The sequence below is a fragment of the Gobio gobio genome (genome assembly GCF_949357685.1).
Source record: "Gobio gobio genome assembly, chromosome: 12".
In the NCBI taxonomy this organism is placed as follows: domain Eukaryota; kingdom Metazoa; phylum Chordata; class Actinopteri; order Cypriniformes; family Gobionidae; genus Gobio; species Gobio gobio.
Genome location: NC_137105.1, coordinates 16,685,720 through 16,829,898, shown reverse-complemented (window position 1 = coordinate 16,829,898; position 144,179 = coordinate 16,685,720). Strand labels below are relative to the sequence as shown.

At 37.6% G+C, this 144,179-nt stretch overlaps 8 protein-coding genes across 18 annotated transcripts in view; 4 read left to right on the top strand and 4 right to left on the bottom strand.

Annotated features, from left to right (window-relative positions):
- Positions 1–13,127, top strand: part of ankef1a (ankyrin repeat and EF-hand domain containing 1a) — a gene marked incomplete at its 5' end in the record, with an annotated part of 18,847 nt that extends 5,720 nt beyond the window's left edge. Inside the window, 3 exons of the mRNA XM_079830513.1 lie at positions 1,175–1,315; positions 2,163–2,318; positions 12,228–13,127. Coding sequence (XP_079686639.1) covers positions 1,175–1,315; positions 2,163–2,315 — 294 coding nt within the window. The 3' untranslated portion in view covers positions 2,316–2,318; positions 12,228–13,127. The remainder of the gene's footprint in view (positions 1–1,174; positions 1,316–2,162; positions 2,319–12,227) is intronic.
- A 9,622-nt stretch (positions 13,128–22,749) lies between these two features.
- Positions 22,750–49,068, top strand: snap25a (synaptosome associated protein 25a). Of its 2 annotated transcripts, none has more exons than XM_079832008.1 (8): positions 22,750–23,075; positions 34,140–34,283; positions 35,776–35,817; positions 39,742–39,790; positions 42,143–42,260; positions 46,030–46,149; positions 46,328–46,472; positions 47,547–49,068. In XM_079832008.1, exons 2-8 carry the CDS (start codon positions 34,212–34,214, stop codon positions 47,613–47,615), a joined length of 615 nt encoding a protein of 204 aa, XP_079688134.1. In that variant the 5' UTR covers positions 22,750–23,075; positions 34,140–34,211; the 3' UTR covers positions 47,616–49,068. The 2 variants fall into 2 exon arrangements, with proteins under 2 accessions (XP_079688134.1, XP_079688135.1); XM_079832009.1 differs by lacking the exon at positions 42,143–42,260 and adding an exon at positions 41,808–41,925 and having other exon boundaries at positions 22,955–23,075; positions 47,547–49,061.
- Positions 49,069–57,056: 7,988 nt separating this feature from the next.
- Positions 57,057–71,598, bottom strand: sccpdhb (saccharopine dehydrogenase b). The gene is made up of 12 exons (XM_079832006.1): positions 71,154–71,598; positions 70,189–70,298; positions 69,910–69,990; positions 69,490–69,619; positions 65,797–65,846; positions 65,179–65,309; positions 64,889–65,006; positions 62,947–63,066; positions 62,791–62,847; positions 62,575–62,686; positions 62,410–62,491; positions 57,057–58,935 (listed from the first exon to the last, which is right to left on the bottom strand). The coding sequence occupies exons 1-12, from the start codon at positions 71,350–71,352 to the stop codon at positions 58,836–58,838; spliced, it is 1,290 nt and encodes a 429-aa protein (XP_079688132.1). The 5' UTR covers positions 71,353–71,598; the 3' UTR covers positions 57,057–58,835.
- An 835-nt stretch (positions 71,599–72,433) lies between these two features.
- Positions 72,434–95,643, bottom strand: cnstb (consortin, connexin sorting protein b). 4 transcript variants are annotated; one of them, XM_079830545.1, is made up of 10 exons: positions 95,446–95,643; positions 88,784–89,017; positions 86,328–86,437; positions 82,606–82,636; positions 80,935–81,021; positions 80,233–80,350; positions 79,093–79,114; positions 78,711–79,013; positions 73,708–73,831; positions 72,434–73,592 (listed from the first exon to the last, which is right to left on the bottom strand). In XM_079830545.1, the coding sequence occupies exons 2-10, from the start codon at positions 89,013–89,015 to the stop codon at positions 73,381–73,383; spliced, it is 1,239 nt and encodes a 412-aa protein (XP_079686671.1). In that variant the 5' UTR covers positions 89,016–89,017; positions 95,446–95,643; the 3' UTR covers positions 72,434–73,380. The 4 variants fall into 4 exon arrangements, with proteins under 4 accessions (XP_079686671.1, XP_079686672.1, XP_079686673.1 ...); XM_079830546.1 differs by having other exon boundaries at positions 88,784–89,020; positions 95,446–95,582; XM_079830547.1 differs by having other exon boundaries at positions 72,439–73,592; positions 78,720–79,013; positions 95,446–95,630.
- A 2,543-nt stretch (positions 95,644–98,186) lies between these two features.
- kif26bb (kinesin family member 26Bb) lies at positions 98,187–119,030 on the bottom strand (the record flags this gene model as incomplete). The annotated part of the gene is made up of 15 exons (XM_079830532.1): positions 98,187–98,386; positions 98,528–98,678; positions 99,910–100,079; positions 100,156–102,877; positions 104,227–104,386; positions 104,522–104,666; positions 104,878–105,058; positions 106,760–107,022; positions 108,726–108,819; positions 109,121–109,318; positions 112,013–112,184; positions 112,308–112,465; positions 116,688–117,062; positions 118,479–118,808; positions 118,980–119,030. The coding sequence occupies 15 exons, from the start codon at positions 119,028–119,030 to the stop codon at positions 98,187–98,189; spliced, it is 5,370 nt and encodes a 1,789-aa protein (XP_079686658.1).
- A 3,688-nt stretch (positions 119,031–122,718) lies between these two features.
- On the top strand, positions 122,719–131,249 carry hnrnpub (heterogeneous nuclear ribonucleoprotein Ub). 2 transcript variants are annotated; one of them, XM_079831414.1, is made up of 13 exons: positions 122,719–123,334; positions 124,422–124,536; positions 126,381–126,454; positions 126,768–126,907; positions 126,996–127,095; positions 127,184–127,296; positions 127,389–127,652; positions 128,232–128,351; positions 128,431–128,728; positions 128,813–129,082; positions 129,194–129,480; positions 130,334–130,432; positions 130,616–131,249. In XM_079831414.1, exons 1-13 carry the CDS (start codon positions 122,908–122,910, stop codon positions 130,664–130,666), a joined length of 2,358 nt encoding a protein of 785 aa, XP_079687540.1. In that variant the 5' UTR covers positions 122,719–122,907; the 3' UTR covers positions 130,667–131,249. The 2 variants fall into 2 exon arrangements, with proteins under 2 accessions (XP_079687540.1, XP_079687539.1); XM_079831413.1 differs by having other exon boundaries at positions 122,719–123,361.
- Positions 131,250–136,531: 5,282 nt separating this feature from the next.
- On the bottom strand, positions 136,532–138,515 carry lft1 (lefty1; the record flags this gene model as incomplete). The annotated part of the gene is made up of 4 exons (XM_079830437.1): positions 136,532–136,856; positions 137,441–137,680; positions 137,792–138,035; positions 138,248–138,515. The coding sequence occupies 4 exons, from the start codon at positions 138,513–138,515 to the stop codon at positions 136,532–136,534; spliced, it is 1,077 nt and encodes a 358-aa protein (XP_079686563.1).
- A 4,440-nt stretch (positions 138,516–142,955) lies between these two features.
- The window catches only part of cdc42bpab (CDC42 binding protein kinase alpha (DMPK-like) b), an 80,128-nt gene continuing 78,904 nt past the window's right edge, over positions 142,956–144,179 (top strand). For all 6 annotated transcript variants that reach the window (XM_079831865.1, XM_079831861.1, XM_079831864.1 and 3 more), the window contains exon 1: positions 142,956–143,816. In XM_079831865.1, coding sequence (XP_079687991.1) covers positions 143,639–143,816 — 178 coding nt within the window. In that variant the 5' untranslated portion in view covers positions 142,956–143,638. The remainder of the gene's footprint in view (positions 143,817–144,179) is intronic.

The following is a 144,179-nucleotide window of genomic DNA, read 5'->3' as shown; positions in this document are numbered from 1 at the left end:
GATATTTTTGAATGTAAAAATCACGCCAACGTCATAAGTTGAAACTCAGACAACAGTATAATTTTTTTTTAAAAAGCCAGTTCATGACCCCTTTAAAAAATGTCCTGGCTAATCCCAGCATTATAATGGCAGTGAATGGCAGCCCAAAATTTGAAGCCCAAAAAGTGCATTCATCCATTACAAAAGTAATCCATACGGCTCCAGAGGGGTTAATAAAGTCCTTCTGAAGCGAAGCGATGCGTTTGTGTAAAAATATTGATATTTAACACTTGGATTAGCCAGGACATTTTTTTTTATATAACTCCGATTGTATTCGTCTGAAAGAAGAATGTCATATACACCTAGGATGGCTTGAGGGTGAGTGGGGTAATTTTCATTTTTGAGTAAACTATCAAATCAATATTCAGTATTAATACACCTAACATTCAACAATATTATTGATTTGACAACACTGACACAACTGAACGAGAACTGAACTGAGCTAGATGATGACATCACTGTTTTACTGCAGAACAATTTTATAGATTAAATTAATTAATTTAATAAATGATGATCTTTACAACGGAACTGAATCAACACTGGACTGACTTTAACTGAACAGTGACTCTATTTTCCTTTTGAGCTGTTGTACAGCCAAAATGAACTGTTTGCATCATTGAATCATTTTCCTGTTAAACTGTATTGTATTAAGCGCTATATAAATAAAGGTGACTTGACTTGACCAATGGCGCAGATGCAGCATCACACAATAGCAATTTAAGTTTTTTTAATCCATGACCAATTTATTCTGCAACCAGAAGTGTCCCATAATAGAGGGTATTAAATCAGTATTTATCGTTATGTAGAAAAAACTCATATTTGTTAGAATTACTCTTTAAAACAATTTAAGGTTTTCATTTTTAAATTGCTGTGTCATTTCAAATCTAACATTGAAACCGTGTAAGAAAATCATATGGCCATATAACATGACACCGCAAATGAAAACCCAAGCAAAGAGTAAGTAAATGAGTCCAGACGTGTCATATTACCCCCCAACAAGGCATTGGCGGCTTTGTGATTCTGTTAGTGTGCTCAGGGAAACCCCCGCTGAACCTTTGTTGAAAGTCACACCATTGTCAATGTGTCATCACGTCCGCTGTGTCTTGATTATGGTGTTGGCGCTTTATCTTCTCAGCAGGGCACCGTTCCCACTCCCACAGCCTCCTCAAACTCAGCAGTCAAGAAAGCAATGAAGAAAGACAGTGTTATTGTGCACAACACTCAGATCACCAGCGGAAAGCTCAACAAATTGGACATCAGTTTTGTGCCAAGAACGGTAAGCTGGACACCACACGCAGGTGTGCACAGAGAGAAATGTGAGCTAGGCCTGTGTGAGCATCACACTGTACTAATAATAACAAGTGTTTCCATGCAAAAACAGGTGTGTGTGCACATACATTTGTTCTTACTCTAACTCTCATTCTAATGTCTCCATATAAGGGCTGTATGTACGCACAGTATGAATACATTCTTCTTTGCAAATGTATCTTCACGCTCACATTTTGCATGAAAGCACATGCAGCAAGATCTTTAAATAATGCCATGCCAAGCATGCCATTCTCTCAAAAACACCAAAAAACATGCCAAACCTTTTTATATAGGCCAAAACTACACACTTTCAGATGCATTGTATGCAGAACCTATTTGTGTTGCTCTGAAATATAAGACTTTGTTAAATAATTAATACATCGCATAATTATTTAAATCATTATTCACCAAGACAAAAAAAATTCTTAAATTTAGAAAAATATATAAATATGGCCTGGTTTCACAGACAAGGTTTAGATTAAGCAAGAATTACGCCATAGTTAAATTAGGAACATCTAAGTAGCTTTTATAAACATGCCTTAGAAAAAGCATTACTGGTGTGCATCTTGAGACAAAACATTGGCACTGATATATTTTAAGATAAGTTGCTTTCAGTTAAAACAGCTCAAACATGCATTTTAGTCCAGGACTAGGCTTAAACCATGTCTGTAAAACCAGGGGTATATATTATACACACAAATATGTGTGTACAAACTTCTAGTGAAAGAAAGAATGAGATGTCATGTAGCCAAAAGATTAGCACATTTATTTTCAGTGGATTGTGATATTTGTTTTTTTCCTGCTATTTGTTGTAGACGTGGCAAAATCAGCTGACCACCAACGAGCTGATGGAGACGAAGGCAAGGAGGAGGCAGCGTTTCAGTTTTGAGGTGGACTTTGATGACTTCAAGATGCCATTCAATAAAAACATTCAGAAGAAGTCCGTGGAGTTTGATCTTACCGACTGAAAGGTGAATACCTGTCTGAGATCGAAACAGCACTGATGCACATATATCATTGCTTGCTAAGACAAACACTATTATTATTGCTCGTTTTTTGGGTTAGCGATTTGCACAGACCCCACAGAACAGAAGTATTACAAATCTTTGGCATTACCTCTTAATTTTGTTAAGTGAGCAGACAAACAATTTCTATTTGGCAGACAATAAAATGGACAAAACAATTAATCATATATAAATCATAGATCATAGATAATCCGTAGATAATCCCTGACCCATATAGGGACCGGAGGCTGAATTCATGACAATCTTCTTAAGGTCAAATCAAGAAATTTCTCAAGATAAAGATATGTTCTTTAAAAAGTTCTCAAAAATGTACTAATGAACATTTACATTTTTTTCTTAAAGGAACACGCCGACTTTTTGGGACTTTAACTTATTCACCATATCCCGCAGAGTTAGATAAATCCATACATACCATTCTCATCTCCGTGCGTGCCATAACTCTGTCTGACGCACCCACCGCTAGCCTAGCTTAGCACAAAGACTGGAAGTAAATGGCTCCAGCTAGCCTACTGCTCAATAAGTGACAAAATAACGCCAACATTTTCCTATTTACATGTTTCCTATATACATATATAGTTACATCGTGTACTAAGAAAAACGTATGACAGAAAATGAAAAGTTGTGATTTTCTAGACAAATATGGCTAGGAGCTATTCTCTCATTCATTTATTTTATTTGATTGTTTAGTTAACAGGGACAATGCACATTAATAAAACTATTCCTGCATAATAATCCAGGAACTTTGCTGCCGTACCACAGGTTCAACAGGCGCAGTGATATTACGCAGCGTCTGAAAATAGGCTAACTTCTGTCAACATAACTAACGTGACAACATGCTTGCACAGATAGGGTGCTGGGGACTATTTTCAGCCGCTGTGTAATATCATTGCGCCTGCTGCACCCATGGCAAAGCTCCATGATTACTCCTGGCAACTGGCCTCATAGCATCAAACTTTGCATGGGCAACAGCACTCTAGTTTTGGGACCGTTCTAACATACAGTGTGTTTTATGCTGTAGTTACTTAGGCTGTAATACTGCATGTCTCACGGCTGTTTCTCTGTCGTCTCAGAGAGGGAGGTGCTTTAAGTAAGATTGATTATGCGTTTAGGAGAGGCATGAGATGAGAGCTGCTGCCTACGTGCTGGCATGCAGTTTGTCTCCTCCATGTATCAGCGTCTGTCGGGCGTGCTGAGTACAGGCCTTTCACCACAGGCATCGCTGCGCAAACCCCTCATGTTGTTTATCTCAGAAATCCAAGCTATTCTATCCACATGCTTTAACAAGAATGCATTAACTGCTGATTTACCATGTCTGATATAGTCATAATGGCAATGTGTGATTGAAACTGTGACTAGCAGAAAGACTTCAAATAAAATCTGTTCTTTTTTTCCTGTACTTGACAGATATCCAGTTACTGAGACGGCAGTGGTTTCTGAGTAGATTCTAGATTATTTCTGGTATAAGGAAATGCGCCAGTCCTTTTTATTGCATGGTTCCTTTGTTTGGCCAACAGATGGCGCAATAGTGTTTACATACTAACAGTGAGATCCTCAGGTGCTCTTGTGTTACAGCTCAGCACAGTACTGCAAAATAACAGCCAAAACTATTGTGATTTTGTTTTTGAATGTGGTTGAAGGTTCATTCAAAATGTGCAGGTATAGATCGCACGTGTTATGTACCATAGCTGCTATTTTAAGTCTCTTTCCATAAACAATCTCTCTGATTTATTCCCTGATGTATTATGTTAGTTTATAAACCAATAGAAATGTACCACTAATGAGTGAAAAGGATTCTTACAGCATTAAATAAATAAATAACCTTATGTGGTTAATTACGCAACAACGTTTTAATGTAACCGCAGAATAGGAGAAAGATCTGTTTAAAATGTCAATAGTGGCATCTGAAAAACAAAGATAAGGTGTTTTGTATCTTTACGACATGGATCTGATTCAATGCGTCCATGTCTGCTGATACCAACGTTTACCACGGAATTCGATCATTAGGATTGCTATGCCTTCAAGGTCTGTTGGGCATGGTTACATAACAAAATAAATGGTCAAAACCAACAGCTATAAATCAAGGCTGGTGAAACTATGAGGTTTACACATCCATTTGGTAACCAATAATATTATGGAGAATTTATGTCAATTATCAGATACTGTAACTTGCACTGGAGAGATATATATGGATTTTTGTATGTGTATGCGTGTCTAAATAGATATTTTTTTGTACTACGTTTGTTTCAGAAGCTGACAAAGAGATGATAGACAACAAAAGAGCAAACATGAGAGTGGCAGAGAGAGATGGGGGGCGGCTCTGAGAGTTAGTGCATCAGAGAGAGAGAAGGACAGGGCAAATGAAAGCGATAGTGTGAGTGTGAACCCGTCGGTGACATTCATCCCTGTAGATGTGGGTAACACAGAGCCGTGTGGGGTAAGTCAGGGATGGAGGGATGGAAATAGAGGAGTGAATTTTTAATAAAATCAATGCTCTTGGCTTCAGCGTAAACTAGATCTTTCAAGAGTGATGAGCAAGCACATGCAAATTGTGTTTTGCGTGCATTTATGCGTGTTTGTCAAGTGTCTTTTAATAGGATGTGTCATGACTGCAATTAATATACACTGATGGTCAAACATTTTTATGTTTTTGAAAGAAGTATTTCAGTACTTATTGCTGACCAAAGCTGCATTTGTTTGATTAAAGATATTACAGTGAAATGGTAATATTGTGCAAAATTATTACAATTTAAAAGAAGTTTTCTATTCAATATATATTTTAAAATGCTAGTTATTTCTGTGCTAAAGCTGAATTTTTTAGCAGTCATTGCTCCAGTTTTTAATGTCACATGATCCTTCAGAAATCATTCTGATATGCTGATTTGGTGCCCAAGAAACATTTCTTATTATTATCAATGTTGAAAAACGTTGGGCTGCTTCATATTTTTGTGGAAAGTATACACTACCATTTAAAAATGTAGGTTAAGAACACTTTAGAATAGAAAAAGAGAGAGAAAAAAGAATACTTTTATTCAGCAAGGGTGCAGTAAATTGATCAAAAATACAGTCAAGACATTTATAATGTTACAAATAGTTCATATTTCAAATAAATGTTGTTCTTTTGAATTTTCTATTCATCAAAGACTCCTGAAAAAGATTTATTTTGTTTTCCACAAAAAAAATTAAACCGCAAAAACTGTTTGCAACATTGATAATAATAAGAAGCCTTATTAATAATTGAACACTAATAATAATTGAGCAGCAAATCAGCATATTAAAATGACTTTTGAAGGATCATGTGACACTGAAGACTAGAGCAGGGGTTTTCAAACTTTATGATGTCAAGGACCCCCAAATATGATATACCTTTTATGAGGGACCTCCTTCCTAAAATCCATCTAGATGTTTTTATGTATATGAAAAAAACAGACAAACATTCAAACCGTTAGATAAATAGTAAGTGTGGCATTATAAATACAACATATTGTTTCCAAACTTAAATTAGCTATACTTAATGCTGGATGTATAAACCTGAAGAAGATCCTTTTCAATTAAAATTATTTGTGTAAGCAACTTTAACAATAAATGTATGTACACAGTTTACTTACTGCGTTAAGAATACTGCCTTACAACCCCAGTGAGCAAGACAGAGGGACTATAGTGAGAAAAACTCACTATAAAGATACAAAGCAAATACAATTCTGGAAAGTATGTATATGGCAAGAAAGGAGAGAAACATTTAGAAATTAGTTCGGTAGACTTTTATCCATTTTTGCTTTGTCTTTTTATTATCTGAAATCATTACTCCAGGGGTTTTCAAACTGGGGTCCGGGGACCCCCAGCAGGGTGACCCCAGTTTGAAAACCCCTATTTTAAATATATTCAAATAGAAAACAGGTCTTTTAAACTGTAATAATATTTCACAATATTACAGTTTTTTACTGTGTTATTTGATCAAACAAATGCAGCTTTGGTGAGCATTAAAAAAATCATAATTATTCCAAACGTTTCACCGGTAATCTGTGTTTTACATTTGTAAATCTTGTCATGTAGTGCTGTGCTAATACTTTGTTCTGCTCCATCTGAAATGATATGCCTGCCCCGTCCACCTTGTTTTCTGGGTTGAAAGACTTTCCTTGCAGCACTGCAGTGTTTCTACTCATACACCCCCATACGGAGCTTACTCAGCATTCTTGTTCCTCCTGGGACCAAGGGGAGACGGAGTGCTCTGCTGGCCAGGCTTGACCTGAGCTGTGTTTGTTTATTCAGTGCCTGCCACAACTCTGCCCCACTGCCAGGGGCCACTGATCTGAGCACAGCCGACTGGCTCTATCCTTACAGAGAGTCAAGACCCTCCTGCAGACCCATCGTTCTCAGTTCAGAGATTGGGCATCTGCATACATTTAAGTAGACACAGAATAGCCATATAAACATAGATATTAGTGTTGTACAATATCACATGCCCTGTGAATCAGGGTTTTATGAGGTCTGCCGAATATAATGTGACTGTTTTATCGTGATAAGTCCCCGGATGCCCTTATACAGCAACTTTCGTATACTGGTGAAGGGTACAGTTGGTCAGTCTCAATAAAACAGGACATTACTGGTTTATTAGGGTAATTCTTGTAAGGTGGAGGAATGTGGACATGTTTACAACCTCCTATGTGAATTTATTTGGACACTAAAAATCCATATTACCAAATAGTGAAAAAAAATTGTTCTGCTTAATATTTTTTTTTGTAAATCATGATACATTTTTTCAAGATTCTTTGATGAATAAAAATTTAAACATTTCAATGATTATTTGAAATTGATATCTTTTGTTACATCATAAATATCTTCACTATCAAATTTGATACATCTAATCCATCCTTGCTGAATAAAAGAGCTTATAAATTGAATAATATTACCTACCCCAAACCTTTGAACAATATTGCATATACAGTATACGCCTCAACCCAGATCAAATGTTAGGCACAGCGGTTTCTCTAAAAGCAATATTTTCTTCAAAGTTATTATCAAAACAACTCTCTTTTTCTTTCTCTGATATGCAGTGAGATTCTCCTACCAGCAGCCTGGCTTTTGTTGTAGAGTGAAGGATTGTTTTGTTTTGTTCCTCACTCAAGTTCTTTTCCCAAGGAGCTGGTGTACAATTTCAGTCGATAGAAGCTGATGGCAGAAGTTCAAGTACCTTGCTGTTGAGCATTTTTCTGCAATTACCATTTGCATTTGGCATCCATTCTTTGTGGCATCACCTTTTGCCTTCCTGGCCATTTTTGACTTGCTGTACTTAGTTTATTTTGGTTAACTTGACAATAACAATACAGATGCGCACACGAAAAGTTCCTCAGCCAGGTTACTTTCATTGGTTTTAAAATTCACAAGAAATAGTCTCAAAACCAATGCCAGGGAAGACCCACTAATACGGTGAGTAATGTAATCACCACGGTGGTCATTTAACATTTGAATCAGGCATATGCAAGGGCGCTCTTGAGGATGCCCAGGCAGACATTAATCTTTAATCTCACTACCAGATGCTGAGAGGAAAGAAATTATATTGTCTTGTTACCATTCCGGCAGTCTGAAAAAGCAATTTTTATGAACCCTCCAGTAATAATATCACTAATGTATGATTGTGTTGTAGTCAGGACTAACGCACTGGGGTTGAGCGGCATGCAGTGCTGGAGTAAGTGCCCATATATCAGTGACAGGGTTCAGAGGAGGAGATCGTGTGGCTGAGCAATGCGGAGCCGGCAGGGTGAAGCTGGCAGAGATCTGCTCTGCACTCCATCGATCCGGTATAGCTGGAGTGGGTCACGGTTTCAGCGCTGGGCAGCTTCATTTTCACTGCAGTGGAGGCGTCTGCTGTTTCACCTCTGGGCACAAACAAAGGCACATAAAAACACACGCACAGTCTTGCATAGCTGGAAGCTGCGGTTCATTAAGCGGCAGGAGGCACCAAGGTACTAGCCTCCCTCTGAGCAGCGCTTAAGGGTAAGATCTGCCAGTAACATCCTGGCAAAAATGCTGCATCAGGTCTGCAAGAGATACTGTATGTGTTGCAGGCGCCAGACATGACAGTCTGGGTCCAGGTGCTCTACACTCTTACCCTGTGTTTAAGCCGCACGCGAGCAACACAATGCAACAAAAGACAATAGAACCCATTAAAATCAGTGATGCTGTCTACACTGGAAGCAACACGACATGACAAATCCCAGACAGTAAGCTGATGGCCTGTTCTATTTATGGAGTAATAAAGTGATCTGGTTCTTAGACCTTCACTCTAAGAAAAATAATGTAATTTTAAAGTGTCCGTGTTACAGTGTAATTATACATTTAAGTACTGTGTAATAATAAACTACATGTACTTACTATAAGGTTAGGGTACGATTAGGTTTAGTTCCATGTAATTAAGCACAATTCATAGTAAATACTATGGTAACTACATGTAACGTGTGTAACAAAGACACCGTAAAATAAAGATTTACCAAAAATTGTTCTTTTAAAGAACTTTGTACTGGGTTCTTTGGCAACTAAAACTGGATCTTCTATGGTACGTTGACTGTTCATTGTCACATGATATGCAATCACAATATGTAGTTTGTTGAGTTTTTTGTTCAATGAACAGTGCAATCCATGATGTCTGTTTCTTCAACTGATTCTTTTTACTGAATCAGATTTACAATTCCATCTTGAATCCACTCTTGAGTTAGCGGTTTGATTCAGATTCACTCAGCTATTACTCTGAACTGACTCTCAGAGTGAACTATTGCTGAATTTCAGTGGTGGAATGTAACGAAGTACAAATACTTTGTTACTTTACTTAAGTACATTTTTCACGTATCTGTACTTTACTTAAGGAGAATCAATAGTGCATACTTTTTACTTTTACTTCGTTACATTTTACAGCAATTATTATACTTTCTACTCTACTACATTTCTACAACGTTCCGTTACATTTTCTGATCAGTTTCAGGGCTCGACATTAACGCTTGTCCTCTTGTAATGAACTGACGGTAACAAGGTTGCGCTGTTGACGCTCGCACAGCCTATCGAGGAGAAATGGAAACAAATTGTTACAAAGTAACAATTCAAAATGTGAAGTTTTTATATTTATAACATATAATACAACATCACAAAGACGTGATGTTAAAAACATCACACGACCAAGAGCGTTGTTTTCCTGAATACCATCACAACTGAAAATGTGTCACTGATTTCATATGACACTGGCTTTTTGTTAATTAATTGTTTGTGGAACTGTCACTTACATTTTAGATGCAATATGGACCGTTTTTGTTCTATTTCAGCAGCGAAAATAATTCCAAACAAAGATCACAGCAGAACCAAAACGCATCTCACTGAAACAATGTGTTACTGAATGATTCAGCGTTTTGAATGAATCGGTTGAATCAAAGATTTAATTACCTCTTCATAAACGACTGCCGACTGCCTCATTCCTGAACGAATCAGCTGTTTGAACGAATCGACTCAATGATTCACTCATTAAGACCTGCCGCCACCTACTGGCAGTTTAGTTTCATGTTTAAAGCGGTGGTAAAACACATTCTTTCGAAGGCTTTATTGTGTTTGTGGGGTGCACTGTAACATGTGTTCATACTTCGTTTAAAAACGAAGACCTGTTCAGTCCTCAAAGGGAATTTTTGAGTAAAGACTGCGGATCTATAGTGATCGCTACTGAATGGCACTGTTTCTTTTGTATTTTTAGAACGATTATAGCCAAATATCTGTCGCAAGAACTATTAACCCAAAACGAACACTAAACATTGGCTTTACTATAGTATCCAAATCAAACACAGAACCATGTTTAGCATGCCTGTAGATAAACAAGCATGTAGAGAAACAATACATAAAAGCTCTAATCAAAGAATAATTTACACTAATGCCAAGTTCACTGTTGAGATTTATATTAACGTTAGGTGTTTGTCAGATAACGTTAAGTATGAATGAGCATTTAACAAACTGGTTTGCAGAGCCAAACAGCGTTGTCATCTGTTTACTTCCTTGCTACAACATACAATTAACCTATTACAGGAAAACACATTGATGAAAAATAAATCATACTTTCAGGTTGTGGCCCGTAAACAGCTTCTGTTTTTAAATCCATCTTTCAGGACAAGCTGTTGTGCGAATCCTGCATTGAACTTGCGAAGATTGTGGAAGCTTTCCTCCGTGAAATGTGTAGCACAGAGAGCGAGATTTGGGTAATAATTATGAGGGACCGAGTTAAAAATAAATTTTAACCATTGATACCTAACTCCCCCGTCCCTAGGAAGGCTGAACAAAGTGGACCTGCAATCCGGATGAAAATAACAGCGTTTCGTCGGCATTGCGGCAACAACACTCCAGCCTAAATATACCGCAACAACTCTTCCCCACAGCAATAAAAAAATGGCCTCGCCCCCTTATTTAATAGTCTCGGAGGAGGGGTTTATGAAAATATTGGGACTGGTTATGTCAGTAACCCTGGAGGAATGTCTGTAGTCCCTACCGGCCGTTTGCTGTAGTCCTTAGAAATTGATTTCTTTAAAAGCAAATATCTCCCTTTGCTTTAAACTTTGAATGTTGTAACTTTGCAGATGTTGTTTATGCTCAAACAGCAACATTACACACTAGCTAAAGTTAGAAAAGTTAAATCGTGTTTTACCACCCCTTTATACATTCTTTCCAACATTTCTGATTTGTATTAAAAAAAAATCTTAAACAATCTCATAACATTATTTAATGCAGTTGTAATTTTTCAGTGTAAATTATTTAATTTGATTGGTAACAGCCCTATATTGTCTTATTCTAATTAAATGTATTAATCAAATTTAAGAATATAAAAGGAAAGCTGAAGCATAGCCTATATTAAATAAGATTAGGGGGAAAATGCCCTTTATAAAAGGTAAAGATATCATAAATATGCAGATTTAAATACGTCAAAGCTGATTGAACACTGGTGAGAATATTGCTTCAGAATAATGATATTTAACTCTCAGATAGACAAACAGAATTGTAAGTCAGAATGTAAACTGGGCCACAGATGGTAAGCACAAATACATTAATTCAAAACTAACTTAGGTAAAATGCCACAGCTCGTACTGTTTATTTTTATTATTATTAGAATAGACATTAAGAGAATAAATTATTATGCAAGTACTTTTACTTTTAATACTTAAAGTACATTTAAAATCAGGTACTTTTTACTTAAGTGGGGTTGTCATTGTGGTATTTCTACTTTTACTAAAGTAAATATATCTCTGGGTATTTGTACTTTTACTTAAGTACTGAGATTCAGTACTTCCTCCACCACTGCTGAATTTGGAACCGCATACTAACATACTACTCTTACTATTTTTGCCATAGAAAGATATGGGAAAAATAGTAGGAGTCGTATGCTAGTATGTGGTCAAATTCAGCATCAGAGTTCACAACTGACTCCCTCGCTGGAACCATGAGTCATTTTACAGTTATGTCGGATTTGAAATTAGCTGGGAACTTTGTACTGTGACATGTTAGGAATCTTGGGAGTAAAACTGTAAAGTGGGTTCAAGTATGAGTCATAATCAACATGATATTTCTCTTTGTTTAAAAAAAACCCTCTTATAAAAAAATAGAGTGATATTTATATGTCAAAATACAATCAGAACAATGCCATAATCAAATTGGAACTTAACCACTTTTAAAAAAGTCATGAACCTAAAATGTCTTATATTATATTTTATACTGTAGTTCATTAAAAAGAAATTGAAATATGTTCCTTTTAGTTCATATTGTATTTCTTTAAAAAACTGAATGTGTTAAGTCATTCACTCCAAATTTTACTTTTTTTTCCTTTACTTTCTTTTTGTACAGGTTTTTACGAAGCAATATCTCTATATTTCCAAGTACCTCCTGGAACCTGCTTACCTACTCTTGGTTTGGAATCACTGCTCTACAGCAACATAACGAAGCAGAAAGGGAAGCGTCACGAGTGATTTGAAGTATCGTTCATCAAAGTCGTGCACATTATGACACAACGTGGCATGAGGGCATCCACTTTCACCTCTTCACACGTTTTCTACACGAACGTGAGCATCTCTGCGGAAAAAAAGCTGCAGGTGACGCATGGGGAGAGAAAACCCCCATGTTTCCATGGCAACATGCAGGTGAAGGCATCGAGGACTAATCTGGTGTTCCATCTATGAAGCTTAAGCATTGTTACACTAGTCTTCCCTTAAATCCATCACACACACTCATTCACCATTTCCTGTATTCTGCTGATGTCTCCAACTAAGCCTGAAATGACAATGATCACAAACAGGGAGGTTTGCCTCACCAACCAGAACGTTGCACTGCTCACAGTGGAGAGGGGGAAAAGGAGAATGAGCGAAAGACGGAGCAGTTATTGCGCCATGTGTACGAGCCCTGAAAGACTGATAGCTTTTGCGAAACTCCGAAATCTTCCCCCGATCTATTTTCCAAACAATAACACACGTTAAAAAGAAAGTGCATTCAACTGAAAACTTTCATGCTGTAACAAGATGCAAGTCTGCATGGACTAACAACACTGTGTTTATGTCCTGATGTCCTTATTTTGAAAGTGTGGTCATTACGTCTGCTCACTGGACACATCAGATGTAGTCATGCAGTAAGAGCAACTCAGCTGTTCCACAGTTCTTCCCACGATGCAAATGAGCAAGTGCATCACTGCAAAAATCATTGTCTTAATTAGCATTTGTGTCTTGTTTTCCAGTAAAACTCTAACCATCCTTTAAACAAGGTTACTTTACTTGAAGAGGGTTGTATTGAGAAAATCCCTACAAGTCCTGCAGGTTGCGAGGTGGAACTTGTTGGTCCAGCACATCTCGCAGATGCTCAATTGGATTTAGATCTGGGGAATTTGGCGGCCAGGGCAACACCTTAAAGGGATAGTGAAAACCACCCTGTGATTTACTCACCCTCAAGCCATCCTAGGTGTATATGACATTCTTCTTTCAGACGAATACAGTCAGCTATATTAAATAATGTCCTGGCTCTTCCAAGATTTATAATGGTAGTGGCTACAGGATTAGATTTGAAGGCCCAAAAAAGTGCATCCATTCATCATAAAATAGGGGGGGGGGGGGGGGGGGGTAATAATAATAATAAAGGCCTTCTGAAGTGAACACGAATAGCCTAAAATTTGATTTTTTTTAAAGCAAAATGTTGGAGGATTTCGATTTCGAGTTTGTCACCCAGCCCTATTTGTTTGAACCGCGGAGAGGCGTCAAAACTTGCGCTACTCCTACATTGTGTCAGGGGTTACTCTTTTGGCGCAAGTCGACGGAAGTTAGTTATTTTAGTTTTTAAAGTTTTAAATATGGATATTTTTCTAACACAAATCCATCGCTTCGCTTCAGAAGGCCTTCATCCACATGAATGGCCAGATCCAGGTTTTCCCAGCAGAAAATTGCCCATAGCTTCACAAGCCTTCCACGTGATGTAAAAGAAAACGGGACTCATTGGACCAGGAGACCTTCGTCCACTGCTTCAAGGTCCAGTTCCGGTGGATAGGGGTCATCATAGGCACTCTGACTGATCTGCATTGCTCCCATAACCATCATTAAAAACATGATGTGACTTGTGCCACAGTAAACCTTCTGTTGCCTCAGACCAAACAGGATAACCTTCGTTGCCCTTGTGCATCACTGAGCCTTGAACACCCTGACGCCGGTTTTTGTTTTTTCCCTCCTCGGACCACTGTTTGGTTAATTTTTACCACTGCTGATCAGGAGCAACCCAAAATCCTTGCAGCTTATAGGGTAATAATAATAAAGGCCTTCTGAAGTGAACTGATGTGTTTGTGCAAGAAAAATATCCATATTTAAAACTAAAATAACTAGCTTCCCACAGACGGCCGTACGCATTATTTACGGCAAAAGAGTAACCCCTGACCTGACGCATGATGTACTGACGAACGCGGAAGTGCAGAGGATAGAGCAAAACAAAACACCGGACACGAATAGCCTAAAATTTGATTTTTTTTAAAGCAAAATGTTGGAGGATTTCGATTTCGAGTTTGTCACCCAGCCCTATTTGTTTGAAGGCCAGGCACCCAGGTTTTCCCAGCAGAAAATTGCCCATAGCTTCACACTTTCTCCACCAGTTTGTAGTAGTCCCACAGTGCATCCTACTGCCATCACTTCGCTAAGAACCCTTCCACGTGATGTAAAAGAAAACGGGACTCATTGGACCAGGAGACCTTCGTCCACTGCTTCAAGGTCCAGTTCCGGTGGATAGGGGTCATCATAGGCACTCTGACTGATCTGCATTGCTCCCATAACCATCATTAAAAACATGATGTGACTTGTGCCACAGTAAACCTTCTGTTGCCTCAGACCAAACAGGATAACCTTCGTTGCCCTTGTGCATCACTGAGCCTTGAACACCCTGACGCCGGTTTTTGTTTTTTCCCTCCTCGGACCACTGTTTGGTTAATTTTTACCACTGCTGATCAGGAGCAACCCAAAATCCTTGCAGCTTATAGGGTAATAATAATAAAGGCCTTCTGAAGTGAACTGATGTGTTTGTGCAAGAAAAATATCCATATTTAAAACTAAAATAACTAGCTTCCCACAGACGGCCGTACGCATTATTTACGGCAAAAGAGTAACCCCTGACCTGACGCATGATGTACTGACGAACGCGGAAGTGCAGAGGATAGAGCAAAACAAAACACCGGACACGAATAGCCTAAAATTTGATTTTTTTTAAAGCAAAATGTTGGAGGATTTCGATTTCGAGTTTGTCACCCAGCCCTATTTGTTTGAAGGCCAGGCACCCAGGTTTTCCCAGCAGAAAATTGCCCATAGCTTCACACTTTCTCCACCAGTTTGTAGTAGTCCCACAGTGCATCCTACTGCCATCACTTCGCTAAGAACCCTTCCACGTGATGTAAAAGAAAACGGGACTCATTGGACCAGGAGACCTTCGTCCACTGCTTCAAGGTCCAGTTCCGGTGGATAGGGGTCATCATAGGCACTCTGACTGATCTGCATTGCTCCCATAACCATCATTAAAAACATGATGTGACTTGTGCCACAGTAAACCTTCTGTTGCCTCAGACCAAACAGGATAACCTTCGTTGCCCTTGTGCATCACTGAGCCTTGAACACCCTGACGCCGGTTTTTGTTTTTTCCCTCCTCGGACCACTGTTTGGTTAATTTTTACCACTGCTGATCAGGAGCAACCCAAAATCCTTGCAGCTTTAGAGATAATCCGACCCAGCCTTCCTATAACAATTCAGCCCTTGTCAAAGTCACTCAGATCTTTATTCCTGCCCATATTGAATAGATTACTTTAGGTGAACCAGAGTGGAAGAACGTTTCATTTCCCATGCTTTGAATTTTTTTTTTATTATACAGTAACTCAGTAGATTCTTCTTCCTGTCATTTGAATGTAAATTGAAATTTCAACTTCCTGTGTTTCTCAATTTAAATTGCAAATGAATTGAAGGGGAGCCAATTTATTAAGAGTAATTAATTACAACAATGAGTTAAGACTATATTTCAAAGAATATATGGTTTTAAAATATTATATATTAAAAGGTTAGTTCACCCATAAATGAAAATAATGTATTTTATTACTCACCCTCATGCCATTCCAAATCCGATGACTCAGTGAGGCCTGCATAGCCAGCAATGACATTTCCTCTCTCAAGATCCATAAATGTACCAAAAACATATTTAAATCAGTTCATGTGGGTACAGGGGTTCAATATAAAGCGACGAGAATATTTTTGGTGTGCCAAAAACCCCAAAAATAACGACTTATATAGTGATGGCCGATTTCAAAACACTGCTTCATGAAGCTTCGGAGTGTTATGAATCAGCGAGTCGAATCATGATTCAGATTGCGTGTCAAACCACCAAACTGCTGAAATCACGTGACTTTGGCTCTGCGAGCCGCTGATTCGATACGCTGATTCATAACGCTCCGAAGCTTCATGAAACTTTAATTTTTTTAAATCGGTTATCACTATATAAGTCGTTATTTTGGGTGTTTTTGGTGCACCAAAAATATTCTCGTCACTTTATAATATTAATATTGAACCACTGTACTCACATGAACTGATTTTTTTAATGTTTTTAGTACATTAATGAATCTTGAGAGAGGAAATGTCATTGCTGGCTATGCAGGCCTCACTGAGCCATCGGATTTCAACAAAAATATCTTAATTTGTGTCCCGAAGATAAGCAGAGGTCTTACGGTTGTGGAACGGCATGAGGGTGAGTAATAAATGACATTATTTTCATTTTTGGGTGAACTAACCCTTTAATTAGGGAAGTTAATGATTAAAATATAGTCAAAATATATTTGAAAAAATTATATACAAAAGTAGTTAATAAAGTTAAGCAAGATAAATTTCTCATTTTAAGATTTAGAAAACCAGACTAAAATACTAATTAAGAAAATCATCATACTGTGCACACAAGCATACATTACACAGCTAATTGGTGAACAAATAGACATCAGCACCACTTTACATGCATGTGGAGAGAGGAAGTGCACACATTCAATTGGCAAAAGTATAAGACGTCCTGATAACTGGCAAGAAGGGATATCACATTGCAGCCTAATGCACGCATGGCGTGTTCGAAACCATTCTCTACACCATCACCCCGGCGAGAATGAAACATTTGTTCTGGGTCTAAGACTCCACTGTGGTTACACTCTCGTACATATACATAAATACATATTGATGTTACATGACACCGGATCAAATCAATTTAGGTGGTAATTAACCTTTGACCTCAGTGCTACAGCATGCTGCCTCAGTGCCCAAGGGATCAATGTAACCCTTTCCTGCCCCCATAACACTCAGAAAGAGAATGACAGGTGGCATAAATTTAGGTGCTTTGCTGCTCTAGTGCATTTTGGTGATTATCCCCCACAAAAAATGTAAGTTTATTTTAATTACCCATTCTTGTTTGGATTGAATGAAAGGGTATGATGAACCTACAGTCCCTTATAAAGCTCAGATCAATACGGATCAATATTTCTTCTGACATATATCTGCATCAGGGCATTCGAGACCCCTCAGTCACATACTTATCAACATTGCCACCCGTCGCAAATCTAGCCGATCATCAATTATCAGACTGAATATTACTTTCCCAAATTATCAAGCTTGCAGTCTGACATTTTCTCGCTACAGGGCTCAGTGGAGCAACAAGAGAAATCTGAATGAACCTCTGTGGAAAATAGGTCATGCACGTCTAGGGCAAAAGAGACAGGATGTAATAAGCATCTAGAACAATATTGTCTGCTGGAGTGACAAGGCAGACAAAGCAAAGTATAAATGCTAAATGAAAACAGGCCACTAGAATAGAAAATGCATGGGAAACAAACAAAAGTAGGGATGAATCATGGTAAAACAGAAGATCTAAAACAATTCTGCGAGGAACTGTTTTTTTTTTGTGTGCAGGGATTTCGAACTCTCAGCAAACTCGGGTATAAAAAGCTGGATTTTCTCAGTAGCAATTGACAGTAAATAGCCTACTCTTCTCATGTTACTTAAAGAAGAAATTACTTAATAGTTGAGATGAGACTTAAGAAATGTAATATGAATGCAATATAAAACTGGTATGGTGAACAAACATGCTACTATATCATTGATTTTATAGAATGCTGTATTGACAAATCAGAAGCCAGGACTAGAACAATCCATTTTACATAATACACAACTCTCTACTTGATTCTGATAGGTCAATCGCCACATCCTGCAGTCCAATATTTTTTGTCCAATGATCACATATTTCTAAAATAAATGTGTTAGATTCACTTCTCTCATATCACTCTGCAGTTTCTATCCTTCTCATTTATTTAATAAAAAAATCTCATTCACATTTTATCTCCATTTATTTATAATGCACTGACCCTTGATAAAAATAGATTCAAATTAAGACAATGTCTTGCTCGTATTGCCTTAGTATAATGGCTAATTGTTTAATACTGAATTTATTTTTATCAAGGGTCAGTGCACTACACTGAACTATTTTAAGATAAAGCTGACTGACCAAACACCACATGCAAATAAAAAAATCAGATCATCAAGTCATATAACTGCAGTTGTATCAATGCTGAGATTTTCACATTCCTCTGAGTCATATTTGAAAGGATTCCTTTGTAGCAGCAGAGAATAAACATGTTTTTAGACTGCTGAGTCACTGGTCGAATCCATTGCCGAAGCGTGCTCCCCCTCCCTTCAACAGCTCGTTCTCTCACTTTCTTCCTCTCTCTGGCCTGTTCTCTCCCTCCATCCCCCTCTCGCATTCTGATCTACACCCACCCGCTCCCGCCCCAACTTTTTCTGTCTCTTTATCTCTGTCAGCACCCCCTTGCCCAGCTTCCTCTGTGCTCTCACTCTCCTCTCTCTGGTTTAATTAAGGGGGAAATGAGTCTGTGAGTGACGTGTAAGAGAGCAAGGTCTAGTCACAAAGAGAGTTGATAATGCAACTACTAATTCTTTCCTACTCCCTCTGTTCCAAAGGTGCAAAAACAGCAGCAGCAAAGTCAAATGCTGAAAAAAAAAACTTCAAAGATTCAGTGAGACTTGTTTTTAAGATTCGCTTTAATCTTAACATTACAAAAAAAGAGCCAAAAAGAGCTGCTTTGTTTCAAGTTAGGTTATATTTCATGACAAGCGACTGACTTTAAACTGTCTTTGATGTTCAAATCTTAAGCGAAAGTAACTCAAGATGTGTTATTTTCAGTATGAATGCATTACTTCGGTTGACAATCACATATTCAATCAATTTAGACATACTGTTATTAATCATTTTTATTTGACTAAAATTTACCATTAAATCTTCAAAATATACATTGATCAGGCATACCATTATGACCACTGACAGGTGAAGTGAATAACACTGATTATCTCTTCATCAAGGCACCCGTTAGTAGGTGGAATATATTAGGCTGCAAGTAACCATTTTGTCATCATATACAGTGAGGAAAATAGTATTTGAACACCCTGCTATTTTGCAAGTTCTCCCACTTAGAAATCATGGAGGGGTCTGAAATTGTCATCGTAGGTGCATGTCCACTGTGAGGGACATAATCGAAAAAAAATTTTTTAATGATTTTTTAACTATTTATTTGTATGATACAGCTGCCAATAAGTATTGGAACACCTGTCTATCAGCTAGAATTCTGACCCTAAAAGACCTGTTAGTCTGCCTTTAAAATCTCCACCTCCACTCCATTTATTATCCTAAATTAGATGCACCTGTTTGAGGTCGTTAGCTGCATAAAGACACCTGTCCACCCCATACAATCAGTAAGAATCCAACTACTAACATGGCCAAGACCAAAAACACTAGAGACAAAATTGTACACCTCCACAAGGCTGGAAAGGGCTACGGGGAAATTGCCAAGCAGCTTGGTGAAAAAAGGTCCACTGTTGGAGCAATCATTAGAAAATGGAAGAAGCTAAACATGACTGTCAATCTCCCTCGGACTGGGGCTCCATGCAAGATCTCACCTCGTGGGTTCTCAATTATCCTAAGAAAGGTGAGAAATCAGCCCAGAACTACACGGGAGGAGCTGGTCAATGACCTGAAAAGAGCTGGGACCACCGTTTCCAAGGTTACTGTTGGTAATACACTAAGACGTCATGGTCTGAAATCATGCATGGCACGGAAGGTTCCCCTGCTTAAACCAGCACATGTCCAGGCCCGTCTTAAGTTTGCCAATGACCAGTTGGATGATCCAGAGGAGTCATGGGAGAAAGTCATGTGGTCAGATGAGACCAAAATAGAACTTTTTGGTCATAATTCCACTAAACGTGTTTGGAGGAAGAAGAATGATGAGTACCATCCCAAGAACACCATCCCTACTGTGAAGCACGGGGGTGGTAGCATCATGCTTTGGGGGTGTTTTTCTGCACATGGGACAGGGCGACTGCACTGTACTGTATTAAGGAGAGGATGACCGGGCCATGTATTGCAAGATTTTGGGGAACAACCTCCTTCCCTCAGTTAGAGCATTGAAGATGGGTCGAGGCTGGGTCTTCCAACATGACAATGACCCGAAGCACACAGCCAGGATAACCAAGGAGTGGCTCTGTAAGAAGCATATCAAGGTTCTGGCATGGCCTAGCCAGTCTCCAGACCTAAACCCAATAGAGAATCTTTGGAGGGAGCTCAAACTCTGTGTTTCTCAGCGACAGGCCAGAAACCTGACTGATCTAGAGAAGATCTGTGTGGAGGAGTGCGCCAACATCCCTCCTGCAGTGTGTGCAAACCTGGTGAAAAACTACAGGAAACGTTTGACCTCTGTAATTGCAAACAAAGGCTACTGTACCAAATATTAACATTGATTTTCTCAGGTGTTCAAATCCTTATTTGCAGCTGTATCATACAAATAAATAGTTAAAAAATCATACATTGTGATTTCAGGAATTTTTTTTTTTTAGATTATGTCTCTCAAAGTGGACATGCACCTACGATGACAATTTCAGACCCCTCCATGATTTCTAAGTGGGAGAACTTGCAAAATAGCAGGGTGTTCAAATACTTATTTTCCTCACTGTAGATGTGTTAGAAGCAGGAAAAATGGCCAAGCGTAAGGATTTGAGCGAGTTTGACAAGCGCCAAATTGTGATGGCTAGACGACAGGGTCAGAGCATCTCCAAAACTGCAGCTCTTGTGGGGTGTTCCCGGTCTGCAGTGGTCAGTATCTATCAAAAGTGGTCCAAGGAAGGAACAGTGGTGAACCAGCGACAGGGTCATGGGTGGCCAAGGCTCAGCGATGCACGTGGGGAGCGAAGGCTGGCCCGTGTGGTCCAATCAAACAGACGAGCTACTGTAGCTCAAATTGCTCAAGAAGTTAATGCTGGTTCTGATAGAAAGGTGTCAGAATACACAGTGCATCGCAGTTTGTTGAGTATGGGGCTGCATAGCCACAGACCATTCAGGGTTGACATGCTGACCCCTGTCCACCACCAAAAGCACCAACAGTGGGCACGTGAGCATCAGAACTGGACCACGGAGCAATGGATGAAGTGGCCTGGTCGGATGAATCGCATTTTCTTTTACATTGCATGGATGGCCGGGTGCATGTGCGACTGTGTGTTGCTTACCTGGGGAACACATGGCACCAGGCTGCACTATGGGAAGAAGGCAAGCCGGTGGAGGCAGTGTGACGCTTTGGGCAATGTTCTGCTGGGAAACCTTGGGTCCTGCCATCCATGTGGATGTTACTTTTACATGTACCACCTAAGCATTATTGCAGACCATGTACACCCTTTCATGGAAACGGTATTCCCTGGTGGCTGTGGCCTCTTTCAGCAGGATAATGCGCCCTGCCACAAAGCAAAAATGGTTCAGGAATTGTTTGAGGAGCACAACGAGTTTGAGATGTTGACTTGGCCTCCAAAATCTCAATCCAATCGAGCATCTGTGGGATGTGCTGAACAAACAAGTCCGATCCATGGAGGCCCCACCTCGCAACTTACAGGACATAAAGGATATGCTGCTAACATCTTGGTGCCACATACCACAGCACACCTTCAGGGGCTGTTTTGGCAGCAAAAGGGGGACCAACACAATATTAGGTCATAATGTTATGCCTGATCGGTGTATATTGTACTAATATTTTCTCACTCCATCACTAAGTAATAGCAGGCTATTAAGGAGCTACATATAAAACTTGTATATATAGTTTAGTTTAAACTGTATTAAAAATACATAAAATCTATTTAATTTTTGTGGCCTCATGGAATCTCCAGGACATATGCATGGTGGCATAAACTAACATCAAATTTAACGAATTATGAACACTAAAAATATGCCTTCTGACTATTTCAAGAGCACCTACTTCAGCTTTTGCAAGTCACTCTTCCAGTTTTTAGGTGTCCTTCCTGTAACAGTTTGTCCTGCTGGTTCAACAATGTTCTCCGGAGGGGTTTCCCTAATTAGCATGATGAGCCGTTCTCACATGACTTCCTGACATAAGTCAGTTTAACCTCATAAAGGGCATTGGAGAAAGTACGTAAAATATTTGTTTACCTCGTCGCATGCTACTCTCTGAGCAGAGCAAAATAAGCATAAGTGTGAAAATTCCTTTCCTGATTGGCTTGCAAGTTCTGCATTTGACCAATGGCTGAGACTGATCAGTCCATGAAGTGGTGACATGCAGTCAAATGCTAATGCCTGTTTAACATATTTAGGCATTAGTCAAACAAATGGCGTCTTATTGATTGAATAAATAAACTATGCGAAATTAAACAAGAATAAAAACTATGTGAGAGAAAATGTCACACATTCAGAAGGTAACAATATCCCCGTTGTCTAATCTCAACATGCTAATTCAAAAACAAGTGTGACATTTTCACTTTTTGCTTTTCACAGCAGACACAAAAGACCAAATTAGATCAGACGAGTTTTGTTGTTCTTGTCAAGTCAACATTCACATGCTGCTGCCAAACAATGTTTCACGGCAGGAGCGAAATTTTATTTGGGCCTCTCCTCCCCGACAGAGTTCTATTAAACGTCGGTGACGTCAAAGCGGACGCCATCTTTGTCGAGGGCAGAGTTGCTATCCATTGAAGACGAACACACACGCATTGCCGTTGCAGCAGCTCAGTCACTACAGAAGGGGGTTTGATGGTGGTTCGCTGTTAAAATTCGCTGACAGACACTTCATTACTGACGGTCGTCCAAAGACAACGGGATCAGGTAGGCTTTACTTAACGGAGGAGATGATAAAAAGGATTTGATTCATTCTTTTCTTCTTTCTTCTAAATGTGTTTGGCCAAAAGTGGCTGACTTTTAGTCGCAGCGCAGGCACGAGCAACAGTGGGTGTGTTTTTTGTCCAAATGCAGTGTGAAAACTGATGGTTAATTAAAATATATCAGTAGCCTTTAATTTTCGTGTCCGTTCAACGGATTGAATGTAGCCTAAGCTTGATTGTAGGATGTCAGATTTTAGGGATGACCATGTGTAGTTAAAACGCCTTTGAATCGTGTGTTGGATGCGGCACGATGTGGGCGGTTTCTGCGCTTCAGCACCCTGGACAGCGAATACGTTTCTGTCCTGAATTCACATCCAGCCTCTCCTCTGCAGCTAAAATTACCATTAGGCTTTATGTCTGGCAAAGTTTTGCGCATAGGCGCCATCTAAGTAAGGCTGATTTTACCAGATGTTCAACCGTTTTAAAAGGGCTCTGTTGAGGTTACAGCATTAGACCATTAATCACTGAAATGACAGAGGAAACTAACGCCTAGGTGTTTTATTTAGCAGCATCATTTTATCCAGATCGGCTCATCGCTTTCCTTGCCAGATTCACTTTATATAAGAATATAAACAATTAAGGTTTGATAGCATCGGGTGAAGATTTAACGAAAGTGATCAGCGATTGATAGCGGGGGGAGGTCAGTATGGCAAAATGCGACAGAGTGGTCGAGAATTAATGTTCGTGTTGCAGAGAAAGCAGTGTGGGGAAAGTGAGATGGGAGGATGCGGCGGTCAGACTTATTGAATGGAACCGACATATTCATTTTCTGCAGATTTTTCGAACCAAATAATCTCAACCTTGCCGTATGTAGCCTATGTGATGAGGCAGCGGTAATTATCGGTGCGTGTCTTCCTGGTGTTAGACGATGGGCGGGGGCTTGAGCAAAGACGAGCGGAGGCGGATGCTGGAGATACCCTCATTGACAATGATTCGGGCTCACGTATGATTAGGGGTGGCAATCTTAAAGAATTTCATGATTCCCTTGCCAATTTTTTAGTAGCTACTTTTAAGAAAAATATATTTGGGGGGAAAAGAACTCTGTTGCCAAAATATGAGATCATCAGACTTCGTGACTATCACTTATTAATATAATATTAATAATTAGGCTAATTAAGAATACTAAATATGGTAGCATATTTAATTTATTCATGTATTTATTTATTATTGATTACAGCTAAACTCATAAGGTGAAGCTACACGTTGTCGTATGAACAACCAGGTCTAGCCTGATGTTAACAACATAACAGTTTTTTTACTCATTTAATAAAGTGATCATTTCCTGTTCAGAAACAACTCCGACTGATTCGTAAGTGTGTTTGATTCACTTCAAAGAACTCATAAGAGTAATTTGGTCGCACTGATGGTTGATTCACTAACATTCGACTCGTAGGAATCTTTTTTTCTGGAATCAATCTACACAGGTCGCTCTGTAAGTTGTTCATTCACTAAAAAGAATCGACTCATAGGAATCATTCTGTCGGCTACTAACTTTTATGTTTTTTTTTATCTGGTTTATTTCTGTTCTAACCACATTGGCTGAAGTATTTCGCGCTCGAGAACCGTAAACGGGACTAGAATAGCCTAAATATCGAATGGTTCTCCAAACCCGTTGTATGCAGATTCAGTGATGCTCCGATACCCAGAGCCATCTTCTCCACATCCTCACGTGTTCTGGCTCACAGAATGTACCGCTTACACAATAGTATTATCGCGTGCGTAAAATCCCTACATTAACCGGATGTCCGTAACAACCCGAAATATCATCTAATCATCCGGTCAAAAATTCCGTGTGACTTGGGCATGTCAGGATACTGCAGACGAGCTCTTTTCCAGTCACGTGCCCTCATCTTGCACCTGCACATGCTGTGAAGCCACGGTATTGTTTAACATCACTCTAGTTTTTGGCCATAGGCTACTTCTGTTGTTGTGAGGTCAGTGAAAACGCATAGTGTTACTGACGCATATGAGCGACAGAAAATGATACTTTACTACAGTGAGTAGAGGATTCAGTTTCGCTTGTCCCGGTCTGTATTTGCCTTGCGGCGGTTGTGAGAGACAGGTTGGCACGCTTCTGTTGTTGAATCTGATGGTTTAATGCGGCTTATTATTGGCTTGACTGCAGAGCAGGGCGGCAGGGATGTTCCCCGAATAAGTGGTGACTCACGCGATACCAGACCACGATTCATCTTGATTTATCTATGCTCATTGCTACTTAACATATAAAGGTACCTAATATTAATATATTCTATATAATATAGCATGTCATATCAATACAATTTGAATTGTAGTCCACATATTCGAGATAAACAAAAAATATAGTCATTCATCCATAGGATTGTTACATGGGTTATTTATGCAAATTGATGGGTGAATAAGAATAAACAGTTGCATACAAATTCAAGCTTTATTAGATGTATTTTTGAACAGGACATGTTCACAAATTCCAGTTTTAATACATGGCTGAGTTCAGTCAGGAGTGATTCACTTAAATATCTCCTACAAACCAATTAATATGTCATTTGGAAATTGTTTCATCAAATCTTGACTCTGAGACAGCGATGTGCTTTGTTATGGTTGCGTCGATGTCTTGATTAATCACATACGCCATCATTGTATCAATGAAATGTTGTGATAGATGCAATGAAAAAAGAAAACCAGAAGCTTTACCAGTAGCTTATTACAGAAAATGATATGTTATATCTATCACCCTAAAGTCCTTGATTTCATATTCCTAATTACATATCGCCTATTAGCGCAAAATTGTTTTAGATTAAAGCACCAGCTGGGTAAAAAAATGGAAACTGATTTGCAAATCCTCAAATTAAAAAGAGCAGCTAGTCTTGGGGGACACTAAACATCTAGCAAATAATAGCATGGGCCCAAGTACGAAATGGCTACTGGATATTTCTGCGACAGTCCTACACAAGTGCACTTGGTTGAACACTCACAGATTGAAAATATAGACAAATGCGTCACAAGAGCATAAAAGACTGAAGACAGCTATGGATGAAAAGATGAGCAATAGGAAGAGGGGGGGGGGGTAATGTTGGTAGAGAAGAAGAAAGGCAGATAAGGGACGTCAGAGGAGGGTGGCTGAGGATGAAAGGAGACAAGACAAGATACCCCGAAGAATTAGCTTGTATGATGCATAATGACTGCAGAAAGAAGCCCCCTCATGGCAAACATCTCAGCCTGTAAGCTCTGCCCACACATGTGGGTTTCCCCTCCACCATCTATGAATATCAATGGTGCTGGAGGTTTCTAAGGGTGGGAAGAGAAGCATCATAAATCAGCATGAGGACTGACACTCTCCGCTCTCTGTGAACACCATTTTACAGAGGTCACAGTGGTTAATAAGTGCAGTCTTAAATTTACTTAAAAAAGTGAGATTAAGCAAAAGGATTAAGAGCTAGCTGCTGTAACTTACTGTAGTTTGTACTTGCCACATAATACTGAAGGAACTGAACTGTCTCTAGTTTTTGAAAATGCTCACATAAAACTCCTAACCTCATATTTGTGTTTGTTATGATGTGGAAATAGATGTGAGAATGTCGTCATGCGCTTGTTTAAAGTACATGTGGATTAAAATCCGAATGCGTTTTGCTTTTGCATGGTCAATATGACTTCCCTTAACCTGTGTCATTTGTCTTTCATAGGCATCTTAATGTTTGTATCTTATCAGATGGACTTTTAATGAATTTGCAAGCTGTCATTGTGATGGCATCTGTTCATTTGCTCATAGCTGCAGTCTGAAGCCATTTTAGAATTGTAGCTCTTTCGGAGTAGTGAGAGTTCATGTCATGAAGTTTTCTACCGTTGGTGCACATATAAGAGGCGCTGCATATAAAGGCACAGATTGATGAGCTCATGCAGATGATTCATTCTTTCTCAGTTTACACGATTAGACAGTCCGGTTCCATTAAAGTGGAATCGTATTTCAGTATTAAGCAGCATGCTATAGTAAACGCTATTTAGAAATTCAATATTAGCCTTTGCTTCATGTTTGCATATTTCTTTTGTGGATTATTTGACTGTTGACCCATGTTTGAGATGCCAAACAGTAATTTGATAATAATAAACACTGGCTCATTTAAATAATTCAATAGTATGGAGAAAGACAAATTTGCTATAGTTAAAGTTTTGCTGTATGTATATTCACTCTTTGCTTGTCAATCACTTATGTTTCTCATTCAGAAAAAAAACCCAGTTTGTATTGTCTGTGCGTGTCCATGCATACGCAGACATTTTGATTTTGTGGCATTCACTATTGTTGATTATAAATATACCAGAAATAAACCTTTCGATGGTCATGCAGTGAATATACATTTCATTATATATCATTATGAATATCTTTTCTTTCTTTTATTTTGGCAAATTTTTGTAGCAATATATTTATTGTTCCAATCCAGATTTAAAGTGCCCTAAATATTTGTTTTGTTTTGGCATTAAATATTTTGAAATCTTTTAACCATGATACATTTACTTGCAAAATTGCATGAGATATTAAGACTAAAAATAATTAGCTAATGTGGTAAGAAAAATATAATCAATATATATATTCTCTGAACACAAATACTTATATACTATATATATATTTATCTATAGATATCTTAAAATATCTAAAAAAAAAAAAAAAAAGGTAATCAATCATTAGCTAGTGCTTTCAAAAATAAATTTGAAAAGACGTCATTAAATTGAAGTGTTTTACTTCCTTTAGCTAAATGTACCTCTAGGAAATAGAGTGGTGCAGGGATGACGTCAAAAACCCGGAAGACTAATTTACCACTGGTTCCCGTCAGATTCTCCAATGGATTATTATAATGAGTAAAATAAAGTCTGTGGTAAGTTGCCGATACTGGGACGCTTTGTTTTACACACACACACAAATTTTAAAGCTTTTTTTTATTTTTATTTACATGTATGTTTCTGAAAAGTAACAAGATTTGGGGTGTGAGTGTGTGTAGTTTACATTGTAGAACAAAATGTCCAAGTATTACCACCCTATGTTTACCACACACCTTATTTTGCACATAAATTGAAAAAGCCCATTTGCCATTAGTCTACAAGATTTTGACGTCACCCCTGCACCAATCTATAGGTAAATAAATCTGTTAATCATGTGTTTCTATTGAGCAAATGCTTTTGGCCGCTGGATCCTGGGCTTCTTAATTGATTTTGAATGTCTGTTGTTTATGACTCCTCAAATATTGAACACCTGCTGATGCTATCATTCAGGTGTCATTTTTTTCTGTTCTTTCTTGAGACCTCCCACCCCTCCTGTCTGATCAACAAAACAAATGCCACAACCACATGATACCATCGGTGCAGTTTATGAGATTTTCATATAAATTACCTTTGATGGCACCCAATTCGCCTTTGATGCAATTTGACTTTGCTGCAGCGTCTGTTGTTGAAGAGGCATATTATGTAAATGCAATAACAGGACGCCAATCAATAATAAGACTGGCAAAGAAATAGCAGTTGAAAACAGATCTTCTGCAGGTGTGAGGATGTCTGAATGTTGTTGTTTTAAATGGGTCTGTTTCTATAGAATATTTTAAAAAAGATGGCTGCACTCACTCTCATTCCTCTGCCGCTTTCTGATGATCATTTCTATGAAGCTGCAATAAAAATGTGAAGGTCACACTCAAACAGACTGCATAGCCAGCCGTCCAATCCTTGCCCTGTCAAACTCATCACTCGTCATATCGCCAAGAACCTTGGAGCCAGATGGGGAGGCGAGGGAATCAGGGTGTTGGGTGGGGAACACAGTGTCTGCTTTAATGGCCGCGTTATTAATAAATCCATCCCGGGGCTTCCCCATGAGTGGGAGTTTACAGGCGATTAGAAGGGAGGGCTCTGACTGCAGAGGACCTGATGCTGTTGCTGCAGAGCTGAACACAAATGGGCTTTTGAAATGGACTCTATTGCCTGTTGGCTGTTGGATCCCTGCTAAATCACAAGACCCTTCAACCCAATGTAAAATGGGGGATATAGATGAGGTTCTGAGGCTACTGCAGTCATTTATGGTGCAGCAACATGAGTGCGTAGTATAGATTCTGCTATGAAGAATACTCAGTATGCAGCCACATGTATAATTTAGATCAGTACTAATGACCGCCACAGATCACAAGCCTAATGATTTTTTGTTGGAGAGTACATGGTCTGTTCCTGTGAGATTTGCTGATTTTCTTTTTCTTTTTTTCTTGATGCAAGAAATTATTTTGTGGCGTTCACTATTTTTGATTATAAATATTCCAAACATTGACCTTGCAGTAAGTTTCCATTTTATTTTATTATTTTAATTTATTTGTTCATTTATTTAGTACTTTTCACTATGCTTATTGTTCCAAAGCAGATTTTTTTTTTTTTTTTTGCCCGACCAAAAAAAAAAGTCGCTTTGCATTGTCAATACAAGATCTTGAGCAAAAGTTGATGCACCTCTTTATGGAAATTATCATCAATATATATTTTCATCAAGAGGTGCATACGTTTTTGGTCAAGATCTTGTATTGACAATGCAAGAGTCCAGCACTCTGTAAAGTCTCCTCCAGCACATCCCAAAGACTTTCAATGAATTGAAGGTCTGGACTCACAATTTGAGCCTGATGCATCTTGACATTGTCATCCTGGAATATTGCCAATATGTGTCTTCCTACGTGGTTGTTAAGAAATAAAAAGCTACACACTCCAACAATTAGGGTTGCAATAATGATCCAATCATTGACTCTTAAGCATTTGCCTAGCAGGCAAACAGTTTTACCGGGCAGTGTATTAAAAGGTTTTTAAACAAAATTTAATTGAGAAAATTGCATGAGATAATAATACTCGTTTTCAGACACTCTATCTCAGTTGATTTTCCATACCCCATTGGAATTTATTTTTTGATAGTTATTTTAAGCATAAATAACACAATTTAGTAAAACATAATTAAAGGGAGCCGGACAAGCCAGACCCACATCAAGATGTTGGGTCTGGGAGCTCACTATTGGCAGGGCTCAATCCGAGGGGCGGGATAAACGGTTGCCTTTCAGGACCGCGGCAATGATCACGATGTGATTGGCCTGACCAGAGTTTGGTTTTTCCAACTCGCAAGTCAACGGAGAGTTGCTAGACTACCCTGGCTGCAAATTAGATTTGCTGCCGCTAGGGTTCGTCTAGATTTCTAGGCTAGCTTAAAGGGATAGTTGACCCAAAAGTGAAAATTTTGTCATCTCTTACTCACCCTCACGTTGTTCCAAACCTGTATGAGTTTCTTTCTTCTGTTGAACACAAAAGAAGATATTTGACAGAATGTTAGCAACCAGACAGTAGAAATTTTGACAAAATGAGATGCAGATGAGAAGGAAACTTGGGAGGAACTCTGGAGAAGCCCACCTCCTCAGGCTGGTGGTGGAGTCTTCCTAATTCTCGACAGTATAATCAAATTTGAACTAGATTGTGTTGCAGCAGAGGTCTTTCCATCTTAAAATTAATTTTCCACATGGTTTACATGATTATATGTAGTATTTCTACATATTATATACATGATGTGTATAAGGAGTGTGAACAGTAAGAGTTTAGGGCACAAGTTAATAGAGCTCTGGAATCACTCCACGCAATCCTCCACTCAGGAGGAAGGGAACTGATGCTATTAATCACTGCTCATGAGAGGAGGGGGCGGCATCGCTCAGGCCTGTCCTCCTCATTTGGTCGTATTGCCTTGTGAATAATAAGCCATAGTTTACAGGTGGCTGGCTCTATCCGTTACTCCACGGCTTTCAATCAAGGACAGGGCACGGCTGGAGACAGATGGAAGCATTAATGAACTCAGAGACCTCTTTAAATAATGCATCGCCTGCTGCAGTTTATATTTTACATTTGTTCAGCTAAACGTAACAAACTGTTGGCGTGCATTTTGTGTGATTTTTCTAGCTATGCAACTTTCTGATGCATTCAGTATGTTTGAATTTGGTTTGAAGGCCATGTCAGATGTCCATAAAGCATAAAAGGTAGCGAAATGAGTAACAAATGGCATATGGTTTGAGTTTCTGTCCTTGCGTTTGTGAATAAGGATTCTCTTGGAGATTTTAAAACATGTCAAGCTCAATAACTCGCTCTACGAGAGTCAATCTGTTGCAACATACATAACACTGTTGAGGGGAAATACCATAACCCGATTTCAAAGGTAATCTCGTAAAACACGTCTGTTTCGCCTGGCTCAGAGATTTAGAGGTCAGGCATGATAAGTTCATTCCGTTCGAGGGGATATAAGGTGAAGATGGCGTTCAGCGAAGCATGTGAGGAAAAAAAGAGCTACGTTTTGGAGGAGGACAGTTTTTGTGTGGTAACTGAAGTGCTGCAGTGAAGGGAGAGGCTGCATGTTTGAGGAGAGAAAACAAAATGGCAGCCCGAGACGGAGGATGAGTGAGCGCGCACACACACATGCACACGCACACGCACACGCACACACACACACACACACACACACACACACACACACACACACACACACACACACACACACACACACACACACACACACACACACACACACACGCACACACACACGCACACGCACACACACACACACACACAGCTATTCTAAAAGAGCATGTTTGAACCATAGAGCTTCCCATTGTCTTGGTAAACAAACATACAGCTACACACAATTTCCAGTAGCCAAATCAATAATTATTGATCAGTAGCCTATTTCAATAAGAAACAACTCGTTATGTTTACTGCTTTTAGAGGCATCACGGTAAAACTTTCATTTCAGAGGTCCAAACGTTAGTCCAATCTAATATTTTTTTCTCATTTTTTAAAGCAAAAATTCTGCTAGATGTTTCATTGTCCCTCCCACTTTAAAATGCATTAAGTCCAATTTAAATGTGATGCTCAAAAATGTAATTCTATATATCAGTGATTTATTTTAATGGCTAGATATCACAACGTATGTAAATACATTAATGCGGTACTCTTTGCACATAATTATAGGCCAGTCTTGAAAGGTTGAAGCCCTTGCATTGCTTTATTTGCATTGCATTTTTTCCAGTTTACCAGTATTCATTTCTTGTAATCCGTGTCCATTCTTTGTTTATAATTTACACGTTTGCATAGTAATGTTCTGAAGAGATGCACACAGGTCTCATTATATGCACATTCGACTGCCTCAGAATTTGCATGGTTTGTCTGCCATCATTTAACAAGCACAAAATAATGACAGCCATCAATTGAACAGGAATGAGAGCACGTACATATTTGCATTGTTTTTCCTCTATATTTAATGACTGACAGTGCACTGGAAATATTATAGAAAAAGGTTACTACTACCTAATGCATTATTAATAACCCTGGGATATAGGCAACAACTACAATTATTTTAACCTGAAAGCAGATGTGGAAAAAAAAAGAAAAAGAAAAATAGAAATTAGAGAGCACCTGCTAACAAGTCAATAATTGAGGGTTCCATCTGCTCAGTTCTTTTTTTACTTTCTTTTTACATCGTTTAGGTTTAGCTAGCCTACAATCCAAAGGACTGCTAATAGTGTCATTCGTATTCATAATACGGCAAATAACATTATGTATGCTCAGTTAAAAAATGAGAAGTTAAAAGATGTGGAGGGAGAAGCAAATTAAATGATTGTTTTTCAGCAGTAAGGAACAGCGTGGAGGTAGAGTAAATTAACAGAAAACATGAGTCCTGAGGTTTCACTGGCCTAGTTAAGACAATTTTCCAACGTTGTTTTGCTTTTCCACATGAGAAAAAAAAAAGAGATAGCAAGGCACCTCTTTGTTTTGGCCCATCATTTTTCCTCTGGGCTGGTCTCTCAAATTGTGCTCAACCTTTGGGTTGTTTCAAGAATACCGCCGCAAAGAATTCTCTACGGCTGTCATTCACTGACCTGACATTTTTATGCACTCATCAGAATCTGAATGAGTTCATTCATCAGAGGTTGAGCGAGGACATGTGAGAGACGTTTCTGTATTAGTTTGTTTCACTGGCACCAGCTAGGGCACCGTGACATATGATGCCATACTGCAAATTCATCAAAAACATGTTTCTACTACCCTGAGAGAGCTTGCATCAGTACACAGCCTGGGTGATGGGTCAATCAATTTAAGATTGGTGCTCCCTGATCTTTAACCAAAGCAGAAGATGACATTCTCTTGTGGAGATGGGAGTGTAATATTGGAGCCTTTAGTCTTTGGAGTATTTCACTGTAAAAGGTCAGGCAGGCGTGTTAAATTTAATCGCTTGAGTACAATTATGCAATTAATAGAAGCAGTATCGCTTTTTCATGCCTGCTTGGAATTCATTGGGATTTTTCACTGATCATTTTGTGGATGGCTGAGTTGGAGATATTTGAAAAATATCAAAAAAGATTTTTACTGAAGTTTCTGCTTAAAACACATTTAAAAATGCCTGGGCAATATCTGGTCTGGTTTTGCAAAAACATGTTTTACTTTTGGCTTTGAATAAGGATTGAAGCTCACATGCGTGTGCAGTTTAACACGCACTCACAATTATTCACTAAGCTGTTCTTATTAGACCTCTTGGGATATCTTGTCAAGCCAGTCTTTTCAGGAATATATCTGTCAAGCTCACAGTTTCCGTGACAGAGGAGGGAATCATTTCTCCTGGTACACCCAGAACCTCAGGGAAGAATTTAATCAGCTAAACACAGCAGCCACCACATCGACGCTATTCGAAAGAGTGTACGAGAGGAGGCGATGGGTTCCTTAAAAGAGCAGAGCAGACAATGTCCTACTGTCCATTTCATGACATTTAATTAGCCTATGTAAATGAAATGGCTTTATTAGCTGAATAACTCTATATCGGCCCTATGAATTTATCATTCATGGTTTTTTTTTTTTTTTTTTGGTGCTTATGGGTCTTAGAAAAGGGAGAGTTTAGGATGAGTATATTGTCTTTGTTAATTCTTAAATCTGGATGACACACTTTATGATTCGAGTGAGCTCCATTGTTTAATTTTTTCCTTTTCTCTATGTCCAATTCTTTCAGCTTCCCCCAGACTTCCAGTAAAGCCCACTCTTCCCAGTTGGAGACCAGCTCCACCCAGCACACCCAGCAGCCATGGCAGACGATTCGGATATGCGCAATGAGCTCTCAGACATGCAGCAACGTGCAGACCAGCTGGCCGATGAGGTGAGGACATTCACTTTCTGCCTTTATGCTACACTCACATGAACAACAACCATCAAACATCAACTGACTGCAACCAACATGTACCAACAAGCAACAAATGTAGCGCCAACTACGAAGTCAAAATGGAGCTTTGTGCAACAATAACGTGTATTCTGATAATGATGAATGTAGATGAGTATACAACTTTTTTTTTTGTTTAAAAATGCATTCAGCAATAAAGAAATTAATAGTATTTTTTTAATCATAAACAATCAAAATAGAGCTTTGCTGCAGCACTGATGTGTTTTTGAGTACCGAGCCAAGTGGTACTGAAATGAATAGCAATTTTGTGAAATTGTGAAAACAATCATGTACACTCACATGACATGAAGACTCCAGTCACATCATGGAGGCGGCCATGTTGGCCAGCTGATTATTACTTGGTCACTTCCTGTTATTGGCCACTTCTACAACTGAACACATTTTTTACAACTTTTTTACGTGATGCTGCATGAATGCCACTAGTCAGAGACTAAAAAATTATTATTTAATTTGCTTAGTCATCTGTTTAGTTGAAGCAGTCATTAAATTTGTTTGGCTCTTATCCAAGTCACTGACACAAGTTAATTATTTCATGTCTTTATGCTCTGTTGATTGAGGTTCGGATAAATTGCTGTAATTTATGCTACAGATTTATTTATTTGTACACAGCTTGTTCTGTGGGCCGTGACTGTGAGATGTCAGAGTCCATATGTGAATGTGTGTGTGTGTGTCATGTGGAGGGAGGTTCACCTGCACTCTGCCTTACATAACGCTGCAGCATTTGCTGTGTGTGTGTGTGTGAGAGAGCTGGGGGTGGCGCCTGTGTGTTTGCAGCCTGATGGAGCTCCTCTCTGCCGCCCCACGCTATGATTCTCACAGCTGAGCAGAATATTAAAACACAAACAGCACACTGCAAAAATGTCCTCCGGCCTTCTGATCTACTGAGATATGAATTCAAAATATCCAGACATCCAGTCCATGATATTTGTGTGAAAAATGCTGTAGATTTACATATTTTGAAATATGTTTGGTATTTGAAAGGTTTAGTTGGAAGAAAGAAAAAAGGAATTTGTTCAGCTCAAATGTTATTGAAGCACATTTTTGAGACGGGAACATTTTTAAGGTGTCATAATGGTGGATGGCCTAAGGATATAGATTTTGAAAGGAGAGATGAATAATGTTCTGACTTGGTGCCTCAGAGCACCGACCAGTGAGACATTATTTCACACAGATTGTTTATTAAGCATTTAAACAATAAAGCATAACTAGTTCAGTCATTGAACACTGCAAATTGTATTTATATTTGTTAAATGTATTGGCACAGAGGCGCTGTTAAGAACATCCATTGATTATTTATTGATTATAGTGTGTGTTAAAAATCCTCCCACACACACTACAGCTTGTGGAGGTTTTTTATCTCTGTCAGTTCCTAATGAATTCCGGTTTTAACATCTTTTTCCTCCCCCCACAGTCGCTGGAGAGCACTCGCCGTATGCTGCAGCTTGTGGAAGAGGTAAGAGAAAGACGCTTTATTACATTTATATTATATATTTATTCATATTTATTATATTTCTAATCAAAAATGTCATCTCACTTTTCTGATCACAAATGTTTAATATATGATCTGGCATAATCTCTGTATATTCATTACCATTCAAAAGTTTGGGGTCAGTACGATATTTTTAAAGAAATTAATACTTTTATTTAGCAAGGATGCATTCAATTGATCAAAAGTGACAGTTCTGTCAGGAACACTATCGTCGAAGATGATTGATAATTAGCATATACACGATCAGGCATAATATTGTGTTGGTCCTCCTTTTGCTGCCAAAACAGCCCTGACCCGTCGAGGCATGGACTCCACTAGACCCCTGAAAGTGTGCTGTGGTATCTGGCACCAAGATGTTAGCAGGAGATCCTTTAAGTCCTGTAAGTTGCGAGGTGGGGCCTCCATGGATCGGACTTGTTTGTTCACCACATCCCACAGATGCTCGGCTGGATTGAGATATGGGAAATTTGGAGGCCAAGTCAACATCTCAAACTCGTTATTGTGCTCCTCAAACCATTTCTGAACCATTTTTGCTTTGAGGCAGGGTGCATTATCTGCTGAAAGAGGCCACAGCCACCAGGGAATACCGCTTCCATGAAAGGGTGTATGGTCTGCAACAATGCTTAGGTAGGTGGTACGTGTCAAAGTAACATCCACATGGATGGTAGGACCCAAGGTTTCCCAGCAGAACATTGCCCAAAGCATCACACTGCTTCCGCCCGCTTGCCTTCTTCCCATAGTGCAGCCTGGTGCCGTGTGTTCCCCAGGTAAACGACGCACACGCACCCGTTTTGTACATCGACAAAAGAAAACGTGATTCATCAGACCAGGCCACTTCATCCATTGCTCCGTTGTCCAGTTCTGATGCTCACATTCCCACTGTTGGCACTTTCGGTGGTGGACAGGGGTCAGCATGGGCACCCTGACTGGTCTGTGGCTATGCAGCCCCATACGCAACAAACTGGAAGGCACTGTGTATTCTGACACCTTTCTATCAGAACAGCATTAACTTCTTGAGCAATTTGAGCTACAGTAGCTCGTCTGTTTGATCGGACTACACGGGTCAGCCTTCACTCACCACGTGCAACAATGAGCCTTGGCCACCCATGACCCTGTTGCCGGTTCACCACTGTTCCTTCCTTGGACCACTTTTGATAGATACTGACCACTGCAGACCGGGAATACCCCACAAGAGCTGCAGTTTTGGAGATGCTCTGACCCTGTCGTCTAGCCATCACAATCTGGCCTTTGTCAAACTCGCTCAAATCCTTACGCTTGCCCATTTTTCCTGCTTCTAACACATAAACTTTGAGGACAAAATGTTCAGCCTAATATATCCCACCCACTAACAAGTGCCGTGATGAAGAGATAATCAGCGTTATTCACTTCACCTCAATAATGTTATGCCTGATCAGCGTAGTTTGGATTGGTGGTATGGTTTTGTTCTGGCCAAGAACTCCCTGCACATCCATGCAGCCTAGCATGGATGCGCAGGGAGAGCAGCGAAAACCCCCCCTTCGGGTAAACAGAACAGAACCAACATAATGCATTGTATTGCAGATATCATTAATGTCAATATTTAATGTACAACATAATTTGGGAATTTAGCCTGATTCAAGGGGAATCAGAATGCCAATCCTGACTGATGAGAGGAGGAGCTGGGGATGGAGGAGGGTAATTAGCTCCGGAGAAGCGCGATAGCTGCTGATAATACTGAAGGAGCTTATACATGTATGCTGTGATAGACATTGTATTCCTATAGGTAGGCGTAGATCAGCTGACAGTCAGCTGATGCGAGCTTGACTAACGTGACCTGCCAGAACTAACGCTTCGCTTGATTTAAGGCTTTAACATTGTTACACAAGGTTTGTACTTTAAATAAATGCTTTTCTTTTGAACTTTGTATTAAAAAAGTTTCAGTTGCCATAAAAAAGTTATTTTAAATTGCAATAATATTTCACAATTCTACTGTTTTACTGTATTTTTGATCAAATAAATGCAGACTTGGTGAGCATAAGAGACTTTTAAAACTACTTTTACATTTATTCATTTAGCATTTAGAATTATATTCCATTTCCAGGGCTGTTGATTCAACATGTTTAACAAATCCAAAAGCGAATTGCAAATGAAATGTACTACATTAACATATTAAATTGACAGCCATAGAAAATGAACATAATTCTATGGTAAGAAGTAGATCAATATAAGAATGAGAAGGATCCTAATATCTAATTTGATAATTCTTGTTCTATCATGAGAGCTTTAGTCTTCAGACAGAGCTGAGTACAAGCTGGGCTTGACTATTCTAGGCTAGATGGGTTGAAGGTGTTAGTTAGAGAAAGAGAAGAGAGGTGTGTATAGCTGAGCTGTGATGAAGTCTCCACGGCATATCTCAAGGTCATAATGATAATCACAAGCCATATCTCTGCAAAGAGCACCTCGCCATGTCCATTACTGGCAGATCAGGGAAGCGATAAGTCGCCTCTGAGTTGACAAATAGACAAGTCGCCTGAGGACTCAGAGGCTGACAGACTGATAGACGGAAGAAAACAGGGAGAGGGAGGGTGCACACAAATCAGGAATATGTCTCGGTCGGGTCTAAGAAACTGTCAGCTTATACCAGCCGTTTCATGTTCTAGTTAGACTAATCAAATGTTCTCGGCACTTATAGACGATCAGCAGTTTTCCTGCGTTAGGCCAAAATGGAGGTAAATCACATTCATTATTTATACTAGTAGAAGCATTGAGTTTGTTCCAGGCTTTTACTGCTGCGTGGAAATTCAGCGGTTTATGGCACAAACAAATTAATCCCCAAGGATCCATTTAGGGCACATTGTGATCCCATCCGGAAGGAGGGGGGGTGCTGCTTCATGTCCTGCTGATTTATGCACCACCGAGCCTTACGATTATTCCAAATATCGATATCCCGTTCCCCTCAAAGCGCTGAAGCTGCACTTCCTGAAATATGTCACAGCTGCTTGTTATTTTCCGAACACCAGGAAAAAAACGGCACAGTAAATTTTCCTCGCCGATCATTAGGTTCACGGAAAAAGTCATATTTTGTAAGTGTTGGATGAGATCTGGGATGCCAGTGACCAAATAGTGATGGACGCGGGTTGCTCAAAGACGTTTCTCATTAAAGACCAGCACAGTGGGAGCTGATTTATAACCCAGACCTTTGCAGGGCTCTATTAAAGGACTTCTATAGCAAGATATGAATTGGAATCTGTGAGAACATCTGTATTGGCCTTTACGCTAATGTCCCTTAATATTTTTTACTGGGGTTTGGGAGGAGTATGTGTCCTCTGTACGAGTGTAACTCGCTTTAGAAGCTTTAATGAAGTGCCAGATGATTTGTCGTCGTATTAATAAGCTCACCAAATAGTGTGTGCTAAATCTGCCCTCAATAAGAGGAACGAAAAGGCATCGCTCGTTGTGTATAACACCTTCAATGAGACCACACTGTATTTGTTGCATTGCCTAAATGTTTGACTGTACTCCAACACTCATTTATACTCTTAAACAAACAAGTTTTTTTGGCTCAATCCGATCATGTTTCAGCAGAATATTTTATTGATGGATCACGAAAGCTCAGAAACTACTCTAAATAGATTCTCTCTCACATTAGCGCAGAGTGCATTTACGAACTATATTGATCAGGGCTTTATGCTCCACAGTAATTAGCGTCTGCTTATTTAGTCAAAGAAAAGGGAGAAGAACATTATGCAATTTGAAATGTCACTAGCACAGCCTAAAAAGATGTCTTTCTGTAGACTGCCTCTGGAATGAGCTTTGTGTGCTGAATCTCACCCCTTTTTCTTTTTCCTTTATTCTCCATGCATTTCACCCTCTTTTCAACTCTTCTTCACCGTGGCTCTTGACGCATAGAGTAAAGATGCTGGTATCAGGACTTTGGTTATGCTGGATGAGCAGGGAGGTAAGTGTGGAAGTGCTTTAGATGATGACAAAACAATTTTCTTCCATTCTTGGCACATTAATCTTTGAATAAAAATTGTATATGTGTGTTAGCTTTTCATATAAAATTTGAATATGCCAATGTGCCATTGTAATATGCAAATATAGTATGTTTTATAAATTGATTTTTAGCTTTATCTCTGATTTTTTTAGTTAATTCAGTTGCTTAGCGCATAAAGCAATTACAGTCATTTCTGTGCAATGCAATTTTGATTTCTTCTGCTTTTTCTGAAGTAACTCTAAATCTTTCACCCTTTTGCTAACACACTTTTCTCTTTAATTTAATATTCTTTCAATATACTCGTTTACCAAATTAACAGGACTGGCCACTGCAACTGTCCATTTAAAATATATTCACAGTTCAGTTTTAAAAAAGTAGTTGCCATCACATTAGTTTTTTTAGGCCAGCTTGTAACAATACAAGTTCAAGAAAACAAATAAAGCAACGATCGATTTAGCTGGTAATGACAAATGACGCTCTTCCCCATAGACTGCACTAATACTCTTTTGTATAATCCCTGGCATAATGCTAATATGATAGAAACCAGATATGAAATACTGTAACAGTGTCATTTCAATCAGTAAAAAGTCATAGTGCGCCATCATACGAATCGGCAAGGCTGTAACCAGCTTTCTCCCATGTTAAAAAAGCACTCGGTTAGCTTGTTTGGCTTAGTGTGGTTTTAAAAACGACATAATTGCCCTTGCTTTAAGCGTTAGCTTCTTAGAAGCCCTCTGATTGGCTCCTGTGTGTGAGGGCCCCCTGTCTGCAGCCAGTAATTAGTCTTTTCATAAGGGGAATGAGATCTCACTCCTTCATCCCCTCAAACTGCGGCCTAAAGCCTATTTAAATGAAGCTCTCAGCCCAAAGGTGACACTAAGCTCTAGCTTTATCAAGGAACGAGGTATGTCAAAAGTTCATTTTCTTGTTTTAAATGAGAATGTATAGAATGTTGACACAAGGAAATGAATCATATTTAGGTTAATTTGCTTTGCCTAAATGAAAGTGTCTTTGAATGCCAGGGATTAAACAAACGCAACTGATGTGGTAGGCTTGTTTCCCTCTTGAACCATTCCCAGTTTGCCTCTCTCTTTCCTGTGAATGATACTTTCACTAAACCTCTTAACAATATCGAACACACCCTGTGTGCACGACAAACATGCCAGACTGCATCACCACGGGTCACCCAGCACCTCAGCCATATCATCCCCTAACCACACAGACAAACAAACCATAAGCTGCACCCTCTTCCATTGTAACGAGAAGAAAAAGAGAAAAACGAGGCTGTCCGCTTCCAGCCACTAAGCCTTGAGAGCGATCAGGGCAGTGTTTCATTCTGCCCCAAGGTCTAATTAAAGACACAGTGTCGCCCTCCTGCAGTGTCCCTTGTGGGAGACTCTGTCTGCTATTGGCCGATGGAATCAAATTCAAGTTTTCCAAGTGTTAAATGTGAAAGTCAACGTAAAGTCATGCGAAAGACTTCCGTAATGTGACATATTTTGAGTGATAAGGATAATAATGAGTAAAAATGGGGCTTGACTTGATTTGAGTTTGCAAAAAACATCAATTAAAAAACTTAAATAAAAATAGCTATTTGACTACTGGTTAATACTATCTAACAGCCTCAGTGATGTCAGCAGGAAACTTTTGGAATAGGGATTAAAAAGACACTTTTTAATCTCATTTCGTTCCTGATAAATCCAGAAATGTGCATTAGGAAAGAAAATAGGGTCCGTTTTGATTTCATGTTGACCGATGCATATTTCGATTAATAAAGGATGAAGTCTTGCTATTTGAACTCTTTCCTAACTCTTTTTTTTTTTTTTTGCATATGTAGGTTCACTCTAATGCATGCGTCCCCTCTAGATGCATTGAACAATATCGCATCCAGTTCAGCAGTGCTCATTTCTCATATATTCTTGTAAAACAAGGGCCAGTCAAATTCATTCCACTGCTGTCATCCCTTTGTCCTGACCAGAACAACTCGATCGTGTTGAAGATGGCATGAACCATATCAACCAAGACATGAAGGAGGCCGAGAAAAATTTAAAAGATTTAGGGAAATGCTGTGGCCTTTTCATATGTCCATGTAACAAGTAGGTACTGACCTATGTGGCAGACGGATCTTACGTATGTGGTGGCGTCCGTTTTTTTTCCCCCTCCCTTTATTTTGAGTTTCCTTTTGTCACAGTGACTGTCTGAAGTTTTGTCTTCTCTTCTTTGTCCTCTCTTTCCTCTTTCTTTCCTCCCTCCTTTATTTTCCTGACACCTGCTCTCGTTCTGTGGGGGATAAATTACTTGTTGTTTAATCAGAGCAACTGGAACGCATCGAGGAGGGAATGGACCAAATCAATAAGGACATGAAGGATGCAGAAAAGAATTTGAACGATCTAGGAAAATTCTGTGGTCTTTGTTCCTGTCCATGTAACAAGTAGGTGCTGCTTGCCTGCCTGCCTGCCTGCCTGCCTAAAAATAAATCTTATTCAGAGGCCTGTAGTCAGGCGTGCCCAGGGTGGCTCGCCAAGTTCACAACCCATGATCCTAAGCACAGCATGGTCACACATGCTCACAAAAGTAAAGCAGCCCGATAGCCTTTGCTCTGGGTCCTTTGATAGACAGTTTATCAATGAAATGTATGAATATAAGGCATGCTGCACACCTCAAAGCCAAGTCAACATATTAATGAACACTAAATCAAACCACTAAAACTGCATGGATGTGCCAAAGTTGAGCTATAAGTCACTAAACACAGTCGCAATACAAATGAATAGAAAATACTGAATACTATATTTAAATTTGTATTACCTCAAGTATTATAAATTATTATTCAATCCTTTCCAGTCCATCAAGATTAGTTAACATAAAGCATAAGTGATGCACTCATCATTTTGAGTCGTTTGTGTAGAAACATGATTATTATTCAAACACCTTGACTGTTTTGTGTTTTAAATGAGTTTTAATGATTCAAAGTCTTCAAAGTATGCACATTTTAGAACGAATGAAAATTATAGATGGCAGGGCCATAACCACCACAGGCATTGTCCAATATTTGATATTTCTTAATAGCTGTTGCTCTCCATTACACACTGCCCTGTTTGTTGCTAGGATGGAAGACATTTCAAAAAGTTACATTTGTATCTTTCTGTTCTGCCTCGGCGATCTAACACTGCTCGTCAATGTCAAAATGATGGCCAATCAGATCAAAGAAGGCGGGGCTTAATGGTCACTGAAGATTAGTGTGAATTCAATAAACATTTAATATTTGACAACTGTTTTACGATAAATATGTTTAACGACCCACAGTAACATACATACTAACAAGAGTGAACGTGTGCATATTTTTTTTTAAATATTTTGGATTACTTCACAACTTTATAAGCTATAATTAGACCTAGAACAACTTTTACCATTCTTAATTATTCTTTATTCCCTTAAATTCTTATTAATAATCTAATTATTTAATTTATTTAAATAAATAAAAATAAAAAACTTTGGTCCCCCCAATGTTCAAGACAAGGTTACGGCCTTGATGGCGTTTTGGCGCTCAGTAATGGTGTTATATATCACTCTGTGACTGGCTCAACGCGAGCGAATGATCGCGTCTATGTTGTTACTACTATTTATAAGCACGAAAAACATGAATGAACATCAGAGGGCATGTTGAAAGATATAGTGCAACTTACTGAAATGTGTCATCTGTCGTGTCATCAGCGTTGTAACCGCAAAAAAAAAAAAACCCACGTCAATAAAACACAGTCAGCGGGTAAACATGTCACGTGAGGTTACTTCAGGAAACGTCCAGACTAGAGGATCATATCGCTAAAATTGTAAATATATTGTACACTATATTTTAAATGCGTTATATTTTATCTGAACTGTTATATTTATGTCTTATTTAATGCATGTTTGAATGAATTCCATCCAATTTTTTACCGACTCTATTTAAAAGATTAGCTATATATCTAACAGTTTGGAACAGAAACATCATAATTATATCTTTAGAAAGCACTTTCCTGTTTCATTCAATGCATACAATTAAAAAATATGTTTCTTGGTCAAAATGACTCAAAATGATAGAGTAGCTTACATATAGGCTATATAGACCTATGTTAAAAGACAGCTATTTAACAGGCTATCTGCTTGAACATGTATAGGCTAAGCATCTAGCTTTTTTACAACTTTGAAAGCACATCCATCAATGCTACCTGTATGACTGCAATAGCATGTCCCCGAATGCCAAATGCATGCTTGTGCATCTCTTGCTAATGATGGTACTGACATTGCTGCTATTTGTTAATGAGCAATAATGCATAGTAACATTGCTGATGACCAACTCCTACTGAAAGTCATTCAGATGATCTAAGCCCGTCTCATTTATGTTGGCAGGGATAGTTCGGCAAAGAACAGGACACACAGTCCAGTCTATAGCCGCAGTACAGTGGAGAGAGCCAATGCTTTTGCTGGTTCCCCAAGGGGAGCAGACGAGATCTAGGTCAGACAGAGAAAAAGATACAGTGCAGATATTCAGGGCTCTTTTTTTTTAATGTGACAGCCTGTCATAAAGTCCCGGACTGATGCAGAGGCACAAATGAACCCAGTGCGCTCAGGGAGGTTGAATTTTAGGTCAGATTGTGTGGTTCGCATTGAACTCAGTTTATAGTTTTATCAAAATTACCGTCACTTTTTAAATAAAATATCTGATTTTTAAAAAAATCAAATTACATTTTTAGTAGATTATTTTATAGTTGAACATTTGCAGCATTTGAACATGATTTTGCAGAATATGTAAGGAAAAATAAGATATTCAAGGTTATAATATATTTTATAGGCATTATTTGCCAGTTTGAGTATTAACTGCTCCTTCACATTAGATAAAGCTCAACATGCTGTTTAGAGAGAGAACGGAGGGAAGGCAGCCGGGGGAATTGTAGCTTTAGTCCGTCTCTATAAATAATACTGCAGTGGGAGGCTTGGCCATCTCTCTTTAGATAAATCAAGAAATTAGAACTAAAATCCTGATCAACAACTCACAGCAAGAACTACGGTTGAGGAATAAAACTGCCTTGTTTATGCAAAAGATGCAATCTAAATTCATGTCTAGAATATATAAATTAAGTTTATGATTTTCTTGATGCTATTAGAATGAATTCAAGAATGTCATATTGATAGACCATTAAATAAAATAGTCTGCAGTGGAAATTATGATACTGCTTTTAGTCTTTACATGGGCTTTGCTCATGCTTTTGTTTATTGGGTAGCACTTTATTCATCTTAATTTCAACATTTACTAATAGATTATTCAAAGTTGTATGTTAATTAGTTAATGCACTAACCTGAACAAACAATGAACAATTATATTTTGACTAAATAACAAAAATTAAAAAATGTTTTAAAAATATATTGCTTATTGTTAGTTCATGTCAGCTAATGCAAATGGAAGCTTATTGTTAAGTGTTACCAATTATTGTTGTTCTATACCTCGTCTCTGAATGATCAGAAGATCCCAGTGGCATGTCTACAACAATAAATAGTAATAATCATAATAACTTCTTGGCATATTTGATAAGCTTGCATTGGATAATTGGTGTGTAAAAGGCTATAATTAGCAATAATTGAGTCATTTGTGGCTCTGGGCTAGCAATCTCATAACAATATGGATCTGTCATTGCTTTTCTTTCATTATAATATTAATTTTAACACATATTTAAGAGTCGGAAACACCGAGCTGAGAGGTGGCCAATGAAAGGGCAAGATAGGATGCGCTTCTCTTCCTCCAGTTTCTTTTCTGTTGAAGTTATTTACACTTGTCTCCACTGATGTGGCAGTCCTGTTACTCTGTGTTGTCTGTCGCCATGGCCTGTGTTCTTTGTTATTTGTCATAATTTGAGATGGGGACAGCTCATGTGCCATGGGGCGGGCAGAAGTGACCTCCGAGTCCCATTTCTCTTTTTTTATAAATGGCTATCCGCCTCTATTTACGTCCCCCATTTTCAGAAAGGTATGTGTCTCAGCATCAAGTACATGTATGTTATATGTCCGCAGGATATAGCATTACAAATTGAAAAGCCCCTAGGAGAATGAGCCCATCCCTGTTATGCTTGCCTGGTAATCCATGTTTGTTGTTGATCTGTGGACACACTGCTGCTGATATGGAAGTGTCCGGTTACCCTAGTGCTCACGCTTCCCCCGACTCTGTGCAGAATGAAGAGTGGAGCCAGCAAGGCCTGGGGAAACAATCAGGATGGAGTGGTAGCGAGCCAGCCTGCCCGCGTGGTGGATGAGCGTGAACAGATGGCCATCAGCGGAGGCTTCATCCGCAGGTGAGACGCCCAGGATTCCAGGACACCCAGTCAAGAGGGGTAGCTTTAAGAGAGAGGTTTAATTGTGTAGCCAAAGCTCAAATAAAAGGCTTTAAGAGGTCAAATTTATAGATAGCCCGTCTGTGTGTATGCTTTGAGAAATTATTGAAGTGACATTCTACCGTGTTTGTGGGTGCAGGGTAACGGATGACGCCAGGGAAAACGAGATGGATGAGAACTTAGAGCAGGTGGGAGGCATCATTGGTAACCTGCGCCACATGGCCCTTGATATGGGCAACGAGATTGACACCCAGAACCGCCAGATCGACAGGATCATGGAGAAGGTATGGATTGGCTCTCGAGGACATTTTCCCCTGTTGGGTTTTCCAATGATAAAACGGAAACCTAAAGTGCCGTTTTAAAAGTCAATTCAACAAATTAAGAGTTGACATGAATATCTATTTGCAACACGTTTGACTTCCATAACATAAATAATTGGGAATTACTAAATTAATATTTATTAATATTACTAAATGTTGTATTTTGTGATATATTTTATATATAATTAAAATATTAAATAAAATATCTAAATGTATTTTATGATACGTTATATATAAATATATGTACTGTATATATATATATATATATATATATATATATATATATATATATATATATATAAATATAATTAAAAAGACAGACTTTAACATAAATAATTGGGATTTACTATTAAAAATTTACAAACATACAAATTATTAATATTGCTAAATGTTGTATTTTGTTATATATTTTATACATAATTTGAAATATTAAATATCTAAATATATTGTATTAAATTATGTGACGTTATATATACATTATAAATATATATACTGTGTATATATATATATATATATATATATATATATATATATATATATATATATATATATATATATATATATATATATATATATATATATATATATATATATATATATATATATATATATATATATGCACTGAATTTTTTATATATACAATATGATATTATTTTGATTAAAAAGAAAAACTGTTTTATTTAATGTTGACTTCCATAACTTAATTGGGAATTACTAAAGTAATATTTGTTAATATAACTAAATATTGTATTGTCATATATTTTATATATAGATTATTTATTGTACATTTTATATATAAAATATATTATTTTGATTACAGATTAAAAAGCCAAACTTTTTTTGGGGGATATATAATGATTAGAATATTCATTAATAAAATAAATAGGGTCAGTTTATGTTGATTTTTTAAATATGCATCTCTCTCTCTCTCTCTCTCTCTCTCTCTCTCTCTCTCTCTATATATATATATATATATATATATGGTTAGATTTAAATGAATTCATCTTTGCTAATAAAGCGCTGTTTGGTCTATTTCAGGCTGATTCCAACAAAACCAGGATTGATGAAGCCAACCAGAGGGCCACAAAGATGCTGGGCAGTGGCTAAACCTCTGGTCTGCCTGCTTTTACCAACCATGCAGTTTGTCATAAGGCAATGCGCTTATCATGGTATTTACCTTCTAGGTTTGCACACATGCACATATCACTCGGCCCCCGTTGTAAATGTCGTTCTATGTGTCGTCTGTCAGCTTTTTCAATGATTGTCCTCGTAAAATGATTTCTTATACTCTGTATCATTCTTTCCAAAGGTTGTATATAGTGCTGACTCGATGGCTCTTGCTCACTTGTGAAGTTTTTAATTCTCTTTATTGCCTGTATACATATATGTATGTATGTATACATATAGCCTATCTGCTTGTATGTGTATACATATAGCCTATGTGTATATACATATATATATATATTGAATTTTTGCTGGAGGAACTATATAGGAATGCTAAACAATCTGTCTTTCCTTTTCAGTATATCTCAGTATCGTCTTGGTAAAACTGTGTCACACCACTCAGCTACTGTCATGCTCCTTATTTTGATGTTGTCATGACAATGAAAAATGGGAAAAAAAAAAAAAGATTTTGCAAATGATACCAATACAACAAGCACTTACAATCAATGTCTTTAGTTCATATCCCTCATCACAACCATAATCAGTTACTGTTTAGATGATGTGCAACTAGATTCTGTAGCTGTAGTAGTAAAAACATTGCATTCCAAGTGATGTGAATTGTGCGTTATGCATGACAAATGGTAGATCTTAGCGTCTTATAAATAAAACCTGTTTTAAAAATATGACAAAAAAAAATTCTATAAATCATGGCAGTAGCAAAATTGACAAAAGCATGCTCAGTATTAGGACACAGTGGAACGTTCCATATTACTGCAAGTTTGCAATAGTGCCACCATTTCAGTCGATGATATATATTTACAGACTGTGACCTTTGTTGTACAATAATGCAAAGTGACTTAAAGAGGAAATGTGATGGGAAACGAAACCAACGCTGGTGTGGTGGTCCTGCAAAAATGACTTGTTTTCTAAAAATGAATATGCAGTTTGGTGTAGAAAATGATGTTCTGAAAGGTGGGGACTGGTTGTTTACTGTATCATAGGTTTTGGATGCTCTGAAAAAAAATAAATCATTTGCAATGTAAAGCAAAGACACATATTTCTGAGAGAACTTACTTTTATAAGATGACTGTATCCTGTTAGTTTACTTTCCCCGTGTGGTTTGTTATTGGTAAAAAATAATCCATAACAAAAAAAAAAAAAAGGATTTTTTTGTTGCTTCTGTACTTAGAGCTATGCACACCAAATCACTAAGATGTTGAATAGTTATTATAAGAAGTCAAATAAATACCTTACCTGAATGACATAGGTTAAACTGTGAGATTGATGTCCTCAACGCATGTAATATTAAAACTCCCTCTGTATCCTGTCAGTCTGTGAAGTGGTTGACATTTTGTAGCTAGCTGAATTGATTAAAAGTAATAAACCCCTAATCGCTATGGGTTTTCATTATTGTCTCGAGCAAAACCTCATTGTCGCTTGACAGAGCTGCTTTGTGGGAAAAGAACAGCCCATCTAAATAAGCCAAACTTGAATTTTGCATAGCTGGCAGACGCTTTTAACCAAAGCAAATCGCAACTATGTGTTCCCTCGGAATAAAACCCCGCGGCCTTGACGTTGCTAGTGTCACGCTCTACATATTAGTCGTTATGAAGGTTATGCATTTCTAATGAGTCAAAAATGCCACTGAATCATACGAGACAGCAATCGCAGATTGGAGTAAATTGCTTTCAGACAAAGTCAGCCGCCATATTGGTTACAGCCCCGGGCTGTTGTTTTCTATGTAGGTAATAGACTACTTGAATGAGGAATGACTAAACTCTTGACAATATTATGTTTCAACTCGGCAATGAATGACAACCATTGAATCGTAAATTTAGCTCGTTTAGTTAAAGGGATAGTTCACCCAAAAATGAAAATTCTCTCATCATTTACTCAACACAAACAAAGATATTATGAAGAATATGGGTAGCCAAACAGTTGACGGATCTCATTGACTTCCATAGTATGGGGGAAAAAATACTATGGAAGTCAATGGGGCCCGTCAACTGTTTGGCTACCGACATTCTTTAAAATATCTTCTTTGGCGTTCAGCAGAAGAAAGAAATTCATACAGGTTTGGAACAACTCGAGGGTGAGTAAATGATGACAGAATTTTCATTTTTGGGTGAACTATCCCTTTAAAATCATGCTAAAACTAGGATGTTAGTCAGTATGAACATTCTAGAGTAAACAAACAGGTGATGACTCTATCATAAAGGTGATTGGCTACTTATAATTGACTTCTCCCGTTCCTTTTTCTACAGTCTCTGTTTCAGATCGCCACCTTGAACTTCTCTTTTTTGGCTCGATATAATTAATAAGGATGATTATTGTGTATTATAAAGAACTGATAAACCCTTCACACCTGAGGTACATTGCAAGCTAGCCTTGTGTAGCCAGACCTTCAGATTGACTGATAATCTGGACTCCATTGCAGCTTTCATTGGTCAAGAGGACGTTTGAGTGACATGTAACAACCAATCACAGTTAGTTTTGCTCGGCGTCATGTTTAGGGGGTGTGAAAATGTAAAGTCGAAGTCCCTACAATAACAGACCTGGCGCCGGCGTGCACGTTTTGCAAGTATACTGCAACAACGGAGCCGCAAACTTCACAATACTTTTGAAAATCCAGCGTTTAGTTGATCCTGGTAAGCGCTCATTGTCACAGTTGTCACACAACGGCTTTCTTCTTCCACGAGGGGGTTTGGCGTCACGACGGCAGACCGTTAAAGAAAGCAACACGCACGTCTCCCGGACACCCTGTAGAATTCAACCAATCAGATGCCGGCTTTGAAAATCCTGAAGTGTTTCCGGTTAAGTGTGCCATATGCATCAGACGTTCAGCCAACGGTCCGTGGGCGTGACGTCTCAGACTGTGACTAACTGCAAGCTAATAAAGTATGCATTCAAATCAGAGGGAATGTTGGAGAACTTTAGAGCTCATTAAAAATCATCACATGCAGTGAGATGTAAAATAAAGGGTACGCTATCAGATTTATTGAAGATAGATATCAGAAAGGGGTTGTTTCTAATCATTTTTGTAGATGAAATGATTAAAGTCGGCATGAAATGGAAGTTGCGATAGTCTTTCCTTCCCTATTGTGATGTGTATCCGAGTGAAACGGCTTTTTGAACAAGAAAAAATGTAGGGAGGGACTTTGTCCATCAGGAATTGAGTTGTTGGACGGTTGAGGTGTGTTATTGCTGTGATGTCATGTGAGTGACAGGTTGCCCCGCCCTCGCGCCAGTAAACACGTCATCAGAGAACAGAAGAAATGTCGTTGTAAGAGGGAAGGGAAGATATTTTGATTAAAGATTATGAGGGCACGTGAATTAAATGATCATTTATAATAAATACTGCAATATTCTATAAAAAATTAAAATCGTCAATTTTGATTTTATGGTGACTAAACAAATAGAGCTAACAGGAAGCAAGCTCATGTCTCTTGTATCATCAGACATTTGTTGTAAGAGACATTTGGAAAAGGTGTTGCAATATCAGGCAACACTGAGCCACATGAAATATTCATTAGAATAAAAATATCCACACTGCAGGCATGGAATGCTGGAAAGCCTCTTTGTTTACGCACCATTTTCAAAGTGTAGTCGTCTCACAGAAGAAAAAAATTACTGTAATGGATTATGAAGATGAGATGTTGTACATGTGGTCCATCTAAATAATGCCTCCGCTGCTGGTTTTCTATAGGTCTGCGTGTAAACAGCTGCATCTGTTGAATATCCTATGTGCAGTGTATTTCGAGTCTGCGAGTCGACAGACGTGTGAGACAGTGCGTTTCCCCTCAGTGAAATCCAGCCCTTCAGGTTAATAAAATGGAGTGCTGTGAGCTGCATTCCCTCCTGAGGAAAAACAAATGTGATTTTCTCTCATTTTGGCCTTGTGTGTGAGGTTGGCTGATGAACGAGGTGCTGTAGTGTGCTTTTCTGCTGACCCAGAGGTAATTAAAGATGCTGGAGATTTACGGCGAAGATGCAACCTCTCTCAGCCACTCTCAGGACTAATCTGAGATTGCAAAATACCTTTAAAGAGTGGCTGTTTGTTGCTTTACGGTGTCCAAAATATTCTGTGTCCCATTCCCTTTAAAATGTTATGTTTTAATTAGCGGCAATTAGCATCCCCATTGTTGCCTGATATCTATATATATCTGTCTATAGGAAAGTGTTAACTTGCATTATTATGCTTAGCAATTATTTTTAACATACACTACTGTTATTGGTCAGTAATTTGTTTTTATTATTTTTCAGTTACTTTTATTCAGCAAGGATGCATTATATTGATTAAAGAATTACAGCAAAGACATTTATAATGTTAAAAAGGACTTGGTAACACTTTACAATAAGGTTTCATTTGTTAACATTAGTTAATGGATTAACTAACAATTAGCCTAGTAATAGCCTACATTTGTTACTTAATTGATCTTTGTTAATGAAAATCCAGCTGTTCATTTTGTGTTCATGTTACTTCACAGTGCATTAATTAATTTTAACAAATACAACTTTTGATTTTAATAATGTATTAGTAAATGTTGAAATTAACGTGAACTAAGATCAATAAATGCTAGGGGTGTAATGGGTACACGTATTCATTTCGGTACAGGGCTTTCGAAAGGTTTCCGAGTGTAATGTAGTTAACTTAACAGTTAACAGTCGACTTGTTGTAAGCGCGGAACACACTTAAATCCGAGTTCCCACACGAACATATTAAGTATACAGTCCATTGTGTCATGAAATTCAAACGATAAATGCCGTTTTGACGCTCTTTAATGTGACGTGACTGTATAGGCGCTGTATAGACGCGTCAGTTAAACCTTGAAAAGCTGCTTCAAGCGGCAGCGCGAGTGAACGCGATCATCTCTTCCTAAACATAAAGTAAGTAACATCTCTTAAGGTATGTTGAGGATACATTACAACTTACTGAAATGTATCATATGTCGTGTAATCGCTCAATCTGTGTTTCAATGGTGGAAATACAATAAAACAGCTTGTAAACAATGTCACGTAGCATCACATTTACCTCAGGCAGTCATTCAGTGTCCACAGCTGTTAGTTCACTAGAGAGATTAACTCTTTCGCTAAATATATGCACTATATTAGCCTATATATTCATTATATTCTACTTAACATGTGTTGTCTTGTTTATTTAATGTATGTTTAAATAAATCTGTCATGAAAATGACAGCCACTATGTAGGCTATAAATGATTATATTTCAACAACAAATTGGAGGGAAAAAAAAAAGATAATTAGATTAAGAAGTTAATGCAAAAACTGCCTTATGTGAAGCTTGAGCTAAAAATATATAGCTACTGAATTTAGGCTAATAGTTTGGGCTCTGTTGTTAATCTTTAATAGCAATGTGTAAGTAAGGGCTCCCATAGTTTACAGCATTATCTTTAAGAAACTTTTAGTTATAATTGAATTAATTTAAGGACAGACACAATTTTTTTCTGTAAACCACTGTTGAATAAAAATAAATGTGTACTGCTTTACTGAACTCGTACCCGAACCGTGACTTCAAAACCGAGGTACGTACCGAACCGTCAGTTTTGTGTACCGTTACACCCCTAATAAATGCTGTTGAAGTGCAGTTCATTTTTAGTTCATGAAACCTTATTGTAAAATGTTACCAAAGACTTCTATTTTTACTTCTACATTGTTACTATTTCAAATAAATGCTGTAATTTCGAACCTTTCTATTTATCATAGAATCATGAAAAAATATATCACGGTTTTCAACAAAATATTAAGCATTCAGTTCACACTTAAGTATATTCGTTATGCAAGTACATTATTTCCATAAAAAAAGTAGGCCTAATCTTTTTTTAAAGTATGCTAAAGTGTACGTCTTTTTCAAATGGGATGTAATGTCCTTTTTGTTGACAAAAATATTAATAATATATGTCTTGAGCATTAAATCAGAATATTAGAATGATTTCCGTGGCATTCTGTGCGAGTATGAGTAATGGTGCTGAAAATGTACCCCTTTATAGGAGTTACATAACATTTTAAAATATTAGGCTACATTTCACAATTTTACTACATTTGATCAAATAAATGCAGCTATTTAGCATAACAAATCATATCAACCCAAAACTTTTGAATACGTATTGACAGAATTTTGATATTTACTGCCATAACCCATGAGATTAAACACAATTATTTGAATCTATTGACAGCCACATTTTTAACAGTAAGAAGAATTAAAAACCAAATGTAAACATAGTGGCATTGTCACATAGCGGACCGTTATATTTAGTGTTCCTTGGCATTAAAAGTTAGAAACTTCTAGAATAGAGTTCCAATTTCCTTCAAAATACGGTAGTTTTAAACTCGCCTCGTCGCTCTGCTGTTTATGTCCTAAACCAACATGTTCCCTTCCTGTCACATTAAGTCAAACGTCACGCCTTCAGTCTGTCTTTCAGTCACTCTCACTGAATTTCACATTCTCTCCGGCTCATATACCGCCTCATCCCCCTCTTTTCATTCACCCTTTCGATTTCACCCTCGCTGTCTCACTTTCGCTACACCTTCACCCCTCCCCCCATAGCTGTAACTGATGCTGCATAGTGCTGTAGTGCTCTTCCCCCGCCCAATGTCCTGCAACCACAAAACAAGTCCACTATTAAGGAGTCAGCAGAGCCTAAATCATACAGCAAATCCTGCACTTCCGCCCCAGCGATCACAGCAACACATTAGCACGCCTTCACCGGATCTGTCCAGATCTTTGACACGTTCCTGTGGCAAGCTGAGAAAGATCACACGTAGTCCTAACCCTCCGAGATTACCGTTTAAAGCAATCCGTCGGAAGACTACCGTTCGCGCTTCGGGAGGGGCGGAGGAGGACTGAGATTGAGGGTGATGCTTGGGCAAAATGAAAGCGTGAGAAGGGAGGGCGACTTACATAAGGCTTTGCAGTAGACTCGTGAGTACCAGGCGCTCTAAAACATGGCAAGAGAAACAATGTTCCTCAGAGGACTGGAATGAGGGAGGGACAGAAAGAGAAAGACTGATAATGGTTTCATACAATGCGCACAATATGCTGGACTGGGTCGCAGGCTTGGTGGAAAGGAGGAATGGGAATGGCATTGGAAAGATAAAGATGTGTTAAAGAGCTCATGGATGTGGGGGAAACTGTGGATGAGGGTGTGACGGGAATATGGGAATAGCAGCGCAGACAAAACAGAGAGAGAGAGGGAGTAAGAAAGAAAGAAACAAACCAATAAAAGAGTTTCAAACCTACAAACATCACTGGGTCATTTCCGTTATGCAGTAACCTACATTTTCGTGTCCCTATTTAGTACATAAACTACCGTTCAAAAGTTGGTAGGATTTTTAAATATTTTGTAATAGTTATGCTCAGCAAGGCTGCATTTACATACAGTAAAAACAGTAATATTCTTAAATATTATTACAATTTAAAATAATTGATGGCAAAGCTGAATTTTCAGCATCATTACTCCAGTCTTCAGTGTCACATGATCCTTCAGAAATCATTCTAATATGCTGATTTGCTGCTCAAGAAACATTTCTTATTATTATCAATGTTGAAAATGGTTGTGCTGCTTAATTTTTGTGGAAACTGTGACACTTTTTAATTTATTCATATATATATATATTTAATATTATACAAGTCTTTACTGCCACATTTGATTAAAAGCATCCTTGCTAAATAAATGTATTAATTTATTTCAAAAGAATCTGTTGGACCCCACATTTTTCAATGGTAGGGTATATAAAAAGTCTCTGGGTTTAACTTTAAACATTAAAAACTTTTTCAGAATGTATTAACTTTAGAAATATTCCAAGTGTGTGTGTGTGTGTGTGTGTGTGTGTGTGTGTGTGTGTGTGTGTGTGTGTGTGTGTGTGTGTGTGTGTGTGTGTGTGTGTGTGTGTGTGTGTGTGTGTGTGTGTGTGGCATGTTTTCGTGAAATATCAGGACACAAATGTGTATAATGACATGGGTATGACATAGGTATTACAAAAAGAGGGTGAAATATGAGGACGTTCCCCATGTCCTCACTTTTCAAAATGCTTATAAATCACACAGAATGAGTTTTTTTTCACAGAAAGTGAACTGCACAGTCTCCTGTGAGGGTTAGGTTTAGGGGCAGGGTCAGTGTAAGGGGATAGAAAATACGGTTTGTACGGTATAAAAACCATTACGCCTATGGAATGTCCTCACATTTCACAAAAACAAACGTGTGTGTGTGTGTGTGTGTGTGTGTGTGTGTATATATATATATATATATATATATATATATATATATATATATATATATATATATATATATATATATAGGGCCCTATTTTAACGATCTGAAACGCAAGTGTAAAAACGCGAAGCGCAAGTATCTTTGTGGGCGGGTCTCGGCGCTGTTGCTATTTTCCCGGCGGGATAAATGGCTCTTGCGCCCGGCGCAAATCTAAAATGGGTTGGTCTGAAGTAGCTTCATTATTCATAGGTGTGGTTTGGGCGTAACGTGAATAAACCAATCCGAGCGTCATCCAACATTCCCTTTAAAAGCAGGTGCGCAAGTTCCATTATGGATTGCTATTATTATGGCGTATTTACCAGGCGCACGCCAGGAGCGGTTCACAGCCGAGGAGACTGATGTTCTAGTAAGAGCAGTGAAAGACAGAGAAGTGAAGTTGTAATGTTGTACATTATGGTAAAGGTGATTTCACAGTCTTTTTTTTTTTTCAGTCTTTCAGTTTTTTCAGTTTTTCAGTCGATTTTTTTTCCTGGTTCTTGACGGACAAACCAATTTGTCAGATGTCCTTATATACATATATGTCTTGCCACTATTGGGCAAACAGGTCTTATCCTTAATTATTACAATTAGCCTGAATCATTTGTAAGCTAGATTTATGCCTATTTTTTCACATCTTCGTGGCACACCACAATGATTTCCGTCATCTCATGTGTTAATATTTTTTTAGTGTAACAATTTATGATTTGCAAAAATAACTGTTGCATCTGTGTAGATTACATGAGCAAAGTGTATGCGCGTTGTGCACGCTATACATTATGGTCAAGCATGCGCCCTTAAAATAGCATAATGAACAACGCGCAACGCGCCACTGACTTTAGACTAGGTTTTTTCTGGTCAGTGGCGCAATTGTTTAATGGAACAGCAAAATAGCACCAGGGATTGTTTGCGCCGGAACACGCCTCCTTTTTTGCGCTGAACCGCCCAGGGAGCGCAAGTGCATTCACTAGTTTAGCGACGTGCTTCTGTGGAGGGAAAAGCGCGCTTTGCGCGGGTGCAAAATAGGAATGACACATGCGTCGGTGTACAAAGTCAATTGCGCTGGGTGCAAGATAGGGCCCATAATCTTTCTTTTTTTTCCCTTTTTTTTCCTTTTTCTAATTAAAATTATTTAATTGGTGAACAATCTATAGATTTCTACCTGTGTCCTCATTATTTTCCATCATTAATTTTATGTCATGTCAATTCCAGGAAATTACATCATTTTCACTAGGAAAGCAATGGTACACGAGTGTGTAAAACAATGGATTTAATGGTATTAGTTGGAGTTGGTTTGTCTCACTTCTATTGTTAAAATGACAGGAACCAGCATGAAATAAGAATATCATAATACGGTTAACAATTAATTTAAATTTTACCCTCACGCAATGGCTAACTTTAGCTCTTTATTTAAAGCATATGAGGAATGCCCCCACACATTTGTCTTTCTCTATCCTATACATTTCTCATATATACTACATGCCCTCAATGCATGTATGCAAGGTCTGTGTGTACAACACACTCTACGATTGCCACCTCTTTAGTCAAGTTTGACAATACACATTAAAACAAGCTCCGTCCCAGCATCTCTTCGTTTCCTGTAAGAGTGTGAAAGCAGCTGAAGCTGAGTCATGCTAACTCGTGCCTGCCAGGCTGTTTCAACCTTGGCCTGCATCTTTCACCCCCTGTTCTTCATCCACTGCGACCCCCGGCCACCTCGTCTTTCCTTAAAAAGATGCCTTTTCTAATCTCCCCGAACAACGTCTACCCCTCTCACACCAAATGACCTTTCCTGTCATCTCCACATAAATAACCGGCAGATGTGAAAATGGAAAAAGGGGACCCCTAGTGGTAGATTCCTGTCAAAGGATGAGAGATGGCTAACCCCAAAATTCAGATTAGTTCATTCATCTTCAGAACACAAATATAATTAAATTATATTTTTAATGAAATCCGAGAGATTTCTGAGGCTTCAAAACGTTCAGAAATAGATCATAAAATAAATCCATATGAATTGAGTGGTTTAATCCAAGTCTTTTGAAGAGACACGATCACTTTATATGATGAACGCATTTCATTTCGTGTTTTATTCACATATAAACATTGATCAGCGAACAAACATAGAGCACTCAAATATGATAAACAGAAGCTCAACCGTACTTGATGCGCAAGAACAAACCTCATTGGTTCTTGCAGAAGCTCAAACGTGTTGCGTGACATGAGAATGAACCTTATTGGTTCTCGCAAGCATGCATGAGCTTCCGGGATCAAATCTGATCAATGTTTATGAATAAAAGCCTAAATTAAATCTATCCATGTAAAGTTATCATGTCTCTTCAGAAGATTATACCGCCTGATTCATATTAATTTCTTTTGTGACCTCTTTATGAATGTTTTTGGTGAATACACATTCAATGGAGGAACAGGAATCTCTCGTCTGTGTTTAGAAGGGTGAATAAGCGATGACAGAATTACATTTTTTGGGTGAACTATCCCTTTTAACTCGTTTAAAAACCTAATTCACAAATATTAAGTTTCCACGCCTTTTCTTCAAGTTGAATAAATATAGATTTATTTTTGAAAGTAACAGAAAAAAATCATAAAGGGAAAGGTTCTAGCTTCATTTTTTTCTAGCATCAGCACTAATTTGTCTGATATTTAGTCATTTAATGCAATGACATTCAAAGATTTTTAAGTGTGACCAGTGTTCAGAAGTGTGTTGGGGTCACAGTATATACTTAAAGGTCTCAGATCTTAAATGGCACACAAACAAAGAACAGGCCTACAACACTCATCGATTCAAAATCTGTTTAGCTAACCGTGTCAATGCAACATTTCTTAATTAATCTAACAACAGAGATGAACTAAGATGAGTGTATCTGACAGATTACTCATGTCTACCGTCCGTTCTTCAGTGAGAACTGGATTCCATGTTTGTTCAGACGCTCTATTAGGGTGGTTCTTGCAAACGCTGAGCCCGGAGTGAACACGCCACCCCTGTGAGGACAAATAAAAGAACAGCAGGTAAGAAAGGACTTCATACATGCTACTCAGCATAAACTCTACAATTAACACATTCACATGTAACTTTGAAAACTAAGGGCCCTATCATACACCCGGTGCGACGCAAGTGTTTTTTGCTAGTTTCAGCCCGACGCAGTTACAATTTTCACGTCCTTTGCCACGTGGTTTAAATAGCAAATGCATTTGCACCCATTTGTGCACCCATGGGCGTGCTGGTCTGAAAAAGAGGTGTGTTCAGACGCATTGTTGGCGCGTTGCTATTTTGAGGCAACTGAAATAGACTGCGCCATTGACCAACAAAGACCTGCTCATTTAAAGAGCGTGTTAGTAACATGCGCCTACAGGCGGGTCCACAACGCATGCACACTTTGCTTATTACACACACAGGGACGCACAGCAGCAGCACACAAACATTTTTAAATATTAACAATAAAAGGATTCCTCTCTGGAGAAGCGTTCAGTCTTTCTGCTCACAAATTCCGCCATGTAAATAGCGAATCCGCCATGGTGCAAGCGCAACTGGCTTTTAAATGGAATGGGAGATGAGACTCTGACTGGTTTATTGCACGTTACACCCAAAACGCCCAAAACCCATGACTCATTAAGAGAATAGGGACAAGTGGATTCGGACACGCCCTAAGTGCACCTGCGGCATGCACTTTGATTGTTAAAATAGGGCCGTTAGTATCCAAAAATGAAGTGTATTCAGGTTTAACAACAGCAATTATATAAAATCACCCCAACACACATATGGACACTTATAGTATGGATAACACATATTCACTATTTACTTTGACTTTTGCCTTAATAAACTCCTAATTTACTGCTTATTAAATAGTAAGGTAGTTTTTGTAGCGTTTAAGGGTAACACTGTACAATAAGGTTGTATTAGTTAACATTAGTTAATGCATTAGTTAACATGAATAACAATGAAAGTGAGAATTGAACCCTGAACTAAAGTGTTACTGATGTTTCTTCAAATATGACACCCAGGGGTTGATTTTTAAAAACAAAATAAAAACTACAATTTTAACATCATATAATTTCACATGTAGTGAAAACTATACTGTTTAGTGAATGTTAAAGGTTCTCAAAAATGACAGGATATACACTACAAATATTTCATGTTTTTCAAAGATGGGCCGAGGATCGGCAGTTTGCCAACAAATACGTGAGAAAATTATTGAAATGTTTAAAAACAATGTTCCTCAAAGAAAGATAGGAAGAGATTTGGATATTTCACATTCAACAGTGCATAACATAATTAAAAGATTCAATGAATCTGGAGGAATTTCAGTGCGTAAAGGACAAGGGCGCAAGCCTAAGCTGAACAACCGTGATCTCCGATCCCTCAGGCGGCACTGCATCAAGAATCGTCATTCATCTATAAGCGATATCACCACATGGGCTCAGGACTACTTTGGCAAACCTTTGTCAAGTACCACAATACGTAGTTACATCCACAAATGCCAGTTAAAACTGTACTGTGCCAAAAGGAAGCCCTATGTTAACAGTGTCCAGAAGCGCCGTCGATTTCTCTGGGCTCGGAGGCATCTGGGATGGACCATCACACAGTGGAAACGTGTACTGTGGTCAGATGAATCAGTATTTGAGGTATTTTTTGGGAGGAATGGACGCCGTGTGCTCCAGACCAAAGAAGAAAAGGATCATCCAGACTGTTACCAGCAACAAGTCCAAAAGCCAGGGTCTGTCATGGTATGGGGTTGTGTCAGTGCCCTTGGCAAAGGTAACTTGCACTTCTGTGAAGGCACCATTAATGCTGAAAAGTACATAGAGATTTTGGAGCATAATATGCTGCCTTCAAGAAGACATCTTTTCCAGGGACGTCCATGCATATTTCAACAAGACAATGCAAAACCACATTCTGCACACATTACAAAGTCCTGGCTGCGGAGGAAGAGGGTACGGGTATTTGACTGGCCTGCCTGCAGTCCCGACCTGTCTCCAATAGAGAATGTGTGGCGCATTTTGAAGCGCAAAATGCGACAACGAAGACCCTGTACTGTTGCCCACCTTAAGACTTATTTGCAGGAAGAATGGGACAAAGTTACACCTGAAACACTTCATCACTTGGTGTCTTCAGTCCCTAAACGTCTTTTAAGTGTTGTGAAAAGGAATGGCAACATTACAAAGTGGTAAATGCTTTACTGTCCCAACTTTTTTTGAAATGTGTTGCAGGTCTGAATGACAGGAAAGGATGCATATTTACAAATGACATGAAGTTGACCAGACAAAACATGAAATATTTTGTGTTCATATTGTCTGCAATGAAATACAAGCCAAAGTAAATTTAGAAATCACTTCTTTTTTTATTTATTTGCGTTTTCCATACTGTCCCACATTTTTCTGATTTGGGGTTGTATTATGAAATATTATTTTTAAAATAATGTTTTCTACTGAATTTATTTTAAAATGTAATTCATTCCTGAGATGATTTTTCAGCAGCCATTACTCCAGTCTTCAATGTCACATGATCCTTCAGAAATCATTCTAATATTATTAATGTTGTAAACAGCTGTGCTGCTTAACAGAATGCCTTTGTAACTTTATATAAATGTCTTTACTGTTACTTTGAGAAATGTAATGCATCATATTCATGACCTTCCCTGGGGTAAGAAAAAACTTACTTTTCAGTAAGAAAAACTTACTGACACCAAACTTTTGAGCAGTAGTGTATATTCAATATTGGACATTGCTAGTTAACAAATTAAAGCCACAATATGTAATTTTTCGCCACTAGAGGTCGCTTATTCAAAACAAAGGTGTAGTTTGATGACACCTGGATTTCGTGGTGCAGACGACCACTTCCGCTTTTTCTGGTCATGCGTATGCAGCGCTGTTTTATCATATTAGATCCATTATTTGAGTGTGTTGAAAGTTTTGTTATAATACTTCTCTGTGCGTTCTCTTGGCGGCTACTATGAGACTCTAGATCTATATTTGGCATGGTACTTGCTGTAAATCATGAAGATTTAAACAACAAGACTAACTGTGTTGAGCTATATAACAATGTTTTCTGTCGATGAACGTATCCAAACAGTTGCTCACCTGTCTAATAAAACACATAATATATTAAAGCATCTCTGGTGTTTCCACGGAAATCGAGGGTAACGCGGATATGATGTCATTGATAGGTGACACACGGACAGTCGGACACAGTCTATGTCTGGTTAAAATTGCTTATTTCTCTGGATTGAAACATTCTTGGAAACATTTGGGATAATGTAAGTATACAAGTCAACAAATATATATAATGTACTAGTGGTTTTTGGATATTTTAATAAAAAATTCTTACATATTGTGCCTTTAAATAAACTACTGAGAGTATGAAATGTGTACATTTTTTTAAGTTATAAGTCCACAGGACCAAAGGTCCAATAGCTCAAGAGAAGCATCCATATATTATTTTGAGGTCAATTTACTCACTTTTTAGGGAGACAGTGAGGTTCGTTCAGCAGTGTAATAGCTGCCTGGACCATGGTAATCGGTGTAGCAATGTACCCTGGCTCTGCAAAATACGAAAGTAATGACCAAATCTGAGTATTTAAGGTGAATATTTTAAGTCAAATCAAATAGAGAGTATGACAATACCTGGTCCTGTTATTTCAGCATTGACTGTGGCATTTGGCTTGCCCTGAGAGGGGTCCTGACCAGTTGTGTAGCCCTCCCCCATAAACTTCAGACAGAAAGAGGTTCCATCCATCTGGAATAAGACAACAATGGCAGAGAGACCAACTGTAACTTCAACAACACAAACAAGGACTTAGTAAATCGTTTTGTGTATTTCAATGTATTTTTTATTTGTACCTGCTTTCTTGACGGTCCGGTCTTGGAGAACAAACCAAATGAGAAAAACTCTGGAAACTAGTAGAGAAAAAACACACACTTGAGTTGATTTTCATGAGTTTATACAAGCTGTTCTGTGGCAGTTCAAAGTTAATCCAATGACTTTTAAAATGGTACCTGAGCAAGCAATCCCCTGCCGAGACTAAATTTGACCATGAACCAGAAGAGCACGCCTGCAAAGAGGGCCTTCACCACGGAGAAGATACCACCAATACCTACATATGCCATGTACTGAACCTGAGGACAAGAGGATAGAGGAAACCGACTGAAAACTGCAGAACTGTTGACAATTGATTCACTCAAATGAAGGCCATATATACAACAACAAAAACTAAGCGGGTTGGACACTGAACTGCACACATTTGTGACCGCTGAATTATTAACACACACACGTTTGAGTCCAGTGCAAGACATCAATCAAAAATGACCATCGCACCCTGTTGACCTTCATGACATCACCCTGTGGTCACACAGTGGTCATCGCTATGGAGATGAAAGAACAGGAAGACTGTGAATCATCCCCTGCTCTTTCCATGAAGGCTTTCAGAGCACTATCACAGTAATCATGCTCACTCAAGACAGAGCGAAAAGAAATGTAATTAAAACTGGTAAGGGGCATAATGGTGTTTGGAAAGCAAGGAAAGAAACTGTCAAAGAGTGTCTTTTTTAAGAGGATGCAGATGGGTAGGCAAGAACCCATTAGATCTACATTACAATAACAGTTTAAGAAATCTGAATACTGGGTTTGGGTAAAAATCATTCTGCTTACAAAAACTGATTGGCATGGTTTATAAAACAACAGAAATGTGGACTTGTTTTAGTCAAATTATTATAACTATTGATAATGCAGCCTTGTTGAACATAAGAGACTTCTTTTATTGAAATATACAATATAAACAAAAATATTAATTTATTGTTTTTTATTACTATTTTGATATTTCATATATACAATTTGAGATTACAAAAAGTAAACTATAAACCAAAAAAGATAAATTGATATGTATATAACAAAATTTTATATAATATAATACAATATAATATATACAGTACTGGTTAAAAGTTTGGAAACATTACTATTTTTAATGTTTTTGAATCAATGTTTAATGTTTTTTATCAAAAATACAGAAAAAAATTTAATATTGTGAAATACTGTTACATTTTAAAATAATGGTTTTTCTATTTGAATATTCTTTAAAATATAATTTATTTCTGTGATGCCAGGCTGAATTTTTAGCTGCCATTGCTCCAGTCTTCAGTGTCACATTGTAATATGCTGATTTGATACTCAGTTATTATATTGTTGGAAACAGTTATATTTTTTTATAAGCTATGATACGTTTTTCAGGATTTTTTGGATAAATAAAAAGGTTTAAAAGAACAGCATTTATTTAAAATATAAATCTTTTGTAACACTACCGTTGTTTGGGGTCAATCATTTTTTTCATAATTTTTTTAAAAAGAAATTAAAACTTTAATTCAGCAGGAATGTGTTGAACTGATCAATTGTGATAGTAAAGTTTTATATTTAGAAAAGTTGAATATTTTGAATAAATGCTGTTCTTTTTAACTTTTTAGTTATTAATGAATCCTGAAAAAAGTATCACAGGTTCCAAAAAATTTAGTTTAATATTAAGCAAAATTAAAATATTAAGCAGCACAGCTGTTTCCAACATTGATAATAACTGAGCATCAAATCAGGATATTAAAATGATTTCTGAAGGATCATGTGACACTAAAGACTGGAGTAATGGCTAATGAAAATTCAGCTTTGCATCACAAAAATAAAATATATTTTAAAGTATATTAAAATAGAAAACCGTTATTTTAATTTGTAATAATACTTCACAATATTTTGTATTTTTGATCAAATATGTACATAAGAGACTTCTTTCAAAAACATAAAAAATAGTAATGTTTCCAAACTTATATATATATATATACACACTCACACAGCATATTCATAGTAAATTATAAACAAAAAATACATTGAAATATATCGAATTAAATTACATTGGTATCAAAAGTGTGTGTGTGAATGTTTTCCAGTCTATAGACTCACAGGGCAGTGTTTATGTTCCTCATGCATATAGCGCTGAGTCCGTCGCACCACAGACGGATCTGAGCCCATGAATGGAATAGCATACTGCTCAATCTCCTGAGTGAAGAATAGAGCTCCCCTGGGTACACCAAAATAGCAAGCAAATTAACACAAGTACAAATTTCCAACCTGAGAACTATTCTCCTTCACTCCTTTGGGAGTCAACTGCTATATAATGCACATGAAACATGATCAAGATTTTATTAATAGAATCTAATGCCAAGAATTATTTGATAAATACTTAAAGTCACCTCTTTTTAATTCTAGCGCCGACAGCTGGCAGAGGTTTATGCCCAAACTTTTTCCTTATTCTTCTGAGACTGGCACTGTCTGCAAAGCCAAAGATGGCTGACTGCCACGTCGCATCATGGGCACATCCTCCCTGATGAAGAAGCCAAGACATGAATTGATGTATTGAGGACATGCAATGGGTCTGATGCAAACAATCTGCTATAGCGATTTTCATACCCGATATGCAATTTGAGAGAGTGCTTTTGAAATACTACAAATGATACTCTCCATACTCACTCATGCCATCTGATACCCTTACCTGGAAATTAAATTATATATTTTACGTTTATTTGTTGTTGTTGTTTTTGTGACCTATCCACCACCCATGTCTCCTTTACAATCATGTAACTCATTAACATGAATTCCGACAAATTCCTAGTTTGCTCCATTGGGAAATGACAGTTTGTTGCATTATTCATGAGCAGCTGCAATTGTAAATTCCCCAGAGCGTAATATAAGCACAGCTTTAATCCTAGATCAAACCAAAGTTTGAAAGCTCATTTTCAATAACAGTCCATCAAATTCCAATGGACCCTTAATATAGTTGTGCAAATACTGTATGGCGAGTTGTCGCTCACCTCGGGTCCCGTGTTGATGGTTAAAAAGCTCTCCACAGTAGTGAGCGTTCCTGTGAAAGAGAGGCAGAGGAGTTGTCAGGCATCTGCTGCTCTGCAGGCACGTTTGCCCACAGCAGCACTTCAAAGACGAACGACAGACACTCACATCCTGTAGGCACTGAGCGCCTTTGCCTTTGTCACTGACACGTCCCACTAATTGGGATGAGATTAAAGAAACCGACTGCACATGGGTCGTGTGAAGCAAAGGTCAAAGGGCATTCACAGGGCAAATATCACAGTAACATATGTACGTTTTAGCATTAGGACACTGATGCAGGAGTCAGGATTAGATTTTTTTCTAATGGACTGTACCCACATGAAGTAATCACATGAAATCCTATATAGCCTATAGTAAATAAATGTTATATATTAATTTGATGATTTTATTTTTTATTTTTTATAAAGTATATATATATATATATATATATATATATATATATATATATATATATATATATATATATATATATATATATATATATATATATATATATATATATATATATATATATATATATATATATATATATATATGTGTTAAATAGGGATAAAAAAATTCTGGGGTTTCCCTGTAGATCAAAAGTAGTAGCATTAAAAAATCGAATTAAATGATATATATATATATATATATATACTTTTTTTTATCATAGGTACTCTTCAACTATGAGTGATGGAAAAAATCCAGAAAATCACATTGTATGATTTTTAAATAATTCATTTGCATTTTATTGCATGACATAACTATTTGATCACCTACCAACCAGTAAGAATTCGGGCTCTCACAGACCTGTTAGTTTTTATTTAAGAAGCCCTCCTGTTCTCCACTCATTACCTGTATTAAATGCACCTGTTTAAACTTGTTACCTGTATAAAAGACACCTGTCCACACACTCAATCAAACAGACTCCAACCTCTCCACAATGGCCAAGACCAGAGAGCTGTGTAAGGACATCAGGGATAAAATTGTAGACCTGCACAAAGCTGGGATGGGCTACAGGACAATAGGCAAGCAGCTTGGTGAGAAGGCAACAACTGTTGGCGCAATTATTAGAAAATGGAAGAAGTTCAAGATGACGGTCCATCTCCCTCGGTCTGGAGCACCATGCAAGATCTCACCTCGTGGGGCATCAATGATCATGAGGAAGGTGAGGGATCAGCCGAGAACTACACAGCAGGACCTGGTCAATGACCTGAAGAGAGCTGGACCACAGTCTCAAAGAAAACCATTAGTAACACACTACGCCGTCATGGATTAAAATCCTGCAGCGCACGCAAGGTCCCCCTGCTCAAGCCAGCACATGTCCAGGCCCGTCTGAAGTTTGCCAATGACCATCTGGATGATCCAGAGGAGGAATGGGAGAAGGTCATGTGGTCTGATGAGACAAAAATAGAGCTTTTTGGTCTAAAATCCACTCGCCGTGTTTGGAGGAAGAAGAAGGATGAGTACATCCACAAGAACACCATCCCAAACGTGAAGCATGGAGGTGGAAACATCATTCTTTGGGGATGCTTTTCTGCAAAGGGGACAGGACGACTGCACCGTATTGAGGGGAGGATGGATGGGGACATGTATCGCGAGATCTTGGCCAACAACCTCCTTCCCTCAGTAAGAGCATTGAAGATGGGTCGTGGCATCTCAAGGTCCTGGAGTGGCCTATGCAGTCTCCAGACCTGAACCCAATAGAAAATCTTTGGAGGGAGCTGAAAGTCCGTATTGCCCAGCGACAGCCCCGAAACCTGAAGGATCTGGAGAGGGTCTGTATGGAGGAGTGGGCCAAAATCCCTGCTGCAATGTGTGCAAACCTGGTCAAGAACTACAGGAAATGTATGATCTCTGTAATTGCAAACAAAGGTTTCTGTACCAAATATTAAGTTATGCTTTTCTGATCAAATATTTATGTCATGCAATAAAATGCTAATTAATTACTTAAAAATCATACAATGTGATTTTCTGGATTTTTGATTTGTCACTCACAGTTGAAGAGTACCTATGATAAAAATTACAGACTTCTACATGCTTTGTAAGTGGGCAAACCTGCAAAATCGAATTTATTGTCATGAATGTCATGAATTGAGAAATCAACTTTCCCTTGAGGTTTTGATATATAAAAGGTCATGGTAATCTAAGAATATCCTGTAAGTTTCAGAGCTGAAAACTTCCTTGTAAGTCAAAGAAAAGGTTGTATAGACCCCAGGCCCAGCAAACGATCGATTTCAGAATATGCCACACCTTGACGTCAACGTGTGGTGAAACACCGCCTCTGCAGAAGATCAACGCCTACTTCATCTGCCTGTTTAGCCCAGCCCACCAATTTGTGCATGTAACATAGGCCTAGTGTTAAACCATTAAGCTACAAGGCAATAAACATGCGGTTGAGGATTACAAAATATTGTGCAGTGATTGGGTTCAACAGTAATGCAACATGTAAGTAACTGTGTTCATTCTAATGCCTGATCTGAAATGTAATGACTCATGTACAGTCAGACCAGTGACTAAACGTCAACTTGCGTTGTTTCTCTTAGTGTGATGAAAATAATCTGTTATTTAACGGTGATTAAATTCTATAAAGAAAGCGATCAAAGAAAGCTCCCTTTGCAATCGTTTGAGCAACGCGCACTGGAGCTGTCAATCAAACAGGAGAGTTTATCAGTGATGCGTTTATCCGTGACACCCGTTTTATTCAACGAATCTCTTAACTATATCACGTTTGCACTGTTAGTGAAGATGAAAGCATTCGTTAGTGTACAGAAACTGAGTTGCAACGACGAGATCACTGCTTTCATGCGCTCAGCATGTGTGATCGGCTACAATGATCATCACTGCAACCTTTCATGCTACGATCTTAATATAATGCCATAGATTTACATTTACATTTATGCATTTGGCAGAAGCTTTTATCCAAAGCGACTTACATTGCATTCAAAGTACACATTTTACATTTAGTCAATTCTTGCTTTCCCTGGGAATCGAACCCATGACCTTGGCGTTGCTAGCGCCATGCTCTACTGTTTGAGCTACAGGAAAGCACATAGATCAAAATATCGATAGATCTAAATATAATGCCATAGACCTAAATGCAATGCAACACTTTTCACGATTAGTTAACCATGAGAGCTGTAATAGTAAAAACGCGCTAAAAGGGAGAGTAATACTATTTCAAATGGAAAGACGTTAGCCAATCACAGCAGTGGGTGTTTACACTGAAGTCTCACAGCGGACACGCCCCTTAAAACGGAGCGTTTAGAGCAGAAGGCTAAAATCAGGGTAGGAACAATGCCTTTTATTTATAAATTATGGCAATTTTTAATGTAAAAAGCCTTCTAACATTATAAGTGCAATTGCAAACAATAAAAAAACGCAGTTCATGACCCCTTTAAATCTGGAATAAATTTTTCTCCGGGGTTTCCCTGTACTTTAGATCAGAAGTAGTAGCATAGTGTATATATATTTTTAGTGTATAGTGTATATATATATATATATATATATATATATATATATATATATATATATATATATATATATATATATATATATATATATATATATATATATATATATATATATATATATATATATATATATACACACACACATACATACATATTTATAAAATAATTTATTTATAATAAAACATCCAGAGACATGCAACATACCTTTGAAGCGATTCTGTGTATAAAGGACGCCCATATCTGCCGGTACTGAATCAAACCCACAGCTTCCAATGATATACACACCATTCTCCTGAGCTTTACTGTGGTAGTTCAGTTGTATTCCCTCTAAAAACTACATAATTCAACAATCAAAGAGATCTGCATTACCATTGAAAAGTGTGGGGTCAGTTAGATTTGTCTTTACATTTAAAATGTTACAAAAGATTTATATATAGTTTTTTTTTTTTAAATGCTGTTCTTTTGAACTTTCTATTCATCACAGTTTACACAAAAATATTAAGCAGCACAACTTTTTTTTTAAATCATTGATACACCTAATCATCATATTACAATGATTTTTGAAGAATAATGTGACACTGACTGGAGTAATGACTGCAGTGATAAAAGCATAACAGTAACTACCTGTGGTTCTCCACAGATGTCAATGCAGTGGGCCCCGTTCTCTATGCAAGCCTTCACCACAGGCTCTCCATAGAATCTATACTGTTGAGAGAAGACAACTCAGCACCATCTACTTCCACATATGCAGAATGGCAGTTTACTCAAAATAACACAACTCCATTTATCATTTTTGTCATAGAGCTATCATGAGACTATGGGTGCGCTGGGACAGGTGTGAATGAAGAGATGTGTAAACTGTCCCCTTCCTTTGTTTTTTTACTATAGTCTTTGTGGACTTACTGGTCCCACGCAGTTGAGCACAATGACGCCTTGTTTGCACATGATGGCCATTGACTCTGCCTCGGCTACATCTGCTACAATAACCTCCACACACTTCAGCTCTGGTTTACCTGCAGACAAATGATGGAATGTCAGAGATGGATGGATCTCTCTTTTCTAACAGCTCAAAATGTTAGACATATAGATAGATAGATAGATAGATAGATAGATAGATAGATAGATAGATAGATAGATAGATAGATAGATAGATAGATAGATAGATAGATAGATAGATAGATATCAATTTACTCTATCGTATGGTTTTAAAAATCCTTGATTCTCAGTATAAACAATTCCAGAAGGGATTGTCAAAACAGTATGCCTTTAATCAACAATATTCTAAAACCTTGTAATCCCATCGGATAATCTCAACAGACAAAATCTGCTGAAACTCATCTAATACCATGAGCTGACTGCCTCATGTCTAGCCATGACAGTATGGCAATTCAATATACTTAAAACTACGACCGGTCATAAATAACATATGTGCATTGTAATTAGCCTGGGCTGTGGCAGTAACATTATGGCATTAAATGACATGGTATAAAATACATTATGGTATGGTAAAATATAGTGGATATATCCATGTATATTAAAATGTAATATATAATTAGTTATTTTTGATTAACTATTCTAAAATTTTAGTTATTAATAATCTATAAACAAAAATAGTTGACTAACTTGATAATACAGGGGAAAACATGGTAATACCATAGTTTTCTATTATAATATTACTCTTCACACGCATTGTCTAATATAATTAGCCTACAATTCAAGTGAGAATTATACACATGGATGAGTTATTATATTTTTTATTTTCTATTGTAATTTGTTATATTTGTAATATGTGTGAGCACATTAATGTAAAGTAGAATAATGCTAAACAATAAAAAGTTGTACACAAATGTACTGCGTCAAACACGTACACAGAGCGTCAGCTGCCTGAATGAGTGTTTTTTCCAGTCGGTCGCGGTTTCGTCCGGCTACTGCCCATTGTAACGACCCTCCTGGACCCTCGGTGCACGTCCGCGCGACCTCCTCCACAACAAACTGCCCGGTAAAGCCGGTCGCTCCGAACACTATGATATGGTACGGTCTTTTGCTGGACGTTGTGAGCGTCGCCATTATGTCTATTATCCGCGTGCGAGGAGACAGACGAGGTCAGAGCGACCGCTGCTGCTCCTCTGGTGTCACTGTACAGTACCAGTGTAAATACTTCAGAAGATGTTTAGAAGCTCAGATTGTGCTTCAGATAAAGTGTAGCTCAAATACAAATCCAACTGTTTGTGGGTGAAAATACCACAAACTGTCACACTTTGAAGTAGAGGGACATCTTGTGCTGGAAAGTTGATATTACCACAACAGTAATGCAGAGGAGGGTGCATTACTGTATATATAGGAGGGTGCATTATATTATATATATATATATATATATATATATATATATATATATATATATATATATATATATATATATATATATATATATATATATATATATATATATATATATATATATATATATATATATATATATGCAATATGTAAATATACCCAGCAGTAAATTGTAAATATAACCCAGCTTGTTAGTGACTGTTTTGAAGAAATCAATGTCAAGTTCAAGTCTGACCACGTGAAAATATTTTTCCTTTTTGTTTTCTAATTTAATAAAAAAAAATATTATTACAAATCATTTTATCAGCATTATTATTTAGTATTTGCTTTAATTAGAGCAGCACCAACTACAAAAAGTTCGCATATTCACAAAATTAAAGACATGGTGCTAAATCTTAAATATTTTTAACATTGTAATGTTTCTTTCTTTAAAATTGTTTTAAAAATCTAACACTTTCTGTTTATAATTACACCTTCTGTTTATAATTACACCTTAAGTCCTATATTTTTTATGTGATTTAGGATTTTTGATCCCCACTGTATGTTTTTGGGTTGATTCACATAATTGTTAAATTAAATTAAGCAATATGGATGATTTAAATACGTTCTTTGTAATACAATTGCATTTAAATTTCAAGCATATTGTTCTTTCTGCAAGAAAAATTACAGTACAGTGATCATGAAATTGTCTCTTAATCAGGGCTGTGGCACTATAATATTTTTGCTTTATTGTTAGAGAAATTGTTATTGGATTCTGAAATGAAATTAGCTATGACTCAGTCTACGGATGACAAGTGAAATGCTTCAACTAGGTTTTGTGTGCAAATTCCATTTACTGCTGCATCATATTTTATTCCATTTAGAAGACCAATCCACTTTTATCATAGAAAGAGATACAGCATAAACCCACTTCCAAAATATATTTCCAGTCATAATTCAGAGATGTCATGTGTACTACTTTGGAAAGCAAAACAAAAAGACATACAACAAATCAGGATCCTAGTTCTGAGCATAACATTAAAACACTTAAAAATGTAACACACAAACCCACACTCACTTTGATTACTGAACACACACAAAAAAGATTGCTTGCTGTCTGTCATATGATTATACAATTATCAGATTTATTATGTACCAGCTGATTACAGAAGAATTGCTAGAACAACACCGAACTGACATAATCTAGTCAGAACTGATCATTCGTCATTATTATTCAGCCTGGTCATGTGCTATTCGTTATATGTCAATCATAAAGCCACCTGTTTGATAAGTTAATATCCCATAAGTTAACATTGCTACATACACCCATTTTTGCGTATTCATGTTGATACTGTATGAATTTCCGTGGTTATATGCCACCGTTGAATGAAAAGTGCCAAGTCAATCTATCTCAAAATAAAAATAGATAAAAATACAAAGATAACCATGGAATGTGGTCTATTGTAAAATGTACAAAAACAACGTTACTGGCTCCAAAGGCAGTTCTTTCAATACATGTAGTTATTGATCAGTGGAATAGCTGTGCTATATTAAGATCTCTATAAGCATGTTTTAGTACCAATATTAAATACTTTATACAAATGAATTTATGCATTAGGAAGCCCTCTGTGATTTGTACAGACTCACTAAAGAAACGTTCATTAAGGCCTGTCTGGTAATGCGCATTTGTGCGTAATATCTCAAGAGGAATACTGTTGTTCATAATCAGAAATGGTAATATAAAGAGTGAGTTCGACTTAATATAGCATAAAATAGCTGCTATGATGCAGCAGAAGAGAGCCACTGTGTGAGAGCGTCCACTCCTCGTCGTACAGGTCCAAAGTAAAATTCCACGTTTTGTGAGAAGTCGACACACACATTAGAGTACGCCTCTCCAACGAGACAATAAAGAGCAGTCCCACCCATGCTAATCACCACGGTAGCCAGACACAAGACGAGAAGGACAAGGCAAGAGTTTCCAGCCGACTCATCTGTATGCATGAGAAAGATGAGCTTAGATCATTCTCACATTAATACAAGACAGAAATCTGAATATATAAAGGCCCTGTGTGACCATTTATTTGAAAAAATGTGATGAATTTGTACCTTGATCGAAAGCATCATCTGGCTCTCTGAAGCGGACTTTGCGCTTGTCTTTTTGTGGAGTCGCATTCTCGGTTTCCCAGACTCTCTTCTTTAAAATGGAGACTAAGCCATTTGAGGGATACATCTAGAGAAATACAGTATGAAAATCCATGAAATAGACAACAAAATCTTAAGTAGAATTATTTATAAGAAGCATGTACATGGCAACTAATGTAATAACAACCAATAACCACAAGGGGTCAGTATGTGCAACATCATAATGAACTGAACTACATTAATGTGCCTATGAGTGCTTTTTGACCCACTTAAGCAGGACTTTTAAAGGGATAGTTCACCCAAAAATGAAAATTAGCCCATGATTTACTCATCCTCAAGCCATCCTAGGTCTATGACATTCTTCTTTCAGACAAATACAATCAGAGTTATATTAAAAAAAATGTCCTGGCTAATCCAAGCATTATAATGGCAGTAAATGGCAGCCCAAAATTTGAAGCCCAAAAAGTGCATCCATCCATTATGAAAGTAAACCAGACGGGGGTTAATAAATGCCTTCTGAAGTAAAGTGAAATATCTAGCCTCCGCCAGACCGCATTCCGTATTCAACTCACGAATTTAGTGTAACGCCTCTCGTAGTTCAAAATGCTTACGCCACGTCCGACGTCATACGTCACACTAGTTACACTTTTTTCATAAGTTGAATACGGAAGGCGTTGGATGCACTTTTTTGGGCTGCCATTTACTGCCATTATAAAGCTTGGAAGAGCCAGGATAATTTTTTTAAATGTCCTGGCTTTTCCGACCTTTATAATAGCAGTGAATGGGGGTCAGATTTTCAAGCCGGAAAAAAGTGCATCCATCCATCATAAAAGTACTCCACTCAGCTCCGGGGAGTTAAGAAAGGCCTACTTTAAAGCAAATCGATGGATTTGTGGAAGAAAAATATCCATATTTAAAACTAAAATAACTAGCTTCCGAAAGACGGCCATACGCATCGTTTTATGGTGAAAGAGTAACCCCTGAAAAGAAATAAAACGAGAACGAGAATTGTAAAGAGAAATGTCGGAGGAGCTTGAGTTTGTTGCCCAGCTCTATTAGTTTGAACCGCAAGAGGCATCAAAGCTTACGCCTACGCCATACATCATGTCAGGGTTTACTTAGGCTACATCTACATTAATCCGGATAGATTTGAAAAAGGAGTTTTCGTTTCAAAACGCTCTCCGTCCACACTAGCATTTTACAAAAGTTTCTCATCCACACTAAACGTCAGTACACGCCAAATTCAACTTACTGCGCATGCGTAAAACCTTATAAAAGCTCACTGAGATGATATAGACACCATACATTTATCACACAATTCTTCTGGCAGGATCATTTTATTTAGCAAAATATTTCACCATCGCACTCGGTCAACCATTATTATGTTTGGTCTAAAACTCAACTCCACTCGTGTTTTGCTGCAGGGCAGCAAATGCAAGTACATTTTCTGTCATCCTTGCAGGACAGTGATATGAAGTGTGCAAAGTAACATATTTTAGCAACTGTGTGAAAGTGAATAGCACATAACTTTTGCACAACAGCGGTATAAACATACATATCTATTATTACAATGCGTCACGACTAAACATGCTTTATTTTCAAATACCTCCGTCTTCACAGTCGACGCGAAGACGGCGTTTTCAAATTTATCCGCTTTGGAGAGCGTTTTCAAAAAGCTACGTTTTCGTTGACTTAAAACGCTGTCTCAGTGTGGACGGTGAGAAAAAGATGCGTTTTCAAATGAAAACGTATTAGTGTGGACATGGCCTTATTAATTGGCACAAGTCGACATGCGTAGGCCGTCTGCCGTTAGCTAGTTATTTTAGTTTATAAAGTTTTATAAAGCTTATACACCAGAAGAACGTCATATACACCTAGGATGGCTTGAGGGTTAGTAAATGGGATAATTTTCATTTTTGGGTGAACTATCCCTTTAAGCCTAGTCTCAGACTAAAAAACTTGTTTGAGCTGTTTTAACTGAAAGCAACTTGCACTGACCTATCTTAAAATATGTCACTGTCATTGTTTTGTCTCAAGACGCACACCAGTAATGTTTTTTTTCTTCTCTTAGGCACGTTTATTAAAGCTACTATGGCCTGGTTTCACAGACAGGGTTTAGAATAAACCAGGATTAGGCCATAGTTCAATTAGGACATTTAAGTAGCTTTTATAAACGCTTATTAAAGCTACACTGTGTAACTTTTTTTGTCTATTCTTAGCTAACAACACTTAGTTCTTTCAAAAATATATGTGCTCATTAATGTATATTTACTTCTTTCAAGTAATAAAGTATTCTCGTAAGTTTATAATATGCCATTGAAAATACATAAGGTAATGGGATCTAACGGTGGTCGCCATGTTGCCCCTCCATCTTGAAAGTACATTAGCCAAAGAGGGACATACCCGTAAATTCAAGCTTCGCTTTTCGCGTTTTAACCGGTTTTAATACTCGATGGCACTGTACAAAATTCTCTGCCTCGCGCATGTGCGCGTCAACTTGTTCAGACTTGTCTGGTGCATGTGCAGAGAGTTTTCATCTCAGCAGCGTCCAGTAACAGATATACAGAGTTTTCCTGGCTTGTTTATTCCTCAAAAGTCTGTTTTTCCTTGTGTGGTATTTCTGTGCGTTAATAACTCAATGAGTAATAATAGTTATTGTCATTGTAGATGTGTTTCAGAGTGTTTCATCGCGTAATTCAGTTGATGTCACCTCAGAAGTATTTTTGTGTCAACATACAATAGCGTAATGCTCATCTATTTGAATAATCATTCAGTTATTTTGTTATCAACAATGTTTATTCGTTTATAGAAAATATTTGCTTGTAATGTATGTTGATGGAAATATGTATCAGGTCTGATCGGCATATTAACAATTGTTATACAGAGCGCACTGCAGTGCTAACGTTAAAGCGGCGCACACACTTTTGTAACCGGACACCGCTTGTTAGCAGCAGCAGCTGCAGCTCCGCTCCTTTTAATGCAGCTGCCTTTAGCGCCTATATATGGTACAATAAGCTCTGGTTTACGGTTACATTATACAAATGTAACTTATAAGTATAGTTATACAGTTCTTAACTGTGTATGTATATTTACCATCCTTATTTGTTCTCTCACAGAAACCACATTTATGTACATATCCACGCAAACCTGTTTATGCCTTGCAATTGGATGACTGCATAAACATTACTATCATCAAAGTTCACTCTGGATTAGCTGCAGTTCTTTCTAGCCGAATAATTAGGCCAGTTGAGTTCCAACCATCCCACTGCGCACAGAATATCCCACAGGCACCGTGTCGAATGTGGACGAGGTCGAACTGGAAGCCATGTTAATCTTGGACTAAATCGGCCACCGTAGGAGTTGAAACGAAATCGGAATTGAGAGGAACAGAAACTAAAATTCACTGGATGGTCATATACCTTTTCACCACTAGATGGGGGAAAATATCACACAGTGTAGCTTTAAGCCTTGTCTGTGAAACTGGGGGTAAATGTCCTAATTGAACTAAGGTCTAATCCTGGTTTAATCGAAGTCCTGTCTGTGAAATCAGGCCTGTGTGTAATATTTATAATTACATTTTATAGTCTTTGAAATTTGGTAAAAAAAGTATACTTCCGAATGTACTGAGTTAAACTATACTTTAATGAAATTTCTATGGAAACTTGGATGTCATGTATTTAATAATATTTGAAATGAAGTCATGCAGTTAAACAATGCAGTTAAAATTATAATCAAATACTTTACATATGATTTAGTATGCTATATCCTGCAAAGCATGACAAACGATTATTAAAATAATGATTTAAAATAATTTGACATTACACAGTACACAAAGTACTGTGTACATTGTCAGGACATTGACAGTACACAAAGTGCACTTTTTAAAAGTGTCCTTATGTGTGTTGAAAACAGTCATGAAAATGTACTGTCTTTAAGTACTTTTAAGCAAATATATTTTTAAGATTTGAAGTACACTACAGTTAAGCACACATCTTTTTCACAAGGGATAGTTTACCCAAAAATGAAATTCTGTCATTATTTACTCGCCCTCACGTCATTCTAAACCTGTACGACTTTGTGGAACACAAAAGAAGATATTTTGAAGAACTTTTTTCGTTAATACAGTGAAAGTCAATGGGTACCAAAGTTGTATTGGACCGCATTGACTTTCACTGTATTAACGAAAAAAGTTCTTCAAAATATCTTCTTTTGTTCTTTTGTGACAAAAATGGTTCTTCAAAATATATATATTTTTGTGTTAAGCAGAGTAAGGAAAGTCATAGAGGTTTGGAATGACATGGTGAGTAAATAACAGAATTTTCTATTTAAGTGAACCATTTATTCATTATGTTTACATGTCTCATAATAATGTCATGAAATGATGTAAACATTTTCGTAGATTTTCAAGTCAAATCAGAGGCCAAAAGTGATTAGAGTCTTTAAATCACTATAAAAATCATTGTGTACAACAAGCAAACAAACAAACAAACACATCATGTAATCATTCACTTGATCCAAAAAGTCAGTTACTCTTTCACAGTGTGTGTCCAATACAGTTCTGGAGGTTAGACTGTTATTTTAGACAACCACGCCCAATAGCTTGGGGAAACCATACACTCCCTAAACGCTTCTTTACAAAATTCCTGCAGCTGGCTGCCATAATGCTGTAGATGACATCACACTATTTTGGCTTTCACAAAGCAGAAACACCCTGTGGCTAAGAAGTGTGGCCTGAGAATGGGAAAAGAAAGTCCCATTTGACCTTTCACAAAGTCATTAAAAAATCTATTTGAGAGCCCAGATTAATACATCGCTGCATATTTAAGCACTAAAGAGGAATACAATTTGTTCAGTAAGCGGTTGATTTGGAGAGATCGCAGCAGACGGATGGTGTCTCAGCATGCTTATTTTTTCTAAGGGCAGATGGTAATATGCAAGAGATTAAGATCACTCCTACAGCGCCTTACCTCCTTTACCTGAATGAGGTTGTCCAGCTCATCCACAGGAACCTGGCCGTCAAAGTCGGTGTCGTCCTGCAGCTCCTCATTCCAGCACTCATCCTCCTCAAGATCTTCCTCCTCCTCCTCCTCCTCCTCCTCCTCCTCATTCGATTCACAGTTCTCTTCTGGCTCCTGTTCAACTTCCAGCCATGAGCAGTCGTCCGCCCGGTTTTCTCTCCCGGTTGAGTTCACTGAAGCTTGTTCTTGTTTTGATCTTCTGTGTTCTGTCACATGGGTTGGGCTGTTTTGTTGTTTAAGGTCATCCATGTTCTGCAATAACAGACTGCTTTAATCGGACTCACAGAAACAGAAACTGCATTGGTGGATAATAAAACTAATAATATTTTACCTTTTCCAAAGAGAGGTTAGGCCTGAAAGAGGAGTAGAGTTGGACAAATGATTTATTAAGAAGTGATTTAATTTCAGTAGTGTTGTTAAAATATTTTAAATAATAGCAAATAATGAATAATTATGTAGTATCGTTCAAAGGTTTGGACACATTACTATGTTTAGTCTCTTATGCTCATTAAGACTGCATTTCATTTGACCAAAAATACAGAAAAAAAACTGTAATATTGTGAAATATTATTATAATTTAAAATAATGGTTTTATATTTTAATATACTTTAAAATATAATTGATTTCTGTGATGCAAAGCTGAATTTTCATCAGCCATTACTCCAGTCTTCAGTGTCACATGATCCTTCAGAAATCACTCTAATTGGTTGATTTATTGTCAATTTTTATAATTGTGTTAATTTTATACTTTGATTAATAAAAAGTAAAAAAAAGAACATTTATTTAAAATAGAAATGTTTTGTAACACTACCGTTCAAAAGTTTGGGGTCAGTAATTTTTTTTTCTTTTTTTTGAAAGAAATTAATACTTGTAGTCAGCAAGGATGTGTTAACTTGATAAAAAGGGTAAAGGTTTATATTTTTAGAAAAGATTTCTATTTTGAATGCTGTTCTTTGTTACTTTTTATTCAATCAATGAATACCGAAAAAAAGTATCACAGGTTCCAAAAAATATTAAGCAGCACAACTGTTTCCAACATTGATAATAACTGAGCATCAAATCAGCACATTGAAATGATTTCTGAAGGATCATGTGACACTGAAGACTGGAGTAATGGCTGATGAAAATGCAGCTTTGCATCACAGAAATCAATTATATTTGAAAGTATATTAAAATAGAAAACCATTATTTTAAATTGTAATATTGGACTATTACAGTTTTTCTGTATTTTTGATCAAATAAATGCAGGTTTGATGAGCATTTCAAAACATTGAAAATAGTAAATATATAAACAAATATATCAAATAATTTGAACAAGTCACAAATTAAAATGAAATTAAAAAGAAAAGTTTAACTTGATAATTGACATGGACTGGTTCTTGGTTCTTAAAAAATTGTAACAATGGAAAAAAAATGCTATAATGATTATTTTCTACTCGCTTCGACAGTTCTTGTCTACACTCAATCTCACCTCTGGTGTGTTCTGCAGATATGACTCAACACTTCCATATGCTCTCGCTCTCTGTCAATTCCATTAGCGTTTAAAGGAGCGTTACTTTCGGTTTGGATGCTGATTTTCCTCTGGGACTCTGAAACCAAACATATGGATTTTTAAATATTTGAACCATGCGTCTCATTTTCTCTCTCTCTCTCTCTCTCTCTCTCTCTCTCTCTCTCTCTCTCTCTCTCTCTCACACACACATATACAATATGTACTCACAGACTATATGAAAGCAGTCTAAAAACACATTCTCAGTTCCTGACATTTCATGAGAAAAAAAATACAGCTGTGGCATTCTTCAGGTTTCACTTTCCACAATAAGGCCTTGTTGACAGTTAATCAGATAAGATGGGAGAGTCTGACCTCTGTACTTCAGTGATATTAGTGAAGTAACAGAGTCACATGTGGTCTGGGCAATGGAGCGCGGTTGGGAAATGAGCAATTTCCTGAGATCAAACCATACCACTGCCGTTTACGTGTAATGGATGAAACTAGCAATTCAGCTTACAACAGTATTGTCCTATTTATAAAAGGAGACTCGTCTTTATCAGATAAAACAACGCTTTAGGAAATCCTCTCACATGCAAACAATGTGACCTCCTCTGGTTAAAGTTATTTCAGGAAATATATATTTTTTATATACCATTATCCGTAATCATCTGGCATTCTTACCCCATTTATTTTGTATGGACGCCAGATTAGACAGTAGTCTTTCATGGTACAGCTTCTCCAGTTGAAGAAACTCCACTGCCCACTGATCTGAGATAGTCAATGCTTAAAGAAAGCAACGTTTAAAAGTGTTTACAGAGAGAGAGAGTACCATTCAAAAGTTTGAGGTAAGTAATTCTTCAATAGTGACAGTAAGGGGGTTGTCACTGTCAACATAAACCAAAATTGTAGCTCTAACCTGTCCACATTCAAAACACGAGCAGCGGTTATAACAAACGGTAGACACTTTATTTCCATATTTCGAATATTTTCTTCATTTTTAATTGAAAATAAACGCCTTTCCGATCTGATATGTGATGGGAAAAGGAAGTACAGCGAGTTCGGCAAAAGGCGGATTCGAACCTCTGGTCGAATTGCGTCCAAACTTAGTGCCACGCACCTTACCCCTACACAATCACTACTGACAGATACTAATGGCGTGTTCCCGGCTTTACAGAATGAATGCAAGTTTTTAAAAGACCTTTTTATAGAATTTTGCATCGCTGCTGTTTATCTATCACACAACTGCAAATTATAGGCTAAGTGAATAAGTAAACACACTTCATTGACTCACAGGCGCGAGCCGCACGACAAGCATGAGACAGCCTGACACCTAATTGCCTAACACAGCTGTCAATCAAACTCATCAAGCATAATGCAAAAACCATAGACTAAAAAAAAAAAATCACATTTTATTTATTTTAGTATTTGAGATGTTATAATAATTTAGTAATTACGTTAAAATGATTTAAACAACTGTTATTTAACAAATATTATTATATTTGTATAATAAACTGGGGGGGCCTAGTCTTCATAGTGGACGGGCTGGCTACACCCCTGGTAAGGATTAATCAATTCAATTTGATGAAATTTCACTATTAATTCAATTGCGTAAATCTTTTTTTTAAAAAAGGCTTGACTTTTTTTTTTTTTGAGTGTATGATGACCAGAGTTATATTAAAACAATCTCTTTCAAATGACCTAAAAATCTATTAACATCCTTTCTTTTGTCCAACACCCTAAAAGTCAGCATGGAAAGACACACCCTAATGAGCCCCCTCTTGGTTATGCTTGCCCTGGTCACCAAGACAACAGCATCAACAGGGACCATTTAATGATAGTAAATCACATACTGCCATTGCACTGCACTTTACTTTCCTATTGTTACTGCGTAACAACCTGTAATAAACCTTGCACATTATACTTCTTTATATATACATATATATATATTTATGTTAACCACTTATTTCTAAGTCTACAGTTTATCTCACTTATCATATCCACTTATTTTTTTATATTTTTTATATTTTAATTTTTATATTTTTATTTTTATCTTATTTCCTATTTTTATCTTTTACTTGATTTATTTATAATTCTACTTATGTTAATACTTTTTATTCTAATTTTATTCTATTTCTATTTTAATTTCTTGTAACTGTTATTTGCACTGTCCATGGAGCGGACCTGTTTACATTTCACTGCCAGTTGTATATTGTGTATATAACTGTGTATGTGACAAATAAAACTCTTGAATCTTGAATCTTGAATCTTGAATCTTGAATAAAGGAAAGGCAAAAAGGAAACAGACAGAGATCAGGCGAATAACAGCGGTGGATTTAATATGCAAAAGGATACAGTCCTCTTCCAGGAAGTAGCCCTCCGCTATCTGTTATGGAAGAAAAATATCAGCAAGTAAAATATTACATCTCCTTACCAATTCCTGGATCCTCACAAAGCATTCAGCTGAAAGACTCTCAGCTGTGGTCGATCAAAGCCGCATTTCCTGTTAGACCTGAATCTAGAGTCTTGATTTCATTTCAATTCCCCGATCGATAGAAGCTGTAGTGAAGAGCACCTTTAAAAGGGCAATGAACAGAATGAAGTGCATGCGAACATGTGAACGGGTCTGACCACGAGTGTAGACGAGAAAAATCATGTGCGAGAAACAACTGCCCTATCTTTGCCCATCTAATGCATTCGCTTACATGGATCATCTATATTTGGTGTAATGCAGGAAAATTAATCGTTTTTCCTGTACTCTTGATTTTATCTAAACTACAATAATCTCATTGAGAGGCAATTTACCCCCCTCTATTGAGAACTCTACAGGGAGATTAAAAAAACAACGCATAGAGCACATTTCAGTAGTTTGTCTTGTTGACAGATCTGATTTTAATCAAAGCTTTTTCTTTCTTTTTTTACACGTAGGATGCCTGGAAATGCTGACAAAATATAGAAAAACAAGAATAGACTATTTTTGTATTACTTATATTACATTTTGGTTGAAATGATAGAAGTAGGTTAAAAACCAAAAACAGCTTATGCACTGGTGCCCACCCATTGTTCAGCGCCATTGGTTCTTTTTTCCATTTTCCAGGCTATCCATTTTCTCCCATAGGGAATTCAAAAAAGTCTTTGTTAAAGCATTACAAGCCTTGAACCTACCCATCATGCTACAAGGTGGATCACAATATTATAAACTTTGATTTGAAGCAAAAAAGATGTTTTAAAACCGGACAAAAAAAAAAACAAGACTGTGTACTTAATGGCTTTAGTGGTAGAAATAACTACAATCCCATGAAGCACTATATATAAAAAGAAGATATTTGCAAAATATGCACATACAGTGGGGCAAAAAAGTATTTAGTCAGCCACCAATTGTGCAAGTTCTCCCACTTAAAAAGATGAGAGAGGCCTGTAATTTTCATCATATGTACACTTCAACTATGAGACAGAATGAGAAAAAAAACTAATCAAGAAAAGCACATTGTCTGATTTTTTAAGAATTTATTTGCAAATTATGGTGGAAAATAAGTATTTGGTCAATAACAAAAGTTCATCTCAATACTTTGTTATATACCCTTTGTTGGCAATGACAGAGGTCAAACGTTGTCTGGAAGTCTCCACAAGGTTTTTTACACACTGTTGCTGGTAGTTTGGCCCATTCCTCCATGCAAATCTCCTCTAGAGCAGTAATGTTTTGGGGCTGTCGCTGGGCAACACGGATTTTCAACTCCCTCCAAAGATTTTCTATGGGGTTGAGATCTGGAAACTGGCTAGGCCACTCCAGGACCTTGAAATGCTTCTTACAAAGCCACTCCTTCTTGCCCGGGCGGTGTGTTTGGGATCATTGTCATGCTGAAAGACCCAGCCACGTTTCGTCTTCAATGCCCTTGCTGATGGAAGGAGGTTTTTACTCAAGATCTCATGATACATGGCCCCATTCATTCTTTCCTTTACACGGATCAGTCGTCCTGGTCCCTTTGCAGAAAAATAGCCCCATGCTTCACAGTAGGTATGGTGTCCTTTGGATGCAACTCAGCATTCTTTCTCCTCCAAACACGACAAGTTAAGTTTTTACCAAAAAGTTCTATTTTGGTTTCATCTGACCATATAGCCGCGTTTCCACCACAGGAACTTTCCCCAGGAACTAGGAACTTTGGGGTGGTACTCAGTGAGTTTCGACTGCAGGAACCAGGGTCTAAATTAAGTTCCGGGTAAATATTTCCCCCTCCAAACGGCCCTGCTCCCGGGGTAGTACTTTTTCAAAGTTCGGGAACTTTCGGGGGTGGGACTTGGGCGCTGAACATGCTGTTTGGTTGAAATCACGCAGCATTTTATTTCAACCGCCATTTTTAAAAGTCTTTTGCGAGGTTCGTTCGTTCTGCGTAAATATCAGTATTGCTCTTTCTGTCTGATGGCGCACGTTCGTCTCAGCCATCACGGTCAATGTCCGTAATAGCTGATAATAACATACATTGTCTTATTTTAAATCTAGCTTTACGAGCTTTCAGAATACGCTTTAGTATCAGTGCTCGTCTCTTTTCCGCCGTTTTGTTAATGACCTCTTTATTAAACCAATACATAACTACCAAAAGCAGCGCTGCTTGCATCTCCTTGTTATTGTTGCAGAGAGAATCGCGCAAAAATGATTACTGTCCGTCATTGACTAGGAGGAGCAGCCGCGCGCAGTCCTACATCACCGGACTAATTTGCCTAATCTTCCAGGTACTTTAGACCGCAGTGGAAAAGCAGACAGTAGCAGATCTGGGGCGAAAAAAGTTCCTGTAAAAAAAAGTTCCTGGTACAAATTGTTCCGGGTAATTTCGGTGGAAACGCGGCTTAAGACATTCTCCCAATCCTCTTCTGGATCATCCAAATGCTCTCTAGCAAACTTCAGACGGGCCCGGACATATACTGGCTTAAGCAGGGGGACACGTCTGGCACTGCAGGATTTGAGTCCCTGGCGGCGTAGTGTGTTACTGATGGTAGCCTTTGTTTCTTTGGTCCCAGCTCTCTGCAGGTCATTCGCTAGGTCCCCCCGTGTGGTTCTGGGATTTTTGCTCACCGTTCTTGTGATCATTTTGACCATTTTGGATCATTGAGATCTTGCGTGGAGCCCCAGATCGAGGGAGATTATCAGTGGTCTTGTATGTCTTCCATTTTCTAATAATTGCTCCCACAGTTGATTTCTTCACACCAAGCTGCTTACCTATTGCAGATTCAGTCTTCCCAGCCTGGTGCAGGTCTAAATTTTTGTTTCTGGTGTCCTTTGACAGCTCTTTGGTCTTGGCCATAGTGGAGTTTGGAGTCTGACTGTTTGAGGTTGTGGACAGGTGTCTTTTATACTGATAACGAGTTCAAACAGGTGCAGTTAATACAGGTAACGAGTGGAAGACAGAGGAGCCTCTTAAAGAAGAATTTATAGGTCTGTGAGAGCCAGAAATCTTGCTTTTTGTAGGTGACCAAATACTTATTTTCCACCATATACTATCATACTCGTATCTCAGAGTAAGGCTGTCTTTACAGGTTTATATGTTATCTTTACAAATCTATTTCCCTGTAGAGAAAATGAATGGACTTAACTTTTAGAACAAAACTGTTACACTCTGTGGGGCCAGATTTACTAACAGCTTGCGCCACCGCAAACCCGCTTTTGGCGTTAAGAAACTACTGTGAGGATTGACTAAAGACACGCATTGATAAATTAGCATTGAAAAGGCATGGACAGGGTTATATTTACAAACTTTCAAGGACCCGTGGGAACCCTGTTAATAAATCCTGAAAGTAGTTTTTTAACACGAAAAGAGGGTTTGAATTGGCGCAAGCTGTTAGTAAATTTGACCCTAAGGTTCTTGACTCAATTTTAAAGAACTCTTTAAGCTAAAAAGGTTCTATATATAAGGAAAAATGTCTTACATGATTGCATAATACTTTAATGTTTAACAAGTTATTTCAATTTTATGAGCTGTTTAATTAATACATTTAGTTAAAATAAAAATGCATTAAAACAAAGAAGGTCTTTTCATGAAAATTTTGTTTTGGGAGTAACCTTTTCAAACTCCCAGTGCACACACCTGGTGTAAGGAATGAGGAAGCAGCATGTGATCACTCTCTTCAACAAGGGACTGCAGTGAAGCCAGAAGAGAAGGACTAGGTCCAGGTGGCACAATCCCAGAGAGACGACCTGTACAGAGATCACATCAGGAAGAATATTAGAAACTCTGATGCTATTGTATAATTATGACTTTAGTAAACCGTCATAGTAAAAAAATCCAGCGCTTTTTGGTTAATTACGTTTATGGTTAATTCAACTACTTAAAGGGTTAGTTCACCCAAAAAAATGTATTATTTCATTAATTACTCACCTTCATGACATTCCAAACCCGTAAGACTTTTGTTCATCTTCAGAACACAAATGAAGAGAGAGAGTTTCGGTCCCTCCGTAACCAGCTACGCAACTACCACTTTGATGCGATTGTAAAAGAGATTGTAAAACTAATCCATATTAATTGAGAGGTTTAGTCCACATTTTCTAAAGAGACACAATCGCTTTATATGATGAACAGATTGAATTTAGGCTTTTATTCACATATAAATATTGATCAGCGAACATAAACAAAAGCTCAAACGTGCTGCGTAACACACGAGAATGAACCTCATTGGTTCTCACACGTCAAGCGAACATGCTTGAGCTTCCGTTTATCATAACTGATGTGTGCGTTGATTAATGTTTGTGAATAAAAGCCTAAATTCATTCTGTTCATCATATTAAACGATCGAGTCTCTTCATAAAATTTGGACTAAATCGCTCGATTCATGTGGATTACTTTTACAATCTCTTTATGAACTTTTTGAAGCGTCAAAGTGGTAGTTGCGTAGCTGTCTACGGAGGGACAGAAAACTCTCAGATTACATCAGAAATATCTTCATTTGTGTTCTGAAGATGAACAAAAGTCTTACACGTTTGGAACGTCATGAGGGTGAGTAATTAATGACAGAATTTCATTTTAGGGTGAACGATCCCTTTAACACCTGCTAATAATGAGAGGAAAGATGTTTTTGGAATGTTTTCATGTGATTAGCAGTAGGTCTAAATGACATGTTTATCATCATTTCCTCATGTCATTCCAAACTGGTAAACTGATATTTTTTCCTGGAACACAAAATGATAATTTAAAGAATTCATATGCAGCTCTTTTCCATACAACAACATGATTCCTCTCAACCCCCATTAAAAATACCATAAAAGTCATCTATATAACTTGTGTGCTATATGCTAGATTTAAAAATAAAATAAGTTTGATGCTCACCAAGGCTGTGTTTAATTGAACAAAAATAGTTATATTATGAAGAATTATAATAATTTTAAATAACTTTTCTATTTGAATGGCAAGGCTGCATTTTCAGCATCATTACTCCAGTCTTCAGTGTCACATGATCCTTCAGAAATCATTCTAATATGATGGTGTTCAAGAAATATTTATTTTTATTATTTATTATTATTTAAAGCTGCACTATGTAACTTTTCCGTCCACCAGAGGTCGCCTGTTCAAAACAAAGGCGTAGTTTGATGACGCCACGTTTGAGCGCAGAATCTTGTGACATGTGGTCTTCACCTCACAGGCGGGGGAAAAGAATCGGGATAGGACTCATGGATGCGATTATTAACATTACTGTAGTATGAAGCAGAGCAGGGCCGAGTGTTGTGGGAGCTGAGCAAGGCCGCAGGAGCGATGTTAATGAGAAGATCGGCAGGACTTTTATTATGACACAGTCTCCGGCAGGACTTTTATCATGACACAGTCTCCTGCGGGACTTCCGGTCATGAGTGTGAGGTAACGCAGCTCTGTTTATCATATTAGATACATCTGAGTGTGTTGATAATGATGTAATGACGTTACTGACTGCTATGACTGCTATGACATTGTTGCACACTGCAGTAAGAGTAAAGCGTTTCTGCAGAATAAAACCGGAAAACGAGGGTAACGCAGATATGACGCAATCGACAGGCGACTCCCTCACACGTCCCGGTTCCTCGGTTAAAATAGCAATTTCTCAAGTACTCAACTGAACAAAATATATAACACTGGCCTAGCGGTTTCTGGATATTTTGCTCAATTTTTTTTACATAGTGCACCTTTAATATTATTTTGAAAACAATTGTGCTGCGTAAAATTTTATTGTGGAGATTGGGATTTTTTGATGAACATAGAGTTCAAAAGAAAGCAATGCAACAATGTAAAAGTGCATCCTTACTAAAGAAAAGTAATTGTTTTTATTTTTATAAATATACTGACCCCGAACTTTTGAACAGTAGTCATATGGACCATTTCTGACACGAGTACCCTTTCATTATTATATTATATTTAAATAAATGGTATATTCTTAAATAATTCTACCTTTTGTGTTCCAAGGAAAAATGGAAGTAATTCCATTTCAGGTTTTTGATTGAATTGTAACCTTTTAACTAATATTTCTTTTATCAAGACAAGAATCACGTCACCAGAACAACGCAATATAAAAAGCCTACCATCATCTAAAGAGCAACCATGGCTCTTGATGTTTGTTGGAGACCTCTCTTCTGTCTTCCTTTTCTCTGAGTCGTGTTTAACAGCTTCCAAGTCCATAATCTCTGGCTCTTTCAGCTTGTTCTGATTCTCATCAGAGGCTGTTAGGTGAGACGTAATGATGTCCTCTGCGGTCTGGGTTATTGTGCTCGTCTCTTTCCATCTTACAGACTTCCTTGTCTCGGAGTCTCCCATAACTGCTGATCACAAAGAAGATAGACGATCGAGAAAATGAATCTATATCTTACTTATAATTCACTGCCATCAGTGACAATGCATCACAGTGATCATAAAATGAAAGTGAGAATTCATAGAGGAAACACAAGTAGAACAGGTTTGGTGTTGATGAACATTTTTTTAAAGCAGATCTTGGGCCTTACTTGAGGAAAAACTTGGGAAGCTGTCAAACAGGGTGTCCTAACAGCGAACCAACACTCACTTCATTTACTCCCGAAGCCGACAGCAAGTGCAAACTGGCAGGTGTGTTCAAAAACAAGAGCCGGTTATAGCAGCGATGCATAATTCATGGGATGGAGGCTCTTGTTTTTCACTCTGTCTAGGGATTTTGAGGGCTGAGCAGTGAAACCAGAGACAGAGAGATGGAAAAAGGGTGGCGTGAGGATGAGTGTCCTCATAGTAAATTGAGTGTCACTGTCAGTGTGGTAGCAGAACGGGGCAAATGATGAGGTGGGAAAGGCTGAAAGAAAAGTTGAGATGTTTCTTGACATGACATGACCACCACTGGCCTGATCGGTGTCAAGATGAACCCTTATAAAAGCTGAACAGTGTGAACATATAGCCTAACAACAGGGTGGGCAACTGGGCATATAACGACACATGCTGTGATTGACACTGTACCTGATGCAGCAAGAGTACAACAGTTTTGTTTGCAGAAATTATGCTGAATTTTTTATTTTTTTTTAATATTGAACAAATTGTTCTTTTAATACACTACCGTCAAAACACTTTTTACAGTAAAAACATTAATATAGTTAAATGTTATTGCAATTTAAAATAACTGCTTTCTATTTTAATATATTTTTAAATATAATTTTTAAGCATAAGTTTCAGCAGCCATTATTCCAGTCTTCAGTCACATCTTTTTGTTGTTGTTGTTGTTGAATTATTCTAAATATACTGATTTGGTGCTCAAGAATTTTTTTTTACTATTATCAATGTTGAAGATAATATTTTTTATTTTTTGGAAACCATAATACATTGGATTTGTTGATTAATAAAAGTTCAAAAGAACAGCATTTATTTGAAAAAAGAAAAATATTTTGTACTGTTTGCATCCTTTGTTTTTAAAAAAAAAAACGTACTGACCCCAAACTTTTGAACGGTAGTGTATATTGCGATATGAGCAGTTTGCAGCAATAATGTAACTTAAAGGACATTAAAAAGTGCTGTACTATAACTACGTTTATTTGTTTTTTGATATGTAAACATAATATACCGTTCCTTCCAGGGGCCTGTTTCAGTAAGGAGGTTCAACCAACTCTGAGTTTAAACCTGAACTCTGAGTTGACTTACTCTGAGATGGGAAACTCTGAGTTTCAGAACAGCTCAATTGAGGTAGTTCAATCAACTCTGAGTAGACTGACTCTGAGTTAAGCACATGCACTCCAACTATTAAAAGCCATGATCAATGGAGCTACGAAATTACGATTCACCATGGCAACAGCACCCAACAAAAAGATGTTTGCATACTTCCGGATCAATATGCAAGTTTAATTCTTAATAATTTGAATTCAATTTAATGTTCATGGTATCCAAAAGGCAAAAAAAAGAATGTGGCAGCAGCTAAAAATGAAAAATAAAAACAATTCAATCAGGTAAAGCTTTAAGCATAAAATATTCATGGGTGTAGGTTTAATGACTTTATACAAACATTTGACATATTAAATAAATATCATTCAGTGTCCAATATGCAGCAGCTTTTCCCACATAGACCCTTTTCACAGACTGTGATGACGTGTTTTAATGGTCATCAATATCTAAATATCTCATCGTAAATCCTGCAATGTTTTTTGTATTTTTTTTTTAATGTTTGTACATTTATAACACTAATACTTTGTATTTTATTACTTTTGCATCAAATTACAAAAAACAAGTTACCGCTGCTGTGAGGGTGCTTCTAATAAAGCATCTATGGGAGTTGATGGTAAAAATTAACATCTTTCTCTCTTTTCACTTCTGTTGTCAAATTCACTCTATTTTTTCCCTCTTTTTGAAAGTTGTGAAATCACTATTGTGGAGTTTTTCTTTTGCTATTTGAACAAATGGGGACACAAAAATTTGTTTTAAGTAAACTTCGCTTACTTCAGATTTAGATTAAACTTATAATTTTTTGATACATGTACTTGAAATACGACCAAAATACTCAGTAAGAAAAGCATTTGTGGCGTTTGAATGAATGAATTCAGTATTTAAACACCGCTGGCACTTTTTAAAAAGGGGAGGAGACCGAAATAAACTCTGGGTTTACCGAAGAAAACCTGCTCCTGACCAGGTTAGGTTCACAGAGTAAGTTACCCTGGTAACTGACTCAGAGTATAAGTTACCTCTCTTTCAGAAACGGGCTTGACTTACCCTAGCTGCTTTCTCGGGTTTGACATACCTCCCATTCTGAAACAGAAAACCCAGAGTTTCCCTTATTTCAGGGTTAACCTACTCAGAGTTTTCACTTAACCTCCTTTCTGAAACGGGCCCCAGGTACCTTGAAGTACCATGTAAAAATTATATCTTCACATTTGAATCATTTAATACCATGGTATATTTTAAAAATCTGGTATCAATTCTGATTGTGTACCATGGTACCACCATGGTCCTGTTGTGGTGCTGTTATTCTAATAGACTTTTTATTTATTTAGGCTATTTATTTATATCTGAATTTTTCATTGTTTTGAGTTTTATTGACTAAATTAGACTAACTTAAATTTAACCGAAACTGAGCTGTGATTTCTATTTCCCAGCATGCCAGTAAATGCCAAAATTAAGTGTAATATTATGGGGTTTTTTGTGCAAGAACGTTAAGTGGGAGATTTAGCAGCGTTTAATGTTTTGCTATGCTAGTTTAGATGAGTCTCTGTTATGCTGGGGTTTTTTTTTGTAAGGTTACCATCATGGTGACTGTGGCAAGCAGTCCATGAGGGGCTGCCTGCGTTACTTTCATTTTGTGTTTATTTATTTATTAAAGTGTTTGGTTCCTGCCTCCTCATAACAACAACATTTGTTACAGTGACTAAGTGGAGCATGAGCTTAATTTGCGAACATATATAGGCTATGTTAAATATATTATATTGCTGTCCTCATTCAGCAAATGTTATGCTAATGCTACCAAAGCATTGTGTAACCAATTTAGCCTAGAAATACAGACGCACCCTAGCGGCAGAAAATCTAATTTGCAGCCAGGGTAGTCTAACAACTCTCCGTTGGCTTGCGAGCTGGAAAAACCAAACTCTGGCCAAACACATCGTGTATAGAGTCGGTGGGCGGGCTTAACATAATGACGGCAGAGTTGCCGCGGTTCCGCGTGCTACTCGTAAACAAAGAAGCTGGCGAACAGCAGTCTTTTTTAATCGGCTTTGGCCGTGACTCTGGAAGACTTAGAGTTAAGCTTTCCTTTGAGAAAAGAACAGCACTGAAGTCATTCTTAAGAAAGGAAGATGTGTTCAGAGTTCAAAGTGAAAGTTTAATCTATCAACTAGCTCCGCTTCACCTTCTTAGTTGCTCTGGGGCCTGTTTCCGAAAGGAGGTTAAGTGAAAACTCTGAGTAGGTTAATCCTGAAATAAGGGAAACTCTGGGTTTTCTGTTTCTGAATGGGAGGTATGTCAAACCCGAGAAAGCAGGGTAAGCCAAGCCCGTTTCTGAAAGAGAGGTAACTTATACTCAGAGTCAGTTACCAGGGTAACTTACTCTGTGAACCTAACCTGGTCAGACGCAGGTTTTCTTTGGTAAACCCAGAGTTTGTTTCGTTCTCCTCCCCCTTTTTAAAGCACCAGCAGTGTTTAAATACTTTATTCATTAATTCAAACGCCACAAATGCTTTTCTTACTGAGTATTTTGGTCATATTACAAGTATAAATATAAAAACAATTATAAATTTAATCTAAATCTAAAGTAAGCAAAGTTTACTTAAAACAAATAAAATTTTCTGCCACTTGACAAAAATACAAAGTAAGAAAAGCATTCTTTGCAGGAACATTCATTGCTCATATTTTCATCATTAGGACACTGTCAAAGTGACAAAAATGGCATCTCCTTTTATACAGGATCCTGACGTTCACTTGATAATCCTTTAGAAGTAACCTAATAATTTGAATTTCCTTTAGGATTTCCAGTGGTTGGACGCATTTATGACACTCATATACCCATCATCACACTTTCTGAAAACTGATTACTGTATAGAGTGGAAGGATGCTGCCAGATGGTAGTACAAGATATATGGCATAACCACCACCACAGCTGTTAAATACATTTATTTACATTTTTATAGTCATCTTTATTTCCTACAAATACTTTATTCTTTTTCCTGTTGGGTGTTAATATTCTTCCTCCATCTCCTCTTCATCTGTCAGTGATGCTGGAGTTTGGATGGCCTGAGTAGAAGTAAAGTGTTTAATGTCATTACCCTAATTAATAAATGTAACAGGTGGGATCAGAGAACATTTCATAATGTGAAAAGAGCATAGACCCTTTTCACATTTCTGGGTTTCTGAAGCTGAAGTCGTCATAGTTGGGTTAACTCTTATAGCGGTGAATGAGAGAATACATTAAATATATATTTTTGTGTCTCCATTTGCTCAAATAGCAAAAGAAAAACTCCACAATAGTGATTTCACAACTTTCAAAAAAATTGAAAAATTAAAGTGAGATTGATAACTGCAGTGAAAAGAGAGAAAGATGTTAATTTTAACTATCACTCCCATAGACGCTGTATTAGAAACACTCTCACAGTAGCGGTAACTTGATTTTTGTAATTTGATGCAAAAGTAATATAATACAAAGTATTAAGTGTTATAAATGTACATACATAAAAAAAGCAGGATTTACGATATTGATGACCATTAAAACACGTCATCACTGTGAAAAGGGTCTGTGTGGGAAAAGCTGCTGCACATTGGACACTGAATGATATTTAATTAATATGTCAAATGTTTGTAAAGTCATTAAACCTACACCCATGAACAATTTATGCTTAAAGCTTTTCCTGATTGAATTATGTTTTTTTGTTTTGTTTTTTTTTATAGCTGCTGCCACATTCTTTGTTTGCCTTTTGGATACCATGAAAATTAAACTTCATTAAAATAATTAAGAATTAAACTTGTGTATTGACCCGGAAGTATGCAAATGTATTTTTGTTGGGTGCTGTTGCCATGGTGAATCGTAATTTCGGAGCTCCATTGATCGTGGCTTTTCATAGTTGGAGTGCATGAGCTTAACTCAGAGTCAGTCTACTCAGAGTTGATTGAACTATCTCAATTCAGCTATTCTGAAACCCAAAACTCAGAGTTTCCCATCTCAGAGTAAGTCAACTCAGAGTTCAGGTTTAAACTCAGAGTTGGTTGAACCTCCTTTCTGAAACAGGCCCCTGGTTGGTTGTAGCGCTATCCTATTGCGTGCAGAGGGAATTTGAAAGACAACCGTTTATCCCGCCCCTCGGATTGAGCCCTGCCAATGGCGAGTTCCCAGACCCAATATCTTGATGTGGGTCTGGCTTGTCAGGCTATAACCAATTAGCAAGGTGGCATTTATTGAATTAGCTAGTTAAAGCTAGGCAAGTTTGCTCTGCTAAAAATTTGAGAAGATATATTTTTAAGTTAAATGTATGAATTAGCTTACTCAAATATTTCAAGTTCAGAACAATTAAAATGTGCGATTACAAAAGAAAAATCTGCAAGTTCTGCTTACTTAAACTTTAGATTTCTTAACTTTAAAAAATTGAGGCAACTATGATTGCCTCAATTTTTTGAGTTTTGCCAACTTATTCAGGTTTACAGTGTAGATTGTGTTTATTAATAATCACTTTCAGAGAACACTAAACCATGAATTAACGTAATTTGACAGGCAAAGTTATTAGTGCATGTAGTAGCCTGCGAAGTTAGATGTCAGGACATGCTTATGTTTAACAGCAGACAGGTGTTCACATGCCTGAGGCCTATATTAAAGAAAAGAAAAGAAAAGAAAAGAAAAGAAAAGAAAAGAAAAGAAAAGAAAAGAAAAGAAAAGAAAAGAAAAGAAAAGAAAAGAAAAGAAAGAAAGAAAAAGGCTCAAAAAAAGGCTCTGCCCCTTTTGGTCAACTTTGAAAATTGCATTTTAACTTCTAAAGAATCTTAACCATTTGAATTAATGAGTCTGCTAAATTAATAAATGTAAATATAAACGGCTTAGGCGAAACCCAACATCATAACGTGGACAGGTAAATTTTGTATCTTGTAATATTCTTCTACTGATCTAGTTTTGCACATAGCCTACCTTACACACAAATGAAAGATGGTGTAAAGGGCGCGCGCTTTAGTGTCCTGTAACCATTTTACAGCGTCTTATCCCTTTATCACCATTGTATTTTCATCAGAACCATTTCGAAACGACACACAGACACACGACTCGTGTCGTACTTACGTTTAGTCTCTGTAATGATGTTACAAGAATCCGCCGCATCTGTGAACGCGTGCACGCGCAGCGTTCATATCTGTTCCCAGAGCCGCTCAACCAGCGACCTCAAAGACCCCTCGCGAAATACAGACCGATCTGAAATCAGTTTCGATGCCCTGCTTGTCTCAGTCTGCATCTGTGCAGTTGTTTACAATACAAACAGGGGCGTTTCTTTTCAAGGTCTCGATCTTGCTGGGCGTTAGTGCCACCCATCGGTTCATATGTGACATTGGAAAGTGTTTGGAGACATCAGATTGGCGACTGTTCAGTTTAAAACTCCATTCAGGTGGCTAAAATTGTCTGTTTGCCCACAGAATTTATGAGGAATTTATATGCTAATACGATAAATTAGCTCTTAAAGCAATAAAATACATGGCTTAGTAGTTTTATTTTTATATTCTACCTTACAGCACTTGCATTGTACGTTTTTTACTCACTGCCCAAAACGAAACAATAATGTTGAAACCAGTAAGAAACTTTTCAGAGACAGTATTTATTTTATGAATCAAATTATTCATCATAAACAACAACCAAATGCTGGTATAAAGAAAAGGTCTGTTTGTGTTCAGTTTTAGTAATCCATCAGCATCATATCCAAGGATATTCAAAATATTTCCAGAAGGCTTTGCCTAAAATATAAATGTGCTGTCATTACAGCTCTGGGGGCACATGAAATGGACATTAGAATATAGGAATTGGAGCAGAAAATAAACACAACCCTTCAAACATGCAGTCATTATGGTGGCTTGCTGTGGTCTGTAATGTCTCTAACTTCATAATAGGGTAGGTTTTATCCTACTGTACAATCTGAGTGAACTCTTAAAGGGCTGCACTTCATCTCAGCCGGTAATTTGTTGTGACAGCAGGATGAGCTGAGTTGACTCATTAAAGTAGGCCTGCATCTCAATGTTTTAGTAACCTCCATGAACAACAAAAAACAGTTTTAAATGTCCATTAACGTTTTGTAAAAAAAAAAAATCTTCAAAATCATGTCATTCTCATTTGATGATTACAGTCAGGAACTTACACCTAAAGAAAGTCTGTTCACTCAGCGGCCATATTTGCAACGCATCAAAAACTGAAAAAAAAAACTCAAAAACTGCTTGCTGAACTCACAATTAAATAACATATTTCAAACCAGCAACAAAATCTGACATTAACTGTCCTATAAATGTGGTTTCTTATGCTTTAAGTTTTTTTTTTTTGTAAAGCTAAACCTACCTATATGCAGACAGATTGTTTCTATGGGAACCGGAGCTTCTTCTAACTGCAGCTGCAGTGACGCAATGACTTTATCAATCAGCTATTGGTTCTTTTACTTTAGATGGCGGGACTATTCCGCCATATTGTACGTTTCAGTTTCTCCCATTCATAAATAAAAGCCATTACATACTCTTCAAGAACAGAGAAAAAAGTTCTCCCAGGACTTGTGGCTGTGGGTGTCCAAGAACTATTGTGCGTTTGGTCAGAAATGTAACTGTTCGCCACCTGCTTTTCTCGTGAAGTATGGAATCCCAGCTAACACAAATACGTGACTGTTACGTAGCTGTTAATTGTATGGTAAGGACATTACAGACAAACGACGTTGAGACTACGTTGTCAGTTGGTAAGTCATGAAATTACCAAAAAGTCCGAATAAATTACGTAACTGTTACGTCGTGTGTTAGCTGGGATGTCCTGGCCAACTTTGTTCTTGTTCTTGCCACCTCGAGAAAACAAACACATTTCTTTGTTCTTGCAGAGTATGTACCAAGCTTAAGAGTGAACGTCTTTCTATATCTATAGTCTTTGGTATTGTAAATAAATTGATCCAATTTCAGTAAAAGCATTTATAACCTAATTTAAACAAAAACAATACAAGCAAAAGTGCATAACAGGTTTTTATTAGTGCATTCACATAACGATTAAAGACCTTAACAATGAAAAAATTCCACGTTTTGCTTTTAGAGCAACAAAATAAACCCTGGGTGTTAAAAATTACGTATTTACAGTGTTTTACCACCTTGAAGGTGACTACTCTCAGTAAAGCAAAAGTCACTTTTTTACCCCCAACATTAAGGCCACATTTATCCCTGGGTTGAGCAAGTTTTATTTCACACTTGTAATTTTGAAAGTTACTCACCACAGCTTTTAAACTTGCAATATTAAGCTCAAACGTATATTGTGCGAAACAAGGTGCAAGAATGTTACAAGAAGTTGTTTAACAACAGGTAACAAAACATAAAATAATGCTTGGGATATTTAAACAGATTAAAATATTGTCCATTTCCACAGATAGACAAGCAGTTATATTGCATGCTACAGTCATCTCATGCTGTAGACTACTTAGGGTTAGGGTAGCAAATATGCCAATAGGAGAGTTAATCCAAATGTAGAATGGGAAATCTTGAATCCTGACTACCCAGAATTACAGTTTGAACAGTGAAAAACAAGGAATAATCTAGGATTTCAAGTGAAAAAAGCCCATATCAATGCATCCAAGTCCAGACTAAAGTCTGCAGTCCAATATGTTGTTTTGATCTCTCTCAATGCTAAAGCTAACAACACAAACATTTACAGCAAATTAGATTTCAAGTAGAGCCCGACCAGCACCAGCGAAAGCTTCCGTATAATGTGATGATTTTCAGATGCTTAGAGGCATGGATTTGCATATCATTTCATGTTGCATAACAGGTAAAAGTGATCATTTAAAATCTCGGTGCGTCATGCTATATTCTTGCAAACGTTGTATGATCTACAGTGGGCCGATGCTGCCACTTTTTTCTGCACTTCGGTGTTACATCAAAGCTGGTGACCATCAAGACATGTGCTTTACAGAGGTTAACATGGCGCTCTAGCCGTTCAGTGACCATCTCCAAAGCCTCTAAGTGCTCCAGGGAGTCTACCTCAAACGTTTGCCATAAGTCAACTGCAAAATACATCACACAAATAGCATCATAATTATTGATGAGACAGGAGTTTAAGCAGAACCATAAACAACCCTACAGTTTTCTATCCTGCAGTGCTTAATATTAGTTAACATACATAAGCAGATACGTTTAACCCTTACATTCACGGGTCCATTTTCCAGGGTCCACCATCAGATGATGCTTGGCGTGTTCCAGCTCCCTCTTGAGAGCACTATACTTGAGCCTCACCTCTGCTATTCTCTGCTGTCGATGCTCCAGGAATTTCAGCTTTGCACTAAAGAGGACTATACCCTGGAAATGTGGATGACAAAATGTCAGTTTCCCTCCATATAAAATGTGAGAGATCTGAGATTAGCATTTGGTCTTCCATCACACCACAGGTTTTAGTACTAAAGTAAATCAAGCACTGTATTCAGCTATGTTATCTTGAATCTAAATCAAATCTTGCCTATAAATGACCCACAAAACCACCAAATACACTCAATTACACACTGTGAGATTTATTTAAAACAATACGGCCATGGTCGTTTACTACAATGAATGAGCAACTATACATTTTAAAATCTGCAACATAATACTACTACATAAATTAAAGTTAATATTCACATTAAAAACAAAACAAATCCCTGAACATACAGTTTTGGTTTTGTGATAACAATATTGATTTGATCAAATTAATAAATCATTTGCATAACAGCATCTTTGCTACTGGGGAAAAACATATATATAAACACAACATTGTCAAAATTTCCTGAATGTGCACAGTACATTGTTGAGTGAAAACTTGAATGAAAACTGTAAAAATATACATTTTGAAAAACAAAATAACAAAATATTTCCAAAATATTTAACAAATAGTTGCATATTTTTCAGTAATATAAAAAAACAGTATGTATAAAGATTGCAAAATCATTTTGGGTCAGAGTAAAAAAATAATATAAAAAAAAAAAACAGGAAGAAGAAACAGATTTGCAGCTTGTGTGAAACAGGAATAATGTTTAAAGTTTTGAGAAATTAATCTTAAGGCTGGAATACACTAAAATCTGAATAGATTTCGGGACTTTCGTGTTGTTCTGAAGACAACAAACTCATGTTACTAGGAGACACATGACAAATAAAAACAGATGTGCTCTAAAAACGTGCTTGCTATCCTCTGATTGGATGGAATCAAAATCGGACTCTGTGCCCATCACACACAACACAATTTTCTGTGATATTGGTTAACTCCGACCACCCAAACTGGTCAGACTGGCTGACTTTCGCCAACTAATTTTGACTCCTCCAGACTCCAAATGGGGGGACAAAAACCTGGACAAAAGTCATGTAGGGTATTCCAGCCTTCACTTTTAGAAAACGGTGTTGCAAGTCAGGGTAACTGGCTAAAGAACAGATTTTCATGTCTAAGCAATTGAGTCAAGCACTACCAATTTAACGGACCATACAACAATAGCAGTCTGTGAATGAAGTACAAAGCAGACAGACAGACAAGACAATTTTTTCATTGACACATTTTGAACCTCACCTTGTTCCCTGCCCCACCTCTCTTCTGTACGCCATCTACATTATCAATCTCATAGACTTTAATTTCATACGATTCAGAAACACCCCGATCCATCCGGTGCGTTTTGGGCCCGCTGAAGGATTTCTTCAGCGACTGGAGGTTGTCTTGAGATGGGCGTCTTATAGTGGACCCTGTGGACAAAGACAACACAGTGAAGACAATGTTGTTTTTTTATGCTAGAATACGTTGATTTAGAAAATTCTTCACCTATGTTGGTTCTTTTCTTGGTACTTCTCGCCCCTTTGGCACCACCGAGTGAGCAGCTCTGATCGCTGATGGAGTTGTGCGTTGAACTGCTGCTAATTGTAGCCTCACTGTCTCTTAGCATGCTTTCATAGCCACTACTGACCACACTGCTTCTGTTATAGAGTAAAGCCGTTTTACACATGGCAGGAGGCAGCTCTCCACTGAGAACACTGGTGGTATCGCTGGCATGGCCGCTGCAGTGGTATGGTGTCCGTGGAGCTGTTATCCGACTGTACGGGGACGGCAACGTGTGAACGAAGGGTTTCATCATCTCCAGTTCATCACTTTCATCTAAATCGGACCCACCTTGACTAAACGCAGAAAGAGAGTCTCTACTGCTTCTTAAAAGTTCAACTCTTCCTTTCCGGACTGCACCGGGCGACTTCAGACCCCCGTTATCTTGACTTCGGGATAGGGAGTGTGTTGACCAGGAGCTCTGGTTGACAGGTGCGCTGCTAGGAGAAAAGCTCAAGCTCCTGTTGATCGAGTGTCTAGTGGGTTTGGGGGACAAGTTTGGCATCTTGTGGATCTTTGAACTGGGCATGAATTTATTAACAGCTGTTGTCTTAGAGTTGCCGTTTTTGGATATCCGGGATGCATCGTTGGCCTCATGCATGGGGAAGAACTGTGGAACTCTCCCAAGACTCTGACTAGCTCGACACCTTACAAAGTCCTCAAAGTCTTCTTTAAAACCAAGTGGGCTGGGTTGAGCTGGAAAGTATTGTTCATCTAAAAGGCCTTTAGGAGCCATGTTGATAAAAGCAGTCTCCTCAAGGAACTTGCTTTTAAGTCTTGGTGAGCTAGAATTACCTTTCAAGCTTCCTGTTGAGCTCCTACTATTACTCTCATCCCAAGTTTGGCTCCTGCACGATAATGCTTTTAGTTTTGCATTAAATAACTTGCTGCTCTCTTCAAAATGAGATTTCGTGTTGGTCTTCATTTCAGTAGCCTGGTTTAGCATTGCACTTCTGGCTATTGCAGACTCTTGTTTTGTTTCTTTCCTTTTGAGGTTGGGACTATTTGTGTACGTTGGTGGCACATTGTCTTTGTTACATTCTACAAGTCCGTCTTTCTTGGTGTATTGTTTCTTCTCAAGAGTTCCTCTTGGATTACATGGGTTCTTGAGTTCTGCGTTCATTTGTGTGACATTCTTGATGTCTTTCTTTTTGTGTTGGCACAACCAGCTATGCTCGGGTGTAATTTCACAAGCATTTTGTCTGGACTTCAAGACTTCACAGTGAGGGTCAAGTTTAGCATTGGCTCCTTTAGGTATCTCCTTCACATCTTCTGTCAGCGGCACGTCAGACCAACTATCATGCTGTGGCAGGTCTTTCGAATCAATGAAACCGCTTACCTTGTCAATATGTGGATTGATTTTTGTGTGCCGTTCAGCTGCATCAGATGAGGCCATGGAGACTTCGTTCTCTGAAGTTTTTTCATTAGAGGTGCTATAAAAACTTGCTGTTTGTTCTTCACCTATGCTGCCGATAATCCTTACAGACTGACTTCCTGGTGTTAAAGTCTGGAGAGAGTGAGACTCATGAATACTTAATATTTTTGCCTTTCCTTGCTCAGTGGCCCCATTTATTGATACCTCCTCAACCACGGTATACACAAGCTCATCATGTCCATTAAGATCGAGCGGCTGCTGAACGGTCACGGTAATGGTGGCCCTCAACTCTCGCTGTTTTTTTGCTGTACAATGTAGAATATCTCCATTCAAAGAGGCAGAAACAGCCGGTGGGGAGCTTAAACTGGAAGATAGGGATGATGAAAAAGAAGAGGACGAGGTAGATCTCGGAGAACTCTTGCCAACGGGAGAAATTCGTGTCTCAGGTTGCATCGGTAAATCCGATAATCTTATCGTACCTTGGTCTTCCGATGTCAGAGATAGTGAAGTGGGCATCATGTTCATTTTTTTATTATAAAGCTTAGATTTGCTTGGAGATTGGCCAGACAGCATAGGATCACTTGGTTTGACTACATCGAACTGTGGCGGACAGGTCTGAATAATCTGTGAACTGGAAGTACTTCGAAGTTCCTCATTGCTGTGAATGATGTCAAATGTTTTTGATGAGTTTCCTTGTCTGGTACTATCATATTCCCTTTTGCATAATGATTGAATGTCCAGTGATTGAGATTTCTTTTCGATTTGGCTCAGGCGAGGTGCTTTATTCATAGTGATGACTTCCAGATCTTTGCATAGATCCAACTCAGTTCCGTCTATGTTTCCAAGTCGATTCTGGAGTTCTGCAAATGTGTTGCACTTGAGACACTCAAAACTGTCTGATTTATCTTGCAATATTGTTGGTGTTGTCTCTTCTTTAGCCTTTTCTTTTGATATCTGCTTCATGCGATTGGCAATTGGTGGAGAGATTTCACAAAACTTCATCAACGAGAGCTTCTTGGACTCTAATTTGCTCTTGAGTAAGGATGGAATAATAGGCAAAACCTCTCTGCTTCTATTTGTAATCTCTTTATCTAGGAGGCCAGAAGGATCCACTGAGATAATGGTATCACAAGACGTGTCACTCCCAGGGTAAAATGCTGGATCACTAGAGAAACCAGGAGAGGAGAGATCGTGATCCAGTGTTCCCGTAGATTGGAATCTCAATTTGGTGGAATTATTAACTTTCCTCTCGTTGCCTAAGCTTCTTCCCCCGGGCGAGCTTGAGGAAGATTTCTGGAGAAAAAAAATCGTAAAAATGTAAAACTCTACCTAAATTCACATCACTTGAAAACTAGAGAACGTGCCCGTAATCCATAAAATAAATAAAGTATTTCATTTATTATTTAAAGCTGCAGTCCGTAAGTTTTGCCTCTGTGTCGCCATCTCTGTTTGAAACCTGCAAATGCAGTTATTTGCGGAGTTATCATCTGTACGCGAGTTGTGCATCAGTACAAATGTCATCTGAACAAGTAAGTAACATGTCTGCAACTTTTGGGAACAAAACATTACAATAAATTGCACTACCAACGGTGAATAAATCTAATGATCGCTTTTATAACATCAAACCGTGCAAATTATTATTATTGTTATACTTTGTTCTCAAATTGTTAATGTTAACAGTATTAGCATTGCGTGACTACGTGTATTTAGTGTTTATTAGCGTTACCTGTAGATTTAAATTTCTGTACAGTCTAATCTTTTGCTTTTGACGAAGGGTTCACTGATGATGTCATTTGGGCCTTTCTGGATTACAATCCGCCATCAAAATGATAAATTTAATCACTCCAGCTGCTGTGAGAAAAGGCTATAAACGATCCGCTGAAGAACATGCGGTCCACTCCTCACATGCGATACTACTACTAGCCGGACTCTTTCTTTATGTATAAGGATGTGACGTAATGACGCAAAGACATGCTTCAATTTCCTGCGGAAATCCACCATACCACTCTAATAACACATTATTACAATCTTACCGTTGTGAATGAAGCTAAGGTAAGAAGATAGTTTTAAATACTGGCTTGTTGTGACTTGCTCAAAAATTGATTTTGGATGATTTTTAACAAAAAAAGGTTTCCCAACTGCAGCTTTAATAATTTATATTATGTATCTCATATGATTAAATTATTTATATTAGAAGTAAATATGTAAAGCATGGTCTAAATGAACAGAATCTGAAAACTGGAGAACAAATTAAATGAAATAATAAAATAACATTTCTTAATATAAAATAAAATAAAACGAATCTGAAGATCCAAAAATAAAATAACAAAATAAAGCAATAAATTAAATACAATTTCTTAATATAAAATAAAATACAAAACAATTTCTTAATATAAAATAAAATGAATCTGAAAACTGGAGAAAATGTCAAAAAATAAAATGAAATAATAAAATAAAACAATAAAATAAAATACAATTTCTTAATATAAAATAAATAAAATAAAATACAACCTCTTAATATAAAATTAAAAGAATATGAAAACTGGAGAACATATCCAAAAATAAAATGTCTTAATAAAATAAAACAATAAAATAAAATGTCTTAATAAAATAAAATACAATTTCTTAATATAAAAGCATACCCTTGTCTTCTTTTTCTGCCTTCGCATTCGAGACACAGTCTGCATCGTACAGAGGCTTTCTGTGAGGTCTTCAGTCGAGGTGGATATATGGGCAATAATTGTTGTGGAGCAGTTGACATTGCTCAGAGAGTCTTGCAGGAGCATGGCTAATTTACTTTCCCTGTTTTGAACAAATGATCACTGGTAATTAAATGTAGCTACTTAAATACATTTTACTTTATTAAATCACTGTGCTTTATGTTCATATACTACTAGTAAACTCATACTTTTATAATTGAGATATACACAAACATACCCATTAGGGACATGTTTTTGTCTGTTGAGATTGGCTGCGATAAAGTTTCCAAGCTCAGCGAGGCAGACTCCGCAGTTGCTTTCACCCCTCTCCCCCACACAGCTCCCTAAATCGATCAGGCTCAGCTTGCTTTGATCCACATTCACTGAGGAAAATATATATTTTATAAACAAATAATATTAAAGAAGCAACAAATGTTATGAAAAAAGAACAATTTCACTCTCATGGGTCAGTGTTGCATGAGAAATGTTATCCAAATAGGCCTTTGTTCAACATGTTGAGTTTATCAAGATCTATACTGAGAATCTGCACATGTATATCTCCATATTAGAGGCATGAAAAGCAACTGAACTCACTCCCAGACTTGGTGCTGCTCCCTATGTGCTGTTGGCGAACATACAAGGTGAAGAACATGTGACAACAGTGTAGCGGTCTCCCTCCACTGTCCACCGTCCCACTGCGTGATGCAATAGCTGCATCTAATAGGAAAGCTGCTCTTTCTGGGGTAGGAGCATTCAGCACACTGTGGCTGCAGAGCTGGAATCAAGATAACACAATCCAATAAGGAGACTCTCAAGTTAATGGGAATGTCTCAATTAACATATCAATGGGTATGTATTCAATTTGTATTGATTGCTCATGAATATTGATAATGCCATGCAAAGGGTTATACATTTCATGCAAAATGTTCATAAAGTAATATTTCGGGGGCAAGTTGAGCTCAATTAACAGCTTTTGTGGCATAATGCTGACTCACACAAAAATTTAAATCTTTATAAAAAGCAAAAGTCTGGGTTACACTTACAATGAAAGTGAATGGGGCCAATCCACAAACATCAAAATATCACAATGAATAAAATAAATAAAACAAGCATCACAATACTCTTTTATTGAACTGTATTACATCTATTTTAAGAATGTAAGAATTGTGCTTTGAAAAGAGCAAAAAGTGTCCCCATTCACTTTCATTGTAATTTTTTTTTAAACCTTATTTTTTAAGGTAATCAACATTATGCCATTAAATGCTGTCGTCTGCACTTAACTTAACACCTACTAGGGGAGAGCGGGGCACAACCTAACGCTTTTTGACTGTCTCAGAGTATTTATTTTTTCCCACATTCATTTCAGACATCTAGTACAATTATGTGGTTTTGTTTAATTAACACAGTGTATACTTTTTTCACGATTTACCCCGAAAGAATCAATGGAAGTGAAATGTGACAACATGCCCCATAGGTGGGGTACATTGTAACGTGAGGGGTACTAACATGACCAAATGACAGCTTAAAATGTTACCTGATATAATAAAAAAAATATCCAAGACAAACTAAAATATTTTGTCAATAAAATACAATTATTCACTTTTTAAAAATAAAATAATGCCATTTTTTAATTAATAAAAATATACTCCTTTTTGAGTTGACAACAAACACACTGCTAAATACAGCTATACAGCATAGTTCAAAACATGATAATAATGAATAATTTCTCAACATTGATCATTATTCACCCTTTACTCAAGGTTTCTCAAAAGAATTCATAAAAGTATAGAATATAATAGCATAGTTTTAATAGGGGCACAATGTAACGCAGTGTTACAACGCACCCCATCTGCGCAACTAGGATTTAAATCGCAGCTTGTGTCTTCTGCTGGTTAGACCAGCATTAAATAACTTTGTCAACTGTTAAATAATACACATATAAGATTAAAATAATATCAGATTTGTCTTATTTTAAATAAACACAAAAAAACAGAGATGAAAAATAAACTTAAGAAATGTACTTTTGCTATGGTTAAATAAATATTCAGTAATAACTTCCAAAGATTTTTAAATTTTGGCGCAATTTTTCTATAAATAATGTTGATATGGCAACAAGTAAATACACTAAGTTTCGTCATCCTGGCATGTGTGGAAAGTTTTAAACCATGCGTGTTACAACTAACCCTGCGTTAGGTTGTGCCCGCGCTCCCCTATTCCTTTAAATGCTACATGAGTACTGCATATGCTTGAATTAAAACTTTAAACACATTTCAAAGCCTCACTTAAGGCTTTTCCTTCATCTAACAAAATATTTGTGGGAATTTTTCCATGCAATTGTGCCCTTAGGTTGTAAGGCACTATTTTTGGCAAAAGTGCTTTGAAACAAATGCATTGTGAAAAGCTCTGCACAAATAAACTGAGTAAAAATAAATGAAAGTCGAGGTATTAGAACAAAGGAAGTGCATTCAACACTTGCCTGTATTCCACAGACGGGGTCCTCTATGAGGAAAGCATCTGGCTTATAGGTCTCCTTGCAGTTGCCCGTGTCAACATCAGAGAGTAAATCCCTGATGGCATTGTTTTCCCCACAGATCTCTACAGCTGACACGGAAACAGAGATGCTTGCCCATGTCTTGTCTTTCTTCCTGTTAATGAGCTTGAAAAGCCAAGAGATAGCACATGGAATGACTCCAAGGCTTTGAGTACAACCATCATGGCCGATCATTGTGTAGGACATTCCTGCAAACCGATAAAAAGACAGTGAGAATGCCATTTTTCATTACAGACCATCATTAGACAGAAAAGCCCTCCATAAGGGATTTGCAAAATAAATCATCTTTCAGAATGACAAAAAGCCACAGCTTGCAATATGCTTAAATACATGGCGAATGACTTTACAAACTGGGGTGTAAAATGCGTTGTGGCAATGTCATGACCAATTAAATGTAAAGCACTTTACCGGCAGTCAAGCATGGGCCGGTTTAAAAGATTTATGATGTCTGGCTGGGAGCCAAGGGCCAACATGGTGGCCGGGTAATTCAATCTAGCTAATAGAGAATGATGTCATACTCCAAATGCCATGTAGAGATTGTTGTCATGATTTTTGGAGGATAACAATTAATAACCTTAAAGGTAAATGACCGTGATGACCCACAGTGTAGCTTCTATGCCGTCTTTTAAAAGAACAAGATTTAATTCACATTCATTGAGAGGCAAAAACATATGAATCTGAACATCAACACCATAGGACGTGGAGCTATGGAAGCCCCTTTTTGCCTCAGAGTAAACAATTAAAAGGTAGTTGTGATATAAGACAATCATACTACAGCATATTGTCACATTGTGCATTATGAAGATGCAAATATGAGAAACAAGGTCACGTTGCGAGATATAAAGCCACATTGATATAACTACATTGTGAGATATACATTTGCACTTGGAAGATATAAATTTGCAATTGTGAGAAATAGTCACATTTACTCTGTAGTTTTAATTGAAGAGGTTTTTTACTCAGAGCATTGATCAGAAAAAACAAGCACTTAAATTTCATTCTACTAAAGCATTATTAGAACATACAGTGAGTGACAGCTGATATTGATATGCATTTTATATAAGCAGTCTGTTATACTGTAATAAAAATCTATTTGATTTACATTACAAGCTATCAGAATTTCTTTCCGGCCATATTAATAACAACAACTGCACCAAATTGCATATTTTTGCTGTTCTCCTCGAGCGTATTAGATTATACTATATGAGCCATAAAAGCCTGATGTATCGAATGTGTTACAAAACATAAAACGCATATGCAAATATATTTTTTTATCAGATTTTCTTTTATATTTTGACTAAAGGCACAAGATATAAAACTAAGGATGCACGATGTGAAAAATTTGGCCGATCCCATAATTCTTTACATTTAAAAGCTGATAACCGATATATTGGCCGATAAATCTAAATCCAAAAAATGTTATATCATTTTTGAGAGCCTGATTACAAAAACAAAAGTCTCACTATTAAAAGCCATGACCCAAGCACACAATTATAATGTTCTCATTATAATATTATATAGTCACTGCACGTTGTTCTTAACTGTATTTTTCTTTTTTGAAGTGGTTCCAATCATATTTCAAGCAATTTAAAACCATCATGGTGAACAGTGCACATCTGAAGAGTCTCACCTGAAGGAAATAATCCATTATTTATCGGTTTTAATATGTCGGCCAAATTTTCTTATTGGGACGATAATGATAACATTACAAATGAACATATATCGGCCGATACTGATATGGTGGCCGTGCATCCCAATATATTGTGCATCCCAACATAAAACACATGTGCATTTTTTGTTAGATTTTCTTTTATGTTGTGTCTAAATGTTCAATAAAAGGTTCCATAAAAAAAATTCTTTTTAAATTCTGACCATTGTGTAACTCACTTACCCACACTGGTTTGACCAAAGCTTAGGATGCAACCATCAGCCCCGGCAACCACACACTGAAGCACCTCGCACAAGCTGGTCTCACAAACTTCAGCCTGAAAAAGAATAAAACATTTTAACATTTAACATTGAAAGTTAAACTGTACAAACATTTCATGTACATTTCAAGGACCTTTTCCCAGGATTTGCCATTATTTAGCCAAATGTGCATTTAATACTGAGTGAAATCAATTGATTGTACTGGATAAGAATATCCAGATATTGAATATCTGCACTCAAGTGACCACATCTGAAAGTGTTGCAGATGTTTGGATATTATGACTCAGATGGGCTCCAGACATTATACAGATCAGTTTTCACATCATAAGACAGAAATAACAAAGCAGTGGCCCTGACCTGGGTTGAATCGTGGCCAAAGGCAGCATCAAAGGTGAAGGTCTTTGAGGAGACTGTAGTGCCAGCAGTCTGTCTCTGAGGGGGGAAGGTGGGTACATTCAGCACTGTGATCTGTTTCTTTTGCCGATCCAGTTTGATAGAGTAGGACTCGGAGGGGTCTGACTCAGGAACTGAACAAACTCGCAGCATCACTTTGACCTAAAATTGGGGAGGAAAACCAAAAACAATATACTAGATAGTAGGGGTGTAAAAATATATTGTGTCACAATATATCGCAATACAAAAATGCAACAATATGTATCGAGGATAGGGACAATATGTATTGTGAATAGTTACTATGTGAGGAAAAAATTCATGTTTACAGACTAAGTACTACAATAAACTACTGTATAATGTTGAATATAATGTATAATATTGCAATGGGGGAATATTTGTGGGTCCTGATGCCAAATGTCTTATGTTACCAGTAAAAAGTGGCCTACATTATTTTACATATATCTAGTCAGTGACAGAGTGCAATAATATTAATTCAATTAATTCATATAAATTAATAATTCAGCTTCAGAATCATGAATATTTTTATTCTGGTGTCACCACTGTCCTGTGCATTGTGTTACCAGCACCAAGTCCAAGCCTATTCATTTCCACCCCAATGTAACAACAAATTTAGCATTTTAATCAACAGTACATTTTTTGTTAACCTTTTACCATATGTCTTGTAGTATCGCAATAATATCGTATCGCGAGTTCAGTATCGCGATATGTATCGAATCGTATATATATATATATATATAAATTTATATAAAAAATGGCCAAATATATTTTGTATATATATACGATTCGATACATATCGCGTGTATATATATATATATATATATATATATATATATATATATATATATATATATATATATATATATATATATATATATATATATTTTTTTTTTTTTTTTTTTTTTTTTTTTTTTTTTTACATAAATATATTATTTTTATTAAGTTTAATTTACTTGTATCTAATAATATTTTGGCAAATATATTATATGGTCATAAATATATATTTATATGTCCAAAATAAAAAATGTGAATACATTTTGCACATTATCCAAAATGTATTTTAAGATTAAAAATTGATACTTTTTGTAATATATTTGGCATTTGAATGTTTAAAAAAAAAAATACTAATAATATATATATATAACATAATTACTTAGTCCTAAACCAGAGAATAAGACACAGCTAAAACTGTGGTCAACATTAAAATCGTCAGTGCCATACTTTTACTGAGACAAAAATATCCTTGTTCCTGAAACTATAACCATGACAGTAATATTTAAGAATATCACAATTTTTATAGCATGATGTCATTGAACACACATCTAAACCGAGTTTAGGTTAATGCTTTGTCTGATATCTAATGCATTTGTCTAGTGATATTATCTTCTCTGTTCTGAGTCTGTCAAATCATATTTACGTGAAATGAATTATTTAAGAACCCATTATCTCTGCTACAGTTGCTGGATGTGCAAGGCTGAGTGCGATCAAGCTACCAGGTGCTACCCTGAGAGCGATATAATTTGAAACTCAAGAAGAGTCCCATCAGTGTGAACTGTGGAGAGTGAAGTCAGGACGAGCTACAATTAAACTAAATTGATTTCCCTTCCTCAAGGAGGTGGTGCGATGGAATGGGAAGGCCATTAACATCACATTTAAAGGTTACAGTCTGTACAGGCTTCTCTAAAATGAGGCAGCTAGAGATCAGCCACATCCTAAGGACAGACTGAAGGACATCTGAATCATCTGAGTGTGGTATGCAAGTAATGGAAATTTTGGCTCATTCAGAAAGTTGTAGACAAAGACAAATGTGTTTAAAATGGAGTACACTCAAATGAGATGAAGACTCCAAGCTGTTTAATTTACATGGAGCTCATTATTGGTAATTTACATGAAGCTCATGGGGGTTGCCATGTTAACATCACATGACCAGCCAATTATTTTTTTCATTTTGGTAACACTGTTATTGTACACTTTTGCTCATAGGTTAAATAAATAATAGGTGTATGGGAACAGGGCATTTTTACCATGAAATCTATATTCCGCTACTAAGGAAATAAAACAAGTTACACTTTTTCAAAGGTTTGGGGTTAGTAAGATTTAACTTTATAATATTTAATACTTTTATACTTAAATTCATTATATTGACAGTAAAGACAGTTATAATGTTACAAAAGATTTTTATTTCAAATAAATGCTGTTCTTTTGAACTTTTTATTCACCAAAGAATCGTTTTTTCTCTCTCTTTTTATTTTTATTTAACAAAAATACTATAAAAAAAGTATATTTCAAATAGAAAATAGTTACTTTAAATTGTAATAATATTTCACAATATTACTGCCTTTACTGTATTTCTGATAATATAGTTGCAGACTTGGCGAGCATTCGAGATATATTTTCTTTGTGTAAATATGACTTTTTATCTCACAATTGTGACTTTATTTCTCACAACTACAATTGTATTTCTCAAAATGTGTGACTTTAAAACTCTTAATGTGACATAAATATCTCATAATGCAACTTTACATCTCACAATTGCTTTATTTCTTGCAGTGTGTTCTTACTTTTACTTTAAACTTGCAAACATTTAAACTTAAATGTATTTTTATTCTTACTCTTAGGTGTAAACAGGCCATCATATTTATATAATTAGTTACAAACATAAAAGAAACAAAATGACTGCACCTCAGTAGAAAATATTTTGAATAAAACAATATTTATAAATTCTGTCCATTACTCATTTAATAGCAAATGAAGAACTACCACAATCTAACAATGCACGTCCATTTTATGTAAAAACACAAGCACCCATAACATTTGAAGTAAACATTCCAGCCATACCTTCCCCATCCCAGGTGTTTCCTTGCTCTTGCTAGCAGCTTGAAAAATGTTGGCTGGTACTGGAGGAGGAGACTTCTGCATGAGGCTACTGAAGTTTGTCAGGTGTTGGGAAGCACCACTTTCTGAGAAATGCCTCCCTCTTCTAACCATCACATTCAGCTTCTGTGCAGCCCTGTGGAGATTTAACAGAGTTTAGCTTAAATGCATGCACATTATCGAAGCATTTCTTTCTTTTCTACAACTCACACCTTTAGTTATAGTTCATTTTTTATATTTTCTGGTCAGCTTCTATTACCTGACAAAGAAAGACAAGGCAGCAGAGGTTCCTGCAGGGAGCAGAGAGGACATACTTGAAGAACGGGACGGCTGTGAGGCGCCGTAGTTGCATAGTGCTGTAGAGGTCACATTCTCCTTCTCAAACACCTTTCCTGCATGTGTAGGACTCTGGGAGGACTGAGAAAGATTCATCTTTACTGATACTGTCAGAAACTAGAACAGGTTGCCTGAATGTCCAAAAAACACATTATTTGTCACACATTTTACATAGTTGCAGGCAGCACATCTCTTCCCAGTCTGGCAGTAACGCTCTGTTTAATTACTATCTCTATGAAGCTCCTCCTTATGAAAAGCACAATGTGCTCTGATTGGTTGGCAGGACCAGTGTGTTGTGATTGGTCAACCGCTTCGAGCATTTAAGAACCCTAACCGCAGGTTTTAACCAAGCGGCAACCTCCCGCAGTTTCTCTTGAAGCCATATACGGAAGTGACATAAACTGCAATTTATCGACTGGCCACTAGGGACAGGCTCCAGAAGGGAGCAGTACCTCATTGAGCCCCATGTTAAAATGCCCAACTTTACAGCAGAATAAAACATTTTTACAGCCTGGTACAAATTGTGGTTTTGGTCTATACGGCAAATTTTGCCCTTCATGACAACTGTGAGGGGGTGAATTTTTGAACTAATTCGCTTACATTATATAAAGCCTTAAAGTTCTGCATAATTAAGGGCGTGGCCACTTCGAGTGGTGGATAGCCATTTATCTGCTGTCTGTTAGTTATCGCGTCACTTCAGCTCCGCCCACATCCCGCAACCCAACCAGGCCTTGCCCCTTTTTTTGCGTATACCGTGGACAGGAATGAATTAAATGAGGAATATTTGTGATATGTACATTCCTGGAAGAAAACTCAAGACTACAATCAAAGCATTTAGGGAGTTTAGAAACAGTGCTTACTGTTAAATAACTCCTTTTGTAGTGGACTAACGCACAAAATAATTAATTGGTTTGAGTAGAGCCAACTCAAATTAAACAAATTAGTTCAAAAAAATTAACTTTTATATTTTAGATTTAGAACTCAAAACTGTTCTCAAAACTGAAAACTAAGTAGTCTGAATTGTTTCATTGTTTTGAGTTTTATGAACTTGTTTCTTTTCATTTAGACTAACTTAAATTAATCTGAAACTGGGCTGGGATTTCTATTTCCCAGAAAGCTTTGCCATGACAGTCAAAAGGGAGAGTAAATGGCAAAATTATTTTTGTTTTGTTTTTTTTTGTGTGCAAGATTAATGTTAAGTGGGAGATTTAGTAGTGTTTAATGTTTTGTTATGCTAGTTTAGAAAGTTTTTGTTTTTTTAGGGTTCCCATCATGGTATTATATTGCTGTCCTCATTCAGAAAGTGCTATACTAATGCTACCAAAGCACTGTGTGACCAATTAGCATTTATTGAATTAGCTATTAAAGCTAGTCAAGTTTCCACTACTAAAAATCTGAGATTGCATGTTATTTTTAAAATGTATATTAGCTTACTCAAATATTTAAAGTTCAGAGCAATCAAAATGTATGATTACAAAATAAAAATCTCCAAATTCTGCTCATTTAAACTTTACATTTCTTAACTTAAAAAAATTGAAGCAACTGATTGCCTACATTTTTTGAGTTTTGCCAACTTTCAGGTTTATAGTGAACTTTGCAGACCTTTTTCATGCTCAAACAGCAACATTACACACTAAAGAAAGTTGAAAATGTAAAAAAAAATCATAATGGGTCCTCTTTAATACAATAAACTTGACAGACATTATGTTAATTCAGTTCATTCTGTTCTAAATAAATACTAACTGAAAGTCTTTCTGACACTGATTTAAAAAGAATGTCTGTATGAACACTACACCATGAACATGAGTGTGTTTAAATTTTGCAATGTAATAACTTTGTTGAAATAAAAACCCATATAACTATAGTACCCTGATATTACTTAAATGTGTGTATATTTTATTCTAACATTGTTATTTTATTAAAATTACAAAACACAAAAGAGTCCTAAAGGGCTTGAATGGCCATAATAGTGAAACTGACCGTACAGACGGTGTATCATTTCAGTGTTTGCTGCTTTTTACACACAATTCGCCCATCAATTGTTTAGTACCCATATTCTTCAAAATATCTTCTTTTGTGTTCAGCAGAAGAAAGAAATTCATACAGGTTTGGAACAACTTAAGGGTGAGTAAATGATGACAGAATTTTCATTTTTAGGTCAGCTATCCCTTTAATGCATTGCAGTCAGACACCATTATTAAGTAATGCCACTACAAAGCTGAGTCATACGTGCAGATGAAGTCATGAACCTCCTAATATGTGTATCAGCATACAGGCCATGAATGCCTGAGGCTGCAGGCCCTGACGGGACGAGTCATACTTCAGTCCAAAATCCAACCTCTACTCTGCAAAAAACGAATATTCCGACTGAATTTTGCCTATGCTTAACCATCGCTTGCCTGCACATCTCCAAAGTCCCTCCCTGCCTTTATGTCTCATCAATGCTTTTATCCAGCCATGCGAAATAGGAGCCCCCTCTTTGCACCCCTCCATTGGCAGAACGTAACGCCAATTAGCGCTGGGAGCAACCCTCGGGCAGAGACGGCAATATTGGCTCAACTGTTATTCTTTTCTCTGTCTCTTCTTCCTTTCTCTCACTTCTCTGTCCTCCAGAGAGAATCTAAGATTTAATTATGTGCACATCTTATTTCCGCAGTTACGCTTGCCATTAAAAACATGCCTTTTAGTGTTGTGTGTTTGCTATTTCAAATAAAATACTACAAAAAGCCTCTCTTCTGTTTTTACTTCATGCATTAATCTTCTTTTTTTTTAAATTCCACTTCAACGACTAAGTGAATCCACCTTGGATGTTTGTGTAATGAAATGGAGCTGGACTAATGGACTTGGTCTGCCGTCGAGCTCTCGGTCAGCCTCGCATAAAGAACTGGTACTGAGTGCTTATGGAGCTGTCTGAGATGTTCACTCTCTGCCTTACTTTCATAATGCATTCTCGTTTCATCTGTATTTACGAGTGCTGTGTATGAATATTTCACTGGTCATTAAATATTACAGCGATATTGATCAAGCTTCTTTTTTTTTCCCTGACAGGCTTCTCTGTGGTGTGGATAGAATTTGGGTTTAACAATTAACTAGAAAAGTCCTGTATCTGCTGACTCTGGAAATAATCAAGGACATCTAGAGGGTTGTGTATCATAAGATGGCACACAAGACATGTGTCCTGGAAAGTCCTGGTGGGCAGACATAGCTATGTATATTTAATTGATATACTCTTACATTATGCACATGGGTGGTGTACTGGATATAAAATATGAAAAGCAGAGAAAGTGCTTGTTTCTTAGAATTATTTGGAAAAAGAATATATACATATGCTCATCAAGGCTGCATTTATTTGATCAAAAATACAGTAAAAATATTGTGAAATATTACTTTAATATATTTTAGTTTATTCATGTGACGCAAAGCATCATTCTCCAGTATTCAGTGTCCCTTCAGAACTCATTCTGATATGATGATTTGATGCTCAATAAATTGTTAATATTGTTATAATAATAAATGTTGAAGTGGCTGTGCTTATTATTTATGTGGAAATCATGAAAACATTTTTTCAGGATTAATTGGATAGAAATGTCAAAAGAATAGCATTTATTTGATGTAATTTTTTACAATTAGTTTTGATCAATTTAATGCAACATGGCAATAAAATTGTTCAGTTGTATCTTTAAAAAATGGCAGTGTTTAGTATTATTAAAGTGTTCACCCAAAAATAAAAATTCTGTCATCTTTTACTCACCCTCAAAACATTTCATACTTGTATGATTTTCTTTCTTCTGTGGAACACAAAATAATACAATTTGAAGAATGTTTTAACTGTTTTTGTCTATACAATGAAACTCAGTTGGGTCCAAAACAACACTGCACCCAACTAACTTTCAATATATGGACAAAAAACACTGAAACATTTTTCAAAATATCTTACATTTACATTTATTCATTTTGCAGATGCTTTTAAGGAAGCGATCTGTCATGAAGAGGCGAATAATTGCAAAAAGTGCTCCAAAATACTAAGTTTCGGACATTGCTTAGAGTATCATAAGCTAGAATATGGAGGGAATAGAGGAATACTTATGTTTTTTGTTGTTGTTTTTTTTTAAGATCTTCTTTTGATGATCTTCTTTTGTATCTCACACAAGAAAGAATGTCATACAGGTTTAGAATGACACAAGGCTGATTAAATAATGACAGAATTTTCCTTTTTGGGTGTACCAACCCTTTAAAGACTTAAATAGTTTGATTAAACAATAGCAAAAATATTATCAAATACATAAAAAACTTTTTATCCTACCTTTTGCGGCGATGAATTGATTCCTTTGCATGAAGACAGGGGCCACAGGGCCTCCAAATGTTGACGTCCTTTAATCCAGCTCTCCTGCCCTGCATTGCTGGGCCTCTGATGGGGGTCTGAGACAACAGATCGGTGGCTTGAGGTTCTGGGGAGCGTTTGTGAGCCTGAGTCAAGGCTTGTGGATGAGATGTTGGCAGTGCTAGGTGGAGCCCATATGGCCCGGTCCTGGGTGAGGATCGTGCGGATTGCCTCCTGCTTCAACTGGCTAAAGTGAGTGGAGCAGACGCCACAGTGTCCGTCCACGTTGCCCCAGGCTTCTACAGTACTAGCAGGTGGTTTCATGCTCTCATAAAGATGAATGAAGACTTTGGGATCCTGAGGCACAGAAAGAAAAATGTTGTCGGTGACTGTTAACTCAACATTTCAAAAATGAGTACAAAATAAATACACAGACTATTAGATAAAATTGCTAATAAAGTACTAATCAAAGTTTGATTGAATTGTCTTATCCATACATACAATTATAAATATTTCTTCTTTTTTTTTTTTAATATACACCGACAGGCATAACATAACAAGGCCCTCTTCTTCCATTGCTCTGTGGTCCAGTTCTGATGCTCACTTGGCGGTGGACAGGGGTCCGCATGGGCACCCTGACTGGTCAGTGGCTATGCAGCCCCATACGCAACAAACTGCGATGCACTGTGTATTCTGACACCTTTCTATCAGAACCAGCATTAACTTCTTGAGCAATTTGAGCTACAGTAGCTCGTCTGTTTGTTCGGACCACACGGGCCTGCCTTTGCTCCCCAAGTGCATCAAAGAGCCTTGGCCAGCCATGACCCTGTCGCTGGTTCACCACTGTTCCTTCCTTGGACCACTTTTGATAGATACTGACCACTGCAGACCGTGAACACCCCACAAGAGCTGGAATTTTTGAGATGCTCTGACCCAGTCGTCTAACCATCACAATTTGGCCCATGTCAAACTCGCTCAAATCCTTACGCTTGCCAATTTTTCCTGCTTCTAACACATCAACTTTGAGGACAAAATGTTCACTTGCAGCCTAATACAACCCACCCACTAACAGGTGCCGTGATGATGAAGAGATAATCAGTGTTATTCACTTCACCGGTCATAATATTATGCCTGATCTGTGTATTATATCAATATTTAATACACAATATTCAAACCACAAACCCCTTTGGTAGCATGATAAATAATCACCCCCTTCTGTCTTAATAATCTCATCCCTCCTATATCCTTAATTCAGCAATTGCTCTAACCACCTTAAAATTTTATGAAAAAAGAGGTCAGAGATTTTGAGAGTACTAAAAAATGACAGCAAATGGTCCACTAATCTATTTCTCCCCACCACCAAATAAAAAGACACATACCAGCCACAAATACATCTCCATCTCTGCTGATCACATTATAGTGTCATTTACTTTATTGTCTTCCTCTGTAGGAACTGAGTTTTCATATTCCACCCATCATGCCCCATATTCCAGTGCAATCAGGGCTAGTCGAGTGTCACATGAATCTCTCAGACCAACTGCAAAAGCTAATCGATTTAAACTCGTTTCAAGGGGGGGGGGGGGGGGGGGGGGGAGCATGCGCCTCATATGTAATTGAAATATGAGACTGACTCTGGCCGATGGGGCGGACATGCATGCAGCAGCCCACTGGATACCACCCAACACAAGTGCATTTGCTCTTCAGCTCGAAATACATAGAAATGCATGGTATTCCTTTCTAAATGCATGCAACTTGATGAGGAAATAGACTTACTTTGGTGGACAGGTTTCCGTCAATTACTTGTTTTAACGCTTCCCCTTTGAATATGTTGAAATGAGAGACGCACTTTTTACACAAATGTCCTGTGTTGAATAACGTCTCTCTTTTCGTCCCAGTGGACTTGATGGAGTTGTGTTCAGGAGGGTAGCCGTTTAACGATTCTTTGGGCCATTTTGACCGTAAGTGAGTGAGGGGTGAGCCCGCGCACCCTGTCCAAGGTGCTGCATGGGAATCATATGCCGAAGAGCCAGCGCCTTCGGGCGAGGGACGCTCCTTCTGCGCTGAATGACCCTTGAACACGGGACCCATTTTAACGTTGGTCATCTGTGAAACAGGCTATACATGCATTAAGTGTGGCAAATTATATATTTTCATATTTAAACAATTCGATATGAATCATATTTAGAAATGATGGAATATAACTGATATAACAAATTATTCATATTACTTATCTTAAATCACGAGCCATGCATAAGCACTTAGTCACCTACTTACCATGAACCGCTGACTGCCTGTTGTTTCACAAAATCCTGTTTGATTCCTCATGTTCTGAATGAATACACGCGCAATAAAGCAGCTATCCTTCACAACAAGTTTCCATTCGTTTGAAATAAAAAAATACTCCTCCTCACGAAAAATCTGACTTTACTAGCTTCAAAAAAACGTGATGTCCTCGTGGCACATGCAGTGATTTCGCGCACCGCGCCTTTATGTTGTTGGAGAACTTGGTGATCCGGTGAGTGGAGAATTTTTGATTTCCATTTAAGCAAATTACAACAAGTCCTTGAATAAAACCACCCCTGCGTGCTGTTATTTAAGTTACCGTTGTTTTTAACATTCTACTCGTTAACTTTCCTTGGAAAACTGTGCATGCAAGGTAGCCTATATATGATGAAAAATAGCGTTTTATATTCATCCTTGGGTTGTTGTTGGATTATGTCTTCATCTTTTTTGTTCTCCGTTACAGTACCACCCACTTGTCATTGCTCTAAGGAATAGAGATCACACAAACACTGTTGTGGTTACCGTATGGTAAGACTGATGATCATGAGATAGCGCCACCCATCGACCGAGATTTAGATCTGCAAATGCACATGCGGATTGATACAAGACACTGCAAACTTTGGAAATGAGTGCATTTTAGTGTATGTGTATCGTCACAGCACAGCACAAGAACTTTGAATGACTGTGTTGAATTATTCAGCATTGAATTTGATCAAGCATTGAATAATTTGTAAAATGTTACAGAATTATGTATGAATGTCTGGGATTTTTATTGAATAATTTTTCGGTTTTGTTCAAGGTGTTTAAATCAATAGTTTTTTTAAGGGATCATTAAAGGGATAATTTACCCAAAAATGGAAATTCTGTCATCATTTACTCACCCTCAAGTTGCTCCAAACCTGTATGAATTTCTTTCTTCTGCTGAACACAAAAGAAGATTTTTTTGAAGAATGTTGGTAACCAAACATTTGATGTACCCCATTGACTTTTCATAGTTTTTTTTTCTCCCTTCTATGGAAGTCAATGGGTCCATCAACTGTTTAGTTCCCCATATTTTTCAAAACATCTTCTTTTTTGTTCAGCAGAACAAAGAATTCCATACCGGTTTGGAACAGCTTGAGTAAATGATAATTTTGATCCTTTTTGGGTGAACTATCCCTTTAAGACTTTTGTTTGTCTTCGGAACACAAATGAAGATCTTTTTGATGAAATCTGAGAGCTTTCTGTCCCTCCATTGACAGCTACGCAACTTCCACTTTTTTGACGCTTCAAAAAGTTCATAAAGACTAGAGATTGTAAAACTAATACATATGAATTGAGCAGTCTTTTAGGTTGGGAACAACATGGTGAGTAATTAATGACTGAATTTTCATTTTTGAGCAAACTGTCTCTTTAAAGCCTCCTCCCCCTGTTTCATTCCCTGGTCAAGGCAAAACAGGATTTTTTTTTAATAATTGAATTGTTGAAAACACTGGCTAAAAAACCCTCAATATGGGGCAAAAGATGGAGAGAATGGGCTATTGATTTTCAACCATTCAAATTATCTATCTATCTATCTATCTATCTATCTATCTATCTATGTGTGTATGTATATATATATATATATATATATATATATATATATATATATATATATATATATATATATATATATATATATATATATACAAGTGCTGTCAAATCGATTAATCACGATTAATTGATTAATTGCATCCAAAATAAAAGTTTGTGTTTCCATATTAAACAGTGCATCCTGAAAGCAGGCCACTTCTTTTTCCACATTTTGTTATGTTACAGCCTTATTTCAAAATGGATTCAATTCATTATTTTCCTCAAAATTCTACAAACAATACCCCATAATGAAAATGTAAAAAAAGTTTGTTTGAAATCTTTGCAAATGTATAAAAAAAATCACATGTACATAAGTATTCACAGCCTTTACTCAACACTTGTTTGAAGCACCTTTGGTACCAATTACAGCTTCAAGTCTTATTGAGTATGAAGCTTGGCACACCTATTTTGGCCAGTTTCTTCCATTCTTCTTTGCAGGACCTCTCAAGCTCCATCAGGTTGGATGGGGAGTGTCGGCGCACAGCCATTTTCAGATCTCTCCAGAGATGTTGAATCGGGTTCAAGTCTGTGATCCGGCTGGGCCACTCAAGGACATTCACAGAGTTGTCCTGTAGCCTCTCCTTTGTTATCTTGGCTGTGTGCTTAGGGTCGTTGTCCTGTTGGAAGATGAACCTTCGCCCCAGTATGAGGCCCAGAGCGCTCTGGAGCAGGTTTTCATCAAGGATGTCTCTGTACATTGCTGCATTCATCTTTCCATCCATCCTGACTAGTCTCCCAGTGCTGCCACCCCCATGCTTCACTGTAGGGATGGTATTGGCCAGTTGATGAGCGGTGCCTGGTTTCCAAAGAGTTCGATCTTTGTTTCATCGGACCAGAGAATTTTGCTTCTCATGGTCTGAGAGTCCTTCAGGTGCCTTTTGGCAAACTCCAGGCGGGCTGTCATGTGCCTTTTACTGAGGAGTGGCTTCCGTCTGGCCATGCTACCATACAGGCCTGATTGGTGGAGTGCTGCAGAGATTGTTGTTCTTCTGGAAGGTTCTCCTCCAGAGAAATGCTGGAGCTTTGTCAGAGTGACCATCAGGTTCTTGGTCACCTCCCTGACTAAAGCCCTTCTCCCCCGATAGCTCAGTTTACCCTTCCCCAGATCTGTGCCTCGATACAATCCTGTCTCGGAGGTCTACAGACAATTCCTTGGACTTCATGGCTTGGTTTGTGCTCTGACACACACTGTTAACTGTGGGACCTTATATAGACAGGTATGTGCCTTTCCAAATCATGTCCAATCAACTGAATTTACCAGGTGGACTCCAATCAAGTTGTAGTCATCTCAAGGATTACCAGTAGAAACAGGATACATCTGAGCTCAATTTTAAGTGTTACGGCAAAGGCTGTGAATGCTTATGTACATGTGATTTTTTTTTGTGTTTTATTTTTAACAAATTTGCAAAGATTAAAAAAAAATGTTTTTAACGTTGTCATTATGGGGTATTGTTTGTAGAATTTTGAGGAACATAATTTAATCTATTTTGGAATAAGGCTAATAATAACAAAATGTGGAAAAAGTGAAGCGCTGTGAATACTTTCTGGATGCATTGTATGTGTGTTTAATTATTGTGTATAATTATTGTATAATTATTATGTAAATTTGATTACACACACATACATGTATATATTTAAGAAATATTTGCATGCATACACGGTATATATTCTTAAATATTCTTAAATATATACATGCATGTGTGTGTATTTACATATACATAATAAGTATACACAGTAAACACACTTATATTATGTAAACACCAACTTTTATCAATTTAATTCAAAGGGGAAGTTGATTACTCATTATTTTAAGCATAAACTTCCTTAATGTTGTTCAATTTTTACTTTTACATTTGCAAGTGAACGTACAAATTAGATATTTGTATTGGAAAACAAGATTTTTTTTTGTTGCAATGCATGCAACATTTAATGACATGAGTTTTTGAATTTAAGACTTTCTGCTCTGATTTAAGTCCTTAGAGCAGAACTTAGGCGAACTACTTTTTTTAAGACCCGCAGGAAGGAACCCAGCTTGCATAATGCATAAGCCAAAATGAATAGTCTTTATGGTCGTAGGCGCTATGAGGATCATTACGGTTGAACACGCCCATGTGCAGTTACATTGGGAGGGGTCTAGCACCAGGCGCCATTGAATTGTTTTGCCGGTGGACACACAAACGCAGAATCACCGACACCGCGGCTGTGCGCAATTCAGAGAAGCAAAGCGGCCGTCGGCTCTCCCTGGACTGCAACATTCTAGCAATCGATTCTTTTAGTTTCCATAGACCATCTACATTGAACCGACACCATGAGTGAAATCAACGTAAAAAAGCTTAAGGTGAACGAGTTGAAGGACGAGCTCAAGAAGCGTCAGCTTTCCGATAAAGGGTTGAAGGCCGAGCTTATGGAGCGTCTGCAGGCCGCGCTCGACGCAGAGGCCCTGACCGAAGATGAAGTTGTCGCGGCAGAAACACCAGCAGAAAACGAGGCCGATGGAAACGGGGTTGCAGTCGAAAAAGAACGCGTGGGCGAAAAAGATCCAGAGGGCGAGAGCATGGAGGCCGATGTGCAAAATGGAGACAAGGGTGATGCCGCTGTTGTGGGTGATGGTCAGGACGACGAAATGGGCGAAGAGGAGGAGGATGGGGACGCCGACGTGGAAATGGACAAAGCCTTCGACGAAGATGAAGAGGAGGACGACGACGACATCATTGACAAAATCGACGATGAAGACGGTGAGCCTGAATCTCATCCATTAGAGGGTGAGCTTTTTGAGCTAAAAATGGCTTTCTAGACGCCGGGAGTATCATGTTCACGTGCGCTTTGAAGCCGGTGAGATCATCTTTTAGCATAGGTGGCTAACGGCTAACCGGTGGCTATTGTGTAGATGGCTAACGAGCTAATCCTGTCGGTTTCACTTTACTAGCTTGTTTCCAAGTGTTCTAACCGTCGAGTTTAAGATTTTGATGGTTTCTTTGTTTTTAGTCGTGTCAGCAAATCTATTTAAATCACCCGCGCGAGCCCTTTGTTGTTAGAGGTTTGTTGGTTATTGTTGATATTTCGTAACGATAAAGGGTATATTTATATTCTAGTCTACACCTAATGGATTTCATTGCTTTATTGTACTGGTTTTTTTGTGTCGGTTTTGTTAGTTTCAGAAAACGCTAATTGTCTCGCGGGAGGGGAGGATCGCCTCGTTGCATGCTCATGGCGGGTCGCCCTCGCGCGGATATATATAGGTTTCTCTGCACACAACCTTACGGTAGACAATGCAGAAGTGCGGGGATTATAGTGAAATGATAAATTCTCGGCGGGTGATACGGTTATGTGTATTATACTGTGGCGGGAAAGTACTTAGAGCCTCGAAAGAAAGGTGCATTGTGTAGTTTCGGTTCAGTTGGCTAGAAGGCGCCATTTACTTCCGCACAAGGTCAGTTCAGCATAATGTGTTGATGTTGTTTGTCGTCAAATATTTGAACATTGGCTGGTTGGCCAGCTACAATAGGCTAAATATACAAAAACAATCTTATACAAATGTATTTGGTTTTGAATGCATTACATATTGTAGAGAAAAGCACTTGATACAGAGTAATTGCACCACTTACATTTGTCTGATCTGCTGTATGCAATCAGATCAATGCTTGCAATTTGAATCCTGAATGCCATAATGACATAACCAAGCAAAGTATATTCTGTCTGATCAGAGGTGGTCGGTTCATTTTGTAACTCTGAAGTCCGAGCACTCCTGCCGTGTGGGCCACCCTTAAAACCCAGGGTCCAACACGTCCGGGCATTTCATTACTGTTTGTTTTATTTTCAAAGGGGATGCGGACAAAGACATCAGTGCTGATCAGAAGAATAAGAAGGGTGTTAAGAGACGCCGAGAGGAACATGGAAGGGGCTACTTTGAATTTATTGAAGAAAGCAAATACAGCCGGTAAGGATGGGAGTAATGGCCTTCATTATCCCCGAAGTGCCACTTTTAATATATATATATTGGCTTTAAGTGCCAATGCCTTACCTAAAAAAAATGCAACCCTCATCTACCTCTTAAAGTAAAACTTTGTTGGGGGTCATTCCTGGCTAATACAAAACACCTTACCTTCAGAAAGCTCATGAAACTTCATTTTAAAAGTGCTCAAATAGAAGAAAAAAAAACAATGTTATTGTGTCACACACACACTCTCACGCTGTTGTCAGGCTGACTGTATGCGCGTGTGGCGATTCAGACAGCGACCAATGACGATAGCACAAGATGCGGCTTTTGTCATGGTGGGGTGGGGGTCTGTGGGGGGGTCGTAGTGTTCGCACAGTGCATCATTACGCAATGGGCGCTTAAGTAATGGTAAGGAAGCAAATTGTTGTTTCAATCTTCAGACGTTTCTTCGTCGTTTGTATTTGTGTGTATTTTGTTTTGATTTGTTTCCTTTGTATAATCTAATTCTGAAAGGTTAAATTATATATTTTCTGTTTTTTTTTGTGTGTGTATTTAGATAAAGTGTAAAGAATTGTAATAACTTTTCCTTTTAAAGTTTTTCGTTTGTGGTCGTCAGGTAAGTACATCCAACCATTTGCAAACTCTTGCAACTCTTCACATTGCATTAAGAAAATGAAATATATTTATTTCTATAATGCATGTTCTTTCTCTTAGTGTGTGGTGCTCGATTCCAGACAGAATACATTCATTAAGAAACTTCTGCCTAGGTTTAATTTTCTGAGTGAACCAATGTTTGGATAGCAAATTGTCTGTCTGCTTCTTTCAGCATATGGAACAAAAATGATAATGCAAATATTTTAATGTATCTAAATTACAAACGTAGGGCTCAAGACTGAAAAATCTCCAAAGGTGTTTGATACTTTGCGAGTTGTACTGTAGAAGCAATTTTTTTCTAACACGGAAATTCTAGCAATTTCTGACCCAGTTACCAATGAACAGCCATTGGTTTATTGAAGGGATCATCTAGACATGGCCGAAGCTTGAATTTATAGGGCCTGGGAGAACTTTACAATGGTGGCAACTCCCATTCACTCAGAAATGTAAAGACGTGTTTAATGACCGTCATTACAGGGCCTGAGGTCACATCTGTGGCATTCTCTTTGGTTACCACAGAAAACAATTTCAATTCCTCCTCCAGTTTGTATAAACAAGTACAATAGATGGGGCAAATATACTATTTGCTGTCAACATTATTGTTAAAAAAGAAAAGAATCTAAAACAAATACAGATTGTTGGATTTTGTCATGATGGCAATTCCTCTTCCAGGTGTCCGGTATAATAAACTATTATTCTAAGTTTGCTCTATATAGAAACTATTAATTTGGACCATTTTTATTGTCTTTTGTATTGTCTGTATAGGCAAAGATAGACCAAAACAGCTGTATGGACTTAAGCTTGTTTCGTCCTTTCCAGAAAAATCTGCATGTAGATATTATATAAATACCCTTAGACCTTTTCAGACCATGACTTGATAAAATGAAGAGGGCAACACCCTCTCCATGTAGCAAGACATTGCCACTTTCTATTTCACCAACAAGTTTTCTTTCAGGCTTCGTCATGGGGTAAACTGGTAAGCAATGATGACAAATTTTGCATTCATAAATGTCAATTCACAGAACACTAAAAATGTTGAGCAATCAATGTAAGGTGATGCAAATCTACTGTTGATGCTGCTGTGGCTATGAGGAAGGACCTCACCTGGACATGGGGAAGCATGCCAGTCCATCACAGTCCAATTTGTCTGCTTTTCTCATGGAATTAATGGCTTATTGCCTCTATTTCAGGGCCAAGTCTCCCCTGCCACCTCTGGAGGAAGAGGATGAAGAGTTTGACGACACGCTGGTGTGCCTGGATCCCTGTGAGTGCTTTAAGAGATGAGAATCCACCGCTATGTTCCTCATGCAGGAGTCAGGGATCTCAAACATACTTTATTAAATTATGAAAAGTTATCTTAGAAAATATCAACCTTGAATCCATTTTAGAGTTTTACCTTATATACTGAAGGTTTTTAAATTGCTCTTTTATAGCATAGGAAGGTGTTAAAACACTAACTAACCAACCAACCTTTATATGTTAAGAAGCTCACTGACCAGGATTGTAGAAATTTTATACTGTGTAAAGTTGCTGTTCTTGGACTGACAAACTCTTTTCACTTTCCAATGTGTCTGTAGACAATTGCGACCTTCATTTCAAAGTCTCCCGTGACCGATACAGTGCCTCCTCCCTTACCATGGAGAGTTTTGCTTACCTTTGGGCAGGTGGCCGTGCCTCCTATGGTGTAAACAAGGGCAAAGCCTGCTTTGAAATGAAGGTGAGTACTGTGACATTATGTAAACAGATGAGGAAGTGGTGAATTTTGGATAAGTACGGTACTCATCATTTGTCTCCTGCATTTGTAGATCACTGAGAAAATCCCAGTCAAGCATTTAAACAGCAAAAACATGGACTTCCATGATGTCCATATTGGCTGGTCCCTGGCTAATGGAAGTCTATTGCTGGGTAAGTGCAGTTAGTTATTAACATTGTTCCTATGTGGCCACAATGTAAAAAATTTTTAACACGTATGACTGTTATTATAATGTTCTAGGTGAGGAGGAGCATTCTTACTCCTATTCAGGCAAAGGGAAGAAGACTTCAAACTGTGTGACTGAAGACTACGGGGAGAGTTTTGATGAAAATGACGTCATTGGCTGCTCCATTGTAAGGCCTGGTCGCACTCAAACAATTGTTTTTCCCATGTTCACATTTATTCTTATGTTCTTTGTGGTAATTTTGTTCTTTATCTCACCTAGAATTTTGAAGCAGATGAAGTGGAGATTTCGTATTCCAAAAACGGCAAGGACCTTGATGTGGCTTTCAAGGTCAATAAGGAGTCCTTGGCCGGACAAAATCTGTTCCCCCATGTTCTCTGCCACAACTGTGCTGTTGAGTTTAATTTTGGTCAGAACGAGACCCCATTCTTTCCTCAAGTGGAGGGCTTCACCTTCCTGCAGAAAATTCCTGTGGATGAGCGTGTCAGAGGACCTAAGGGACCTGAGACCAAGAAAGATTGTGAGGTACTCATCCCCCCCACCATTTATTCATTTTCTACCTATAAACTTTGAAATATGAATATACACTACCATTAAGAAGTAGTTTTTTATACTTTTATTCCGCAAGGATGCATTAAATTGGTTACAAAATATTACAAATAAGTGCTGTTTTTTTCTATCCAAAAAATAAGCAACGCAACTTTATTCAACATTGATAAGAAATGTTTCTTGAGCACCAAATTAGCATATTGGAATCATTTCTGAAGAAAATTAATCTTTTTCAAAACAGGAATGCATTGGATTTTTTAAATAAGTTATTTTAAATTGTAATATAGTAGATTCATATTATTGCTAATAAATAATTACTGTTTTTATTTGTATTAAGTTATATTTTATTATATTGTATTAAGATATATTATTTTAAATGGTACTTTTTTTTTTACTGTATTTTTGGTTAAAAAAAAATAATAATTCAGCTGTGAGCATAAGAGACCTCTAAAAAAATGTTGAATGGTAGTGTATAAAAAAACCTATAAATGCGTGATCATGGTAAATATTTGTTGTGCATGCATTGATATGATTGTAATCACTGTTGTTTTCAAGGTGGTCGTCATGGTTGGCCTTCCTGGATCTGGAAAAACTACTTGGGTAAAAAAACATGTTGAAGAGAACCCTGGGAAGTTCAACATCCTTAGCACCAACACCATCTTGGAGAAGATGATGGTGAGTTCTTTACATTTTTATCCAGTCCTCCTTAATTTGTTGTCTTTTCTTGTCTAATCTCCTTTTTTTGGACTTGCAGATTGACAGCATGAAGAGGCAAAACAAAGACACAGCAAAGCTCTCCGCCATCTCTCAGCGCGCTCCTTTGTTCCTGGGCAAGTTTATTGAAATTGCTGCCCGCAAAAAGAGAAACTATATATTGGATCAGACGAACGTCTCTGCACCGGCTCAGAGAAGGAAGATGTGTCTGTTTGCTGGCTTCCAACGCAAAGCTGTAGTGGTCTTCCCCACAGATGAGGCCCTCAAGGAGAGAGCGCAGAAAAAAGCGGAAACTGACGGCAAAGATGTACCGGAGCACGCCGTTCTAAAAATGAAAGGTAAGATGTGATGTCATATTTCCCCATTGCAAAACCAACCTGGTACATAAAGTAGGAATACAAAAGCTGTTTACCTCTCTACAGGTCTCTACACATTGCCAGAGGCAGGAGACTGCTTCTCAGAGGTCACCTTTGTGGAACTGCAGAAGGAGGAGGCTGTCAAGCTCTTGGAACAGTACAAGGAAGAGAGTAAGAGTGCTTTGCCACCAGAGAAGAAAGCCAACCAGGGTACCGTGACCCCCAGAAAGGGAGGTGGACGAGGCAAAGGGCCTAAGAACCAGTTCAGTAGGGGTGGTGGTCCAGGCCCACGTGGAGGCAGAGGTGGATTCCAGCCCCGTGGAAACTTCAGAGGATGTAAGAGGCTTTTTTGGACTAATACAAAGTTTGTACAAGGTGCTTTTCAGTGAGCTACCAATGAATCAGTTAAAATAAGTTATATTTACATTTTTATTTTTTCCTTTTCAGTACCAGCACCACCTCGTGGTGGCGGTTTTAATCGTCACCCACGTGGCTACATGCCACCGCCGCCACCACCGCCTGTCTTCCGAGGAGGGTTCCATAGCCAAAGAAACTTCAACAGAGGTGGAGCCGGTGGGATGCCCAGCCGGGGAATGGCTCCCAGGGGTGGGCACATGAGGGGAGGGCACATGAGGGGCAACAGAGGTGGACAGATGAGCCGTGGAGGGCCTGCAAACAGAGGTGGTAACATGCACCGTGGCGGTGGACCCAACCCTAGAGGACAGTATCAGCAGGTTAGTTTGTATCTTTTGCAACCAAATACACTATTGTTCAAAAGTTTGGGGTATGATTGTTTTTGAAATAAATCTTTCAACAATATACTGACCATGGCTGCACAAAATACAATCCAAATGGTATGTTGTGATATTTTAATTTTAAATTATAAAAAAATTATATTTTAAAATGTAATTTATTCCTGTAATGGCAAAGCTGAATTTGTCACATGGTTCTTCAGAAAGCATTCTAATATGCTGATTTGGTGCTCAAACATTATCAATGTTGAAAACATTAACTCATCGAAAACTGTAATATTTCCCTCCCTAAAAACTATACTTTTATTTTTTCCCAAGAAAGCTTTTTTTAATGCAAATGTATGTATTTATCTTATTTACTTTTTAAATTACTAGATTTTATCAATAAATGTATGCATATTTTGACTTGAATTCAAAATAACTCTCTGCCGACCTCATGTGGATAAATAATATAAGATTTCATTACTTTTGCCACTAGATGGTCTTACAGCTCTATATGGAGCAAATGAGCTGTTCCGCTGGGTCCTAAAGTCAGTTCTTGAGTTACTCTTCAGAATGCATTCAAATACGCTTGTAGACATTGTAAAATAATAATGTTTTAGCTTTTATTATTATTATTATTAACCACATATGCATACATGCAGAAGTCTTTTGTAAAAATGGCATTCTTTACCCTTTAACTGTCACTTTTGATCAGTGGTAATGTATGCATGCTGAATTAAATACATTTCTTGAAGAAGAAATTTACTGACCCCAAACTTTGAGTTGTACCTCTTATAAGCCTCAAATTGATCTGACTTTGACATGGAGACTAATTTCGAATTTTCATTCTTAGAAATTCCGCGGCAGAGGAGGCCACCAGCAGAACCGTGGTGGTTTTGGCAACAAAAACGGGTCTTTCGCTCAAGCCTTCAACCAGAGTTGGCAACAAGGGGTGAGTAAAGTTATGTTTATTGTTGAGAGGGCTATTATATGATTGGGTCACAAATGAGTCATGCATTATTATACACTTCCAATGAGAAATCCAACCACAGATTGGCTATAGTTTCCAAAACATTTCATAACCAAATCAAATTTGTAGTCCATTTTTCTGATGAAACTTTCTTTGACCCCTTAGTTCTGGAACCAGAAGCCATGGAATCAACAGTACCACCCAGGATATTACTAAGTGCACATTTGTATTAAAGACTCATGGCCTCTGTTGCACTGAGATGCACAGCCACAGAATATCCATCCACTTTTACGGTCCTCGTTTATTGTAATTTTTTTAAAGGAAGTCCATTTTTAAATGAGAAGCAAGTGGCAAACAAACATTCCGCCTCTGAAGTATACAGTCTACGTTCTACATGGATGTGATGGCTTCACTCTCTAAGATTTTTGTAAAAATGTATTTCCTCCCCGTTTTATTTTGTATCACAGCTTTGATATTGTTATATCAGGAATCACTGCATATGTCTTGCTTTGAATTTCAGGGTTGTGAATTTTATTCTGTAAAATGTCATTTTTACTCAATGTAAATTATTTTATTATTTTTAAGTTCCTTTGCGTAAGTTGTAGTGCTTAAAGATCCCTATGAACCTAAATCTTTTCAAAGCTTTTGTCAATAATATTCATATTTACTCAGCAACTTTTCATGTTCAGTGGAGGAATGAAAAATATTGTTCGCTATTTGCATATTCCAGTTTTTCTTTGTTAGCCCGGACTGTAACAGTTATTTCATAGGTTTGCAATAAAAGATGTGCTTGCTTTTCTATGACTTTTTATGGCTTTTGACTGATATTTTGAACAATCCATTTCAAAGAGCAGATTTGTCTCTTAATTCAGCACTGTAAGACTTTATTTTATTGTCTTCCTATCTCGTAGGGCATACGGTGGAAAATTTGTAAATTGTTTTAATGTAACTTTTTAAATGCACTGAATAGTTTCAAAAGTAAATTTATGCTTTTGTATCATCCAAGAAAGCAAGAGAAGCCACAATGAAACGTGTATCTTCATTGAACTTAAGCTTATTTACACAATTCAACATTTGTCGTCAAAAACTTCAGTTATATTGTGCGTTAAGCTTATTAGTACTTCTAAATAACGTTTTCTGGCAACACATTTTAAAATGGTTATGCACAATCTTCTGCGAGTAACCACTATATGGATCTATTTATTAATGCCGCTTTCCCATGCATTGAAAAAGTGGCCTTGATGACAACCATTTTAGATATAACAGCCAGCACATAAGCAAGTTCTTTTATATGGTAAATTCTCAAATGCATTATTAATGTTACATGGAGCGGGCTGTGAAATACTGCAGAGTTGAAGGTCATATCAGAATTGTATTAACTGATATGGATGATCTCAATTTAAATGACCTGCATTTTGATATTCATCATTCAGACCACAATATCACACACCCCATGATGACATCAGCAAGACATCCTGTTTTTCGCCAAAACAGGCCCTTGACTTGTTTCAATTAATATATTTCTTATAAAGTGCCAAATGGCCAAAGAAAACGGGCAGCTATTTTTGACTTAAATTGGTGTATTTTATCATGATGTAATAGTTTAAGTGGAGTATTTTTTTTTTAACTATACCATTTAAATTGATGTGAAAGTGTTTTGTTTCAATTTTTTTCTTAAAATGATTTCATGTGGGATGAGATAATGACCCTGTCCCATATAAAATTAGTGGATATAGCATGGCATGAGAGATTTGCGATTATGTCTTGCTACACAGACCTTGCTTGTGCTATTTTGAGGACAAAAAGTGTCTTGTACTAAAATGTGGCATTATGTGTTGAGATATGGCAGGTGGTATGGTTTATGATGTTTGTATTTTGGCATTGTTTTCTTTTTTCAACGAGATGAATGTTCAAGTGTTTCATGATGTAAGGAAATGTGTCATTAAATAATGTAATAAATGTCTGAGATAAATCATTGTGTTTTGTTCTCTAATGCAAAGTATTTCTCTTAATATCACTTAGTTAAATAGTTACTAATAAGGTCATGAAATAATTGACTAGAGAATTTTAAAGACAGCACGATTATTCTTAAAGGTTCCGTGTGGAAATTTTAGCGGCATCCAGTGGTGAGGTTGCGAATTGCAACCGCTCACCCCTCCCTTTCGAAGCACATAGAGAAGCTATGGTGGCCGACACAGGACAAAGATGTCGTCGTCTGAGACTGCATAGAGTAGGTAGCGCTCTGTAGAGCAGTTTGTCCGTTTAGGGCTACTGTAGAAACATGGCGGCGCAAAATGGTGGCTTCACTGTAAGGGGACCCGCGGTGTATGTAGGGCTGCGTTCCAGTCCAAAATTGTTATGCCCTTCACTCGCTAACTTCCCTCCATCTCGTTCACTCGGACGTGCGTCATTGCTTACGCAAGTGCCCACTACTGCTGGAACTCAAGGTTTACATGAAACTCATTAAGTCCTTGATCACTTGGAATTCACTATGGCTGATTTGTTATTTAAATCTTTCTCATTTGTTTTATGTACCATTCTAAATGCATATAAGTTGTTGGAGAAAATATAAAAATCCTATAGGCATATGAGCTGTTGGAGAAAAATACAATTACACAAACGAAAAAAATATCAATAGTACAAGCTTTGACTGCGAACATAAGGTAGCTACAAGTGTGCGATTAAATCTCAACATAATTAATATATTATACAATACTATGCGATTAATTCTCAAAATAATTAATATATCATATACTTCAGTTAAGCACGGTCTTCTGTCACCCATTGGATTCTGAAGAGCAGTTTTGAAGCGTAAAGTAGGGTCGAGCAGGCCATTGCCATCTTGGCAGCGCGTCATCGTGCATCACACCCGGATAACAGAAAATGGGCAAAGAGGCGGGACATGGGTGGAGCTGAGGTAAAGTGATGACCAGGGGCGATTAGGATTTTCATTTTAGGGGGGCTCAGCCTCCAGTGAGGGTATGAAAAAAAAAATGGTAACACTTTATTTTAGGGTCCAATTCTCAATATTAACTACTAGCTTATTAGTATGCATATTAGGATATTGGCTGTTTATTATTACATATACTTATAAAGCAAATATGAATACCTTATTCTGCATGACCATATTGTACATCCCTTAATCACACAATGCAGGCATATAATCACTGAGATCCCAAATGTGAGGAAAGGGGGTTGGGGGGCTTGCTTGTTTGTTAATTATATTATAAATGACATTACATAGGCCTATTTCAAATGAAAAAAAGCGAAATTAGGCAAAAGTTTATTAATTTGCGTGAATATTTTTGTCATTTGTTTAACATTTCTGACTTACAGAAGCAGCTGTCAAATATGAAATGTTTAGTTTAGCTACTTACATATCTCGCACTTGACGTCAAGTCGTGCTGCTAAAATTCGCGCTTCAGCTTCAGTGTGAGCATAAAGCCCGCCTACTCTGATTTGATTGGTTTTCTCAAATATTTTGACATTGACGAGCGGTGACAGACCAATGAGGCTCAGATCAACGCACACAGCTCTGCTTCTGACGTGCGCTCTGTTCGACGCCGCTGCGGATTGAAGAACACGCTGATTAACGCAGATTAAAAGACGGGACGAAGCCGAAGCCTCCCGCCAGTTTCATATGTTTGAAAGGTTAATCACACATGCCCCCCTAAAAAGGGCCTAGTGACGCCCATGGTGATGACTAACAGACAGCAGACAAACGGCAATCCATCTGTCACTCAAAGTGGCCCTGCCCTTAATTATGCAGAACTTTAAGGCTTTATATAATGTAAACAAATTAGTTATAAAAAAATTCACCCCCCTCACAGTTGTCAAGAAGGGCAAAATTACATATATAGACCAAAACCACAATTTATACCAGGCTGTAAACATGTTTTTTTTTCTGCTGTAAAATTGGGCATTTTAACATGGAGCTCAATTACCCCTTTTCCACCAAAGCAGAGCTAGAGCTAGATCGGAGCCAGAGCCTAGTTTCAAATCGGTTCTTTGTGTTTCCACACCCAAAGCCCCAGCTCCGAGCCAGGAGAAGTGTGGAAACACAAAGAACCGATTTGAAACTAGGCTCTGGCTCCGATCTAGCTCTAGCTCTGCTTTGGTGGAAAAGGGGTAATTGAGCTCCATGTTAAAATGCCCAATTTTACAGCAGAAAAAAAAACATGTTTACAGCCTGGTATAAATTGTGGTTTTGGTCTATATATGTAATTTTGCCCTTCTTGACAACTGTGAGGGGGGTGAATTTTTTTATAACTAATTTGTTTACATTATATAAAGCCTTAAAGTTCTGCATAATTAAGGGCATGGCCACTTTGAGTGACAGATGGATTGCCGTTTGTCTGCTGTCTGTTAGTCATCACCATGGGCGTCACTAGGCCCTTTTTAGGGGGGCATGTGTGATTAACCTTTCAAACATATGAAACTGGCGGGAGGCTTCGGCTTCGTCCCGTCTTTTAATCTGCGTTAATCAGCGTGTTCTTCAATCCGCAGCGGCGTCGAACAGAGCGCACGTCAGAAGCAGAGCTGTGTGCGTTGATCTGAGCCTCATTGGTCTGTCACCGCTCGTCAATGTCAAAATATTTGAGAAAACCAATCAAATCAGAGTAGGCGGGCTTTATGCTCACACTGAAGCTGAAGCGCGAATTTTAGCAGCACGACTTGACGTCAAGTGCGAGATATGTAAGTAGCTAAACTAAACATTTCATATTTGACAGCTGCTTCTGTAAGTCAGAAATGTTAAACAAATGACAAAACAAGCCCAATCGCGTTCCAGGGGGGGATTCCCCAGTAAAAATCACATTTGGGGGTAAAATATGTGTTTTTTGGCATGGTTGCCTACTAAAATTCGCAATATGGGGCTAAATATCACATAATTGGGGTCGCTTCATCCCGCGGACATGAAAAAACAGCCCGCGGCAAAACCACATACTTGGCAACATTGCCGCTGCCTCGCTAGCGTTGCGGAGAGAGTTGAGACGTAAACAGTGACGTAGACATAGCTCTGTTGTGGCTCTCAGCAGGTGCAGCAAACGGTTCTTAGAAGGCTCCTCAGTCGAACCAACTATGAACTGGGACTAGCTCTGGCTCTGAATTAGCTCTAGCACTGCCTTGGTGGAAAAGGGGTAAATGAGATTCTGCTCCCTTCTGGAGCCTGTCCCTAGCGGGCAGTCGGTGAATTGCAGTTTAAGACACTTCTGTATTGGCTTCAAGATAAACTGGAGGAGGTTGCCACTTGGTCTATCCATATAAACTTCCCTTGTCCACTTCACGAAGTGGAACGCACTTCAAAATGGCGGCAGGGATTTCCCCGAGGGGAAGTGCTTAGGGAAGTTTGCGAGTGTGTGTCTAAAAGTGGAGTGGAACGCAGCCTAGATAACAGTTAATTATGTAAGGTCTTTATACACCACTGAAAACACAGTTATGTATATTATATTGCATTGCTGTCAATATATTCTCATAAATATTACACACTGCACCTTTAAATCTTGATTGACTGATGTCTGTGTGGTTACCACTTTTTGTATAATCTAATTGGTATCAGAACCCTTTATGCTGTTAGGTATATTTAAATAAGCATATTGACACTCAACCCCTTTTACAACTACAAATTGTTCTGTTTAATAAGTGATTATTTGTGTGTGTAGAGTAAACAAAAACATAACTGCCTTGTGTAGGCTATTTACGTCTGCTCTCCATGTGGCCATCTGCAAACACTGGAATATGCAAATGTTCACTTGGTTTAAGAAGAAGAAAAGTCACTAAATGAGTAGAGGTTTCAATGAAAAATAGTTTAATTTATATTCAGTCAAAGTGACATATACAACAAACCCATTCTTTTTACTGCTCAAAATATAACATCTACAACTCAATCTTTTCAGTTCATATGTCATCATATACAAATGCAAAAATAAATGCATATCCATTTAGTAATATTTACAAATTTATACAAAGTGCTTAAGGTATGTCATGAAGGTTAAGTTGCCAATACCCTTTCTTAGCCTTAGCCTATAACAAGTAGGCCTACAGTGCGTCATGATGACTGGTGCTCGATGGCAAATGGCATATTCATACAACTAAAATATTATCCATTGCGCATCCACACTTTTCAACAATCATGTTTGGGAATTCAGCCACCTCAATTTCAGTATAATCTCCCTTTTTCACTAAATACATCATCGGTAGCGGCGCGCTCTCCACAACCGCGCACTTTCTCTCTCCGTATCCGTAGTTACGCTTGGGCTGCCGGCAGCCGCCGTTGCATCGGAACGCCTGATACCCGGACGGTTCGATGATCCAGTACTGGGTCCAAGTCAAGGCTCGGAAATTGATGAAATATTTTTCCCTGCAGCACATTTCACTGTCTTTGTTGATTTCACAGTCTCCACTAGACCTGCAACGTGAACAATAAAGGAATATTAACACATTGAGCGTTTTAAATGAAACACATCCGTTTTACAGCCCATCGTGTTACACATAAATCTCATGTAAACATATTTAATTACAGTAGGCTAAAAATAGGGAGATTCTTTTGACTATTTAACATTTAGAAAAATTCAGGAAGAATTTACATAGGCCTATAGCCTATATTTATATACAAAATCTAAAAAATATTTATAAAAAAAAGTAAATTTGCCACATTTACATTATGTGAACATAGCCTAATTTATTTGATTATATATATATATATATATATATATATATATATATATATATATATATATATATATATATATATATATATATATATATATATATATATATAGGCCTATATATATATATAGGCCTATATATATATATATATTCTCAAATAATAATATAGCCTATTATATAGGCCTATTTACATTTATTAACAATAACAGAGAATGTAAGCAGATTAGAATTACAAAACTATAATTTATTTCAGACTTTTTTACAAGGTAGTTAGGACTCCTCCAGAAAAAAAAATGGAATATTAAGAAAGGAAGCAATGCTTACCCAAACTCCTCGAGGTTGAGGGTGTAAAGAACAAGCTCCGGTTTTCCCAGAGTGTTGTCGTTTGGATCTTGAGTTGTGAAGTGGACACACTTGGCCATCTCTGCCGCGTAACTGCCGGGTCTCTCGCCCTCGATCCACACCTCAAGGTGCATGGGCATCTCCATTCGGCTCTTCGACCAATAGTGTACAGCCTGGGTGACATCAAAGCTCTTCCAGCCGGTTTCGTGAATGGGAATCAATCTGAGGAAGTAATAGTTGTGACAATTAGTATGCATGTTCCTTAACGCCGATCAGCAGTGAATTAGCATAATGGAGAAAGACTAATGACTGTCTGTGGCCGTCTCTGCTTACCTGGAATCCACTAGTGAAGTTCGGTTTGACCCATCTTCCAGAGGTTCCACCCAGTAGATGCTCACCCTGGCGTTGTTGACGGGCCTGTGGCCCTTTCTCTCTGGGATGGAGCGCTTGTGTGGGGCTTTCTTGAACAGTTTCAGTTCTGCCATTGTCACTTCACTGTTATCAGGGATCCTCGATGTCATCTCAAAAACCACACGTTGACGTGTCGTGTCAGAATATACAAATTCACCAGAGATGTCTGGAATAGACGAGAGCAATTTATTTATTTATTTTTTAAAACGACACATTTGCATTTAGCTTATTTAAAGTTTAATTTTGAAAACAGCAGGCCATTAGCCTACATATTTATTTGCATGGCACACATTACGCACTAATATTTTAGTAGCCTATCAGTAACCTCTAAATTTTGCATTATAAATAGTGCATTTTAATGAAGCAAATTAGTCTTACCTGCATTGCCAGGAATTCCCCTCAGGATGCCGGCTAAACTGGGAAGCGAGCGGCGTTTCCTTGCGTGGTGCAGTTTCAGCATTGAAATATATTTGTTCTTAATGTGCGCTGGAATCACAAGGTTCTCCAGATCCCTCTTGTGAATTCTCGGAACTTCATTAAGTCCCAGTTTCTTCAGCAGAGCCTCTTTCATGTCTTCGTGGGTGAAACCCTTCACCATCGCCAAAAGTGCTGCGCAAAGGAGGCACGCGGCACGGATTGAGGACATCTTCAATGTAAAGGTGCAGGAGAGGTTCTGAGTCTGTGCTGCGGTTCTCGGGCTGAAATGAATCGGCTTTGACAGCGGCCCGTCCTTATATGCACCCGTAAGACCCCCAGTTGTTCGCACTTTGTCAAAGGGGTGGTGACTGACATCAGAGGGAAAGTGAATGTGATACATGAAAGCCACGATTCATCGGAGAAATTAACGCAAAATGCACAACTTTTTAATGTTCTAATTTGTTACACTGTTTGTTTAAGTTTAAGTAATGTTATAATATTTTCTTCTATTATTTTGATATTTTTTTAATTATTATTTTATGTTCATATATTCCTAGCTTTGACAATATTGTATTATTTACATTCATCCCAATAGAGCAATTTTGAATTAGATAGATAGATATAGCCTACAGACAAATATAATTATAGATATATAAATATATAGATAGATAGATAGATAGATAGATATATAGAAAAATATTAGATAGATAGATAGATAGATAGATAGATAGATAGATAGATAGATAGATAGATAGATAGATAGATAGATAGATAGATAGATAGATAGATAGATAGATAGACTGACAAATATATGATAGATAGATAGATAGACAAACAGATGATAGATAGACAAATAGATATATAAATATATAGATAGATAGATAGATAGATACATAGATAGATAGATAGATAGATAGATATAGATAGATAGAAGATAGATAGATAGATAGATAAATAGATAGATAGACAAATATATGATAGACAGATAGCTAGATAGAAAGATATACACACACATATATGATAGATAGATAGACAGACAAATAGATGATAGATAGATAGATAGATAGATAGATAGATAGATAGATAGATAGATAGATAGATAGATAGATAGACAGACAGACAAATAGATAGATAGATAGATAGATAGATAGATAGATAGATAGATAGATAGATAGATAGATAGATAGATAGATAGATAGAAGAACAAATAGATGATAGATAGATAGATAGATAGATAGATAGACAGACAAATATATGATAGATAGATAGACAAATAGATAGATAGACAGATAGATAAATAGATAGACAGACAAATATATGATGATAGATAGATAAATAGATAGATAGATATACAGACAAATAGATGATAGATAGATCGACAGACAGACAAATATATGATAGATAGATAGACAAATAGATGATGGATAGATAAATAGATAGATAGATATACAGACAAATAGATGATAGATAGATGGATAGATAGATTTTTAATATTATGCATTTTGACAAAACAAGTCACAAGTTCTCTTATTTTTTGCAATATAAGCAATCGTTAACATAATTATGTATGAATTTAGACCTGCTGCACTTGCATTTTATGTTATCTCCATTGCTGACATACAATGTTCTTGTTGTGTGGATTTACAGATGACCTTCCAGACATGGTGAACCTAGAACGCACCCTCCTTTCCAGTTTGCATGTGCACGTTGATGTAGCACCCTTGTTCCTCATGTGTACATTCCCCTGGACATTGTAAAACATTCCTAGTCTGGCAAGAGTCTGTCAGTAGAGTTTTCAGTCCCTCAGTCTAAGCACCATTCTGATCACCCTTGCTGTGGGCCCATCATCATTGGGTGGGCTGAGGGATTAGATGTTTATTCGAGGACCACCATCCTTCTGCTTGATGCACAGATTAAAATTATTAGGCAAACAGACTGTTTAATCCAGGGCTGCAGTATAGGATGTGGATTGGGAGGCTCTTCACAGGTTGGTGATTATCTGATTCCATTGCCAGATTTGCCATTCCTTGTTTGGTCACACTAACATTAGAAGAGGGGCTAGTGGCACTGAGGGCCCAGTGTCTAAGTATGTGTATTGGCCCCTCTATTTGCTCTAAGATGTCAGACAGACTAAAGGAGCTCACAGGAAGAACAGATGACAAATGACTGGCTGGAGATGGAGGCAAATTAATGCAATACAAATGCAGAATCAGACAAAAGAGCTCACTGTTTGAGCCCAGAGAGTATTACCATATCTGCTGCAAGAAATGATTACGTAGTCATCTGTTAATATTTGGCCTATTCACAAACATAAAAATAACTAGATATATGTATTCTTCAAATAGTTCGTTTGAACATCTGGTGATACGTCTGGAATATGAAATGTGAATACATATGGCTACAAAAAAGGTAATTTTAGTTAGATGTGAAATCAATCGCCAACAATCCTTCAGTCTAGGGGCCTGCTTGACTCATTTTGTACAATACACATGGTGCATGAGTAAACTGAAGTGCAGGATCCTTGTGTGATTTCTGTCAGTCTTCTGTCCTTCCCTTGTCGATTATTTCGAGGCCCTTTTGTCAACATAAGTACCATCTAATTCTCACGGGTAGTGTATCCTTAATCAAAGGACGGAGGTACACGCCAATCAACAAAACATGCGCTAATGAACACCTCTCCACTACATACGAAAGACAGCGCTATTCAAACTCATCCCGCCTCGGTTTGATAAAACAACAAACATTCTATAGCGACGCCATAAAGGTAACGACCATAAATATTGCTGCGTCGAAAATTCAGTGTTATTTCTGTCAGCGATTAAGAACCATTGATACACAGGCCTACATTAGGTTCCATAAGAATATCTAAACATTAAACCTCGTATATATAACATATATAGCCTATATAAACGTGCTTGAAGATGTTTATTGTTGACAAATTATCATGTTCAAAAGAAATTCATAATTGAATGTTAACTTCCTGTTCAAATTCCACATCCTGTCGCAGTTTGGTTCTAACATCAAATGTTTTGACATGAAAGGCACTATTAGCACCTTATTAGGCTTGGTGTGGAATTTGTCAGATTCAGACTTATTGAAGAATGTTTATGAAATACGCCACCTTGATACGACACGATGTCACGTTCTCAAACGTCAAACGCTTACACGCGAACAGCTGTTCTCTGACATTTTCGTTTGATGTGACAATTTTTTTTTTGTGCTACTCCATCGAACTAAACAGCTTGTTTGTTTAAGACACATAATAACCTATAGTATTTGGAAATACTAGCCTATATATTTGCTCATTTTTTTCATATTTGTCTACACATAGCCCCACAGTTTTAGCCAGATTTGAAAAAAAGAGAGCTAAATTAAAGGTAACATTTACAAGCTGCTACTTTAGAAACGTAAAATAAACACACGGACAAATAAATGTCAGAGACGCTCTTGATCAAATTTCTCATTCCAGTTGCAATACAAAATATTGGACACAAGAGGGCGAACGTGCTCATTTTTCATAAGAATACCAAAGTTTCTGCACAAAAGATCTTGATTCCCAAATGATGACCAAAAACTTGATTCTTTGGGTTACATGCCCATCATTATTCAATTAAATGATACACTAGTTACCATGCATACATTGCTTTGCTAAATTTTGCATGTATTTGTTTTACGTTGAGTAGTGTGTTTTTTATTTCATTTTTTTGCGTGATTGCAAGATATAATTTGTGCATAAGAAAAATTCTCAAGGGGGCGCATAATCCCTCCATGCATGGGCAAACTTGGGGTGCGTCGTTCAGTGAGTCAGGGCACTAATCAGGGTATCAGTCAATGGGCTTACTCCCTGATCAGTGCCCTGACTAGGCCTACTGAACTAGGGAGCTTATTGACTCATATCCTTGGTCCTGGAGGGCCACTGCAATGTCCTGCAGAGTTTAGCTCCAACCATAATCAAACACACCTGAACCAGCTAATCAATGTCTTCAGGATTACTAGAAGGCTACAGGCAGGTTAGTTTTTATCATGGTTGGAGCTAAACTCTGCAGGACAGTGGCCCTCCAGGACTGATTTTGCCCATCCATGCTATAGGTTAATTAAGGCCCCCCAAAGGAACTCAAACCAATGTATGTAAAAGTATGTATTCTTATACAATACAAAGTTAGTAAAAGTGCGATAAATAGACGCCCAGGAACAGAAATCGCGTTCGCCTGCAGAGGTAACCATAGCAACAGTACGTTTTTTCAAGCTCTCTCCGTCACCTTCAGACGCAAGTCAACAAAAAAGTCCCGCCTTCATTAGCCTAGTTTATTTATTTACCACAAGGAAATAACAAAACTCGGATGTTTTGTAATTGTTAAAAAAATTAGCGCACTGCGCTAAAAGGTAGGCTAATTTAGGTTAAGCGAAACGAACCTCAACGGCAAATTACTGACAGAAATCCCTTGGAAAGGTCGACCCCCTGAAGGTCAGTGAATAATTGGCGGATAATTCGCACACTGCCCTAGTATACACTACTCTACCATTTCCCTCCAGCATATCCCTCCATTCCCCGCAGCAGATGCCGTGACGGTCGCCATGATGATGTCGGGTTTTGCCTGCAGCAGCAGCAGCGAGCTGTGAGTGTGTGTGTGTGTGTGTGTGTGAGAGAGAGAGAGAGAGAGACACACACACGGCGACCGGGAGCAGAGCAGGGGAAGGCAGGCAGCAGAGCAGAGTCCTCCAGCGACATGAACGAGGACGCATATTTTCAGCCCCTCGCCGCAAAGCTTCCCTCGACAAGTGCATATCGCGTAACAGTTTTCGAACCCAAGGCTTGCTCTCTCCGCCAGCGTTTTGTATATACGAAGAGAGGAATTTAAAGGAAAAAAAACAGCTTGCTAAGGCTTTCGCAGTCCTGCCAGAGGAGGGGCATATGGGGCTTTGTAGCAATGCAGATCCCGTGCTGCTGATGCGCTTTTGTTACTGCAATATGGATAACCACAGATATCACCATATCTCAGGGGATTGCTTTAAACTTCTTTGGTGACTTCTTTTGTGAGAAGTGTCCTTCAAAGGAGAAGCTGAAATCGGGAATACATAAGCTTAGGTTATATACGTCAAATCCACCGGCCAGGGCAGGGTCGATGGCTGTAAGTTCTCCGCATCTAAGGACTGCAAATTCATGATGTTGTGGATTGATATGGACGCATCGGTGCGAGAGGGACCATGATTGACCCCCTTAAGCTTGACTATATTTTTTGAGCCTTTAAGTTTTTCCGGAGCGATCACTCAAGTGTGCCACTGGCCGGTCCCATTTGCTACCGTGGGAGCAAATACTGACCATACTGTGAGACATCAGCACCATTTGAAACCATGTCTGGAGAGGTGCGTTTGAAGAAGCTGGAGAAACTGATTCTAGATGGCCCGTCTCAGTCCAGCGGCCAGTGCTTTAGCGTGGAGACCTTGTTGGATGTTCTTGTCTGCCTTTATGATGAGTGCAATAATTCTCCCCTCAGAAGAGAGAAAAACGTCCTGGAGTTCCTAGACTGGGGTAAGACACATTTCATGCATTGCACGCCTTGTCTTTCACGCACGTCAGTCGTATGGCGATTCAATGTGACACGCGAGAGGCAAACAAACTATTGTTTTATAGTGTGACGTTAGCCAGCTGCTTGACAGATAAAAAAGTTGCTGTACGAAAAACATATTGAGTTGTTTTCGAGGGGGGAACAGAAATGAAGATGACATCACCGCTTGACTGGTTTGTGCATGAATGTGGAATGTGAAGCTCACCTTAATGAGTCTCCCTGCTTAGGCTACTGCTGAAACAAGGTGGATACAGTGCAATGGGCTTTCATTTTGAGATGGGCCACAGATAAACAAACTAATTTATTAATGGCCTCTGTGCATGTTC

Excerpts from the sequence above, each read along its gene's own strand:
- snap25a (XM_079832008.1), top strand. The coding sequence starts at position 34,212 with ATGGCAGACGATTCGGATATGCGCAATGAGCTCTCAGACATGCAGCAA. Across the intron at positions 39,791-42,142 it reads TATGCTGGATGAGCAGGGAG|AGCAACTGGAACGCATCGAG; the intron begins GTAAGTGTGGAA and ends TTGTTTAATCAG. Across the intron at positions 46,150-46,327 it reads AGCGGAGGCTTCATCCGCAG|GGTAACGGATGACGCCAGGG; the intron begins GTGAGACGCCCA and ends TTGTGGGTGCAG.
- sccpdhb (XM_079832006.1), bottom strand. The coding sequence starts at position 71,352 with ATGGCGACGCTCACAACGTCCAGCAAAAGACCGTACCATATCATAGTG. Across the intron at positions 65,847-69,489 it reads TACACAGAATCGCTTCAAAG|GAACGCTCACTACTGTGGAG; the intron begins GTATGTTGCATG and ends TCTCTTTCACAG. Across the intron at positions 63,067-64,888 it reads AGGAACATAAACACTGCCCT|GTTCAGTACATGGCATATGT; the intron begins GTGAGTCTATAG and ends TCTTGTCCTCAG.
- cnstb (XM_079830545.1), bottom strand. The coding sequence starts at position 89,015 with ATGGGAGACTCCGAGACAAGGAAGTCTGTAAGATGGAAAGAGACGAGC. Across the intron at positions 86,438-88,783 it reads TGGTTGCTCTTTAGATGATG|GTCGTCTCTCTGGGATTGTG; the intron begins GTAGGCTTTTTA and ends ATCTCTGTACAG. Across the intron at positions 79,014-79,092 it reads CTAACCTCTCTTTGGAAAAG|AACATGGATGACCTTAAACA; the intron begins GTAAAATATTAT and ends CTGTTATTGCAG.
- hnrnpub (XM_079831413.1), top strand. The coding sequence starts at position 122,908 with ATGAGTGAAATCAACGTAAAAAAGCTTAAGGTGAACGAGTTGAAGGAC. Across the intron at positions 126,455-126,767 it reads GCTGGTGTGCCTGGATCCCT|ACAATTGCGACCTTCATTTC; the intron begins GTGAGTGCTTTA and ends ATGTGTCTGTAG. Across the intron at positions 127,653-128,231 it reads AGACCAAGAAAGATTGTGAG|GTGGTCGTCATGGTTGGCCT; the intron begins GTACTCATCCCC and ends GTTGTTTTCAAG.